The sequence below is a fragment of the Equus quagga genome, chromosome 5 (assembly GCF_021613505.1).
Source record: "Equus quagga isolate Etosha38 chromosome 5, UCLA_HA_Equagga_1.0, whole genome shotgun sequence".
Taxonomy (NCBI): Eukaryota; Metazoa; Chordata; class Mammalia; order Perissodactyla; family Equidae; genus Equus; species Equus quagga.
The window spans coordinates 17,983,107-18,126,705 of NC_060271.1; the positions used below are offsets into that span (position 1 = coordinate 17,983,107).

The following is a 143,599-nucleotide window of genomic DNA, read 5'->3' on the forward strand; positions in this document are numbered from 1 at the left end:
AAGGAGGGACAAAGTTGGAGGACTCACACTTTGTGATTTCAAAACTTACTATAAAGCTAAAGTGATGAAAACAGTGTGGCAGGGACGTGAGGAAGGACACATAGATCAACGGAATAGAATTGAGAGCTCAGAAATAAGTCCTCATATTTATGGTCAATTGATTTTGACAAGGGTGTCAAAAGAATTCAATCAGAAAGAATAATCTTTTCAATGAATGGTTTGGCTGCATAACTCTACGTACTGAAAACCATTGAATTACACACTGTAAATAGGTGGATTTTATGATATGTAATTGTACATCAATAAAGCTGTTTAAAAATACAGCAGATGTCACTCCTCTGCTTACAAGTCCAGTGGCTTTCCATATACTCTAGGGTAGCAGTTCTTGACCAAGGTTAGAGGGGAAGAGGCTTTTTTTTCCAGGGGATGTTTGACATTGTCCGAAGACATTTTTTGTCGTCTCACTGGCAGGGTGCTACTGGCATCTAGTGGGGAGATGCCAAGGATGCTGCTTACTTAACATCTTTCAATGCACAAGACAGTGCTCCACAACAAAGAATTATCCAGCCCAGGGGCCAGCCTGGTGGCTTAGCAGTTAAGTGCACACGTTCCACTTTGGTGGCCCGGGGTTCACCAGTTCGAATCCTGGGTGCGCACCTACGCACCGCTAGTCCAGCCATGCTGTAGTAGGCGTCACACATATAAAGTAGAGGAATATGGGCACGGATGTTAGCTCAGGGCCAGTCTTCCTCAGCAAAAAGAGGAGGATTGGTGGCAGATGTTAGCTCAGGGCTAATCTTCCTTAAAAAAAAAGAAAGAAAGAAAGAATTATCCAGCCCAAAATGTCAATAGTGCCGACATTGAGCCACCTTGATCTAGAGGAAAAAGCAAGGTCTTCGTAATGACCTATAAAGCTCTACCTGATCTGGTGCTGGCTGGTCTGTCGTCAGCTGCCTCCACGCTCTCCTTCAGTCACGCTGGCCCATTTGCTGTTTCTCAAACTCCCTAGGCACACTTGTGCACAGGTTAGTCCCTTTGCTTAAGAGCCTCTTCCCCCAATAATCACATGGCTAAATCCCCTCTCCTTTTACAAGTCTTTAAACAATGTCCTTTCTCAATAAGACCTACCTTGACCATCCTATTTAAAATTACAACACCCTTGCAGGCACTAGCAATCCTTCTCGCCTTGTTCTATTTTTTTTTTAATTCCAATTTACTTATCGCCTTCTAACACATTATTCACCTTGCTTATTTATTATGTTTATTGCTGTTGTCTGTTTTCCAGACTATAAGCATCCCCAAGATCTTTGTCCGGTTTGCTCACAGACTTATCCCAAGTGCCTGGAACAGTATCTGATATATAGCAGTTGTCAATAAATATTAATTCAATGAATTGAACAAATGAACTTGATAATTTCCAAAGCCTTTTGAAACATAGGTATTCTCTATTCACTACCAATTCCAAATTTCCAAAAGACTTTTAAAAATAAAGAATTAAAAAAAATCTGAATTATACATTGCAACTTATACTAACAATGCACTCTTGCCTGCAGACAAGACTTCTTTTTTTAAAAGATTTTATTTCTCTTTCTTCTCCCCAAAGTCCCTCAGTACATAGTTGTATATTTTAGTTGTGGGTCCTTCTAGTTGTGGCATGCAGGCGCTGCCTCAGCATGACCTGATGAGTGGTGCTAGGTCCACTCCCATGATCTGAACCAGCGAAACCCTGGGCTGCCAAAGCAGAGCACGTGAACTTAACCACTTGGCCACAGGGCCGGCCCCCAGACAAGACTTTTTGAAAGTCCATAGATTATTCTCTTACTCTGCTGTGCTGGTCTCCAGGAGATAAACTGCACAGCCAGTTAAACTCTAACTAGGTTCCCAGAATCTCCTTGTCCCTATATTGAGGATTTAAGATAAAATTGCATTCGGGTAAGCACTGGGCCAGCCTAGTCACCCTAGCTCTGTCCATTGCATTTTGAGAAACACACTGCATTTTGATATTAACAAAATTAATTAGATCCATCTCTGTTCACTTTTTATTTTGCTCTTAAATTTTCCAAATAACTGCAGACACAGAAAACACTCCCCTCATATAAACATACATAGACATGCACACAAATTACAGCAATAGTTTATCTTTAAAAGCAATAGTTGGGGCTGGCCCAGTGGCATAGTGGTTAAGTTTGCATGCCCCACTTCAGTGGCCTGGGGTTTGCAGGCCCAGATCCCAGGCAGAAACCCAATATGCCTTGTGAAGCCATGCTGTGGCGGAATCCCACATAAAACAGAGGAAGATTGGCACAGGTGTTAGCTCTGGGCCAATCTTCCTCACACACACACACACACACACACACACACACACACAAAAGCAACAGTTTGTTTTTCCTCATAAAAATTATTTCCATGAGTCAGGCAGCTCTTATTTAGTAATCAACAACTCCACCACACAGAATCAAGTGATTCTTTTTTTTTTTTTTGAGGAAGATTAGCTCTGAGCTAACTGCTGCCAATCCTCCTCTTTTTGCTGAGGAAGACTGGCCCTGAGCTAACATCCATGCCCATCTTCCTCTATTTTATATGTGGGACGCCCACCACAGCATGGCTTGCTAAGCAGTGCCATGTCTGCACCCAGGATCCGAACCGGCAAACCCCAGGCCGCTGAGAAGCGGAACATGTGAACTTAACCTCTGCGCCACTGGGCCAGCCCCTAGAAGCACAGAATCTTGGAAGTGAAAGAATTAAGTAATTTAGGCCATCGCTGCCCCACCCAGTTTTAAAAGTGAAAAAACTCTGATAAGAGATGTCATAGTATGGTCTGTCTCCTACTCTTGGCCTCTGTACCACATCTATCTCTCATACGAAAAAAGAAGTTTCTATATCAACAATGTATGACTAAATAAATAGACTTATTTGGGCCCAAACTCATAAAAAATAAAAACATTTGAAACAACTTATAGCGAGAACACATGCAATAATCTAGGAATTGAAGTGGGGCACCATGTTCATTGAGGAACCCAGGCATGCGGCCTTGGGTGCAGCGCTCTGCAGTCTTGGACACCTGGTCCTGATTCCTCTTCCTTTCGTTTCCTTGTTTCCCTTCCAATAGTATATTTTACAATCTCTTTTGGACTGTGGAGAATGATTGGAAAAATGTTCTCAGAATTTGTCTTCTCTTGGTGTATTGCTAGATACTGGGGAAGGAATAGCCTTGTTGCCAAGGTGTCAGGATTCTTGGAGGCCCATCTGAAGGCTTTACTAAGGCTTATGGGAAGGTGCTACAAGAAGCCACAAGAAGATAAAGCAGGAAGAACCCCAGACCTCCCCAGGAAAACATCTCTTGATCCGGGCTGACTGGCTTCCTCTTTCTATCTCTCCTGGTCAAAAATCTCCTGCACCCACTGCTGCTCGTCTGCTACTGATATGTAGGACTTGAGTGGGATGGAGGAGAGGGGCTGGATGGGGAGGGAACGGTTTAGCATGCGCATATAAAATCCTTTGTAAAATGTGATTCTTTAGAATTGTGACTCCAGGATGCCACTGTACCTCACGAGTTCATAAGTCTCATGAGAACTTGCAAGTCATAAGTAGCAGTTAGGCTGGGTGCTTGGGCTCCGCAGTCACAATTGCTTGCTTCAAATTCTGTTTCTTACTTGCTGCCTCACCTTGGCTTTGACGTCATGTCTCAGTTTTTTCATCTGAAAATTGAAAATGATTGAGCTCACTTCATAGAGTTGTTGTTGGCTTAGATTAAATAATCTCCATAAACCTCTGTGAAATAATAAAATATATATATATTGGTCTCTGCCTCCAGTTCCTGGCACAAAGCTCCTAAAACCTTCGTAATTTCTCAAGTCATAAGAGCACTAGAAGCATCTTCTATTCTAATATTTGGTCTTTGACCTTAGTTCCCAGCACAGAGCTCCTAAACCCTTGGAATCTCCTGGACAATAGGAGTATCTTTGGTTCGAATGAGGCAACTCTGGTGGGCTTCTGGACAGCTTCAGGATGGGGCTGGTCACCAAAAAAGACCAAGCCATGACTAGGTGCTTGGAACTTTCCAGCCCTACCCCACATGCTCTGGAAGGGGAGAGGGAGATTAAGTTAATGATCAATCATGCCTACGTGATGCAGCCTCCATAAAAATCTCAAAAGTACGGCGTTCAGAGAGCTTCAGGGTTAGTGAACACATTTAAATGCCAGGAGGGTGGTGCACCCCAATTCCATGGACTTCGCCCTATATATCTCTTCACCTGGCTGTTCATTCATATCCTTTATTACAACCTTTATAATAAACCAGTAAACATAAGTAAGTATTTCCATGAGTTCTGTGAGCCATTCTAGCAAATTACTGAACCCAAGGAGGGGGTCATGGGAACCCAGATTTATAGCTGGTTGGTCAGAAGTACAGGTGACAACCTGAGACCTGCAATTAGTGCCTGAAGGGGGTGAGCAGTCTTGTGGGACCGAGCCCTTAACTTGTGGGATCTGACGCTGTAGTGTCAGAATTGAGTTAAATTGTAGGACAGCCAACTGGTGTTGGAGAATTGCTTGATGTGTGGAAACCCCACCCATCTGGTGTCAGAAGTGAAATCAAGTGTGGTCGTAGTGTGAGAGTAAAGGAGAAAGCTACAGGAGGAGTGTAGATTTTCCTTTACAACCTCTCACAAAGGTCGTGGCTCATCATAAGCACTTCACAAAAGTTAGTGGTGATTATTTGTCTTTGTCTCCTCCCTGGGCCTCCGGGGAGGCTATGGCTACTAACAGATGTAGAGCTTTTGGGCGGTTTTGATCTGACCCATAGACGGTGTTAAGAGTACTAACATGAGGGGCAGATTCCACACTTACTCTTTCCACGGGGCCTCCATCTTCTGGCTAAAATGCTCCCCTGTTCATCTCCAACTCCAGTTTTGCAAAGTAAACATGTCTTTCAGATCACAGCTCAAGCGTGACTTCTGAAAGAAAACTTTCACTGACCTCCCAGTCTAGGTCAAACCCTCTTTCTACACCTTTTCTGTACAGAACTGATCAGAAGTGTAAGGTTATAATTTTTTACATGGTTAGTGCATTTGTATCTCATTCGCCATCAAATTGTGGCCCCACAAGGGCAAGGCCTACTCCTTTTTGCTCACCTCTGTATCCCCAGGACCCAACATGGTGTCTGGCATATAGGAGGCATTCAAAAAATATGTTTTAAAGAATGTACCCCTCATGTAATCATCCATAAATATAAGTTCATTTTGTTAGACTTTGCTTTTTTAAAAATTAATTTTTTAGTTGAAAAATACTTTTTACACTTATTACGATAGACTTTTAATGGGTGTCGGCAGTCTGGAGTTGAAGCTTGTGTTCTCTGGAAAAATCCTAGTACACTGACCGGACTTAGTGGTAGAGGTGACCTTATAACCGAGTCCCAAATAGAAGATACATTTGAGACAAGCTACATTCTCCACCACTTTCCTACTGTGGTATTTTTGCATAACCTGATTAAAATCTTAATGTCCCTATCCAATTCCCTCTTACCTGTAGATGTTTTTTTCTGATGGCTGTAATCATATCATTCTATTAAGGGCCACTGATCATTGTAATTCAGTTTATCTATTGATTATAAAGTACCATTCAACTATTACTAATAGCTGAATTATCAAATTCTGGTAGCTGGCATCAAAATAACTCAGGGCAACCAGCAAGCGATGAGGGATTGCCGGTTCTATAGAGTTCAATTATCTTGTGTGGTCTGCAAGTTTTGGTAACTGCTGTTATGGTGAAATAACCTTGTGTTCATTTTATATTTCACTTAGACTTAAGAATTTTTATTTGTTCTAAGTAAATAACTGACTGTGTCCACTTAAACAGACTCTGTTTGATGGCTTAGTGTTTCTGGCTGACGTCCAATAAAGATGAGCTTCAAGCATCCCAATGCTTTTTAAGGGCTAAACTGCTAACCTTTTATTTTGCTTCTCAGCAGATAAGAACATCTCATCAAAGGGAATATTTATTAATAAATTGACATCTGTTTTGTTCTGAATGGCTCCCAAGTGAGCCAGGAGAATTAAGGATAGAAGAAATTCCAATTCTTCCTAATCTACTCATATGAGATCATTGAATGGATCCCTTGTATCTTGAGGCTATTAATAAGAGGGAGAAAGGGTACTTATTTTTTGGGTAGACAATATTCCAGTAGACAAAGAAATAAGCAATGACGCTAATAGCCTCATTCTCTCTAATGACCCAACCTTCTCTCAGCGGTGCTCTCTCTCAGAATGGAGAGACTGGAAGGGCTGCTAGTGGCCCCTCCTGAACCACAGATTGTTCACGGGCTGATGACTTAAGTTGTATATTCAGAAGGAAAAAGTCACTGAGTCATCTGTGGTCTCAGGATACCATCAGAACAAGCAGGATGCACCCAGCAGCAGGCCCACCCCCAGACCACTCAGTCCTTTTAGAGATTTCCAATCTTTTTGCTACCGAACCATCCTCCTTTCCCACATAAATGGACTAACACCTATACTCCTTTTCTCATCTTTCAGGGCATGACCATCACAAGCAGAACCCGCAGAACCCCTTTATGGAGGCTTACACTCCTGTGAATTTGGTTAGTGTGAGTCTCTGAGCCTGATCCCTTTGGGCACACTGACAGAGCTCAGCCTCTGGCCTAGGAGGCCCTTGTTTGGGCAGCTTACCAACCTCCCTGCAAGTCATCCTCGGTTTATCTAGATAGAATCATGAGAGTTACAACATTCTGTATATTTCATGAAACACCGTCCTACTAGGAGAAGATAGTGATGGTTTCTTTCCGGTTGGGGTGTTATCGTCTCCAAATTGGGGGTGTTCTCAGTCCAAAGTTATCCTGTGAGCATGCTGCGTAATCGTTCCCTCCAGCGCGCCCCTCGACGATGGCAGAGAAGCTTGCACTTTCCTAAAGAGGACGTGTTTACCTTGGCAGAATTCCCAGCCCCAATCAGCTGTTACAAAGATCAAGAAGAAAAGAGCATATGTTCAAAGATTTTTCTTGTTCTATCTTTAAAGTGCATCCCTCAGGCAAACGCTGAATGTTCTTTAGGGTGGAAAGACTATACTGGGAGAAGATCTAATTAATGGGAAGATCCTTGGCTAATCTGGGGCAACACTGAAGAGCCGTTTGAGGAGAAAAAGTTGGCCTCTTTGAAGGTCTCCCTGTTAGAGACTGACCCACTATTGTGACTGAATTAAATATATTAAGAAACAGATTGTTAAAGAAGGGCTTCAACTGCAGTAATTAAATCGGCAAAGGGTTTGAAAATGACGAACAAATAGAGTCAAGAATACATGCAACAGTATTCCTCCTTGCTAGTAACCAGGAAGGAAAATTCAAAAGAAAGCACGCTCTGTTGGACCCTTCTCAAATAAACAAAACTATATTTAAAATAATACCTCCATTGCTGATGAGATCAGGCTAAAATGGATGTGAGAATAGGAATGAAAATAGGAATACCATTTGGAAAAACAAAATAGACATAATTAGCAATAGTCTTTTATTTAGCATATAATTCAATGACTTCTGGTATATTCTCAGAGTTGTACAACCATCACCACAATCTCGAAACAGTCTGGAAGATACTAATATCCTTGAAATTACTCCTGGGTGAATAATTAATAACAGTAGTGGTTATCCCCTATTGAGTTCTAACTTGGGACCAAGCGTTTTGCATGTAATTTCTTTCTTTCAATTCCCTCAACGATCACGTAAGGAAGGTGATATCAGTGACTCCATTATACAAATGAAATATTGAGACCCAGAGAACTAATTTGCCCAAAGTACCACAGATATTCGTGGAACTAGTGTTAAGAACCAGACATTGTCTTTCCTGAGCCTGCAGTCTTAACTACTGCACAATAAGCGAATAATACAAAGAAAGTAAAAAGCTTTATGCAGGAAGAGTTAATTGCAGAATTCTGTAAGATTCAAACATGTGTATAACTTAAATTTCAATAATCCAATATAGAATAGGTTTAATAAATTATTGTGTGTATACTACCCGGTCATAAAAGGGAAAAAAGCAGAGCTTATAGAATCAAGGAAAATGTTTACAAGATTCTGTAACAGAGTATACTGATTGTTGGATATGTGAATATACCAGCAGAGTGCTTGCTTTCCTCAATTTCTGGCCGCCCCAAATGACTACCAGTTGCTGCATACCCAGGGCCGATCCCTGTGTCTCCACTCATGGGGCTTTCCAAGTGCCTATGAGAAGTGAAGGTTCTGCCCTGGCTGGCTCCATCTGAGCCGCAGACTCTAGCCTTGGAGATGTTCCCCATGGACAAAATTTTGATGGCGTCTTCTGTGTTTCCAAAAGGTTGAAAAGATGTCTGCTTGTGGGCAAAATCTGGAAGGTGGCATGCAAAAATAAAAATAGCTGCAGTGTTTGCTGGAAGAATTGTATGAAGTTACTTATTTAAAAAAAATTTTTTTTTGGAGGAAGATTAGCCCTGAGCTAACTGCTGCCAATCCTCCTCTTTTTGCTGAGGAAGCCTGGCCCTGAGCTAACATCCGTGCCCATCTTCCTCCACTTTATATGTGGGACGCCTGCCACAGGATGGCTTGCCAAGCGGTGCCATGTCCACACCTGGGATCCGAACCGGCGAAACCCGGGCCACCAAAGCGGAACATGCGAACTTATACCGCTGCACCACCGGGCCAACCCGTTATTGAGAGTTTTTATTATAAATGGTTGTTGGATCTTGTCAAATGCTTTCTCTGCATCTATTGAGATGACCATGTAATTTTTATTCCTCATTTTGTTAACGTGGTGTATCACATTGATTGATTTGTGGATGTTGAACCATCCCTGCATCCCTGGCATAAATCCCACTTAATCATGGTGTATGATCCTTTTAATGTACTGCTGTATTCAGTTTGCTGATATTTTGTTGAGGATTTTTGTATCTATGTTCATCTGTGATATTAGACTGTAATTTTCCTTCTTTGTGTTGTCCTTGTCTGGTTTGGGGATCAGGGTGATGTTGGCCTCGTAGAATGAGTTAGGAGGCATTCTGTTTTCTTCAGTTTTTTGGAATAGTGCGAGAAGGATAGCTATTAAATCTTCTTTGAATGTTTAGTAGAATTCTCCAGAGAAGCCATCTGGTCCTAGATTTTTTTTTGTGGGAGGTTTCTGATTACTGTTTCAATCTCTTGTGATTTGTCTATTCAGATTCTGTATTTCCTCTTGATTCAGTTTTGGGAGGTTGTGTGAGTCTAACAATTTATTCATTTCTTCTAGGTTATCTAATTTGTTGACATATAGTTTTTCGTAGTATTCTCTTATACTCCTTTGTATTTCTGTGGTATCCATTGTACTTTCTCCTCTTTCATTTCTAATTTTATTTATTTGAGGCTTCTCTCTTTTTTTGTTAGTGATTCATTTGTTAGTTTTGTTTATCTTCTCAAAGAATCAGCTTTTAGTTTCATTAATCCTTTCTACTTTTTTGGGGGGGGTCTCTGTTTCGTTTATTTCTGTTCTAATTTTTATTATTTCTCTCCTGCTGACTTTGAGTTTTGTGTGATCTTCTTTTTCTAGTTCTGTTAAAGTGTAGTTTAAGACTACTCAATTGAGATTTTTCTTCTTTGTTGAGGTGGACCTGCATTGCTATGAATTTTCTTCTTAGAACTGCTGCATCCCATAAGAATCGATATGATGTATTTTCATTTGTACCCAGATATTTTTTTTATTTCTCCTTTGATTTCTTCATTGATCCAATGGTTGTTCAGTAGCATGTTGTTTTGTTTCCACATATTTGTGACTTTCCTAGATTTTTTCTTGCAGTTGATTTCTAGTTTCATAGCATTATCGTCAGAAAAGATGCTTGATATGATTTCAATCTTCTTAAATTTATTGAGGCTTGCCTTGTTTCCCAACATATGGTCTATCTTTGAGAATGTTCCATGTGCACTTGAGAAGAATGTATATTCTGCTGTTTTTGGATGGAGTGTTCTATATATATGTCTATTAAGTCCATCTGGTCTGCTTTTGCATTCAATTCCACTATTTCCTTGTTGGCTTTCTGCCTGGATGATCTATCCATCAACGTAGGTGGGGTGTTGAGGTCCCCTTCTATTACTGTGTTGCTGTTAATTTCTCCCTTTAGGTCTATTAATAGTTGCTTTATGTACTTTGGTGCTCCCATGTTAGGTACATATATTTTATGTGGTATGTCCTCTTGGTGGAGTGTCCCTTTTATCATCGTATACTGCCTCTCTATGTCTCCCATTGTCTTTTTTATCTTTTTTTTTTTTTGAGGAAGATTAGCCCTGAGCTAACTACTGCCAATCCTCCTCTTCTTGCTGAGGACGACTGGCCCTGAGCTAACATCCATGCCCATCGTCCTGTATTTTATACGTGGGATGTCTACCACAGCATAGCTTTTGCCAAGTGGTGCCATGTCCGCACATGGGATCCGAACTGGTGAACCCCGGGCTGCCAAGAAGCGGAATGTGTGAACTTAACTCCTCTGCCACCACGCCGGCCCCTGTCTTTTTTATCTTGAAGTCTGCTTTGTCTGATATAAATATGGCAAGACCTAATTTCTTTTGTTTGCCATTTGCTTGGAGTGTCATCTTCCATCCCTTTACTCTTAGCCTGTGTTTGTCTTTAGAGCTGAGATGTGTTTCCTAGAGGCAGCGTACTGGTGGGTCTTGTTTTTCAATCCATCCAACCACTCTCTGTCTTTTGATTGAAGAGTTCAGTCCATTTACATTTAGAGTGATTATTGATATACGAGGGCTTAATACTGCCATGTATCTATTGTTTTCCAGTTGTTCTATATTTCCCTTGTCCTTCTCGTGTATTTCTGACTGTCATTTCAGTCTGGTGGTTTTCTATGATGGTTTTCTCAATTTTCTCTTTATTTATCATTTGTATTTCCGTTCTGACCATTTTTTTTTTTTTTGAAGATTAGCCCTGAACTAACATCTGCTGCCAATCCTCCTCTTTCTGCTGAGGAAGACTGGCCCTGAGCTAACATCCATGCCCATCTTCCTCTATGTTTATATGTGGGACACCCACCACAGCACGGCTTGCCAAGTGGTGCCATGTCTGCACCCCGGATCTGAACCGGCAAGCCCTGGACCACCGAAGCAGAACATTAGAACTTAACCGCTGAGCCACCGGGCGGGCCCCTGGTCTGACTTTTTGTTTAGTGCTTACCATGAGGTTTGTATAAAAGATCTTGCAGATGAGATAGTCCATTTTCTGATAGCCTCTTACCTCCATTAGCCTATAGCAGATTCCATCCCTTTCCTCTTCCCCTTCTAAATTATTGTTGTCACAAATTATTCCACTTTGCGTTGTGAGTTTGTGGTTAAATTGAAGTTTATAGTTATTTTTGATGCTTTCCTTCTCTTTATCTTTAATGTTATACTTAAGTGTTTGCTAACCTTTTCTGATAGCTGCTATTTTCTGATTTTGTCTATTTATCTCCTTGCTCAAGGCTTTGTAAACCTTTTCCTTTTTGTTTCAGATATGAGGGCATTCTTGATCATTTATTGAAGGGAGGGGTCTTGTGGCAATGAACTCCCTCAGCTTTTGTTTATCTGGGAAAGTTTTTATTTCTCCATCATGTCTGAAAGATAGTTTTGATGGATAGAATATTCTTGGCTGAAAGTTTGTGTCTTTCAGTATTTTGGATATATCATTTCACTCTCTCCTAGACCATAAGGTTTCTGCTGAGAAGTCCACTGAAAACCTGATAAGGGTTCCTTTGTAGATTACGTTCTTCTGCCTTGCTGCGCTTTATAGTTTTTCTTTGTCATTGACTTTTTCCAGTTTTAATAATATATGCCTTGGAGAAGGTCTTTTTACGTTGATGTAATTAAGAGTTCTATTGGCTTTGTTTACTTGTAATTCCAGTTCTTTCCCCAAGTTTGAGACGTTCTCAGCTATTATTTCTTTGAACAAGCTCTCTGCTCCTTTCTTCCTCACGTCTCCCTCTGAAATACCTATAATCCTTATGTTGAATTTCCTAATTGAGTTGGATATTTCTTAGAGAATTTTTCATTTTTTTAAAGATTTTTAAAAATTTTTTTCCTTTTTCTCCCCAAAGCCCCCTGTACATAGTTGTATATTCTTCGTTGTGGGTCCTTCTAGTTGTGGCATGTGGGACGCCGCCTCAGCGTGGTTTGATGAGCAGTGCCATGTCTGCGCCCAGGATTCGAACCAACGAAACACTGGGCCGCCTGCAGCAGAGCGCGCAAACTTAACCACTCGGCCACGGGGCCAGCCCCTCATTTTTTTAAAGTCTTAGTTCTCCCTCCTCCTCCACCTGAAGCATGTCTATATTTCTGTCCTCTAAATTACTAATTCTGTCCTCCATGATGTCAGCTTTGTTTTTTAAGGTTTCTAGATTGTTTTTTTTGTCTCATTCATCATGTTCTTCATCTCCTGAGCATTTCTGGCTGTTTTTTGTTTTTAGAGTTTCAATCTCTTTCATGAAGAATTCTTCTGCTCATTAATTTTATTCCTGAGTTCATTGAACTATCTTTGAGTTTTCTTGTAACTCGTTAAATTTCTTTATGATAACTATCTTGAATTCTCTGCCCTTTAGATTGTAAATTTCTGTGACTTCACAGTTGTTTTCTGGAGGCTTGTCTTTTTTTGCTTTTTTGAGGAATATTAGCCCTGAGCTAACATCTGCTGCCAATCCTCCTCTTTTTGTTGAGGAAGACTGGCCTTGAGCTAACATCCATGCCCATCTTTCTCTACTTTCTATGTGGGATGCCTGCCACTGCATGGCTTGACAAGCAGTGCATAGGTCTGCACCAGGATATGGACCAGTGAACCCTGGGCTGCTGATGCAGAATGTGCAAACTTATTAGCTGTGCCACCAGGCTGGCCCCATGGAGACTTGTCATTTTTGTTGTGATCTAGAGTGTTAATGTATTTCTTTTTCGTGTTTGATGAAGTAGACTTTTGCCAGTGCATAGTCATAGTATCTAATTGCAGATTTCACCTGCCACCACTGGGGTTGGGGGGCAGTAGCTGTGTTTTCTGAGCCCACTGCATCTGCTGGAAGTTGTACCAATCATGCTTGTCTGTGTTAGCCACTGGTGCACCAGATGGGAGAATGGTGCTTTCCTCTGTGCATGTGAGCCCACTCTTCACTCACTAGTGGCCGCCTGGACTTCTGGGCTTGGTGGGGGTACCCTCACGGTGGCTGAGCCACCTCAGTGTGGAGCATTCCAGCAGGCTGAGATGTAACTATGAAAGTAAAGAGTTCATCAGAGGCCTTCCCATTCCCCTGCCTCCTCTCAGAGACATGCACCAGCTGCTGCATGTGGACCCACAACCTAGATTGCTGCCCTTGGGTAGGGGGAGGAGATCCACTCACCTCTTTCCACTGCTTCCCAGGATCTGCTACCCCCACCTTCATACACATGGCTGCATGGGTCTCTTAGATGTCCTTTTGTGCTGTGTGAGCATCCTCTGTTGGTTAATGAATGTCTTTTTGGTTGTATCTTAGCGGGGAGAAACTAAGGGAGCAGTTCGCTCCACCATGATGCTGACGTCACTCTCCTGTAATAGTTTTTAAAGTCATGGAGCCAGATGATATGACTCAGGGACTGTATATAGAGAAGAGGTCAGAGGACTGATTTGTGACACTCTACCTTTAGATGTTAGAAACAGGAGGAGGAACCAGCTGAGGGGACTGAGAAGGAGCAGCAAGTGAGATAGGAGGAAAAGTGTCAGGGGTGTGGGGTCTTGGAAGCCAAGCAAAAAATGTGTCTCAAGAAGGGGATGATAGGGCCAGCCCCATGGCTGAGTGGTTAGGTTCATGCACTCCACATTGGTGGCCTGGGGTTTTGCTGGTTCGGATCCTGGGTGTGGACATAGAACCGCTCATCAGGCCATGCTGAGGCAGCATCCCACATAGCACAACCAGAGGCACTCACAACTAGAGTATACAACTATGTACCAGGGGCTTTGGGGAGAAGAAAAAAAAGATTACCTCAGATGCCAATCTTCAAAAAAAAAGGGGGGCGGGGAATGATAAACTGTGCCAAGTGCTGTTGAGAAGCTGAGAAAGATGAGACTGAAAAATAACCCTTGGATTTAGTAAAATGGTGATCACTGATGACCTTGATGAGAGTAGTTTAGTGGCATCATAAGTGTAAGAGCTTGATTAAAATGGATTCAAGGGAAAATGAGAAGAGAGGCAATAGAGAGTTCAAGTACACACAACTGTATAAGGGATTTTTTTTCTATAAAAGGAGCTTGGATATAGGGTAATAACCAGAGGAAGGTGTGAAGTTCAAAGGAGGTGCATTTTTAAGATAGGAGAAATTACAGCATGTTTGTATGCACATGGAGACAATCAATTAGATAGGGAAATTCTGATGATGTACAAGTAAGAGGAAACAAATTAATGAGCTAAGTCCTGGAGTGGGTAAGATGAAGTGAGATCTAGGGTTTTGGATCATTCATTTCAGTAGCTACGGGACATTCTGGAGACCCATCCCTTGCCTCTTGCGGGTCAGGTCCTGGGGCAGAGGCATATCCCCTTCCTTATCAGCACCAGTTCCAGGGAATGAACATTTTTACCCAGAGCATGGCTGGGGATTGTCACTGAGGTAGATGGAATCCTGTCTCACTATATGGAGTCATTCGGGATGTGTCTTATCCATTGTGGAGTCTACGTCTCTCCAGTGACTCCCACGGCAAGTAGTTCCTGTGCCAAGCCCCAGCTATACAGAGACGTGGGTCCCCTCAAGAATTGGCAATAAAGTTGAATAGACCAGATATTAAGAATAGAAAACATTTTTTTGTCCTCCCTCATAGCATTCATTTTGTCCAGGGAATCTGACTCTAACTCAGGGGTGGAGCATAGCCGTGCATACTTGGTCACAGTGATAGGTCCAGGGGTGGGCATGTGATCTAATCCAATCCAATTATATCTTTTTTAGGAATGTGAGGCTAGAGATTCCCTGTTTCCCAAAAGATGTGAAAGAGAAAGTGTGTTACCCTCGAGCTACAGGCATCAATCTTGGGACAACAAAAGAAATCATCTTACAATGAAACCAACATTTTAGAAGACAGAGCTAAGGGATGAAAAGAAATTAGATCCTTGGTGAGCTGCTGGATCAAGCCTTGCCTGAATTTCTAACATTAAGTTTCAGCATAACTCTGAAAAATTTTCAGTTATGTGCAATAATAAATTCCTTTTATTGCTTAAGCCAGTTTGAGTTGGATTTTCTATTACTTGCAACCAAAAGCACATTACCTGAAGCACAAAGAAAGGCACAGTTCTCTACTGGATTATGCATTTATTAAACATATTTTTTTGTACACCTGTGTCAAGCATGTGCTGTGCACTAGGAATACAGTAGTAAATGAAGAAGATTGTGTCCTCACATCTAAAAGCAACTCCCCAGGCACCTTCTCCTTGAAGGGCTCTTGGGCCCTTTGTTCTCTGCTGTGAGCCCCAGTGATCCAACCCTTTCCTCTCTCTTCTCCGAGCCGCCACCTTCTGCCTTCACCATGTGGGACCTTATCTATCCAATTTCATCTCAAAGCAAGTTTATCTTCCCAGCTCTCGTCTTTGTCACTGTGTCAGTTGGGGATCAGTCAGGGAAACAGACTACTCTAGATGTTTCGAGCGAGAAGGAATTTATTTCAAGGAGATAATTGTTTTACCAATCCCTTAGAAGAGCTGGAGGACTGGAGGTCAGGGAAGGTCATGCTTTGCTTTCAGACTTCCCACTAGCTTTCAGAGGGTCAGAAGTGTTAGGAATTGCAGTGATTACGGCTGCATACAGCACCAAGGTGGGAGATTGGTGGGGGAGTACTTGGAAGCCACTGAAAAACCCCTCGTCTTCCTGCTACTGCCTAAGAGGCAATAATATATGGCTTCTGCTTCTTGTTTGCTTTCCAAATCTCATCTGAATGTCTTTCACTGACTGGCACTAACCTGAACTCCACTGGCAAGGGAGTTTGGAAAATATAGACCCCAAATGTCCAGTACCTGTGATATGAGACAGCACAGAAGAGGGTAAGTGGTATGAATTTCTAGCAGACAGTCTGACATGGCCATCCACCAGAGGAAGAACACAACCACTTTTTTTTTTCCTGAGGAAGATTAGCCCTGAGCTAACATCTGTGACAGTCTTCCTCTATTTTGTATGTGGGTCACTGCCACAGCATGACTGATGAGTGGTGTAGGTCCACACCCAGGATCTGAACCTGCAAACCCAGACTGCTGAATTGGAGTGCACCAAACTTAACCACTATACCATGGGGCTAGCCCCCCCAACTGCTTTCTTTTAAGGATTTATCTTCTAATAACAACATAGATGCTCTCTGAAGACAGTGGGGATTTTCCTGGAGAAGGGTCCTAGGGAGAATATTTAACTTGACAGAAAGCAGATCAGACTTACACAAAAGGAAGGGGAGTAGGGAGCAGCAGCTTCACTCAGGAACAGTTCACGCAATGCAGTCCACCCTCATGATGGAGTCAGTTATGGAGGTCACCAGACTGCCTGCCTACTCCCCATGCACCCTACAAAGAAGTCTGCCTGATGATGTGATATGCACCTCCTGCTCACACAGAGCCCAAGGTTAAGGAACAGACCTAATGGAAAAACACACATGTAGAGGAAACTCAGGCTAGCTCTCTCTATAGGTAGATGAATGGGCAACCAAGCATCTGAAGAGAAAAAAAGCAAACAAACAACAAAAGCCCCTAGGTTCTCTATAAAGGAATGAGACGTCATCATTAATAATGAATGTCTTCAAATTTGAGAGGGAAGAAATATTTGAACCTAGAATAGAGAAAAAGAGCCAGACAATAGTTAAAGGCAGTAAAGACAGATTTATTCAGTACTATTGCAATATGAGAGGGAGGCTTCCTTCAAACTGAGCTCAACTCCAGATACATCAAAGACAGCTGGGGATTTATAGGCAAAGAGCAGAGTGAGGAGGTCAGTGAATAGAAAATTATTAAGAGGAGACATTGAAGGTAGGAAGATTCTTGATAAATTTACCTAATAGAATTCTTGCTAAAACCAAGTCAAGGACTCAGACATCAAGGGTGGGAATGAGCAACGTGATCGGATATCAGGGGCGATCAGATATCAATGATGGGGGGATTCTTGCTAAAACTGGCCAAGGCAGGCTGAGGACAGAGCCCAAGGATGAGGCAGAGTCAAAAAGGGGACTCGGAGGAGCCTGTCTAAAGTTTGGTCAAGGAGACAGTCTTGGCCAGAATTCTATACCCAGCCAAACTGCCAACTGGATGTGAGGGCAAAATAAGGAACATGTAAGAACTTGAAATGTTTAACACCATATGCTCTATGTGAAAAAATTACTCAAACATACGCATTAGCAAAATAAAATGGAATCTAACAAAGAGGACCATATGGGGCCTAAGTAGTAGAAGTATAAGACCAGACAAAGTGAAAAAACCTTGGGAAAAAAAAAAGATGCACAAGATCCTGATACATGGAAGGCTCTCTTTTGAGTTACAAAGTTTCAATGACATAGGAATATATTTCCATCACTAACAGTCTAACCACACTACTTGCTTCTACAGTTAGTATTTATAGAATTATAAGACAGTAAATGTTGGGTTTTGTTTTTAACTTATAGTCAATCTATATCCAAATTAATTTTGTATCTAATTTAGTCACAAAATAATATAAATATTATAAATATTCACAATAATGAACAAAATTCAGAAGTGGAGAGGAGAAATGGAAAGAAGGGAAAATTCGTTAATTTCTTTATCTTTTACAGTGAAGAGATACAGTTGAAAATTGGTAAACTAATAAATAATTATACAGATTGAAGAAATCATGATAAACATCAGGAAAACTAAACAGCAGAAATTGTTAACAGAATGGTCTCTAGGAAGTGAGATTAGTAAGAAACGGGGAGGAAGAGAGAACTTAGCTTCCCTTTTATGCCCTTCTCAAAATTTAAACATTGTGTGTTTATGTCTATATATGGTAAAACATTTCAAAAGCTTTAAAAGTTGTCTCAATGTTACAAAAAAAGAATGATATTCTTTTCCACTGGGGAAGAAGATGAAAGCATTTTCTCAAAAGTTTTTAATGTAAATGGCGTGTTTAATATAAGTCTTTAACATTTAATATCATTTTTGTAGCCCCCAGTAGTTAGCAAATGAAGAAATCTTGGTACTACTTTAATCCATTTCTGCTACCAGGTTATGATATCATTGTCTTTTCTCATGGCCCAGATGATGGTAGATTCTCAGTCCAAGAGCACTTACTGTATGTGGTCACTTGGTGAAACCTCTATTCATTTTTTTATTATTTTTTTGAGGAAGATTAGCTCTGAGCTAACTGCTGCCAATTCTCCTCTTTTTGCTGAGGAAGCCTGGCCCTGAGCTAACATCCATGCCCATCTTTCTCTACTTTATATGTGGGACGCCAACTACAGCATGGCTTGCCAAGCTGTGCCATGTCCGCACCTGGGATCCTAACTAGCGAACCCCGGGCCACCAAAGCGGAACGTGCGCACTTAACCACTGTGCCACCAGGCCGGCCCAACCTCTGTTCATTTTATTGAAAAGTCATTTGGTAACTAGACCTTGATTATTAATAAGCATTTTTTAATAGCAAGCAACTTTATTCAAAATTTTAATCTATAAAAAGTGTTTTCATTTCTTGTGTGCAAAGAAAACTGCAACCTGTGAGCATTCAGATCCTTCTCTAGATTCCCATGGTTCCTCGTCTATTCAGGGAATGGATATATATCTTGTTAACTTTCAGTGCTCTTTGAAGTTACATTGAAATTCAGGTTTTGCAAGCTCTCACTTCCTATACATTACTATTTAATAAGCTTCAGAGGCTACTTATTAAAATAACAACTTGGAATTGACTTAAATTGAGAAAACTTTGTGTGTTTCTCTCTAAATGCTTCCCCTTAAAATAAAATCCAGAGGAAGTAAGAACTCTGTTGGCACTTCTCTATGTGGATACTTTTTAACTATTTAATTAAAAAATGCTTGGGTAGAGGGTGAGCCCTGAAGGGGTCGATGAGGAGAGAGACCAGAGGTTGAGCTTTGTGGGATGGGCTGCATTTACGTAGGTAGAAGGAGGATGGTGAGTCCACTCAAGATGATAAAAATGATTTTGGAAAAGGAACAGGAGCAGGGACCACCTCTTATAGATCTGCCCTGTTAAAGTGGGTATAAAGGGAGATGGTTTAGGAAAATAATTTGGGTTTTTATTGTTACCGAACCTGAAGTGAGTTCGCTCACCCGTTGCGCAGCAAGCCAACCTCTGACACCGGGTGTGGTGGAAGAAAGTAGGAATTTTATTTTTGCACAGTGCTGAACAAGGAGAGAGGGCAGCTAACACTGAAATCCCAACCTCCCAGAAAAGCTAAAAGGAAGGGTTTTTATTTGGGGGTTTAGGTAGGGGAGGGGGAGCATATGGCCTTGCTGGTCGGAGCTTTCCCACCAGCCTGTCTTTGGCCTTGAGACACTTGCAGAGAGGAGGCAGCTCATGACCTTGCTGGTCACCAGCTTTCCCACCAGCCCCTATCTCTTTGTGGGAGGAGATAGTCCAGGTGCTTGTCCTTGACGGTGTCTGTCTCCATGGAGGATAGTGGATTCTGGAGCCAGGAAGCCAGAGAGTAAGCAGGGGATGAGTGTTTTGGTTTTAACCCCATATATGCTGGGTTTAATGTGGGGAAACTGATATCAGGGTTGATATCATTATTTTGAATACAAAAGCTTCAATCGTATCCTGAAGACTGGGGAGAAGTAAGTACTGAAGGTTTGTTTTTCATTTTGTTTTGTTTTAAGAAAAACCAGCTTATCGTTCTTATAAAAAGAATACATTTACTTTTTTTTTAAAAAAAAAGATTTTATTTTTTCCTTTTTCTCCCCAAATTCCCTGGTACACAGTTGTGTATTTTTAGTTGTGGGTCCTTCTAGTTGTAGCATGTGGGACGCTGCCTCAGCATGGCTTGATGAGTGGTGCCATGTCCATGCCCAGGATTTGAACTGGCAAAACCCTGGGCTGCAGAAGCAGAGCGTGCAAACTTAACCACTCCACCATGGGGCTGGTCCCAAGAATACATTTTCATTTTAAAGAATTTAAGCAATGCAAAACAAAACAAAAAAAATGCACAAAGAAAAAACATTTTAAAACTCCTAAACCTCACCATCTACAAATAACCGTTATTAACATTTGGTTAACATCATTCTAAACATCTTTCAACGCTTTTATACAGAGAGAATGATAGACAAATAGATGGATCTACTTTTTAAAATGATATCAATATATGTGTTATTAAAAAGAAACTAAAGGAAAAGCTGGACATCAAATAAGGGTTTATTTACTACAAGAGCTATTATTTCTTAAAATATCAATTTAAGGTTAGGAAAAGTGATACTGAAATTACGTTGTTTTGTTCTTTTTCAAAAAACACTTTTTAAACTAGAATCAATTGTTGCTGCGGAAGATCAGGCACCAGCGCACTCACACTATCTTCCATAACCTCTTCCCACGGGGCCCATTATTTCTTAGTCATATTATTTGACACTGTTAATTTGTGTAACATGTATATGCTCTAAAACAACAATCACACAAGTGTTCAGTATTAATTCTATATTTAAACGAATTCAGTGATCATCACCTATCCTTTTACCAAAACATCTCAAATCTTGGTCTTAATTTTGTCCTATTTCTTAATTGTCTGAATTTTACTGTCAAGGATTTCCCTTTTCTATGAGTTCGTTTATAATTGTGGGAATCTGCTCAGCACCTTTCTTTTCGAATGACATCTTGGCTGGGTGGAACGTTCTTACATCACACTTTTGTTCTTTCAGAACTCTGTAGCCAATGCTCCATTGTCTTCTGTCTCTGGATGTTGTTGAGAAATCTGAGGACAGCCTGACTTTTTTCTCCTTGTAAATTTGCTTTTTCTGCCTGGATGCCTGAATTTCAATAAATTAATTAAAAGATGTCTCAGAATTGAATATTTTGTATCAAAATGTCTCGTTTTGATCTTTCAAGCTACAGATTAATTCACCATTTTAGAGAAAACTTCAGTTTTCATATTTTCGAATGCTTCTTCTGTTCCATTTAAAGAGTTCTCAACTCCAGGGATACCAATAACCTCTGTCTTCCATATCTATTAGCTTCTCTCTGATTATTTTAATCTTTTTTTGTGTTTTTCATTTGCTTTTATTATGATTATTTCAAGCCTTTTTCCCACATTGATATTCCATCATTCTATCACAGAACAGACCAGCCATGTCTATTCTCTCCCTTGCTGTTTTGATGTATTTATTAGTTCTATAACGATATTGTTTAGGTCTTTGCTTTATCAGATACGCACTTTCCCCATTCATCTCTTTCAGTTGTTTTATTATCTCATTTTTGAGTTCTTAGACTACTGAGCTAATTTTTTTAAAGGTTATTCTAGAGCTCAAAGCACTGGCAGTAAATTTTTCCTGTTTCTCTACTTGCCTCCTGAACTTCTTCCCACTTTATCTGAAACTGGTTTGGTTTTCCTAATGAACTGCAGACTGAGTTCCTAATGTACTTTTCCTATGATTTATAAGCTTGTCTGAAGGAGGTGGGGGGGGGGGGCAGAACTCAGAGGAGGTGGTGTGCAGCCTTTGTTAGAAGACTGAGTTCTGCAATCACTTCTGAGGTTTTAAGCATCTATTCCAGAGTTTGCTCTACGAGGGGTTGGTGTATCCCATTCCTATGGGAAACAGCCTCAGTCTTTGGATCTTCCCTCAATTTGCTACCCTTCCCTGGAGTCTTCACTGCTACCTAAAAGAGTTAGTCTATTCTTCATTTCTCATTTCACCTTCTTCTCCCCAGTAGTCATTTTCACTTTTCCAGAGAGAAAAGATGAAAGATAAGGAAACCACTCAAGTTTCTTTTCTCTTAGAATATTTGTGTGTATGTATGTGGTAATTCCCAGGATTTTGTGGACTAACAGTATGAGTTTTGATGGAATGGAGGCAGTGCTGGAAGCCTTGACACGCTCTAGACCAGAATCTCCTGTCTTTCCTGGACTGCCACTTGTTGACATTTAAGATACTGCGTTGTAACCCTTTGTTTACTATGCATGAAAGTTTAACTTTTCAAACTTTCTTGGGTATGGGTGGCAACAGAGTCTATGGAAATCTTTATTCCACTATCTTAACCTAGAAGTACAATAATTTTTAATGTATATATCTCTTTATTTTTTCTGATTATAAAAGTTATGTATCTATACTTACGTCAAATCATTATATTGTACACCTTAAACTAATACAATATTGTCAATTATATCTCAATAAAACTTGGGGAAAAAATAAAATAAATTATGTCTCTTGGCTCTAAAAAATTAAAACCATACAGAAGTGTATAAAGTAAAAAGTGAAAGTTCCTTATTATACAGCCCCCGAGAATATCACTTTTAACAGTTCCCTGATCATTTCGTACATTTATTTTCTTTCCTCCTCCACTTTGCATGTGGGTTGCCCCCACAGCACAGCAGACAGCGGTGTAGGTGTACACTCAGGATCCAAACAGGCGAACCCCAAACCCAACCACTATGCCACAGGGCCAGTCTCATAAGTCTTAAGTTAAAAGAACATGCTTATAATAAACAATAAGCTTATTTTTTTAAATAAACAAAACTGTATATTGTATAATACTTTACCAGTCTTCATTTTAATCGACTTTTTCAATTAACAGCTAACCACCGGTCCCCAAAGAATCAGATAAAAGGGCTTCCCGTGGGTGTCTGTAACCAGCTTTTCACTTATTGAGGACATTTTTCGTGTCACTACATATAAATCTACCTTATCCTTTATAAAACTGGCCTCATAATATTTCATTGTATAGTGGATACACCCTAATTTACCTAACAATTCTCTATTTAAACTATTTCGATATTTTTCTGAAAAATAAAATTGAACAGGGAACTGAGATGATGAAAGAGGATTGAGATAATGAATCTGGCAACAGAACATAAAACGGATTAAAGAGGGGGATGGAAACGAGGGCAATGGTAGACAGGCTCCTGCAATAACCCAGCTCTGAGGTGACACCGGGAAGCGGCAGTGACTTTCTCCATCGCATACATCCAACAGCATCTCTTGTTAGTCTGGAAGCCCTGCCATTTCTAGAAAACACACCATACTTTTTCTTTTCTCTACTTTAGCTATTTCTAGTCCTTCTCTCGGATTTCATCTTTGCCTGTTGAAATCCTATCTTCCTTCAAGATCCAGAACAAATACCACATCCTCCTTCCACTTCTACTAGAGAGCCGAGGCCTTCCTTCCTTTCACAAAGTATTTTTCTTCCAAAGTGCAGTGGTCAAGAGCAGTGGACCCACCAATCTGCAATCTCTGTGACCTTGGCACCTTACCCAAATTCTCAGTGCCTCAGTGTCCTGACCTGTAAAATGGGGAGAAGTGTATATACAGCGTAGTTATGAGGGTTGAATCAGTTAACAGTCGGATGTGCGGTGAGCGCTGACTAGACGTTGCCATTCCTTCGGCTCCGTCGCGGCGGGCCGTCTCCCGGGGCACCGCGCCAGGGCCCACGCCCACCCCGCCGGGCGGCCGAGGGAGGGGCGGGCAGCGCGCCGTCCGCCCCCGGCCGCGCCTCGCCTCTCCTCGCCGGGCCGGGGAGCGCGGTCATGTGACTGAGTCAAGATGGCGTCGCCCAGCTGGTTGCGGCTGCTGGCCGTCGCTCTCCTGCAGGCGTCCTGCGCTGCCACCGCGCTGGGCCGCCTCGACCCGCCGGCGCCGCTGCCGCTGGTGATCTGGCATGGGATGGGTGAGTGAATGAGAAGAGGGGCAAAAGGGCTTGGCGACCCTCTCCCGCTCCCAGCCCGGGTTGGCGTCTGCATAGGGCGAGGGCCGTGGTCACACAGCACCCGGCTGGCCCGACGTTTTAGGATTTGGGGGCTGCTCTGCCCTGGGACGGGAGAAGGCGAAGCGGCTGCCCTTGGGCGAGCGCGCGCGGCGGGCGGTGCGCTGCGTCGGGCGTTTTCGTGCTGCCTTTGTCTGATCCTCACGGCAGTGGCGTCAGTGTGCAGCAGCCGGCGCCTGGTCAGGCGGGCTGGGCTGTGGCTGCCCGACCCGGGCATCCATCCTTTTATTCTTTCACACCTTGAACAGATATTTGTTAGGCACCCATAGTTCGTTTATACATTTAACACATAGTTCTAGAGCACCTGCTAGATGCTGAGGATACAGCAGTGAGCTAAACAGACTAAATTATTTGCTCTTTGGGAACTTACTTCCCAGTGGGAGAGACTGAATAAAGAAAGAAATAAGTAAAACATGTAATATGTCAAATGGTGATAAGTGCGATGGAGAAAAATAAAGCGGGGAGGGGGGAGATAGAGACCAGAAGTGGCAGCTTGCAGTTTTATAGAGCAAGGTCAGGAAAGGATTCACTGAGAAAGTGACGTCTGAGCCAAGTGGGTGAGGGCAGATGCTGGGTGGCTCTCTGGTAGAAGGAATAGCAAATGCAAACGCCCTGAGGCAGAAGTATGTCTGGTATGTTCAAGGAACAACATTCAGGTCATTGTGGCCGGAACTGAGTGAGCAAGAAGAAAACAACGGTTTAGATTAGGAGTCTGGGAGGGGTGGAATGCCGCTGTTGTTAGGCCTACTAAGGCTACTGTGGGGACTTCGGCTAGAATGAGGTGGGAAGCCCTCGTTGGGGTTTTGAGCAGATGAGTGACATGATCTGACACGTTTTTAAAGGACCGCTGTAGTTGCTGTATTGAGAAGACGTCGTAGGGGGTCATGGACATTTGCAGGGAGACCAGTTAGGAAGCCGTTGCAATAATTCAAACAGGAGGTGATGGTGGCTTGAAATAGTATGGTAATAGAGGAGGTGTTGAGAAGTGGTCAAAGTTTGGATATGTTTTGAAGGTGGAACCAAGGATTTTGCTCACAGATTAGATGTGGGATGAGAGAGAAAGAAAGGAGTCAAGGATGATTCCATGGGTTTTGGTCTGGACAGCTAGAAAGATGAAGTTGTAATTTTACCAAAATGGGGAAGCCTGTAGAGTGAGCAAATGTGGGGGCAGGGGGGTGCCGAGGAGGAGAACATCAAGAGTTTCCTTTTGGACTTACTAAATTTGCGACACTTGTTAGACATCCAGAGATGATGTAGAGGCAATCTGAGTGTGGGGTCTAGAGCAGAGATACAGGCAGGAGATTTAAATTGGGAGCCTTTGGCGTGTGGCTGGTATTTGAAGCCATGAGGCTGGCGGAGATCACAGGGGAGTGAGGAGGAGATCACAGAGGAGGGAAGAAGTCTAAAGATTGAGCCTGGAGGCCCTCCCAGCATTTGGAGGTTGAGGAGATGAGGAGGAAGTAGTAAAGGAGACAGTGATGCAACAACCAGAGAGGGGAGGAAAGCTGGGGGAGTGCAGTGTCCTGGAAGCCATGTTTCAAGAGGAAGAGGGCAATCAACTGTATCGAATTTTGTTGACGGCTCAAGAAAGATAAGGGCTGAGAAGTGGTTATTGGGTTTAGCAATATCAGTAATGACCTTGACAAAGGCAGTTTTGGGGGGAGTGGTGAGTGAGAGCCTTATTGGAATGGGTTAAAGAAAAATGTTCAGAGAACTGGAGTCAGCAAATGTAGACAGTTCTCTCAAGGCTCTGTGCCAGGCCCTGAGGCTACTCCAGTGGAGTTAAAAGAGAACACAGGAGTGTCCGTGCCCTCCCGGAGCACAGTTGGTCCAAAAGGCAGGCATACAGTTCAGTGCGATGAATGTTGTTATGAGAGAAATAGAAGACGCTCTACACCTTAGCTTTTCTTTCTTTAAAAACTAGTTCTTAAGCTTCCGCTCGGGTTGAAAATGGGAAGATTGTGTTCAAAATGGAAAATGATCTCAGTCTGCTTCTCCCACTCAGTGGCAGTCACTTTGCTTCCACTTCTTAGTTCTGGTTTGTTGAAACAGGAAAAAAAACAGGCCAGGACTAGGGGGAGGGAAGGAGGCCAGAGTCCAGGAGTTCAGGAGGCACTCACTGTCTGGTCTGTACAATTTCAGGGTCAGCACTTGCACGACCCTGAGAGTGAGTGCCTCCTTAAATTTTGCCTCCTAGGTGCTTCCCTTGTCTTACCCTAGTCCTGGCCCTGAAGAGAAACCAGAGTCTCTTAACCCCAAATGTTCAGGATTTCGAAGGAGGGGAATATGCACCTCTTCTTATTTTTCAGTTGTAAATTTCGTGTCCTGATTACATTGCGTGAGCTTGGAAGTTTGTTATTACTTGGTAGACATGAGCTAAGCAAAAAATGTTCTTTTTTTAATTGAGGTAAAATTCATGTAACGTGCAATTAATCATATTAAAGTTTACAATTTAGTGGTATTTAGTGTATTCACATGTTGTGCGACCACCCCTTCTCTCTAGTTTCAAAACTTTTTCATCACCCCAGAAAATACCTGTATCCCTTAAGTAACCACTCCTCATCCTCTTCCTCCCACTCCCTGGAAATGTCCCGTCTGCTCTCTGTCTCTATGGGTTTGCCTATTCTGCATAGATCATATCAAGCAATTACACGAGACGTTTATCTTCTGTGTCTGGCTCATTTTACTCATAATAATGTGTTTGAGGTTCATCCACATGGTAGCATGTGTCAGTACTTCATTCATTTTTATGGCTGAGTAATGTTCCATTGTGTGTATATACCACATTTGTTTATCCTTTCATCCATTGGTGGACATTTGGGTCGTTTTCACCCTTTGGCTGTTGCAAATAATGCTGCTGTAGACATTGGTGTACAAGTTTCTGCATGGTCATGTGCTTTCCCTTCTCCTAGGTATATATCTTGAAGTGAAATTGCTAGGTCATGTGCTCATATGTTTTAACTTCTGAGGAACCACTAAACTGTTTTCACAGTCGCTGCACCATATTACTTTCCCACCAGCAGTGTACAAATGTTCCTGTTTCTCCATATCCTTGCCAACACTTTATTTTCCATTTTTTAATTAATTTTTTTAAATTAAAGCTATGCTAGTAGGTGTGAAGTGGGATGGATCTCTTTGTGGTTTTGATTTGCGCTTCCTTAATGACCAGTGATGTTGAACATGTTTTCCTGTGTTTTCTGGCCATCTGTGTCTCTTCTTTGGAGATATGTCTGTTTATCTCCTTCTCCCATTTTTTAATTAGGTTATTGTCTTGTTGAATTGTAAGAGTTCTTTGTATATTCTGGGTATTAAACCCTTTTCAGATACATGTCTTGCAAATATTTTCTCCCATGCTGTGTGTTGTCTTTTCTCATTCTTGATAGTGCCCTTAGAAGCACAAAAGTTTTTTTTAAATAAATAATATTGTTTTGATTCATGAGTTTCCATCATTGTCTTTGTTGTCCAGGAGATAGCTGTTGTAATCCCTTAAGCATGGGTGCTATTAAAAAGATGGTCGAGAAGAAGATACCTGGAATTTATGTCTTGTCTTTAGAGATTGGGAAGACTCTGATGGAGGTAAGGCACTTCACAACTCTGTTCTGTTAAAGGTTTGCTGGCTGATTGCATAGAATGTACTATTAAAATGCTTTCCCTTGTGTTTTTAGCACCAAATTGTGCAGTGATTTAACTCTTGAGTGGCCTATGTCAGGTTACCAACCTAAGTAGGTTCGCCTCTTTGAGAAGATGCCAGTGGTTTCCAGTCCCATCCTTTCACTTCTGTGTGGCTCCTCTTTCAGGATGTGGAGAACAGCTTCTTCTTGAATGTCAATTCCCAAGTAACAACAGTGTGTCAGATTCTCGCTAAGGATCCTAAATTGCAGCAAGGCTACAATGCTATGGGATTCTCCCAGGGAGGCCAGTTTCTGTAAGTCCCTTCCTGTTCTGTTATACCACTTCCAGAGAATTGATGTTTTTTCTTTTATTCAGATAGATCCCCTCCTCTAGTTCTTTTGGGATCTTCACCTCTCTTGGAAGAAAAACTATTCTGAAATGCCCCCATGTAGGAAGCCTTATGGAATGTTATTTATTTTCTATGGAAGAATAAAGATTAGTGTTTGGCCATATCAGAGGAAAATCCTGAAACTCTGTGGCTTTGGGGAACCACAGAGAATGAAGTAGCTTAATTTGGGAAGTTGATTGTTGATGATGCATTTCCGTCTGACAGTCGGAGCTCATAATCCTTTTTTCCCCCCAGGAGGGCAGTGGCTCAGAGATGCCCATCACCTCCCATGGTCAGTCTGATCACTTTCGGGGGACAGCATCAAGGTAACTTGGGCCTCTTTGCCTCCTTTGTTCTAATCCATGTGACCCCTTGTGTTTTTTACAATTCGAGTAGCTCTATTTGTACAAGAAGCTAGCCTTCCTTGCAAAATCCTATTATTCCAGTTTATAACAAACCAGCCAGCTTTGATGTAGAAATAGGAAGAGACTTAGGATTCCAGAGGCCTGGAACACAGGTGAATTGTTAGGTTGCCATCTATTTTTCTCCCCTTTGATTGACAGGAGTTCCTGGGGGTGAGATGGTTGCCACCACGTAGCAGGTGGTGGTGGAGGATTTAGGGAAATCTAACAGCCTTTTCTGTTTTCTGACATTGGTGATGTCCTGCTGAATTTAGGCTTAGGCAAAGACTAGCGTCTAAGCTTTTTTGTTTGTAAAATAGAACTGTTGCGATTAAATCCTTTGAAAAACAACAGGTTTTCTATTTAGACAGAAGTGTATACTTTTGGGGAAGGACGTGTCTTTGGAATAGAATTTTCTCTCTGTAATGAGTGACATAGCTATCTGCAGGTAGAGTGGAGGGCAGAGGGGGTCTCCTTATAGTCAGGAAACCTGGATTCGCCCAAGTAACTGTCCCTTGTGGGCAAGTATTTGGTATTTAGGTCCCTTTCACAGATGAGAGAAACTAGAGGATGGTCCTGCCCATCTTGTGGAAAGTTTTCAGAGGGTAAAGTGAACTAATAGGTAGGAAAATACTTTTCGTACAAGTATTATTCAAATGCATGTTGGTAAAAACAGCTGTATAATTCTTTTCAATAAATATTTGTTGAAAACCTAGAAACGTGACAGATGAGCTCCCTGCCTTCATAAAACTTCCATTCTAGTGTGGGGAGGAGAATAGACATGAAACAAGTAAACAAACAAAATAAATAGAGATAGTGGGAACTATGAGAAAGAAAAAAAATAGGATGGTGTTTGAGGAACAGAACAGTGGTTATATTGGTAAAAGATGCGGGCTCTGGAACCAGTCTGCCTGTGTTCAAATCCTGGCCCTGTCACTTACTGTCTAACCTTGGACGGGGTGCTTAACCTCTCTGTTTTCAAGTTTCCTATCCATAATGTGGAGCAAATAATGATTTCTACTCCACAGGGTGCTCGTGAGGATTAAATTAATTATTGCCGCTATGTGCTTAGAAGTATGCCTGGTACCTCCTAAAAATGTTATTGATGAGGATGAAAGTATAACTGGGTGAGGGGAGCGTATAACTGGGGCAAGGGAAAGTAATGGATTTGGACACGACTGAGTTACGGTAGTCAGATAGGACTTCTCTAAGTTAAGACCTGAGAGATCAGAATGAGGCCAGCCACTGAAGCAGTAAGAGAAGAAGTACATCGTCTGGGGAGGAGCAGATGCAAAGGTCCTGAGGCAGGAAAGAGTATGGGAGCACCAGGAGGAGGCTGGTTATAGTATTAATTCTTTTTTTTTTTTTAAAGATTTTTTTATTTTTTTCCTTTTTCTCCCCAAAGCCCCCAGTACATAGTTGTATATTCTTCATTGTGGGTCTGTCTAGTTGTGGCAGGTGGGACACTGCCTCAGCGTGGTTTGATGAGCAGTGCCATGTCCGCGCCCAGGATTCGAACCAACGAAACACTGGGCCGCCTGCAGCGGAGCGCGCGAACTTAACCACTCGGCCAGCCCCATATAGTATTAATTCTTAATACCTTGTTTTCTTGAGGAATAAATGAATGAGATGAGGGCCTGGCTCTTGTTTCTTCTTATTTCTCACAGTACCTTGCACATAGAGGGTATTTAAAACATGATTTTTGTCTTCTACTGTAGGTATTTTTGGACTCCCTCGTTGCCCAGGAGAGAGCTCTCACATCTGTGACTTGATCAGAAAAACACTGAATGCTGGGGCTTATGCCAAAGCTATTCAAGAGCGGTAGGTATGGCTAGCTGACGAGGATACAGGCTGTCACGCATGAAAACATCATGCTGGCTTTTGGCCAATGGTGATCCCAGGAGTAGTCACTAGTGAGATTCAGATGGGGTGCTTTTTGTAAGTATGTCTGTACGATCTGCTCAATTTTATTGTAAACCTAAAACTGCTCTAATACTAATTTTAAAAAGGAAGGTCATTTTTCTATATAGAAAGAGTGTAATTACAACAGAATAAATCTCTGTCTTTAAAAAACAAACAGGGGGCTGCCCCATGGCCGAGTGTGGACGTGGCACCACTCATTAGGCCACATTGAGGCGGCGTCCACATGCCACAACTAGAAAGACCCACAACTAAAATATACAGCTATGTACTGGGGGGATTTGGGGAGAAAAAGCAATTAAAAAAAGACCGAAAAAAAGAAGATTGGCAACAGTTGTTAGCTCAGGTGCCAATCTTAAAACAAACAAAAAGGCCTTTAGAAAGTACTAAGCCCAAGGAATTGCTATTAATATTTGGAGGACAGATTCTTTATGTTGTCAGCAGCGAGGGCTTAACCTCCTACATTAGTTCCCCAACTACTCAGATGTGTTTGGGTATTTAAAAATATACTGAATCACTTTGGGAGTGTGTTCTTGTTTAGTTGTTTTCAAACTGACACATACATCAGAACCCTTGGGAGATTCATTACAAATGGATTCCAGGGTTCCATGCCTAGAAATTCGGATTCAGTAGGTCTGGAGTATTCTAGGTGATAACTGAGATTTGGGGTTAACTAATCTGGTCATGCTATCTGTCCTGTGGTCGTGCTATCTATCCACTGCTTTTCCAAGCGTATCGTCCTTGTCTATTAACAACTCTTCGATACAGCACTTCCTTGAAGCCGTTTTCCCAGCTGTGGCCTTGTGAGTGACTTGCGTGTAGAAACGTTCTGCAGCTAGCTCTTTTCCTTTCCTACCCCTGGGGTACAAGCATGGCCACAAAGCTGCCTTGGGTAAGTAGTCGCCACCTGATGAGTGAAGGAAACTAAGATACTTTATGTCTCCACCTCCTTCCCCCTCAGGCAACTCAAACCCTTACTAAGCTTTACCCCTTTACCTGGTTTGACTAGTCACAGCTTGGTTATTTATGTCCTACATATTCTCTGTTCTCGTGGGTATGTATATGACCTCTTTAAACTTCATTTGTTCTTCACTCTTTATTCTTCCAACTCTTACCTAGATGCCTCAGAAAAATTCATCATTTTCTTTCTCGTATTTCTTTCATTTGTGAACCAAACAACCCTTGGTTATAGGTTAATAAAACCTATGTGTTTATCCTCACTTCCTCCTTAAGAATTTTTTGATTTTTTTAAAGATTTTTTCATTTTTTATTTTTCCTTTTTCTCCCCAAAGCCTCCGGTACATAGTTGTGTATTTTTAGTTGTGGGTCCTTCTAGTTGTGGCATGTGGGATGCCACCTCAGCATGGCTTGATGAGCAGTGCCATGTCCCCGCCCAGGATTCAAACCAGCAAAACCCTGGGCTGCTGAAGCAGAGCATGCGAACTTAACCACTGCGCCACTGGGCTGGCCCCCTCCTTAAGCTTTAATAAACTGGTAACAAAAGAATAAAAAGGGATAAACCCACAAGAGCAAAGAGAACAGGAGAGAGATAAAAGATAATAAAAGGTGTCAGCATGTTTTTGAAAAACAGAGAACAGGTCAATGAGTGATAACTGTGTTAGCAGAGCAGAAAAAGCTGAAAGCTTTACATCTATAGAGGGATGCACTGAGAAGAAGGGAGCAGAGTCACTTCTTATAGCTCCAGAAGGCTCAGGAATTAGACACATGATACTTTATGCAAATATCTTACATAAAGAAAGGCAAGGGTAAGTGCATGGGATTAAAAACAGGACTTTTTGTTGAAAATCTATATGAGGATGATCAGGACCCCTACACCCCCCAATTCCTTAAGTGCACATTGAAGTGACTGCTCCACCTCCACCCTGAGAAGAGAAGCAAAATTTATTCTCTAGAGCAGTTTAACTAGAGAAGTACCAGACTTGGAGATAACAAGCATGGGATGGAGGTAAGACGTCATATTGAAAACCCATCCCTCTCACTTGGCTCCCGGAATGATAGCAGCCAGGCTTATTACCCTCTGGGCAGAAGTTTGGCAGACCCCTCTCCGGAAGAACTGACCAGCCCCAGAGAAAAGACCTAAAGGTTGATGTTTTGGAATCCAACAGGTCAGGATTCCTCTTGACTATGATGTAGTGAAGCCACCAGCAGATAAGCTCTGCTCTTGCGTGAAGAGCGTCCAGCCAGCTTTGTAGCACCTCCTGTCAGCATGAGCAGTGAGCCAGGGCCCTGCAGTCAGACATCTGAGGAAAGCTTCCGACATGAAAGACTAACCAAAACAAACAAAAAGTAAAAAGGAGCTTGGAAGAAACAGATGGCAATTCAAGGAGCTGAAGAAAACCTTTAAAAAAGCCTATAATTATCCTCAGAGATTAGAGATTACATCCGTGACACTGGAAAAGAATGCAAATAAAACCAACAATCAAAGAGTAAAAGAGAGCCAACCCTGGTGGCCTAGTGGTTGAAGTTTTGTGCGCTCTGCTTTGGCAGCCCAGGTTCAGCTCCCAGGTGGAGAACTTCACCCCTTATCCGTCAGTAGCCATGCTGTGGCGGCAGCTCACATAGAAGAACTAGAAGGACTTACAACTAGGATCTACAACCATGCCCTGGGGCTTTGGGGAGCAAAGAGGAAAGGAGAATGTGTAAGCCATATAAAAGATTAAGAGGGGCCGTCCGGTGGTGTAGTGGTTAAGTTCACATTGGCGGCCCGGGTTTCGCTGGTTTGGATCCCGGTGCGGACATGGCACCACTTGGCATGCCATGCTGTGGTAGGCGTCCCACATATAAAGTAGAGGGAGATGGGCACAGATGTTAGCTCAGGGCCAGTCTTCCTCAGCAAAAAGAGGAGGATTGGCAGCAGATGTTGGCTCAGGGCTAGTCTTCCTCAAAGGAAAAAGAAAGATTTAATAGAATAATTTTTTAAAAAATAGCAAGAGAGTGAGAGAGAGAGCTCGTGGAAATTAAAAAATAAGATAACCAAAATGAAAAATGTATCAGGGACATGGGAATACAAAGTTGAGGAATCTCCTGGGAATTAGAACAAAAACTCAAAGAGGTAGAAAAAGGGGAGAACAGATAAAATTAGAGAAGCCATTTAGGGAGTCCAGTGTCTGACTAATAGGAGTTTCCAGAAGAGAACAGAGGAAGGGTGGATTGGAATTACCAAGGAAGTACTACAAGAAAACTCAGAACTACAGGACATGAGTTTCCGGGTTGGAGGGGCTCACCACGTAGTCAGGGCAAGGAATGAAAAAAGACCCCAGCAAGGTCCATTCCTGTGAAGTTTCAGAACACCAGGGATAAAGAGTAGATTCCATTGAGGCCTTAGAGTGAGTCCTGGGGGCAGCAGGCTCCCTGACAGCAGCACACCAGCTAGCAGGCCATGGGGCGCTACCTTTGTGTTCTGAAGGAAAGTGACTTCCAGCCTAGAATTCTATACGGAACCTCAAAATAGCAATCAAATGTGAAGGGCAACTAAAGACATCTTCAGACATGCAAAAAGGAAAAAAGTGACCTTCTGTACTCTCTTTCTAGGGCATTGTTGGAGAGGCTCGGTTCTACGCTGCTACCTGCGTGGCCGTGGGTGTCTGAGCCTAATTCTCACCTCCAGCATGGGGTTGATAGGGGTGCTTTCCTGCAGGGTGGTTAGGATTCGACAAATTGACGTAAAGCATTCAGTGCAGTGTGCAATTCATGTTAAGTAGGCACGTTCGGCTGTTACTACTGGTGGTGCTGTGTTTAAAATACTTATTCAACTTGAGCTTTCTGTTTCCTTTATAGATAAGTATTGCAATGGAGAACAAGACAATTAGGGCCTCTGTTTTCATGAAGTCACATGCTGGTGGGGAAAGGGGGTCTCCAAGTGAACAGAAGCACTAGATAACCTCAGGCCTTGGTGGAAATAAACAGGATGCAGTGATGGAGAGTAAGTGATGGAGGGGTATCTGCTTTGACCAGAATGGTCTTTGAAAAAGAGATATGTAAGCTGGGGTCTGAAGGATGAGAAGGAAGGAGCTAAGGGAAAAGGGATCAGTCATAGGGAACAGCAGGCACAGAGGCCCCAAACCTGGGACAAGTTTGGCTTGTTCAAGGTCAGAGTGACTGGCGTTCAGTGACCGATGGGAGAGTTGGACAGAGAAGCAGGGGCTACCTCGTGCAAAGACTTGAAGGCCACATGAGGAGTGTGGATTTTCTTCCAAACATCGTGGGGTGGTACTGGGAGGTTTTAAGCAAGGAAATAATAGGGTCTGATTTACGTTTTTGGAAAATCTTTACTGCTTTGTGGAGAGTGGATTTTAAAGGGGGTGGAGGAAAGCAGGAAGAGCAGTTGGGGGCTGTCGAGGTGGTCCAGGTAAGAGGTGATGGTGGCTTGGACGCCAGGGTGGCCACAGCAAGGTGGAGAGAGGTGGAATGCCTTGAGATCCGTTTCATAACATTGTGGCCGAACTAGACTTGAGAACCAGGATACAGCTCCCTGGTTATAACACAGTTTCTCTGGGAAATGCGTTCTGAGTTCTCAACAGCTCATTTACAGATTAACTTTTAAGATACGTTTCTAATTTTGTAGAGTTGTTTGCTTTTACTTTTTAAAGTTTCTTTGTATGCGTAAATCTCATTTTAACAGATGGCCAATATGAGATTTAACGAGGCCAGTAGTCCAAGTAGTGTGATGGGAAGGGGGATGGTGAGAGCTTAAAGTAACAAAGGAAATAGTTTTCTCTTTGCAGGATTCTTCTGGGTTGCCCTTTCTATTAGGGAGGATTCTGGTTGCAAGAAAGAAACTAAATAAAACTAATGTAAAGTTTAAAAGAAATTCATAGTATTTTGGTACCCAAGGCCTCAGAGGGACTGGAATCAAGAAATGGGAGCCATCAAGACCCAAGACAATCTCTCCAGCTATTGTCGTTGCTTCTCGCTCTGTGTCACTGCTGCTGCTTTCTCTCCATGCACGTCAGCCTCTCCTGCCACCTGCCTGGTGGAACGTGGCCTTGCACCCCTTCCAAATTTTTAATCTTCTCTATTTAGGAGATGATCTCAGTCTGAGGCTACAATCTCTCTGTCCCAATTCACATTCTTCGGGAAGGGACCATGCCCCTGCTCAGGGCAGGTTCCCACCTTGCTCTCATCAGCTGTGGCCGGAGAAGTGGGACCACGTGGTACCCGTCACACCCGCTGGCTCCTGTAATGGGTTAGGTGGGGGAAGGAGGAGTGCGGTTCCCAGACAGGGGAGAATTGTTTTGATTTAGGCAGAGACCCCAAGAGATGTCTTCTGCACTGTTCAGATAGTTTAACCATAGCCAAGCACATTCAATATTCCTGATGCCCCGAGTAAACAGTGAGGAAGCATTTTGCAAGCACTAGCCCCTGGCCGGCCTCGGCAGGGGCGACAAGCAATGGCGAGCGTCACAGTTCTCTCTCCCCTCTGGGGTGGAATCTGCCCTCTGCTTCCCCTTTGAGATGCTGGCAGCCCTCCTAGATTTCTCCTTCCTCTGATTTTCGTGCTATCCCTAGTGCTTCCCTCAACTCTGCCACGGTGGACACCCCAGTGTTGCCCTGGCCGTGGCCTGTCTGCCCCTGTGCCAGCTCTGCTCTCTCAGCTTGCCCGCCCCTGGGTCCCCAGCTTGCGGCCCTGCCCCCCCCCCCCCCCGCCCGTGGCTCTCACAGAGCGTTTTTCCTCAGGCATCCAGCTCTCCACAACGCCTTTGCCCTCAACTTGCCCCACTCCCTCTTCTGGAAATGTTGAGGCGTCCACTCAAGCTGCCTCAGACGCTTCAACCATTCAGAAAAGTAGAGAGAGGAATGTAACAAACTACTCTGAACCCAGGACCTAAGGTTAATGTTTTGTCATATTTACCTCAGAAGTTTTTAGAACTGGAACATTTCAGAGAAAATTGTATTCTTCTATATCTCTCTCCCAGGTTCCATTCTCTGCCCTCCCTCCACAATGACAATCACTGTCAAGAAATCAGGGTGGGGCCAGCCTAGTGGCATGGTGGTTAAGTTCACATGCTCTGCTTTGGCCGCCCGGGGTTCATGGGTTTGGATCCTGGGCGTAGACCTAGCACCACTCATCAAGCCACGCTGTGGCGGCATCCCACATAAAATAGAGGAGGATTGGCACAGATGTTAGCTCAGTGACAGTCTTCCTCACCAAAAGAAAAGAAAAGAAATCGGTATATTCTTTCTGTCCATTAAAAAAAAATTGTAGGGGCTGGCCCAGTGGCACAGCAGTTAAGTACACAAGTTCCATTTCGGCGACCTGGGGTTCACTGGTTCAGCTCCCAGGGGCAGACATGGCACCGCTTGGCAAGCCATGCTGTGGCAGGCGTCCCACATATAAAGTAGAGGAAGATGGGCACGGATGGTAGCTCAGGGCCAGTCTTCCTCAACAAAAAAAACAAACAAAAAAGGATTGGCAGCAGTTAGCTCAGGGCTAATCTACCCTAAAAAAAAAATTTGTATTATATATGTACATATCCATAATCAATATATAGTATCATTTTGCATATTTAAAATTTTATGTAATGGATATTTTACTGTGCATTTCATTCTGCAAATTATTTTTTCACTCAATATTATGTTTATGACATCTAAACATGTTACATATGCATCTAGTTCGCCATCATAACAGTTGTGTGGCGTTTTATCTTATGTGACTGCACCCTATTTATTGATTTACTGATTCCCTATTGCAAACATTTCAGCATCCTCACTTTCTCATCATAACAAACAGTTTGCAGTGAATGTCCTTGAATGAGAATTTATCTACATGTAGACTCTAGCTGTTTGTAGAGAAGATTAAGTGAGTTTGTAGAGAAGATTAAATGAGCGCATGGATGTAGAGTGCTTAGAACAGTGCCTTGAAAACACTCAGTGGATGTCGGCTGCTGTTATTACCATGAGTATTAGAATGTGCAGCATTACCAAGGTGGTTGTACCATATTATATTCCCACCATGAGCGTGTGAGAGCGTCTGTTCTCTTCATTCTTGCTAACTTTTGATCCTGTGTCTATTAAATTTCCGCCAGTCAGATGTGTACGGAAGAGTTTCTCATTCTAACCGCGTGTCCTTGCTTATTAGTTGGGTTGGGCATCTGTTCCTGTTTCTGGGCCACTCGGGGTTCCTTTCTGTGAAGCGCCTGTTTGTCACCTTTGCCTGTTTTTTCTTTGGGTGCTTGTCTTTTTCTTATTTGTAAGTATTATGCACATACACCGCATATATATTTTGAATGTTAAGCCTTGCTCTGCTGGGTGTGTTACACTTCACTTCTCCCAGTCTGTGGCTTATCTTTTAATTTTGTTTATGGAGTCTTTTTTGGTACAGCAGATTTTTGTGGGTTTTTTTTTAACAGCTTTGTTGAGATATAATTCACATACCATGCAGTTCACCCATTTAAAGTGTGTAATTCATTGGTTTTTGGTATATTACATTACTAGTTTTTTTAAAGTTGTGGTAAAAAAATTATATATATTATATATAAATTATAAATTATATATCTATATCATAAGATTTGCCACTTTAACCATTTTTAAGTGTAAGTTTCAGTGGCATTAATTACACTCACAGTGTTGTCCAACCAGTCTCAGGTATAGCAGTTTTTAATTTGGATTCAGTTAGATTTACCAGTCTTTATGATTGTTGCATAAAGCTATTCTCCTTTCTCATATTTTCCTCCAGTTTTTCAGCTTTTGTTTTTCATTCTCATGTTTTTCATCCACCTGGAGTTGTCTCTGCTTGAGTCTGTTTCTGGGCCGTTCTGTTCCATTGATTTGTCTGTTTCTGCCCGATTACCCCACTGTTTTAGTTACTATAGCAACTTTTACTTAGCTCTTCTTCAAGTCTTGGCCATGCTTGGACTTTTATTGTTTCATCTGAATTTTAGAATTAGTGTGTCACATTCCACCAAAAATCACCCCACGATCTAGGCTGGAATCCCTTAGAGAGTTTTGGCGTCGCCTCAGCACATCCTCTGCTGCCCTTTCCTCCCCTTCAGGCTCTTGTTCTCTCAGCCTAGGCCTTCGAACAGCATTTCCCCTGAAAACTATATCGGTAGCTGGATCAGGGCGAGAGTGAGGAGGAACAAAGTAGAACGACGGGTCTGACATCACTATCTTGAATTTACGCCAGGAGTGGACACAGTGCTAGAGCTTTACGCATCTTATTTAATTTTCACAGCAACCTTGTGAAGAAACAGGCTCAGGGGTAAAATACCTGTGATGCCAGCCCAGCTCTGTCTGACATAACGCTGGTACTGTCTACGTCCCATAGTCAACAGAGAGTATGTATAGTGGTTAGAGCAAGGCTTCCAGAGCTAGATGGCCTGCCTGACTGTTCGGGCTCTATGGCTTGCTAGCAGTGTGACCTTGGGCAAGCGCCTTCATCACACTGGGTGTATTTGTAAACACAGGGATAGTAACAGTACCCACCCTGTGGAATTCTTGTAAGGATTAAGTAGGTTGATGTATGTAAAGTGTTTAGAATAGGCCTGCTATATGGTAAGTGCTGTACGAGTGTTACTTTAATTGTCTCTATGCCACAGTGGCTAGAGCCGGCCTCAGGGGGTAAAAGGTCCTCTCCCCAGGGTGGCCTGGGGTTGGCTAGTTCTGCCCAGGGAGCTGTCCTTTCCCGCCTCTTCAGTGTGCTGCATGGAGAGAGTGCGGACTCAGACAGATTTAGGCTCATATCTTACCTTTTCTACAACTGACTGTGTAGTTTGGGGAGAGTTTCTTAACCTCTCTGCATTTGGCCCTTCAGTGGTAAACAGGAGGTAATAGTACCACCCGTGTTCTTCTCTGTCCACCTCCTGAAGAACCGTCCCCTCCCCAACATCCCCGCTTCTGCAGCACTTCCAGCTCCTGCCCATCCTCAGGTCCTTCCCCTTGGCTGTCCCTTGTGCACCAGGCTTCTTACGAAACAAAATGTCCTTCATCTCTTCCTGTTGCCCCCTCTTAGCTTGGTTTCCTTTTCACACAAAAAGGCGACCTGGGACTGTTGGCTTCCTTCTTTCTTTCATTGTCAGTTGTTAGGCCTCCCCACTGCAATTCTGGGTCGCCGGAACCTGGCCTGGCAAGATCCAAAGACCTTTGTATTCATTCACGTACATTTTTTTTTTTTTATTAATGTTATGATAGATTACAACCTCGTGAGATTTCAGTTGTACATTATTGTTAGTCATGTTGTGGGTACACCACTTCCCCCTTTGTGCCCTCCCCCACCCCCCCTTTTCCCTGGTAACCACCGATCAGCTCTCCTTATCAATATACTAACTTCCACCTATGAGTGGAGTCATATAGAGTTCGTCTTTCTCTGACTGGCTTATTTCGCTTAACATAATACCCTCGAGGTCCATCCACGTTGCTGTGAATGGGCCAATTTTGTCTTTTTTTATGGCTGAGTAGTATTCCATTGTGTATATATACCACATCTTCTTTATCCAATCATCAGTTTCTGGGCATGTAGGTTGGTTCCACGTCTTGGCTATTGTAAATAATGCTGCGATGAATATAGGGGTGCAATGGACTCTTGAGATTTCTGATATCAGGTTCTTAGGATAGATACCCAGTAATGGGATGGCTGGGTCATAGGGTATTTCTATTTTTAACTTTTTGAGAAATCTCCATACTGTTTTCCATAGTGGCTGTACCAGTTTGCATTCCCACCAACAGTGTATGAGGGTTCCTTTTTCTCCACAACCTCTCCAGCATTTGTCGCTCTTGGTTTTGGATGTTTTTGCCAATCTAACGGGTGTAAGGTGATATCTTAGTGTAGTTTTGATTTGCATTTCCCTGATGATTAGCGATGATGAACATCTTTTCATGTGTCTATTGGCCATATTCATTTCTTCTTTTGAGAAATGTCTGTTCATGTCCTCTGCCCATTTTTTGATCGGGTTGTTTGTTTTTTTGTTGTTAAGCAGTGTGAGTTCTTTGTATATTATGGAGATTAACCCTTTGTCAGATAAGTGGCTTGTAAATATTTTTTCCCAGTTAGTGAGCTGTTTTTTTGTTTCAATCCTGTTTTCCTTTGCCTTGAAGAAGCTCTTTAGTCTGATGAAGTCCCATTTGTTTATTCTTTCTATTGTTTCCCTCAACTGAGGAGTTATAGTGTCCGAAAAGATTCTTTTGAAACTGATGTCAAAGAGTGTACTGCCTATATTCTCTTCCAGAAGACTTATTGTTTCAGGCCTAATCTTTAGGTCTTTGATCCATTTTGAGTTTATTTTGGTGTGTGGTGAAAAAGAATGGTCAATTTTCAATCTTTTGCATGTGGCTGTCCAGTTTTCCCAGCACCATTTGTTAAAGAGACTTTCTTTTCTCCATTGTAGGCCCTCTGCTCCTTTGTCGAAGATTAGCTGTCCATAGATGTGTGGTTATATCTCTGGGCTTTCAATTCTGTTCCATTGATCTGTGGACCTGTTTTTGTACCAGTACCATGCTGTTTTGATCACTGTAGCTTTGTAGTATGTTTTGAAATCGGGGATTGTGATTCCGCCGGCTTTGTTTTTCTTGCTCAGGATTGCTTTAGCAATTCGCGGTCTTTTGTTACCCCATATGAATTTTAGGATTCTTTGTTCAATTTCTGTCATTCACGTACATTTTTTAGAGAAACTTTGATTGGCCACCTCTGTGAAAAGTGTGTGTGCTCAGTGCTCATCATTTGTGAGCATTTGACTGTTGACCACGCACTCGTGAAGCTTTTCCCCCTTGTTCCTTAACTGTGCTGCCCTCCCTTCTCCTCATGGCTCTAAATCCTACCCGTCCTTTGGTGCCCAGCCCACTTCTCTCATTGCTTCTCTGATACCCCGACATCCATCCATTTCAGTCAGCAGACCCTTACTACTGAACATCCTCTAGGTGCCAGTCACTTCTGAAGGAGCTTGTCGTCTGTAGGGGAGACGGAGCCAGCACTCAGTGAGCGAGAGCAATGCTAAGACAACGTGAGAAGACCAGCACTAATATCAGTATTTTATAAATGTTCACAGTTCATCACAGTTTTAAAAATCAGTGCAACGACACATTTAAAAGCTTTCAGATACATTTATAAACGGATTCTAGGGTGTCACTCTGGCTGCTGACAGTCCCGTCACCTCAGTCCTGTCTGCTCCTGGGGTCGGGAGCTGCCGTCGTCTCTGGCGTGGCTGGGTCCACTGGGCTTTCGTGCAGTCCTGCTCTGCTGAGGAGAGCTGGCAGGACCTCCACCTCTGGCCGGCTCTTCCGCTCTGGCTGGGGAGCTCGTGTTGTAGAAACTTCGATTTCTTTCCCTGCCTCCCTGGGGTAGAGAGCCCCAGCCATGCTCTGATGCCTCCCTTTCCCCAGAGGACTCCTCCCACTAGGTCCATGCTCAGCATCTTTTTGGTGGGAATGCTGCTGTGTAGATGCAGGAACTAAGTGGAAACTAGCCGTTGGGGGGCCTTGTGGTAACGTTGTTGGTTTTGATGGGGGAAGGCTGGGAGGGGAGGGAAGGGGAAGTGGAGAGAGACTGGAGAAAAAGTAAAAAAGTGTGTGAACAGACGTCCAAAATAATAGTGTCTGCAATGATAGTATTATAACCACCAAATACCTGCCTTTTGTCCTTAAGAATTGCATAACATACCCGAATCCTGGAAACTACCATCATCACTCAGTCGTATGATACATGCTTTGTGGTTGAAAGCTTAGACCATCTCAGTCTGAGGATGCCAAAACGCATGAAGAGAGAGATGGTTGCATGACAAGGAGGCAGAGGTGGTGGTATTTGAGCTGGGTCTTGCAGGATGATTAGGAAACGAGGAGGGTGAAGGAGGTGGGATTGTGGGAGGGGACAGCGTGTCCCACCATAAGTGTGATAAAGCTCAGTGCCACGTTGGTTCTTGATATTGGAACCAATATTGGTGAGTCCTTTTCCTGCATCTTTGAGACTTTCTGTACCGCGCTAAGTAGCACACCCTTGCCTCAGGTGTCTTGTTGTGAACTGTTTTGCAGGTGGAAGTCTTGTCTTCCCTGTTAGAGGGCAAGGCCTGGGCTTGAGGGCTCTGGTCTTTTGTTCTTTTGAAGTCTCTTGATGGCCGATGCACAGGGGCATGGCCCCAGCGTGCTGACTGACATGCAGCGTGGTCACCTTCCTTCCCTTTTCGTCCTGCAGCCTGGTGCAAGCAGAATACTGGCATGACCCCATAAAGGAGGACGTCTACCGCAACCACAGCGTCTTCTTGGCAGATATTAATCAGGAGAGAGTAAGCAACCCTGGCCACCATAGTTGTGCATTCATCTTTCCATTCGGGGCATTATAAACAGATCGGCAGTGACTGTTTACCCAGGATATCCTGGGCAGAACCCGGGAAACAGTTCTGTTTTCTGGGAGCCAGCGCTTAGGAGATTCACTTCCTGTTAAGGAGGCTGAAATTCATTTGGCTTCTTTCCCTTAGGCCCTTTCCCTTCCCTGGTCTGGAGGAAGCAGGGTGAGCTCAGTAGGTCGCTGGCTGGCTTAGTGGAGCTTCCCAGCTGCTGTCTTACTGAGGGAAGCCTTCCTGGTGGGTCCCCTTTGGGTCAGATTTTCTCAGAAAAGAAATTTACTTAGCAGAGAGACGTCAGAGGGGACTGAGTGTGTCCCGAACACGAGCGTGGTTTGGGAGATTCTGATAAACTAGATGGCTCAATTTATGTTTGGCTTATCTGGAGGTTTAAAAAAAAAATGGAGGGAAAAAAACAGAATAGTATAGCAGAACCAGCCAGAATTTGCAGTTTCTTGTTTTGCCTTGGCTTTCTCTGGCTAGAAGCCTTTAACCTATGTGATGGATGCCTATGGAGTATGGTGACCGATTCATGGTGGCACCTGTATGCCACGGTTGGTGGGGCATGTCAATCAGATAGGATGGTCAGAAAGGGCGGTACAAGGTATATTCTGGGAAGGAAGCTGGCAAAGCAGCCCCCACCATGGGGAAGAAATGGGTGGCCCAGGGTCAGGGAGACGAGCGCACTGAAAGGCTTTAATGCCCCTGCTGGAACCCGGTGGTGATGTCCCTGAGGTACTGCTGGCCTTTCCTCCAGGGTGTCAACGAGTCCTATAAGAAAAACCTGATGGCACTGAAGAAGTTTGTGATGGTGAAATTCCTCAATGATTCCATTGTGGACCCCGTGGATTCTGAGGTGAGACACTGCTTAGGCAGGCCACACGTACCAGGAGACCATAGGAGGGAGTGGCGTTAGAATACAGCTGCCTGCTGGGGAAAACCCTTCAGTCCTTCCACCAGCCTTTGTGTGGAGCAGGGGTTCTTCACCCAAGGTCTGTAAATGGGATGCTGAGGGTTGTAACCCCCTCCCCACCTGAAATTGTATGCAAAATTATGTAGTTGCATTCTCTGAGGAAGGGTCTATAATTTTTATCAGATTTTCAGAGATCTATGACTCAAAAAATGTTCACCAGCCCAGTCTCTAAATCCCTCACGTTGGCATTCAAGGTCTGCCTTGACCTGGCTTCAACCTGTCTTTCCAACCTAATCTCCCTTCACTACCCACTTCATACACTCGCCGATCAAGCCATATTGTACTACTTGAAATGCCCCCAACTTGGCATGTGCTTTTTCTCTTGCATGCCTTTGTTCATGCTTTTCAGTCTCTAGAATGCTCTTCCCTGAGCTTCTCTACCTGACAAGCTCCACTTCCTCCATCCAGGACGCCATCCTAATTCCAAGCAGAGTTTACTTCCTCTTTTGTAGAACCATCAACCTCCATTAGAGCACTCATCACATTATGTCAGACCAGGGATAGCAAACTACAGCCTGCAGGCCAAATCCAGCCCGCGACCTGCTTTGGTATGGCCCATGAGCTAAAGATGGTTTTTACATTTTTAAATGGTTGAAAAAAATCAAAACAGTATTTGATAATGTGAAAATTATATGAAATTCAAGTTTCAGTGTCCATCAGTAAAGTTTCATTGCAATACATCCATATTCATTTTTTAAATATATTCTGTGGCTGCTTTTGCCTTACAATGGCAGCATTGAGAGTTGCATCCGTGTGGCCCTTAAAGCCTAAAATATTTTGTATCTGGCCTTTACAGAAGTTTGCTGACCCCTGTGCTAAACAATTAGTTGTTTCTATGCCTCATGAGACTAGAGCTTCTTGAAAACAAGGACTGTATGTATTCCTCTTTGAATGTCCAGAGTTCGGCACAAGGATTTTCAAGGGGTAGGTGCTCAATAATTGTAGGAAGCAGAAATTCTGGGGAGTTGGAAAGCTCTTTGGAAAGATTAACTCATCCTCAGGACCCACCCTTAAAAAGTGACCCAAGACATCCTGTTTTTCCTCCTTGCTCCCGCTTTATGACGTTCAGTTTGTTGGCAGTCTCAGCTACCAGCCAGTCTTAAATGTTTGCTAGTGTGCCGCGTGTGAGCTGACCCTATTTCCTCCTCCTCTCCTGCAGTGGTTTGGATTTTACAGAAGCGGCCAAGCCAAGGAAACCATTCCCTTACAGGAGACCACGCTGTACACCCAGGTAACTGGGGAGGAGAGGCACCATCCCTTTCTGCCCCGGGTTCCTGAAGCTACTAGGTTCTTTGGTGGTAGACAGTCCTGTTTACGCCAGAGCAGCAGGTGCTCGTGAGGCATTTGACTCATGTCTGACGTGGGCAAGGCTTGTTAGGCTGGATTGTTGCGCTAGCACACACCAGGCCCTGGTTTCCAGAATCTACATCCTGAAGATCGAAGGACCCGTACCTCATGGTTTTCAAGCACGTTCAAGGGACACATCCTCTCTAACTCCTGCCTTCTGATAAAGGTTTAGAACTGCCTTCCTTTGCTGTGCTGCAGTCTGTTATAAATCCAAGCACCCAAGACGTGATGAAAACAGAAGAGAGGGGAGTTAGTTTAAAACATTAACAGATGTGGAAGTCTTGTTTTTAAATTAGGCACTGGCAAGGGGAGCGCCTCCTGCAGCACAGGAATAGTTAGGAGTTTGGTTTAGCAGTAGATCCCGTTTCTCAAGCAGAGGTTGCAGCGTTTCGCCACCACCGGTTCTGGGGCCTTCCACACCATGAGGATTTTATATTGGAGACAGACTCTCCCCAGAGCACACAGGTGCTACATCTGAACCACTCGCCTTCTACTAGAGTCCCTCCAAGTAATGTGAGAGGTCAGTCGTCTCCTCTGTGGCTTTTCTCCTGCATTGGTGCCGCAGGGGGTGAGGTAAAAGGAAAGGGAATGTACAGTGTTTTAAGTGAGTTTTGGAAATGACAACTAAGAAGCTCCTTATCCTGAAACTTGAACTGACGGTAGCCTCAGCAGAAGCAAGCTTCAGGCACTGTTGTAACTGCTTACTTTCCCAGCCACACCCGTTCTGCAGCGCCCCGGCTAGGAGTAATGTTTCCAACTGCAGGGTCTGAGTGTATGAGGTTTCTTTTCTAAGGTTTGGCTGTGCTTTAAATTATCTAGTTAATGTTCTCCTGTCTTTGGCTCAGTCCACTTCAGTGACATTTTGAGGGAGTTTTGTCTGTGGCTTGCCCACCCGTAGGTCCTCCAGAAGCTTTGGGAAAGATCAGAAAGCAGAATATAAAACTGTAGAATAATCTCAGTTGCATATACATTTTTAAAGCTTAGGGGAAAAAAGGAAGCTTCCTTTTTGGCATTTTTGACAATACACCTACATTTCAATACTCAGGGAAGATTGCATTTTGAGAATATGTCATTCACATTCTCTTTCTTTACTATTTTACTCTAATAACACTTTTCATTAAGCCTTGATTAATTATGGCCTCTCTCCCTGCAGGACCGCCTGGGGCTAAAGGAAATGGACAAGGCGGGACAGCTAGTGTTCCTGGCTGTAGAAGGGGACCATCTTCAACTGTCTGAGGAATGGTTTTATGCCCACATCATACCCTTCCTGGAGTGAAACCCTTGCAGTTTGCACCAGAGCTCAGGTTGCCCCTATGCTTCCAAATCAGTGGGAGACAGTTCCTTTTGTGCCCAAACCTGAGCTCAGACCCAGCCTGTAACTAATCCTTCTCTCTAGTCATCATCTAACACGCCCTGCTCGGAAAGATCTAAGATCTGAATCTTATTCTTTGCCTCATCCTATCAGCACATGGTGTTGAATGCAAGTTTAATTAGTTAATAACCATGCAGATTGTTTTACAACCCTGTGATGTGGTCAAGCTGTCCTAGGAGACAGTCTGCTGCAGGTCCATGTCGGAACTGTGCCCAGGCCCAGAAGAGACTGAACAAACTAAGAGAGATTCTAAGGAATCTCTTTCTCAGGAAAATCTAGCTCATTTCAAGCGAAGAGGCCAGTACCTGGGCCTGAGGTGTTCATGTAAATACTTTCTCAGTATTGCTGGTGGAGATTCAACTAGTGCTTGGAAAAGTATTACTTGAATGTTTCTGCATCATCTCTTGAGGCTGCTCTCCCCCTCTGCGTATGCTGCCTCCTGTGGTGTCTTAGCAATTGTCAAACAAATCCCCCCAGCCCCATAGTGCCTTGCAGCACTCTTTTTGGATCCTCTGGTAGAAATGAATTAGTTGCTCTGTCACAAAAGGAGGAAAGTAGCATCTAACTGGATTGCTTACGGGAGGAAGTGTACATATTGCTCAGCTTTGGGGGGGTGGGGGATGAAGAAAAATGTTGCAATGGAAATGAAAAATGAGGCAGCTGGTTCTTCCCATTCCATCCTTGATTAACCTGTCCTTTCTTAATATGATTAGTGTTCAAGATTCTACAGTCTCTTGCTGGCGTTAGCAGAGAATGGGAGGAAAAATGTGAAGAGATCATGCTTTCTAACTTCCATCACAAAAATTCCTATTTACCAGTACACTCCAAACTGTTTCTGATGTGTTGGCTTGCTCAAAAAGCTTGGGGAATATCCCATACCCCTTTTCTCCTCTTGGAGATCAACTCACATTAGAATATTAAGGACTCTGAACATTCCTGTTACAGTAAAGAAAATTAACTTTCACCTACTATTTCCCACACCATTTGAGCATGGACATTTAGTCCCCACACCCCCACCCCATGAAAACCTAGCAATGCTTTTTGGAAGAATGTTCTGCAAAATGCCATTTTGGGGAAATGATTAGCTATACTTGAGGGAAGCACCTTGTTAGTGCTGCATAGTTGACCCTTTATGGTTTTCCTTCACCATTCCCATGCCTTATTTTTCAACTGAAAGACAGATGAAGATTAAGGGCAAGAATTGGGGGGGATATGAAAATAATTTTATGAGGTCATCTGAAATAAAGAGTAGTTTCTTATCCTTGGTGTCATTTTTCTTTTCAATACCCTGACATCTCTGTACAGGAAATATCATAGGTAAATACTAAACAAGTTTGGTATTAATTTTATTCTATTTTCTGTATAACTTTAAGTACATAAAGGTTTATTTCCACAGGCCTCAGGAAATGGGTAGAAGTCACAGGACAATCTCTCTTTCCACCAAAAAAAGTTGCATATTTTGGTAAGTGACCTAGAGGGAAAAACTGAAATTTACATTAGCAATGCTGTGCAAGATTTTTACATAAGACCTAAAACCAGCCTGCATGGAGATTTTAGTCCTCTGTTCAGGTGCCTGGACAGAGGCCAAAAGCGGTTGAGCATGACAGGGCAAGGAGGCAGTGAGGATGGATGACAGGCACCTAGCATGGAAGGAGGAAGGAATGCCAGATTCCTTGGAATGGTAGGTTGTTTTTCCTTTTTTTTTTTTTCTTTCAAGTCATCTCTGTAGGAAGGTGCTGGGCAGGGATCCCAGAGAAAGAAAGGGTCCAAGACTCCTTTAACTGGCCTGGGTGCGGGGCACTGCCACAGCCGCTGGTACAGAAGAACCTACTATCTCAGGTTCCGGCAGACCCAGGTTGGAATGCAGAATAAAAGGAATGCTTATAGGAAACAATTTTGCTTGGAATGCTAGAAGGCCAAGCTTCAGCCTTTGGTCCAGTGCAATACTTGCCTCACTTGTCAACACTGAAAAATTAGTTTGGTTAGAAGAACCAACTGGAATCACACTAGCTTCTGCTACCTTCGTGCTTATTGTTAGAAAATATTAATTTGTGTGACCATTCTGATCTGTTAATTCCTGGGGACTGCTTTATTCTTCCCAAAAGACTGTTGGCCAAATAACTCCCAAAGGCTGAAAGCGAAAACACACCAGTCCTGGCCTGCAGTTCCTTAAGAATGGACTGGCGGTGTGGTTGAGCTGACATGGAAAGCTGCACCTTCCTGCAGAAGATCAACTGACCTGCTATCCCACCCCAAATCTCAGCCTGAGGTATATTTCAGTGAAGGCAGGTAGCTGTGCTTCTCAAAGCAGAGAAGCAGTTTAAGAGCAGAAAGGTAGAGGAAATCTAGAAAAGAACCGTCTCGATAAAGATTTATCCCATGGTGTGAGGGAGAGGGCAAAGAACCCAGTGGCACTTCGCTTATCCGGCAATTTCTGTCACTGTGGTGACCAACTTCTGCCCATTCCATAGGGTCTTGAACTGCTCAGGGACTGGGAACTCATTCTGCAAATAAAGAAACAACAGGTTTAAATCTGAGCTAAAAAAAAGCTGGGGTTAAATCTTACACTTGTCTCAACGCTTTCATTAAACTCTGAGAGCAGGTAGGATGTAGTGAGAGAAACCGAACCCCCTGAAGAAGCACGGCTGTGTGACTGGAGGCGCCCCATCTTCTACTACCCCCGCCCCTACCACTAACCCAACGAAGGAGCACTGTGTGTAGGAATGAGAACAAAGGCTCCAAGGCCAGCCAGATGCAAGTCTGAATCCGTTTCCTACTGTTCACTGATCAGTGATCTTACACAGACTGATAAAGCTATGAGGGACAGATGAGAATGTGTGGGCTTCATGGCACCAGCTCAACAGGGGCCTCTGACTCAGTCCTATTCCTTTTTACTACCCTGAGCACCTGCTCAGCCTAAGAAAGGCAGAAACCACTCTCCTTGGGAGCTCTGGGGGAGCTCCACTCGGGGGAGTGGGACTCCCTCACATTTCGGTGTGCACTGCTGGGTCTGACCCGCTCAGTGCAGAAGGTCCATCCACTAGGCTTTCTCTCATGCAAGAAGTCTTCAGTCCCTTCTGTTTTTAGATGATCCTACTAAAGAGATCAAGAAACTTACAAAGTCACCGCCTTCTGTAGGAATGAGGACATTCATTTCAGAAGATTTGGCACTGACTATCTCACAATCCAGGGAATTCTTGCTGAGGTAAACGTGGCAGCCATCTGTTTTGTTGATGGAAATGGTTGGCACTTTACCCATTACCTGCAGACAAAACCAAGAACGCTGAGTCTCAGGAGCTGGGGAGAACAAGAGTAAGCCGCGGGAAAAGCTTTCACTGTTTCACGTGATTCAGAAACGACATGAAAAGCTCAGAGGTTTCAACAGATATCGGATACTACGAGCAGGCTGGGATGGGTGCTGGAAAGAGCTCACTGTAAGAGCCAACTCCTCTCCTGCCACATCCAAAGCAGCTCAGCTTACAGACTGTAGAATCAGATTCCCAGCACAGCAACATCTGTGGGTCGGCTGTCTCTTTTAATTAATTCCTCAGGGACCAAAGGAAGGAGTCAAGATAGCAAGTTACCTGAACTTTGACATCCCTACTATTGATTATCTCCACAATGCCCACCACGTCATCGAACACCAGGCCGAGTTTCTTACAGTTATCTAGGAGAAGAAAGGGAGTAGGTCAACAGTCTAACTTTAAAGGAAAGCAGTATATTTAAGAATCTTCAGGAATAGAGTAGGTATGGTTCCAGCCCTCTCGGGCTCTAGGACAGAGCCTGCCTAGGACAACAAGAACTCACCTACTGTAATGGAGTTAATTTTGCCCTTGATTTGCAATGTTGTGTTGACACACTTGTATATGTAAGCCACCTGTTTCAGCTCCGTGTCATCAATTACCAGGTTGGAAACATTCTCCTGATTTTCCTGTTAAAGAGATACCTCTTTCATGAATCTAATCACTAAGCGCATGCAACCCCAAAAAACAGGCTATCCCAAACTTTCGCTCTTGCGACCCTAAGCCAGAACCCTGCCCTCATTTGGCTGTGCTCCATTTAACCTGTCTTCACTCCTTGGTCCCCAAGTCCTGGCATCTTTAACTCACCACTCTCCACTTCTTGCCCTCCAGTTCAAGCAGAGGTGGCTCCTTCTTTGTGGCTGGTTTGGGGGATGGGCTGCCTCCTGGTTTAGGTGCAGAGAATGGTTTGGGGCCACTTCGTACTGGTCCACTCTGAGCCTTCAGGGCAGGGTTCTTGTGTGTCTTCATGTCATCAGATACATGTTTCAGGGCTGTAAGAACAGTGGCTGCCTTATTCTTGTCCTTCACACCAGGGTTCTGGGCTGAGTTGATAACCAACTTCTGCTATCAGAAGTTAAACTGATCCTTAACAAAAAATTTAAGGCCAAAACCCAGAGCTTATGACATGTTCTCTCACAAGCAATTTTGGAGAAGCGCTTTTATAATTTCTCTTCTACCCCAAGGTTAAATTATGTAATTCCGTTTAAAAAATAAATCATGTAATGAGTGTGTATATGGAGGGGGGATGCCTATGTAAATACACAGAAAAAGATCTAGAAAGACATACCAAGGATATAGTCACAACGTATCTATGTAGTTTTTAAAGCAACAAAGACAAAGTAACATATGATAGTCAAGAAAATTTGGTAAAAGAAAAAAACCTCACCCTCAGCTAACCTACCACCTCCTAATCAGTGTTAGCATTTCAAACTCTCCTTTCAGTATTTTTTCTATTGATAGTTGTTTTTTATTTAGTTATAACTATACACTGTTAAATTTGGTTTAACCCGTTAACACTCAACAAAAACTTTCTCATGTTAACCTGTAGTTTCTAAAATTATCTTTTTTTTTTAGAGAAAAGATTCCATAATCACCTTCAGCAGGCTGACATACTCCTTGCCCTTGAACATGGCCCAATCTATAACCAATACCAACTGGCCTTTTTGGCTCCACCAGTCCTTGTGGTTGTAGTTTAAATACTAGATTTTTTTCTTAAACACAGCATGGTTCCCTTTAAAGAGATTAAATGGCTGCATAATACCCCATCAAGAGGATGATCTACAGTTAACCATTTTTCTTACTGTTGATACTTAGGTTGTTACACCATTTTTAGCTGCTATAAATAACACTGTAGAAAACTTGTTCTTTATTTCAGAAATTTTTATAGGTGGATTCCTAGAAGAGGCTGTATAATTTAGACTTCCACCTGCTGTGTATAAGGGTTTCTATACCAACATTAGGTAATTCTTATGTAAATTTCCCATATGACTAATATACATCCTCTGAGGAAGTTAACCCCGGACATGATGACTTCCCAAAGAAACCATGTGGTGACACAGAAAAACCTCTGGGGAAAACTGCCGGCACCAAGCCTTGGCTCAACAGGGTATCTATACATGCCACTTAATATTAAATCACTTTCCTATGGGGCAGAGGGCTCCCCCAACTATAATCACCCATTTTCAATTTCTATTTAAGCCAGCTTTGCTGTCCCTTTGGGCAACTTGAAGGAATGTGACACCCAATGAATTTTCCCATACACAAACCAGGGTTTCTGGTTTACAGATGGCTGCATCTCTAGTTAGTAAGGTCTGGCCCCAACAACTTACTGTACTGACTCTTCTTGCCAAAGTACTCACCATGTGTGATGCTCTCCCCCTGATTAATCTGAGCAAACAGTGCTGAGCGTGAAGCAGACTCATCAGAGCCTGAACTGGTGGGGACTGGGGGAGGAGGTGGGCCTGGTGGGGGGGGAGGAGGACCGGATCCGGCAGAGGGTCCAGATGGCAGTCCACTCAGTTCTTTTGCCACAGGTCCCTGGAACAATAAGTGCAGGTAACATAGCCATCCTGTCTCTTCCCCTCTACGGGACCATTCCCAATAGGGTCCGGCACATGTTCCGGGTACATGGGGTACCCACTGTTGTAGCCTTTGACACAATGATTAACGCTCCCTACCCACACCCAACTTGGCTTTATTCCTTCTCACCCTTTCCCAAGGATTCAACTCAGCTCCATTTTTTAACATTCACATTTTTCCTTTGGCCTCTACCTAATTCCAGCTCTAAACGCACAGTTCTAAAAACTCTACTTAGTGTGTCCTCAGACTCAACGAGTCCAAAGCTGAGTTCATCATCTCCTGCCTGCTCCCCTACCTGTACAATCACCCCACTGTCTCTATTTCAGTGAAAGACATTACCATCCAAGCTTGACTGCTCAATCTTCTTTGAATCTTCCAACTCCTTCAATCTCATTAAATCTTTCTATTATCTTGGTTATATCTCCTGCAAATTCTTTCGTACCAGCCCATAGCACCATGAGTACTTTCAAAGTGTGAGCAGAAGCCCTTATCCCTAACCTATAAACTGAGACTTCTTTAAGGACAAAGCTGATCACTGTCTTGCTCAAATACCTATGATAGTTACTTATCACCTATTATAGTCTGCCTTCTGTTCCAGCCTTTCCTCCTAAAAATCTGACACTCTCTCCTTATTGAAGGCAGAGATGACCAACTTCTACATTTATTTTGTTTAAGCTTTGCTGTTTGCTGATATCCCCATTTCTCCCACTTCTCACTGTCCTGTACTTGAACAAAGTCCCAGATCAGAGTATACCCTTCAAAGTCCAATCTCTCCCAGTGAGACGCACGTTTCTCTTCCTTATTCTCTGTAGTGTGTATCTTTATTATAGCACTGAGCTTGGTGATTTGTATTGGCGTTTTGTATCTGTATTTTTAAGCTTCCTGAGGGCTGGCATAATGTCACTCATTCATCTGTCTCCCCTTCAGCCCAATGTCCCTGACCCATGTTTACTGAAACTGAATAGAAGTGAATATCCCTTCTCTAACCCTTGCTTTCTTTACTCTTTTCTTTTCCCCCCTTTCCTTCTCCCTTTTTTCTTTCTATCCTCCACTTCAAAGACTAGCATCCTTCTTGGACCAAGGTAGTGCTAAAGTCTAAGAAACCTGTGGACTCTGTCCTGGAGGGATAAAAGGAGGGAGGGAGGACTCACTAACCGTTTTGCTCCAGGCCAGTCCGGTGGTATGGAACTCTTTAATGTAAGCCTGCAGCTCTGTCCATATACTCAAGTAAGCTTTGACCCAGTCCACATGCTTCTTATCCCTGGGAGAATTAAAGAAGAACTCATCACAGGCAGTCAGGGTACATTACAATAGTGATTCCAGACCCCCTCCTATCTGTGAGCTCACATCCTCCTGCCTGGGGTGTTTCTGAGGCTCTCCTCAATGGCAGCTTTTCTGTCATCACAGAGCTTTGCTTTTCTTTTTAACCTGCTCTATTACCCTAATTAGACCAAAGTCCATTAGGACAGGAACTCCAAATTATATCTCCTTCTGTCTCTTATAGGAGTATTTCTCAAACTTTTTTTAAATAGCAAAAACATTTTTTTCAAAGTAGACCTTAGGCAGAACCTAATATATAAAACTGATAAAAGCAAACATTCTGAGCATGAAGGCATGGTACAGAGGAGCTCTCTCCAGCATCACTGAGGAATGCTAGGATGCCAAAAAGTCAACTGCCTTTTGTAGCAGTACCTACAGTACCTTGTATCAAAATATGCCCTCCCCTCCAAAAAATAAAAACTTCCCTTTGGGAGGAAATAATCAGCATTAAATTATAGAAACAGCACTGCACTATGGTTCGAGTTTCCTCTCTTCTTATGTATTAGTTGAAAGACTTTATGGTTATTTAGCATAAGACCTAATTTCTTTAACTGTAAAGTGATGGACTGTAATGGTAGCGTATAATCAAAACATTGTGATGCTTAATTCCAGGTTGCTGGAAAGATCAAGAAGATGCCTGGTGTTCTGGGACATATTTCACACACATGAAGGCTTATTCCTTCACAGAGTAGTCACTCAACAAATGTTGGTTGACTGATGATGGATGGACGAAAGAAATGGTTTGGGTAGTTATGCAGCTAAGGAATGGCTGCATGCAGTCACTGCAGCTCAAAACCAGCAATGGAGAAGTCAGTCAGGACTGGTGGAGATACATGGTAAAGACATACAAGGACCTCCCCCGCTTGCTTAACACCCACATTGACCAAGCAGCCTTCCTCTCACTTTACCTGACTACATGAATTGTCAGAGTAATTTCCCGGTAAATCTTACTGAACCTTTTAACACTGGGCCAGTTAGAAATTCTCAACGAAGGAACAAACTTCTGTCTAAATAGGCAAATTAACAGGCATTAGTCCATTTTACCTCCAGCAAAACCTCCTAAACCTAGAAGGGTAAGGATTAGAAGACTAAAAGGGCCTCTACAAACCCTGGAGAAAAAGCAGAAGTGGCAGCAGAAATACTTCCTGCTTGCAAATGCAGCTTCTATGAGCCAATATCTATCAAACTTTCCAGAAAGCAGCCCTGAGAGAGGAGAACCAACACTGCAGCCACGGGCAGCCTTAACCCCAAAAGTGCTACTCCAGCAAGTAACCAGCTGGGTTTGTCCTTTACCCTTGAGGAAAGGCTGGACTTACACATCTTTGTACTCCTTCAGGACTCGGTTTGTATAAAACATGGCAGCATCATTCATTTCTTTCACATAGGGACCAGGCTTGGGAGCCTAGAGAAAAAGAAGCTGTCAGTGACTGAGAGCCTCTCCAGCCATGTCTCCTCACCTCTTTCATTCCATCCCTTCCCTCCCATGGAAGCTGCGCTGCTCACCATAGCCACCCAACCCAGGGCCTGGATACTTTCGCTGACGGCCGACAGGTGATTGAACAACTTGCTGCCTCGGTTCTTCTCTCGAAACGTTATCACTTCTTGGATCTGCTCTGAGATGGGTGCCAACAAATCAGAAAGCTTATTCTAGGAAAAGCAGGAAAAGATTCAAATTAGAGTCTTTCTACGAAAGCTTTCTATGTTGGTCAACTCTGATCCTGAAGGCAAGAATTCTTCATGAACTATATAATAAGCACCCAAATAAACTTTGTATTCCTTGTATTCATCCTGCACAGATTCACATGGCTAAAATACTGCTTATCATCTCATTCTCCTCATAGAGTTCCAACTCCTCAGGCTGGATTTTGTGGCTGTTCGTGATCAGGACTCATACTCCAGCTATACCACAAAATTCTAATATTTCAGCCACTTATCTCTTTTCTGTCCTCCTAATAGGAAATACTAGTTCATTTCTGGGCCTTAACTCATGATGGTCTCTTCTTTTTCCATCTATCCAAATGTCCCTCATGCTTCACGAGGAAGAGCTCTCCAACTCCAGCCACACTGGCCTCCTAGTGCATTTATTGTCAGCATAACCAATTTTGCACCTTACACAAACTATTAATGGATCCATGTGAATATGTTTTTCTTTCTCATTAAATCTTCAGACAAGGGCTTTGTCTTAGCCTTCTTTTATAATCCATCTAGCCCTAACACATTGCTAGCCATACAGTAGCTGCTGAGTAGAGATCTGTTGAATCGAATGCAATTAGGGGGCTGGGCATTTCAGCAGATAGCTTAGCAAAATGGATGAATCTTGTGTTGCCGTGTTTTTATCCTTCCTCCAAAGCTCAGTTTCCTGAACATCTCAATTCTCAGATCTTAGCATGAAAACAGTCTAAAGCAGGAGTTGGCAAACTTTCTGTAAAGAGCCACTCTGTAAATATTTCAGGCTTTGCAGGCCATATGGTTTCTGTTCCAATTTCTCAACTCTGCTGCTGTAGTGCATAAAGCAGCAAGAGAAAATACTTAAAAGAATGGGCATGGATGCATTCCAAAAAAGCTTCATTTACAAAATAGGTGGCAGGCCAGATTTGTCCTGCAGGCTATAGTTTGCCAATCCTTGGTCTAAGGCAAGGGAAATATAATAGCGTCTCAGCTGCCTGATTTGTTGTGGAAAGTGTGGGTTTGGAGAAAAGATTTAGACAAAATGCTTTAACTATTCAAGATAGATTAAGAATTAGAGTCTAATATATTTAACATTATCTTGCACTATTTTTACATTATTCAGGCAGGCCAAGGGTCCAAGGGTTTTAATATAGCATTAGCAGGAAGACTTATTCTGTTACCCCTCTGCATTCCCCCCAAATGCAGAAGAAACTAAACGGAACTAAAATCTATGGCTCTGAGAAAAATCTAAATTTTCTCTAATTCACTTTCACACTTTGGCAGCATAAATTTTGAGGCAGGAGTAAAGCTAAGGGGAGATCCTCAACCACTGAAGAATGAGGGAAGCAGCAGTACTTTAAGAGTTTTAGGATCTCCACAGCAATATTACTGAAGCCCACCCACAGTGGAGCAAAAGAACCACTGTCTATGACCCAGAGAGCTTAGGGGACAATAGGATGAATTTGGCCTCAGTCAAGAGGCTAAAAAAGGCGGTCTAGTGAGAGAACCAGCCAAGTCCCAGGGATAACTACAGTCCTAAGTAAAATGACAGGCGAAAAGCCAGTGGAGCCCAATATACACTCAAGGGCACATTCCCATAGTGGCGCTTTGAGTCTGACTCTACTTCTGGGACTTTGGCGTGAAGGTTCACGAGCCTGGTAGGTCTATTTTAGCATGTCATGATAGCTCAGCAGAAAGCTCTCAACTTGTCCTGAGTATCAAACCAAATGAAACCAGCTATTAGTAAACTTACGCCTGCTGGCTGCTGGCACTGAGAGGCTGTAACCAAGAGAGCTCGCTCCAACTTCAGACCTGTGTGGACCATCTCCGCCTGCCGGGAAGGAGAAGAATCAGCTATCGATGACACCTTACAACTGGAGAGGTCCTGATAAGAAACACCTGAAACCTCCACTTCCAGGTACTCTGGTAGCAACCCAGGCACTTCATGTTGCTTTCCTCAGGTCTTCCAGGTTCCAGGGACTGACAGCAGAATTACATATACCCCTGCTCCTGCTGGATCTAACCAGGGATATGTATCCAGAGTTGGATATGAAGATAATCAGGGCTAGCCTTAGATTAAGTCAAGTTAGCAACTGCACATGCAGTGTGATATGAAGTACACTGAAAAATCTCTCCTCTCTCTCGTCGCCAAAAAAGCTCTTTTCTCAAAAGACCCGTGTTTTTCTCAAAAACTAGAGGTAGGAGTAAAGGAAAAGGCCTAAATTTATTTTAAAGTTCTCAAGGTGTTTATTCCTTTAGGTTAAAGCTACTTTCAAATGCTGGATCATGACTCATTCACAGATAACGAATTAAATCAACTTAATAGAACAAAATAAAACAATGAGTATATCAGCTTGAAATCATTTCCAAATAAAAAGTAAAAAAAAAAAAGGTGCAGTACAAGTAGCATAAGCACGTTTTGTAAAACTTTTATCTCAGTTACGAATATGTACTTCTTACTGAGGGTCACGGTCAAGAGTTTAAGAAACATGAAGCTATAAACACTATCAAAATGCAAAAATTCAAACAAGGTAATCTATTTTTTCTGGATTTGCATTTTTAAAATATAAAAGTGACACATGCTTTAAAATCTTTCCAAATGTCACACACTCTATGAGTAAAACTGCAAGCCCCCACGCTCCCATTTAAGCCCCAGGCCCAGACTCTCGAGCTAAGCTCAATGCCGACAGATGGGCTACAAGAGGCTCCAAATGCATCTTCCAAAGATCAAGCAACTAGTTTTGCTGAAGGGCCAGGAAAATCCTAAACATAGTTACTGCTTACAAAGGATCACTCAGAAGACTAGCAGGAAGAATTTGGGTCCCAAAGAGAGAGACAGAATATGTATGTGAGTGTGGGGCGGTGGTGAGGAAGTAGGTGGCAGCACATGAAGGGAGGTGGGTGGAGAGGCACCTGTCATTGCCTACTTCATATTCTTGCTGTGGGCTAAGTGTGAAAATAACTCACATTAGCATAACTAATAACTATCAAGCATAGTTTTATAAGTGCTAAGTCATGATAATGGCTCCTTTGAATAAGCTACCCTAGCCTTGGTTATGTAACACGTTGGGTTCAGACTGGTAGAACATTCTCACTACAAAGATGAACCGAGCCATATTTTATGCACCAAGCAAGCTATCTGTATAAAAGAAGCCTACACAGAATATGTGATAAAAGCAAAGAGCCTGGAAAAATCTGAGGAACTGTTCCAGCGCCTGGACTGAGCTCCTCAGTGCAGGTAGAAGGAGCCAGAAGCCTCTCAAGGGGCTCTTAAACCAAAGTTGAGTAGGATTTGAAGAAAGCTGCCAGTGCTTAAAAGAGGGGAAAAGGGGCAAAACATCCTTACATGTTTCTGCACATCTCCCCCAATCTCTTTACTGATCTTCAGGTACTCTGCCACAGGACCAGCCAGCAGTGAGTCAAATACTTGCACATATGGAGCTGTTCCTGCTGAAGACACACACCACAAAGAATCAGTCCTGCATCAGAAAGACGATTTATTAAAAAGCACTTCGAAGGGCCAGCCTGGTGGCACAGTGGTTAAGTGCGCATGTTCTGCTTTGGTGGCCTGGGGTTCGCCAGTTTGGATCCTGGGTGCGGACATGGCACCACTTGTCAAGCCATGCTGTGGTAGGCATCCCACATATAAAGTAGAGGAAGATGGGCAGGGATGTAAGCTCAGGGCCAGTCTTCCTCAGCAAAAAGAGGAGGATTGGCAGCAGATGTTAGCTCAGGGCTAATCTTCCTCAAAACAAAGCACTTTGATATGAAAGTGGAGAGGCAAGGAAATAAAGTAAACAGAATACTGGAACATGAGTCAGGAAAGCTGGGTTCCAGTTCCAATACCACCAGTAACTGGCTGTGTGACTCTAAGTCCCTTTTCCTCTCTGAGCTTAATTTTATTTATCTATAAAATGAAAATAAACAAAATGATCCCCCCAAGGTTCCTTTTGGCTCTAACATTCCATGATTCAGTTGGTACAAGTACAAAATGGCTAATTTGCCAATCATTTGGAGAAAGGAAATTTTAGTATCACTTGTCATTTGACTTACACTGGAGTCATTTTGCTAAAGAAAGAACAGGAAATATCACACAAGCAGGAAGTTCTTGTGTTAAAATAACTTAACCACAGGCCTCCCTGCACAAATCACTTCCTCCTCCCTTATCTGTTCACAGCAATACGAATTACAGGCGATGAACCTTCTAGACTAAGCATTTTGGGAAGTTAGCTCCAAAAGGAGAGAAGACACTGTGAGAGAAAAAAATTTCAGGCAAGACACTGAGTCTTTACTCAAAGTATTCTGCGGGGCTGTATACTGCTTACCTTTTGGGGCACTGTCTCCATGTCCACAGTGCATGTCAGAGGACTGAGATACTGCCTCCAGGCGGCCCACCGCCCTCTCTAATCTTTCTACCAGATTTTGCATGTCAGCCATAATGCACCACCTGCTGAAACAGATCAAATGTCACTTGTTGATTTAAAATTACATAGCACCTAAGGAGAAAAGAAAGAATACTGTTGGGGTGAAGAGCGTGACAATTCTGAGGAACAGAATCATTTAATAATAAAATAAGATGGAAAACAGCCTATTTGCAAAATCATAAAGACCTCATTAAGCAAGAGAACTACCCAGGAAAAGGTGTTCACTGAAAGCAAATGCTTCCTCATTCAAATACTTACTGAATATTCACTATGATCCCACCAAGTATTTGTGTAAGGACTTAGAATTTACAAAGTATAGCCACATATATCATTTCAGTTTGTGCCTCACAACGGCTATTCAGGAATGGAAGGATAATTACTAAACTCTTAGAGATAAGAAACAATTTCAGTGAAGTAAATGATTTGCCTCCACTCACATAGCTGGTTAACAGGGAAGCCAGCACTCAAATTCAAATCTTCTGGCCCTAAGTTCAGTGTTTTTTCCTACAATGTCCTCCTGCTTGCATACGGGATGCCCAAAACTAAGATGAATAGGATATTTATCCTGCTCTCAATAACTTATAGTGCAGTTATTGTCTTCACTAATAGTGGAGTCTAATAGTGGAGACTTGACATGTACACTAACTATAAAACAAACATCTAAAAAATTTTAAGGTGACAGAAGAAGGTTGCAGAAAGAATAACACAGGATTTCAGAGAGGGGAAGAACATATCAGCTGGAAGGATCAGATAAGGAGAGCATGGAGAAGCTGCCATTTGAGCCAGGCTGCAAATGAGGATGAGCAGGAAGAACAGACACATCCAGAAGAGCTTCTTACACATCTTTCACAAGTTCTAATTCATCTGAACTTGCCTTGTTCAACATCTAATATCCTAAAGAAAGTAAGCTCCACCAGAGAAGGGACCTTCTCTGGCTTGTTCTCTATTATACTCTACCATCTAGACCATGATCTGGCAAGTAGAAGGTATTCAATAAATATTTATGAAGTTAATGAACCTGAAGCATAGCATCCCAAAAGTCCAGAGGGACAAGTGTTCTGAAAGTTGCCCATACTATACACATAAATAAGTGCTAAATGTTATCAATATATATCTACATAAAATGCTTGAGACCATCAGTGATCTCACAAAAGCCAGTGAAGTTTCAGTCAAAGCTTTGACTTGGAGAGATTCCATTTCAAAGTATTAACTAGTTCAGGTAACTGAAGCCAAATGAACTCAACTCCCTCAAAGCTGCCTAAAATGACCATAGCAGTGACAATTCCCTCAAAGATGACGACATGCCAGAACATCTCAACTTAACACACTGTCCTCCCTGTGCAAGAGATAAGCAGCTCACAGGATAAAGTAAGGGAGACAATATAACCCCTGTCCATTTTTTTCTGTGTACAGGCTGTGGTCTCTCTGGGCCCAGTGACTTGCAAGAGAATGTTGTTTAAAAGAGAATCAAAGAAAAAATGAGAAAGTGAACTAAATAAACTTTTCCATTCCCTGGCTTGGAGAAGCAGCACAAGCCTCCAAGTCTCTGCCCCACTCACAAAGAGAGCAAACGAAGCAGCCAATATATTCTCCCCCATGTAATGCCACCATTACCCGAGCATCCGAACTGCTGCCCATTCTGGGCACTGTCTAGGGACAGACACATGTATACTCCAGCACACTCTATAAATCCCAGGGGGAAACGCAGCAAATGCAATAAACTCCCAAGCTATCTTCCATTAATAGGTGCCACTCATTCTGTTGTGAGACATGTTCCTTCATACACAGTGGCTGCTATGGGTTGAGGCCAGTGTTAACATGGAAACACAGTACAAGTGTCTCTAAAGGCTGCCAGGGTTGAACACTTACCAATCTCAAGAGCTTAATAATATAGCTTCATGGGATTCTGGTTCTTTTTTTCCATATTTCACTTGTACTTGTAAGCTTTCATTATTAAACAAGCTACAGTTCTGCTAACTTAAGCAGAATGAGAAGGGACAATACAGCTGTCATTTACAGCTCATCTCATTCTATACATGAACCAAATATAGGAGAGCAGTACCTAGTTTTTTGTTTCTGGTGGGGGTGGAGTGAAATTTGAGATGTTATGGGAAAGAACGTCCAGAACTGAAAGGACCAAAAGACACATCTTGTCTCATTCTCTACACACACATATTCACATTCTTTAGGTGGTCATGTCCACTCCCAAGCTTTCAACTATCATCACTGCAGTACTAGCCAGCCTGCTTGCCAAGTGGTACCACCACCACCCGTATAGACTAACGACTCCCAGAGCAACACATCCAGCTCACGCCATTGTTCTGGGATTTAGAATTTTAGATCCAGCTTCCACCTAGACATCTCTATCTGGATGTCCCAAAGGCATCGCAAACTGAAATATCCAAAACAAAACTCATCATCTTCCCACCCTCCAGCCCCATGTCTCAGTGATCCAGCACTACCATCAATCACCTCACTGACCAAGCTAGTAACCTGGGATCTGTTAGGAAGTACAGTGGTTAACACCATGGTCTTTAGATAAGTTAGATAGTTTGGGGGTTTGAATAACAGTACTCACTGACTCTGTGACTACAGGTGTTATCAAACTTTCTGAGTTTCTGCTTCCTTATCTGTATAATGGGAACAACAGTAAAAAAATCCAGAGGCCTGCAGTGAGAATAAGGAGGAAATACATGTAGAAGCGCTTGGCTCCGTCCTGAAAAATAGTACCATAAGGATTCCATAAATGTTAACCATATTATCTTCTTCCTTACTCCCTCAAATCTAATCAGTCATCAAAATTAATAGGCTCGATCTTGCATATCTCATGAATAGATGCCCTAGCCTTCATCCTGATGGACAAAAACTAGGGCTTTCTGACTCTGCCTAGATTACCACAATAACCTTCTCACTAGTCTCCCCCAATTCCAGTAATACATCTTCTTTATCCATTCTCCATAATAGCACAGTGATCTTTCTCAAATGCAAATGTAATTATGGTAGGCTCTTATTTAATATCACTCAATACCCGCTAGGTCATTCAGAGCAAAGTCCAAACAAGGGGTTCCATAATCTGGTCCTGCTTTATCTCCTACCATTCCTCCAGTTTTATCTCTTGCCACACCTTTCCTCAGCACACTACTGCAGCCCAGCACTACTTACATTTTCCAGAAAGTCATACTTTCTCTCACTTCTGAGCCTTAACGCTATCTACTCCCACTCCACTTAGCTGCTTTCTCTTCCCAATCTGTCCCCTGTCTCAACTTCTACTGTCTTTTAAGACTCAGGTGAAGTTATCACCTTCTCTAGGAAACTCTTCCAGTTTGGTAAGCTTTTCCTTCTCAATCTGTCCCCTCTCCAGAACTCCTCTTGTCCATTAAGTCTCAGCTAAGGTATCACCTCCCCAAGAAGCACTTCCAGGATGTGTTCCCACAATACTGGGCACTAGTCTCTACCACACATTTAACACACTGGTTTAAAATCATTTAGTATGTAACAGTCAACAGGCAATGAGCCACCCCAGGGCAGGGACCCTGTCTTGTCTTTGTAATTCCAGTACTATAAATGTGGTAGGCACTATGAATACAGTAGGTTAACAAGGGTCCTTGAAAAAAAAAATAAATAAATAAGGGCCTTTACCGTTTCTCCCTTCAACATAAGTTTGGCTATCTCCTCTCTCTGCCAAATCTGAGAAGCACTTTTTTCCTTTCTTTTAAAAAATTCTTGGGGCCCGGCCCTGTGGCCGAGTGGTTAAGTTCGTGTGCTCCACTGCGGGTGGCCCAGGGTTTCACCAGTTCAAATCCTGGGCGCGGACATGGCATCACTCGTCAGGCTACGCTGAGGCGGTGCCCCACATGCCACAACTAGAAGGACCGCAACTGAATTTACAGAACTATGTACCAGGGGGCTTTGGGAGAAAAAGGAAAAATAAAATCTTTAAAAAATTCTTTTTTATTTTTTGCCTGTTTGTAGGATATAACATTCCCATCTTTCAAATAAATGCTGCCTTCTTGGGCACAAATTACATTGACATAGAGTTCTTCAAACCAAGTACCATAAGAAAAACCTTGTTTATATAATATTAATTAAGAACAATACTCCTTTATAGTTCTAAGTGCTTTATATCATCAATCTGTTGCTTCTTTTGAGACTTAAAATAATTCTATGAGGTATGTTATGAAGATATTAATCTCCATCTTTAGAATGAAGAAACTGACAGGCGTTAGAAAGCTTGCCAGATATCAAACCACCAGTGGGTAGAGAACCCAAGCCTTGAGCACAAATTTTCTGACTCCTTCCCACCAGTCTACATGGCTTTTAAGCAATTAACTGACTGTGTGGTTCATCACAGCATCCAGCCCCCACTGTTTGCTGAGCATGACACTGTGGGTTCAAGGCCTCTTTATGGTGTCTTTAGTTACATGCTTAGCAGCTTTCAATTTCTCTGCTCTCAATTTTCTCCATGGAGACCAGTATTTTTTCACATTCAGGATAGATGACACATATTTGGAAGGCAAATATTTAAAATAAGGCTTTTCCCAAGAATACAGAATTGCCAGAGCAGAAATCTACAGCTCTGCTTAATCTTGTTCCTTGCCATTTCTGACTGACGATAGCCAAGAATCATATGTAAGCCTCCATAATGAATGTACAGAGTCCCAACTATTTAAGCATTCATCAGGAAAGCTTCAGAAAGAGAGGCAATCCTAATTATACAAGTCTAAATAAAACTAGGATTCAAGAGACCAACGGCTGAGTCCCAACTCTGCCTCATAGTAACTGTGTAACTTTAGGACAATCATTTAATGGATCTTTACCTAACACACAAGATCTAAGGATCAGGGCCAGCTCCGTGGCTGAGTGGTTAAGCTTGCGCACTCCGCTTCAATGGCCCGGGCTTTGCCGGTTCGGAACCTGGGCGCAGACCTAGCACCGCTCATCAAGCCCTGCTGTGGCAGCGTCCCACAGAGAAGAATTAGAATGACTTACAACTAGGATATACAACTAGGTACTGGGGATTTGGGAAGAAAAAAAGGAGGAAGATTGGCAACAGATGTTAGCTGAGGCTAACCTTCCTCACTAAAAAAGAAAAGCATTAAAATGAAAGCTGTAAGGATCAAAGGAATTGATTTTATAGATAAGTAGTCACTCTGGGAGCCTTAAAAAGCAGTCCAAATGTTAACTATTATCACTGCAGACTGTATGCAAGAATATCGGTTCCAGGAGGACGGGAATTTATCCATTCTCTACCCACAGCTTCACCAACTCAAGCACCTAGAACCTGGTGCACAGCAGGTGCTTGTAACGTGAAAGTGCTTACCACTGTGGCAGCTACTGAAAAAATGGAAGACACATGGTCCCTATCCTCCAGAAGCTTTCATTCTTATTCAGAAGGCCAACACAAATGAAATGCCAATGGACTAAATACTGACAACTATATTTTTTCAAAGTTCTCCTAGAGATTATCTAACTTCACTTGGATGGGGGAAAGCTAAAGTATCAGCCTACACACTGGAGCTTTTTCTTTGCAGAAGGTTGTATGGTTCTGAATTATACAGTATAAATGACTATATGCTTTGAGGGTTCAGAAGAAATCAATGAGGACTGGAGGTAGTCTGGTTTCAGAAGGAAAATTGGGCATCTTGATGAAAAAAGGACATTCCAGAGCAATCAAAAGCAAAGAGGAGAGATCCAAGGAGGTTATGTACAGAAAGTGTGAGTAGGTTAGCCCACACAGAGCATGGAGTATCACGGGAAACAGGCTAGATAAGCAATCTTGGCTAGGTTCTGGAAGATACCGAAAGCTGGGCAGTATTTGAATTTGATGTTATGATAAATGTGAAGCCATTCAAAGGTTTTGAGTGACAGAGAAATATGATGAAAACAAAATGTTTACAAGTAATCTGATAAACAAAATGGGATTTGGAAAAAAGGGACGATATTAGGGTTTAGGTTAGGTTGAAAGCTGTTATTCATCTAGCTGTAAAATAAAAGTGCTACTGCAAAAAATACTTTTGATATTTCAAAGGAAAAAAATCCACAATATTTAGTGTATAACCAGATATAGAAACCAAATGAAAACAATCAATTAACCCACAAATAATCACTTTTAGGCAACTAAGTGACCAGCACATGAATTAAGTGCTGTGGGAACATAAAAGAACCGTAAAATAGTTTTTCTGCCTAAGGGAGTCCAGCAGGAGAGGCAAGGCTACCTTCCATTGAATCACTGGCTCTCAGGATTAGGAGGGATTCTAGAAATCATCTTGTAAAAACACCATCTGATGCCAGAACAGTCCTTTCAACGTTCTCGGCAATTAGGTAGCCTCAGTTCAAACACCTGCAGTGTGGAGAACCCAAGACATCTGAGGCGGCCCACTCCATTCAGACAGCTCAAAGTATTTAAAAGTTCTTCCTTATATGGAGGCAAATTCAGTCTCCCTGCAAGTTCCACCCACTGATCTTGGTTCTGCTCTTGGAGGTCACACAAAACAAGAGTGCATTAAACACAGAACAAGTACTAACTGTGTGGTACTGACTACTGAGTCCAGTAGCATTCAGAGAAGGGAGTCAAAGATGACTCCAGAGCTGCAAATCTGGAAGCCTAAGAGGATGATGATACTATAGTCAGAAACAGGTTTCTGGCATGTTCTAGTTAGGACAAGAAGATGAGGTCAGTTTTGGATATGCAGAGTTTGAATAGAAGATGAAGCTTCTAAGTGGAAACGTCCAGTAAGTAGTGAGAAATAAACTTGGGGCAGGATCAAGGCTGGAGATCACTGTTTGCAAGTTACTGGCACAGAAATATCATGAAGTCACGAGAATGGATAGGCTCTACGAGGGATATCATGCAGAGCAAAAAGAAACTATGAGCTTGATTCTCCAGCAATATCTTTTGTGATTTGAAACCAAGAAAAATCAGAAATGGTCAGTGATTCCTGCCAAAGCTGCTTCATATTCTCATCATTCTAACAATTCAAACAACCAATGCCTTCTACCTATTCAGGGAAGTTGTTCAAGGGTAAATGGAACCCAATTAATCCTGCAACTTTTGTCTCATCTCACCAGGCAGCTAAGCCAGTGGTATGAATTTCTACTTAAGTAGAAAGTTGCTATGCTTAAAATGTTTTCCGCTTTGTCTGGTAGTTGTTCCTCTAAGTCACACCCTTAAGTAAAATTGAAAAAAAAAAGCAACTATATACAAGTCAGTCTGCATGCTCTGGCAGCCCAAGTGATCTGCTTCAAAATGCTTCTCTTGGCTTGACTTTGTAATTCTGTTCCTGAGATGTTATCCTAAGAAAGTAATCCTAATGCAGCAAAAGCGATAGGCATGAAGATGTGTTCACTGCAATGCTAGCTTAGACTTCTAATTATAGGGGAATAGCTAAATGCACTGTGGAAAAACTTGAGGAGAACACAAAATTTACAGTATTTATCATATTTGAGTGATGGTGTTTTAGACAATTTCCCCTAATTTTCCAAACTTAAACATAGTTAAATAATTTCTTTACAATAAAAAAACAGGGGCCGGCCCAGTGGCACAGTGGTTAAGTTTGCACATTCTGCTTCGGCGGCCCAGGGTTCGCCAGTTTGGATCCCGGGTGTGGACATGGCACCGCTTGGCAAGCCATGCTATGGTAGGCTTCCCACATACAAAGTAGAGGAAGATGGACATGGAGATTAGCTCAGGGCCAGGCTTCCTCAGCAAAAAGAGGAGGACTGGCAGCAGATGTTAGCTCAGGGCTAATCTTGCTCAAAACAAACAAAACAGCTCCACTTGGATATCTCTCCTAAGCTACCACTAAGCTATAAGGCATTAGTTTTACTCCCAACAATATAGAAATTCTCACCACTAGGTTCTAAGATGCTACAGAGCAAAACCTAGAAATACTAATAGGATACTTACTTACAAGTTGGCTGGTTTAACCCAGAAACCAAAGAACAGACACCACTTTGCCCGGGTGAAGATGCCATCTAAATCTAACCCAAATCAGGAGCCACTGTTCTTCCCTAAGCATTTGGTTTCGCTGATGAAACCAATGACAGTTAGCACCTGAGTCACTGCCACCTGAGGTTTAGATTAAAAGAGAAAGAAAAGCCTATCTTCCAGGGAGGGAAAGAATTCAACCCAATATCAGCACTTGTCTCCTGTTCCCTCCTTAAACGTGGTCCTCTATCTGAAACTCCAGGAGCGCGTAAAACCAGTGATAGTACACAACTTGAAGTCAGACTTGGGAACTAGCTATTTCAATGGTCTGGGGTAAACGGATAACTTTGCGTGGCCATGGGTTCCCCTCTCTCTCACACTCAAGGAATATTATGAAGGCTAACTTCATTAAGAGCATTCATCAGGCATCTCTTATATAAGGAAAAACCACACTGGCTGATTTCAGCTGGGTAGTTGCTTTAAACAGAACAGCATTGCCCATTCTCATGCATAAAGATAGATTCAGGGATGCCATTTGTCCCTAGCCATGATTCAGCTACAACCAGAGATATGAAAAGACCTGTGACTGCAAGTCTATAATTAACTTAAGTATAGGAATTTTAATGACCTCTGTAGGAAAAAAACCAAAAACCAAACAAAAAAGCAAGCTTGCTCCTTCCATGAAACATTTCAACTATAACTGTTTTCCAGTTGAATGGAAAAGTTTGACACAACACGTCTGCTGATACAAGGCAAACAAAGCTGCACTGTAGGTGAGGAATATTTTCAAAGCTTTCAAACTTTTTATTAGGTTCACATGATGGTATATCAAGAAGAAATAGTTTCATGGTGAATGCTGTAGCTGCATTAATTTAAAGATGAAACTATCACAATTTTATCAATCAAAATAAACATAAATACCAATATCATAAACTATATGCAATTTAAAATAAATGATAATTCCTGTCCACTAAACCAAGCAGTCTACAGGCAGACAACATGAACAAAATATCTCTATAATGGGGATATACACATCTGCTGACTTGCGTTGTCAACTAACACAAAGCTTGCTTCTAGTGAGTGCCTAACTAGTGGGCTTTCCCTATTAAGATCACATCCTCTGATGAAAAAAAACAAAAAGGCAAGTCTTCACAGTCTACCCAGGAATTCCCTGAATGAGCAATAATTCTTAATGCCTCAATGAGACTCAGGATTCATTCATCGCAGGGTACCCAGTGCTTATCATGTGCCATATACTGGCTAGGCACAGCCACAGAGCCTCCCCTCAGAGAATCCAGTTGGAGAGATAAGACGCTGCACAATCACAGCTATGATGCTTGCTATTGCACTGGTTCTCAATCAGGGGCAATTCCGTCCTCCAGGAGATGTTTGGCAATGTCTGGAGACATTTTTGGTTGTCACAATTGAGGGAGTGCTACTGGCATCTAATGGGTAGAGGCCAGGGATACTACTAAAATCCTACAACACACAGGACAACGCCACAACCAAGAATTATCCTGCCCAAAATGTCAGTTGTGCCAAGGCGGAGAAACCCTGTTCTACCATAATAAGGAAGAAAAGGAAAGTGTAAGAGGTATAAACAAAATGCTAATGTGGCAGTTTAGGACTTTCTAAATTACAATGCGAATTTGTACCGTCCAATGAAAATGAAGAGAAGGGTGTGACTGTGGAGAATTTTGTAAATTTTGTTTAGACTTGATTCTTAGGGAATATAAAGCCAGTAAAGAGTAACAAGATGAAAATGGTTCTTTTTAAAAGATCTGTCTCATTGTGGTAGAGAAGCTGAAGTACAGTCATGTGCTGCAGATGATGTTTCAGTCAATGACAACCCGCATATACGATGGTGGTCCCATAAGATTAGTACCATATAGCCTAGGTGTGCAGTAGGCTATACCATCTAGGTTGTGCAAGTACTGTAAGGGAAGAAAAAATTTTCCTCTACCCTTTTAGGTTCTTCTGACTGGTCTAAGAATTAAATTGACATGAGACAGATTAACAGGAGAACAACAAACAAAAGTTTAATAACATGTATACGTGGGAGAAACCCAGGAAAAGTGAGTAACTTGCCAAAATGGCTGAAGACCTCACCTTAAATATCATCCTCAGCTAAAGACAAAAGAAGATGTTGGGAGTGGGGAGTCAAGGACTCAAAGGGAAGGCAGGCAATTCACAGGTAGGTGAAAAGTTTGGGAAACTGGCCACACAGGAACAGATGAACACAGAGGGGAGCCCAACAAACCAGCTTTTCTAGGTTCCTCCCGGTCTACCACCTAATTGAAGTTATGCTAAGGCGATAGCTTGCTTCCTGAGACAGGCTTTTTATCTGAATTCTTCTAGGTAGTTAAGCGGGAGATAAGAAGAAAAACTTTCTCAATCTTTTGTTTCTTAAAAATAACCAGTCTAAAATAATCCTCTATGTTAAAGAGACATAATTTGGGGTGGCAAATTTTGTTCCTCTTCAGTACACTCTATATAATGTTGGCACAACAACAAAATCACTTAATGATGCATTTCTGAGTCGTCAAGCAATGCATGACTGTAGAGGTATGAAAGCCAGATTAGCCGAAAGTAAAGAAAGAACCTGAAAATGACAATTCAAAGGAATAATCACTAGGACTGGGTAGGATATGGCTTGAGGATCCTCAGATTTCAAATCTCAGGATTAAATTTCAAACCAGAGGACTCAACTTCCAACAACACTTTGCATTTGCTTGTTTAAGTAAAATGAATCTTTGACTCACAATGCTTCACAGAAAACAGAAAGGAGGAAGTCACTTTTTAAAGGCTCAGTCTCTGGTTAAAAAATAACTGCAACTAAACAAACGTATGTTAACAAGAAAAGGGGTGAGAATAAAGATCACCCCTCAGGTTGGAAACAAAACATTTTACAAACTAAACAGCTAACCTCCTGGAGGCAAAAAGACATTCACTGATTCTTAATAACACCACCACTTTGGGTGTGCGTGACAAGTTGTACTTGACAAAGTACTCTCACAGCTATCATTTTATTTAAACTCCTCTGAGACATAAATTATGTCCACATGACTGATGAAGTATTTCTGGGGAAGAAAAAGGCGGGAAACTCATACAGAAATTTCTTTACGTTGGACCGCAGCAACTCAATTAGCAAGCTGCCAACCACAGAATAAAATCCAAACATCCAAACAAGGCATCAAAAACCCTTCACAATCTGGCAGCCATCTACCTTGTTTTCTGGTCTTATCTTTCCTGCCACAGACTCCAGGGTCCAGTACTTCACTGAACAATATAAGCCCTCTCCTGCCTCCACATCTTTGCTCTTGCTGTTTCCTCTAGTTGGGATACCTTATTAGACATCTTTGCCTGGATGTGCTGCAAACACCTCAAACTAAATATGTCAAAATTCATTTTCTTTCCGTGTCACCTCCCCAACTTACCCCTCCTCTCACATTACCTATCTTGGTGAATGGCACCACCCAGTTCCCTAAACCAGAAAACCAGGCAACTGTCCTAGACTACTCCTATTTTTTCACTCCCATAAACAATCTGCCTCCAACTCCATATGGAGTCCACCTTTTTAATATTGCTCAACTCTGAGCACTCCTCTCCCTCTCCGTCTCACTGTCTTAGTTCAAGCCATGACTATAGCAGCAGCTTCCAAACACTGGTCTGCTTCCCCATCCTGTCCCTTCCCACAGACTGAACTTTCTAAATCATAAATCTGACCACATCATCTTCCTACACAAAACCCCTCCAAGCCTCCCCACAGCTTTCAGGGCAAGATCCAGATTCCTTAGCATGGTTTACAAGGTCCTCCATATTTGATCCCACCACTTCCCACTTCCTCCACCTCTCCAAGCATTACTGGAATTCCAGTCTCACTGAACTACTTACACTCTTTCACATGCCCAGACCTCCATATCCTTGCACTTCTACTCTGCCTGGAAATCCCTTTTCCAGTTTCACCAAATGGCTAAATAAATCCTGAAAGACTCGGCCTCCCATTTCCTCCTCAAAGCCAGGAAACCTCGCTCAGGTATTCCCTTGTTCCCTTAGCCCTGTGCTCACACGGTGCACTATGACACTGCAAGTCACCCCGACTTGTCTGCCCCCTCCTCCACTCCATGAGAACCACTGGATTCCTAGCCACCAGGCCAAGCGCCTCATTTAGTTATGTGTCTCACACACATTAAGGGCTCAAGAAATGACTGGTGAATGATGCATGTGCTGGGCTGTCCCCCGTTTTTCATTTGAACAGAGATTCCTATAAAGAGCTTCAACTGACACAGTTCTGATACTCATGTCCGCCTTAAAAGGTTCTCATTCTCCTTGTCACACAGCTCCATAGCACCCTGTTCTTCCTTCCTAACACTCATCACACTTATAATTACTTCTTAAACGTCCCTGCAAACACTGTTGCATCCATGAGGCAGGGTCTAGCTTGTTTTATTTCAAAACTGCATTCCCCAGATGCGGCAGAGCATCTGACACGGAATAAACACAATTTGCCACACTGATTTTAATCCTGTGAGGTGAGCAGAGATCTCCACTTAAAAGATGAGAAAAAGGAGGCTCAGCGAAGTTCAATAAGGCACCTACGGCCGCAGATACTTAGCAGCTGGGCCAGACCGAACCTGAGCCATCTGATCTCAGGTCCTGGAGCAGGCAACACCTTCAAAAAAGTTAACTTAGCTTTTCAGAGTAAATGCGACAGACAAGGAGGAAGGGTAGGCGATCTGAATGCAATACAAGGACCTGCGCCTCTCTCTTAAAAACTCCCCAGGCATTACAAACAGGTTGCATGAAAAAAAAAAAAAAAGTTCCACGCAGCGGGTGGTCTTTACCCTGCAGCTGCCAGACAGAAGACACCGACCGGAAGACCATTCCAAGTAAAGAGAGAGGTTCCCCGGAAATGAACGCGGGAAGGATCTGGGGCTAACAATGTAAGGACCCGAGGTATTGATTCCTACTGTTCCCCTCCCTCGCTGCATGACCTCAGACCAGCCTCCGGGGATGAATTTACCCATCCGTGCAATGGGGGCGAGACGGGGACTAGGGACGGCTCTAAGGTCTCGGAGGTTCCTTTCAGTCTGGGCACCTTAGGAATCAAGCCTCTGCTGAGGCTGCTGGCCAGGACTGAGAAATCCAGCGGAGGGGCCTCCTCAGGAGAGCCCGGCTCAGTTAGTCAACCCGGCCCCACCTCAAGAGACCGCGCCCAGGATCCCGGGGCGGCCCGAGGGCCTCCGTTTCGGCCCCCTCAGCAGGACTCCCCACATGCACAGAGGCCAGAAAGGTCATTAACAACGCCAAGGGCCAGTGGGCCGCGGAGAGGACCCCAGCCCCTACCCAGCCGCGCACCCTCACCTCAGAGTTGTGCCTCACCTCGGGACTGCGATCAGCCGCTCTCCACTTCCGGCAAGAACCGCCCAGCAATCTTCGCGCGACCCACTTCCGGGCCCTCACTGGGCGCGGCACCCCCACCGGAAATGAACGGCCGGCAGAAACGCCAGGCGAGAGGAGGGGCCGGGGAGGTGGTCGGGCCGCCCCGCTCGTGACCCAGCCCCCTGTACGCCACGCCCGGGAGAGAGAATCCTCTTTAGCCGGGAGGATGCATGGGAGGAAAGAGCCACGCCCCCCAAGGCGGGAGCAACTGGGAGGCGTGCACAAGGATAGGCCACGCTCCTCTCTCAACTGTAGGAGCCGAATCGTCCGGACCAATGAAGAGCCGAAATTGCTGGCTAAGCTCCACCTCCGGAGAAAGAAGACAGATGAGTGGCTACTTCTCCTGTCAGTTGGGTCTCAATAGCAAAGGCCGGTCCCTTTTCACAGCAGTCCGGAAAGGGTCTTGGAGGGGCTAGGGGTCGGGATTGTCTGAGGGTGGGAGTCCCGGGCCGCCGTCAACTGTCGGTGGGGATTGAGGCTAAGCACCGCCTCCCTCTGGGTGTGCGTCCCTCGGTGTCCCCATTTGTGACGTGAGAAGGCCATTGGTCTGGACAGTGTTCTGGGAGGCCCTGCGGCGGCTGGGTGTGGGGAGGGGGTCGGTATGGCCGCCTGGGCCCAGTCTGGGGTTTCTGGGCGTGCCCGCCACCGCCCGGCTCGCTCCACTGGGAAGGTGGGAGCTCGCCCCACTTCCTGTTTGTTCGGTGCGCTTTGTGACCATAGATGGTCAGGTCTGGGGCCGCGCGGAAGCCGCCGCCCCACGGTCTTGGAGTCCTTCTTCCGGGCGCGCAGGGTGTGGTCCCCGAGAATAAGATGAGCAGAATTAGGGGAGATGCTGCTCCACTCCGCTAAAACCTGCCTTTGGAAGCAGCCTCGCCCCGAGCTGGGCGTGTTCGGCCGGCCGCAGCTCAGTCCGAGGGAGGGTCTTCACGGTGGCTGCAGCCCGCAGGGGAGACTTCGCTTCCGTGCTCCTCGGGCCTGGGGATCAGAGCTTTGTTCCCACAAGGCTCACGCTTTCCAACCCGTAATTATCCTCCCACAAAGATTTATTTCCAGAAAAAATTGGCGAGTGCTACAGCTCCCACCCCTGCAGCTGAACGACTGGGACAGCTTCAAGCTTCAAGTTGAATGCAGGCGTTATATACCAGAGTCACTCATTCAACAAATACAGTTCTTATAATAAGAGCTACTATTTACTGCGCGCTGACTGCATGCCAGGCCTGTACTGAATGCTTCAAGTGCAATTTTATTTAATCTTAATAGGAACTCTCTGTGGTAGGTACCATTATGGCCTCCAGTTTTCAAAAGGGGAAGCTGAATTACTTGCCAAGGTCACAAAGTAAGAGGTGGAACTTTGAAAGGAACACTTCTGTCTCACTCTAAATCCCGTGAGCTTAACCTCTATGATAGACTATTCTGGAATCGCTTGAGGCAGTGATGCCTCTGGATGGGGAGACATCCTGGCTTAGGTGCTTTATAGGGGTTAGACTTTGGTCAAGTTACCTGACTCCTCTGAACCTGGGCTCTTTTCAATTTTATGACTCCCAGTATGTTTAAAAGAAAAATGACCACATGACAAAATATGGTACAAAAATTGTAGTTTGTTTTAAATATTTACATTGAACAAAAACACTATCACACAAACTTTAACTTTTTTCAGATATAACATCAAAAGGTTATATTTAAGTGCTTCAGGTATGTGAAACCCAGGGCAAATAGCCTCCCTGGCCCTCACTGTAATCAGCTGTACATTTAGCCCTTCTAAATCTCTTTCTGGATTAGAGACAGGAAATATCTAGACCATACATGCATTCTAGAGAAACAGGAGAGAGAGGATGAAACAAGAAAGAAAAGGAAAAAAGTTTCCCCATCTATAAAATGGGGATAATAATTCATGGAGTTATAATGAGAAGCAGAAGCAATAAGCTTTGTGAAACCATTCTCTAAAGCAATTCTTTGTGAAAAGTGCACACATGAATAAGTCACAATCCGTGTCCCTAAGGAACTTCGGATCTTTTAAGGAGTCTAAACATGTACTTATAACACTAGTGGGAGGCAGTTTGAGAGCAGTGTCTGTCACTTTTATTTCATTCATTTATTGATACACTGAAAAAAATTATTGAGTTCTTTCTCTGTGCTGGGCACCATGCTACTTTGTACCATGTACAACTAGGGGCATAGCAGTGGACAAGTCAAACCCTGTCACTGTAAACCCTCATAGAGCTTACAATCTGTTGTGGAAACAGGTATTGCCATCTGGAGAGGTCATCGGAAGACGTGCTGCCTACTGGCTTCCAGCTTTTTCCTCCTCCCTGATCTTACTTAGTGCCTCATCCGTGGTGGGCTCTCATCAAGCACATGTCCAGTGAGTGCCTTGAATTCAGAATAGTCATTTCCCAGGCTGAGATGGATGGGTGGAACATTGCAGAGCAGACACGTGTAAACAGTCTGGAGATGGGAGTCTGTGACTGGCTGAGGTGAGAGGCCGAGAGCTTCCTGTAGGAGAGGAATAGGAGATAAGGCTGAAAAAGAAAACAAAAGTGGTTGAGCAAGTTTTGCCAGGCAAGAGAGGTAAAACCTTAATGTGAAAGCAAGGAGGAGCTGGTCAGATTGCATTTTAGAGAGAGAACTCTAGCTGCAGTGTAGGCTATAGGCTTGAGTAGGCAAAGAAAAAGAGACACGGAGACTTGCGAGAAACCAGATTCAAAGATGCAGCAAGGGTCTGAATTAGGACTGTGATATGGAGATGCAGCAGAGTGGGCAATTCAGAAGATACCATTCTTTTAAAGGAGATAGGATAATGATGACAAGAAGGAAGACAGAAAAGCAATGATTTGAATATGAACCTTCACACTAGATCTAGTTCCCAGGGGATACACTCCCATTGAATACTACTTGTCCTTCCTGGTAGGTATCACAATCCTAGTTAAATAATTATTTGTGCAATTATCTTTTAATGTTTTCTTTCTCTGTAAGTACCTTGCAGTTAGAGTCTTTGCCTCTCTGACTCAAAATTGTTGCTCGATAGATATTTATGGTAAAATTTGACTAAATGAAAAGGATGAGAGGGGCCCAGGTGGCTCTGAGACTTAGAGCATGGGTGAGTGGAAGGTGGGAGGTAGACTGGATCGGGGTTTTGACCCTTAGACTTCAAAATCCAGCCTAGGAACAGAAAGAGAGAAAGGAAAGCAGTTACTCACTTTGCAAGCAAGATTGCCAACAGAGAGTTGATTTTAATTCTCATGCATGCCCCTTTACGTGTATTTTGTCACTTTCTTATTTTGCCTGGATTTCGTCACATTCTAAACCTGCAGAATCACTTTGTCTTTGAGGGTACCACCCAAGATTCTTCCTTATCTCTCAAGAGTTGCAGACACAGAAGGCTGGTGGTTCATCTGGAGCGTTTCCCAGCCTGGCTCAGAGGATCGCCTGCATCTGTGCAGCCGGGCTCAGAGCCTGTCTGCATTTGGGCAGATCCTGTGTTCCCCTGACAGAAGGGGCTGATGACAGATCAACAATCATGTGAGCTCAACAATCCACATGAGCCCATCTTTCTTCCCCTCCTAGGATAGGGCCCCAGGCTGTGAGTTAGGGTCTCAGTCCAAAAGTTACAAGTTGGCAAAAGAAATATTGGCAATATAATGTAGTGGTTAAGATCTGTCCCTCTGACCTGAAGCTGAATCCCAACTCTGCCACTTACTGACTGTGTTATCTTGGTTAAGTCAGTGAACCTCAGAGAAGGATATTAAGACCTATCTTGAATGGTTGATATGAAGATTAGGAGAGAAAATTTGTAAAACACTTGGCTCACAGTAAATACTCAATGAATAGTAAGAATTATTATTCAATACAAAGAGCGTATTGTCTGTGTCCCTGGTGAAGGCCACCAGAAAGAAAAATAAGGTCTGAAATGTCAACACACTGGATGATGCCACCAGAACCACTGCCACTACTGCCCCATCACTAGAAAGGTTCCCCACAGTGTCTGCTTCTTGGTATCATTAACTTTTGATTCAAAGTCTGGGCCTGTGCCCTTGCCTGTGACAAAGAGAAATGGCAAGCAATAGGATATATTGGAGTATGTGAGGAAGCCATTTGGTGTAAACCTAAATTAGCCTGACTTTGTTTTTCCAAAAGGGCCTGACGTGGCCAGTGGGCATGCATTGTATATCTGCTTTAAACATTTCCTATGGCAAGAACAAATGCTCTTAAGATAAAGGTGTAACTTCCGCCACGTTGGCATTTCCTTAAGGATAAGCACCTCTTTCCTGAGGCTAGGAACTGCTGCGCTCACCTTTGACCACCCAGCTCAAGACAACAGACCTGCCACCCTGCTGTGTCCACCGAGACAGCAGACCTACCTGCTGTTTCCATCAATTGCTGTGCCGACAGAGCAGTCTCGAGACTATTGTAAAAGGGACATTTCAATCATATGTGAAACATCCTCTCTGGGGGTATATAACCACTCTGCGCACCCCACTTCTTTGGTGCCCTTTCTTTCTTTGGGAAGAAAGGCCCCGGGCCATGGTCCTCACATTTTAGCTCAGAATAAACTCTCCCAAATTTTCATTTATAGATTGGTTATGGATTATTTTCATCGACAGCTGCAAGTAAGACTAGATAAATCAGTTAGGAATATGAATGCTTTTGGCTCCAGATAACAGAAAACTTGACTGTGGCAACATAAAAAAAAGTATATTTTTCTCACATACAAGAAGGATGTAGGTAGACAGTTTTACTGGCTCAGCAATGTTAAAGCTGATGTCTCTGCGATTCAGTTTGACTTACCCTTATGTTGCAGCGTGGCTGCTGTAGCCCAAGCCAACACATTGTGTTTAAGGAAAGAGGAAAGAGGAAGGGGAAGGTGCAGCATCTGAAAGTGGAAAGCTAAGATTTTCTAAGGAACTCTGCAAAACCCACTCTGCCTTCTTTCTCGTAGCCAGAACCGGCAGTCAACAAATATTTCAGCTTCCTTGTCCCTCAGAGGAATACTTCCAAGGTGCGCATTTCCCAGTTTTTCTGAGGATCCCCAGAGGGACCAAGCCCTGGTTACCCACAGCAGTAACCCACTCATTAATGAACCTTTATTGGCTTTTCTCCCTTCCTCAACTCACTTGTCTCAGGGAACCCAAACGAAAGAGAATGGGATTGGCTGGGTGTACGACACTAGGAATGTGACAGTGAGCATTGTTACTTTGATGGTATAAGGTAGCACTCTCTCTTTGTTTGGGCTATTGCCCAAATATATGAAAGGGTTGCAGATGCTGAGTGTTCAATAAGGATAGATGTCCATGATGATAAACCCCTGGGACTGGCCAACATCAACATATACCGTTCTTTCTATATTTACACTTCCAAAAATGAAATGAAACAAAATGCTTAACTAAAACAACACTCTCTTTTATAACCTAAATTTCATCACTACACTCACCCCCTCACCCCAAAAAAGGAATCAACCAAAGTCTCATCAGTTACTTCCTCCAGCTCCGAGTCCAGCATCTCTGACTAATGTTCCTTCTTCTTCCAGTTCCATAATGATCCCGCCTCAATGTTCTTCAACCTTTGGACTGAACTAGGCAACCACCACAACATACCACACCCTGTATATATTGGTTGGGGTAAGGGAAAGGAAAAGAGAAGAACAGTAGATACACTATGTAATTATTGAACTGTAATGGCAAAAAAACCTTTCTGTAACTGATCACAGGGCCTTAGTTGATGGTTTTGACTTCACATATCCAGTACCAATTCCACTTCATCAGAGTCATGGTGATGGGAAAGAGAAAGAGGGCATGAAGGAGGCATGCCACTGTCTTAAAGGCCCTGATCCAGAAGTGGCATATGTCACTTCCACTTATACTGCATTAACTAGAACTTAAGCACATAGTTGAGGCTATAAATGAATTTTCTGTAGATGACCCAAACCTTTCTTGAGGGATTGCAGACCTTGGTGGTCCTGCCTCTATAATCCCATAATTTTCTGCACTAAACATGGCAGAACTAGGAAGTACCCCAGGTAACCTCTGAATTATAATTCTCCCTCCCTCTATTGTATTGTGACAATTCTCTTTTGCCTTGATAATAGGCTCATTCACCCTAGCCAGCCGTCCTAATCAGAGATATTCAGGTAAAGTTTACCAATAGCCTCTCCAGGGGCAAAATTCCTGATCTGTAGCATTTGGCAGTTTCCATAGTGTAAATATCCCCACTATGGCTAGTTTTAAGCTACCAATTTTATGTCAATGAACGTGGAGTTGAGAAAAATGCACTGTGGTGTGTGGAACAATGGCTCTGCAAAGATGTCCACGTCCTGATCTCTGGAACCTGTGAGTATGCTATCTTAGATGGCAAAAGGGATTTTGTCGATGTGATGAAATTAAGGATTTTGAGATTGAGAGATTATGCTGGATTATCCAGATAGGCCCAATGCAATCACATGGACCCTTATAAGGGAAAGAAGGAAGCAGGAGAGTCAGTCAGAAAAAGACGTGACAATGAAAGCAGAAGTCTTAGTGATGTGATCAAAGAATGTGGGCAGCCTCTAGAAGCTGGAAAAGGCAAGGAACAGATTCCCCCTAGAGCCTCTAAAAGGAACACAGCTGTGCTGACACCTTGGTTTTAGCCCTGTGAGACTCATTTCAGATTTCTGAACTGCAGAACCGTAAGATAATAAATTTGTGTTGTTTTAAGCACTAAATTTGTTACAGCAACAGTAGGAAACTAATATATGCACACAATCGACTCCTGTAAGCCTGTGTGAGCTGGCTCTGGCACACCAGTGAATTAATCTTTTTTTTCTTTCCTGCTCACCTACAGGCATGACAAGCCCAAATTGGCAAATGGCGGCCTTAGTTTCCAATCCAATGGAACTATTTTCATGTCCTCTGGTGGAAGCATTCCTCCCTTGGTAATAAAATTTGTGAATAGCCATGCTCAGAATCACAGAGATATAAAGATAAACATTTAAAAGTATTGAATTAGGTATAATAGAATTGCCACTCCACATTTACCCTTTTCTTCTGGGATCCATCTATTTTGGCTATTCGTGAAAGACTATCATACATTGGTTGCTGGTTCAGAACTTATGATGAATCCTATAAAATAGAAATTCAGGGGCCAGCCTGGTTGCCGAGTGGTTAAGTTTGTACTCTCCGTTTCGCTGGCCCAGGGTTTGGCCGGTTCAGATCCTGGGCACGGACATGGCACCACTCATCAGGCCATGCTGAGGCAGCATCCCACATGCCACAACTAGAAGGACTCACAACTAAAAATATACAACTACGTACCAGGGGGCTTTGGGGAGAAAAAGGAAAAATAAAATCTTTAAAAAAAAAAAAAAAAGAGAGAATTTCAATCTGGCAAGGTGTTTTCTCACTGTTGGCCATGTATGGGCACTTTTTGTGACTGTCAGCCTACCTTTCTACTCCAGCCTTTGCTCTGGCTACCAGGTGCCTGCAGGTGTGACCTGACAGTCCAAAGCTTCAACTGCCTTCTCCAAGTGTCTTGCTTTCCGTCCCAGGGCTTCTCTCATGGATCACAGGATGCCTGTAGGAACTTGCACAGCCATTTGACTCCTGAGTCAACCTGAAAGCGCCAACTTGAGAGTGCGAGGGAGTTAACTAGCAACTGGGAAACCCTTGACCAATGAGGAGCACGAGCTGGTGAGTAAATACTCCCTTCTTCCTTCCCTTGATTGGACAATTAAGAAGCACATTCTGTACTACCTCAGAGCATGTCCGGGGGAACTGAGCCCCACATGCCCAAAGCAGTGACCTTCTGGATCACTCATCCTTGAATTGGTTTTCCTGGTTTGCCTGTTTCACTCTTCCTAGTCTCTAACTCCTGTTCCTCGGAATCACTTCTGAAAATAAACTACCTGTTTGCAAGTCCTTGTCTCAGGCTCTGCTTCTGGGAGAAATTAAGTCTAAAAGAGTTGCTAGTAGAAGTGACCCTAGAAAGCAGGTTCTCAGGATGGGATTCTAGAACTGGATCTGAACCTAATGCGCACCCCATTCCTGCTGGTAAGTGGAGTGGTGATAACCCTTGACATGCAGTAGCCCCATTATTAGTAAAATTCTTACCAGTGGTATATTGTAATAAGGTGTAGAAGGAAGGTGAAGCATCAACTTAAGAGGCAAAGGTGGCATTTGAATGGCCTGGAGCAATGGTATCATAAGGATTATGGTACTACCTGGCTTTTGTTAATGACTTTTGAAGTCTTGAAAAAAAATATAGGATCAGGTTAACTGTCAACACAAAGATATATGTCAACCTTGATTTGAGTGTCATACTGAATTATACTGGTTCACTTCTCCTCCTCCTTCATCAGTCTTATCTTTCTGTCCCTTTCCCAGTCTTCTCTGCTGCATGTGACAGTTCCTAAAAGTTCAGCCTTAGGTTCTTTATTCCTTGCTCTTTCCAGTGATGAATTACCTTTGTCTCATGTCTTTAGTTATTATCTTCATTCCAGTGTCTCTCTGGTGTGTCTGCCATCCTTTTAGGTAACTTTAGGTTCTTGAACATCTTGCTTCGACTGTGCTAAATGACATTGGACAGTGTCAGAAAATCGCCACAAGATGGCAGTCTTGCCAATTTTGGCCGCGTTGAATCCAGTTACTGGGTCCAAATTGGTGGAGGGGTAGGAATGACTTATAATAAGATTTTAATCTTATTTATTTAACATTTGTTGAGAGGCTGCTCAATATCGGATCTTTTAATATGTTAGTATTTTTAAAAACTATTCCCAAAAGTTAAGTGTAATCCCCTTTGCAGATGAGAAAACCAAGTTCAAGTGGTTAAATTACCAAAAGTCAGGACCTAGATTTGAAACCAGTTTTCTGACTCCAAGCCCAATTCTCTTTCCATTGCATAAGTGAATCTCAAGCTGCAACAGTATTATTTAAGGTTTTTTGTTTTTGTTTAATTACAAGTAACTGAAAACCAACTTGAGCCAACTTAACAGCAACACGGCAAAGCATTTGGGAGTACCTCATGGAAATTTAAACAGAAACAATGCCTTGGTTTTAAAAGACAGAATAGAGCCAGGAACCAGAGAGCCTTCAAAACTTGGGGGAGGAGGGACAGAAAAATGGGGGAGGGGAAGAGAAAGGGAGAGCTGGGGAGGCCCAAGAGATTAAGCTCTGTCCCATCCTCCGTTCAACTAGAGTAGCTCCATTTTAATGTGTTTAACATACTGGGGCCCCATGCCAGGTTCTATATGAAAAATAAGGATTAGATAGATGTATTAAACAATACTTTTAAGACTTTATTTTTCCTTTTTTTCCCCAAAGCCCCCCAGTACATAGTTGTGTATTTTTAGTTGTGGGTCCTTCTAATTGTGGCATGTGGGACGCCGCCTCAGTGTAGCTTGATGAGTGGCACCATGTCCATGCTCAGGATTCGAACCAGCAAAAACCTGGGCCACCAAAGCAGAGCTCACGAACTTAAGCACTTGGCCACGGGAACGGCCCCATAGATAATACTTTTAAACCACTGGTGTAATGTATGAAGCCATTCCCAGATCATTGGACATTTAGGGGCTGTTGGGTTTTTTCTAACTTTTCCCTCTAATAAGTAAAATTGTGATGAATTTTCTTTCATATTGTACTAGGCAGTGCATGAAGTCATAAAGTACTTTCATTTCCCCTGGCCCTTACAACTTCCCTTCAGGGAAGAACGGGAGTGGAGGGTGGTAACCTCAGAAATTCCTAGCCTTTGCCCAAAGGCCAGTGCTACTTGGGACTTCCCTGATTGTCAGCCAGTACAGACATACCTAATGAGCATCTAATGACATGCCAGGCACTACTAGGCATTGTGGATACAAAGGTGGATAAAATAGGCATAGTCTGTCATCCTGGAGCTACCAGTCTAGTGGGGAAGACAGACATGAAACAGATATTCCACTAAATAATCACAAGAAGCACAAGCAAAATATTGCCAAACAGAAGTTCAAGAGGTTAAGGAAACACACAACAGAGTGAGCTGACTTAATCTGGGGTGATTAGGGCCTGAGGAAATGTTATTTACTCTGAGACTTGAAGGGTGAGTAAGAGTTAGCCAGACAAAGAGAATGGAGAAGAACTCTTTGAGCAGTGAAAAAGTGTAAAGGCCCAAAGGTGAGAGAATCTTGGCAGGTTCAAGGGAGTGAGAAAAGATCGGTGTGACTGGCCACAGAAATTAAAGCGATTGAGGTGAAAGAGACAGCAGGGTCCAGATCATGCAAAGTTTTATGAGCTATATTAAGGATTTTGTAATAAATTCCAAGGGTATAGAGATCATTGAAAGACTTTAAACTGAGGAAATGCATGGTCCTATTTGTGTTTGAACAAGAACATGCTAGTCATAGCAGGGAGGGCCAAAGTGGATGCAAGGTGGCCAGCAAGATTGAGGCAGGGAGGTGATTGGGAAATCCAGGCAAGGGATAATGATGGCTTGGACTACAGGGGCAGCAGTAGATGAAAAGAAGTGGGGAGGTTGGGGAGTGAGTGATCTTAAGAGGTGGAAATTACAGGAGCTAGTGATTGACTGTCTATGGGGGCGTGTGATTTTGGGTGAGTAGCCAAGTAGACTATTAATTTTCTGGCTTGAGCAGCTGGGTAGATGGTTTTTCCTTATAGACACTGGGAACATTGGAGGAAGAACAAGTTTGATGGGGAAAGGTGATGAGTTCTGTTTTGGACATGTTCAGTTTGAGATGTCTATGGTATTTCCTGAATATGCAAGTAGACATATAGAACTGGAGCTTAGGGGCTGGCCCAGTGGCGCAGCAGTTAAGTTCACACGTTCTGCTTCGGTGGCCTGAGGTTTGCTGGTTCAGATCCCTGGCCTGGAACTACACACCACTTGTCAAGCCATGCTGTGGCAGGCGCCCCACATATAAAGTAGAGGAAGATGGACACAGATGTTAGCTCAGGGCCAGTCTTCCTCAGCAAAGAGAGGAAGATTGGCGGCAGATGTTAGCTCAGGGCTAATATTCCTCAAAACAAACAAACAAACAAACCAAAAAAAGAACTGGAGCTTAGAAGACAAATCTGGCCAGGTCACTCTTCCCACCTCATTCCTCTGACAATAAAAATATATTGTCCCTCCCCACCACCCATAGCCAGGCAAGTGACTTGACTTAGTTCACAGCAAGAATCTTCTGCAGCATTTCATAGATCCAGTGTATGCAGATGAGATTCAGCTTTGAGGGTTCCTGATGGCTTTTTAGTCTTTAATGGTGTGTGTACCAGTCTCACGTTTGGCCAAAACCTCAGGATTCTCCTTCTCCTTTTGTCTTACTTCATGGTCTAGAAGAACCTCCTCACCATCTCCTGTCTCCTAGACGGGAGAGCAGCTGCCCTTTCTTCTGTGCCCTCTGCGGGAAGAAGTATTTTGCGTGGCACGTCTCACCTCCTCCTTGAGGGATGACTTTCTCTCGTAAGAAACCTGAGTCCACCTATCCCACCTCTCTTTAAGTCTGTATCCAGAGCCACTAGCCCAGGAGAAAGCTTGGTGACCTATAGTTTCCTGCCAACCTCATGCTCTTATGTCCTTCCCCAGCCCCACCCTTAAATATTACAAGCTTATGACAGTTTGTATGTGCTCAGCCAATGGGCAGAAAACCTGGAAAGAATTTCTGGACTTTAGCCCGCCAGTTTGTCTGGTTTGACTAACCTGCTGAGAGCTAAAACTGGCACCTGTTGCCCCTGTGCCTTCAGGGTGGCCGAGTGGGGCAGAGTGTGCCACTATCTGAATATCAGGCACCAAGTGGCACGTGGGTGATGCTCATGTGACTGGGTAGAGCTTTGGGGGTAGGGCGGAGGTTAACTACTATTTTTTGACCATGATCTCTTTCCCCTTCCTTTTTTTTTTAAAGTTAAATAAATGGATGAAAATTAAATAATTCAAGCCTTGCCCTCAAAATGAAATTTTTTTAGTATTGTTTAGCAAAAACAATAAAACCGAAATTTTTATAATCATCATCAAAAAAAAAAAAATCTGGCCAGGAGGTATGAATTTAGGAGTCCTAGGATTGAAGAAGTATAGAGTGAGACAAGAAAAGGGTCAACCAGAGCTACTGAGGAGGTACATTAATAGTGAGTTAAAAGAGAAGCCAGAAAAGGAGATTCAGAAGGAACAACCAGAGAGGTAGCAGGAAATGAGAAAAATACATGGTTCAAGAAAGCCAAAGGAAGAAAACGTTTCCAAAAAGCAGTAGATACCCACACTAAATGCAACAGAGTGATCAAATAAAAGAAGATGCCAAAGGGTCCATTGGATTTAGACATACGGTGGCCATTGGTGGTATCATCAACAGCAATTTTGCAGAATGGTAGTAGGCAGAGATGAGCTAGGAGTGGGATGAGAACTGAGAGGTGAGAAAGTGGAGACAGCAGTGTAGGTCGCTCTTGAAAATTCTGCTCTGAAAGGAGACAGACAAAAGTGGTTGGAAGGGGACATTTATTCGTTCATTCACACAGTTTTTCTAGGTAAAGATTGTGGAGTCATATTTAACTCTCTCTCATGTCCTACTTCTAATAGGTCAATAAAGCCTGTCAGTTATAATTTCAAAAAAAATATATATATATATATTTCTTTTTTGGTGAGGAAGATTGGCCCTGAGCTAACATCTGTACCAATCTTCCTCTGTTTTGTATGTGGGATGCCACCACAGCATGGCTTGACATGTGGTGTGTAGGTCCACACCCGGGATTCGAACCTGTGAACCCTGGGATACAAAAGCAGAGGGCATGAACTTAACTACTATGCCACCGGCCAGCCCCCTCAAAATATATTCTGAATCTCACCACTTATTACTATCTCTACTACTACCTACTCCAAACCACCACTGTCTCCTACCTGGACTATTTTAAGAGCCTCTTAATTTATTTCCTAATTGGTCTCTCCCTCACACCCCTTCCCTACATAGCGGATCAGTGAACTAAAGAGGCAAGTTATTTCTCCCCTACACACATCATACATACAATGGCGGGAAAAGCATAGGGTAACCTCTGTAGTCATTGCCCTTCAAAAAGAGGGAGAGCGAGAGGCATACCACAGAGCCAGTTCTGAAATACAAACAGTATATGTTGGTTAGGGCTTAGTCCAGTTGCCTGAGAGTCATTATTGCTCACTGTGATTTTTGGCTCCAGGGTCTGGGTTCTTGGTTCTTCCCTCTGAATCATCCTTTTTTTTCCATAAGAAAATTGAGTTTGAAATTGAGTAGCCTTCTCAGCCTGTTTCCTGCCTGTGAAAGGGAAGGGGTGCAAAGGACTCTTTTCATTTTAACAAAAGCCACTCCAGCAACTCTCTTTGAGATAAGCTCTTCTCTACCTTGGGCTCCTGAGAGACTGCTGTGAAATAACATCTTTAAGATCTTTGGAGAGGGGCCAACCTGGTGGCACAGTGGTTGAGTTCACGTGCACCGCTTCAGTGGCCCAGGGTTCGCCAGTTCGAATCCTGGGTGTGGACCTACGCACCGCTTATCAAGTCAGGCTGAGGCAGGCATTCCACATATAAAACAGAGGAAGATGGGTATAGGTGTTAGCTCACGGCCTGTCTTCCTTAGCAAAAAGAGGATTGGTGGTAGATGTTAGCTTAGGGCTAATCTTCCTCAAAAAAAAGAGAAAAAGATCTTCAGGGAGACTTTTTTCTATCTGACAGTTTTTATGAGGCAACTCCTTTGATCTTTTTGAAGTCTTAACTCTTAACTTCATTTTTAGATAATGTTTTCTTGACAGTGTCTTGGATTTTATTTTTGCCAAGAGCCATTTCTTAATTTTAGAATCATTTACCATTTGGAGAAGGTGACAATGAAAACCAGTTTTATATTCAAGTACAGCGAGTCCTGGTCCTAGATAGATATGTAGAATTTATTGAGATATTCAATAAATTTATGTCACATACAATTCACCCACTTAAAACATACAGCTCAATAATTTTTAGTATATTCACAGACTTATACGACCATTACCACAATCAATGTTAGAACATTTTCATTACCCCAAAAAGGAACCTGGTAGCCATTAGCAGTCACTCCCCATTTCCCCCCAAACCTCACTGCCCAGCCATAGGCAACCACTAATCTACTTTCTGTCTCTATCGATTTGCCTATTCGGGCGTTTCTTATCAATGGACTCATACAATATGTGGTCTCCTTTATATTTAAGTTTATTTCCAGTTTCTCTCTCTCCTCTCACATTTTACCATGAGCAGCATGCCATTTATCATAGGCAGCTGCCTGAGAAAGCAGGGAGCACTCTGAGTATTCTGCCCACAAATCTCCTTGGCTGGATATTTGAGCTCATTAGGGACATTTCTTCTTCTCCATATTACCTCACATGAAAACAGTGTTGCCGAACTTTCTGGGAAATGATTGCCCTTCCTTCAGCCCTATGACATTTTCCTCACTTTCCTTTGTGATCCCACCGACTACCTCCTTCAGGCCCTTGAGGTTTCATTTAACACTCTCACTGAGGCCCTTTTTCTAAGAGATCCTTCAGCCTCTCTGCCATGCAGTTCCAAAGCCAGTGCCACATATTTTAGGCTTTTTTTTTATGGCAGCACTCATACGAAACGGTTTCATTATCTATTGCTGCATAATGAATCACCCCAAAACTTAGAAGCTGTATAAATTTGAGTCCTGTCACAAGTGAGAAAGCCAAGGACGGAATCAGCAATCCAAGGGGGAAATGCCTGTCAAAGACAAAGATGAGAGGAAGCGGAAGGAGACAGGGAGAATCTTCAGATCATGATGCAGGACAGACACTTGTGAAAGGAGGACTAGGCAAGGAGAGCCTCAGAGTGCAGAGCAGCTCTGAGAAAGCCTTGGCCAGGCTGATTTCCCCTTAGAGGAAGCCCACATGAGACAGAATCAGCCCAGCTCTAGTAAGGCTACTGGGTGGACTTCATCCAGGGAGAGCGTGTCTTGACACGGATGCCATGGCAAATCCCAACAGTATAGCATTTGGAAGATGTTAGCTACCTACACTCCTCACAGCAGTTCTCTTCTTGAAGGTAAATCTAAGAGGTCATGCACACAACCCACCCCTTGCTGACATAGTCCATCCCTTGTCCTGCTGAGGGATCCACTCCTCCACACATCCTCGGAGAACAGCTCCTCTTCTGTGGTTGTCACAGGCCCCTTTTCCTGAGGGGAAACTTGGAAGAAGGAAGTTAATGGGATGAACTGTAATCCCCATTGCTGCAGATGGTTGAGTTGTCTTTCTTTTTTTAAATTAATTTATAGACTCTCATTGCATACTGCAATATACAATAATAAAGGTATTAATCCCCTTTCAATGTCATACATTGCAAACATTTTTCCAATCTATCTTTTGGCTTTGTTCTCTTTTCCCCTATAATAAAACATGGATTTTTATGAGGTCAAATAAACCTAACTTTTCCTTGATCTTACGAGTTTTTCTCTTGTTTAAAAGGTCTTTCTAAATCTTAAATTATGGGGTTAACTTCAAAATATTATTTTAAAATTTAATTTTTTGTTTTTACCTTTAAACTCTAATGCATCCAGAATTTATTTCTGAATGTAGCGCGTTTGGGAGTCCAATCTTATTTTCTCTCTGGTGGATGCCTCATTGTGCCAGCGCCATTTATTACATAAATCATCCCTTCCTCACTGGATTAAAATACCATTTTGTCATTACTGAAATTCCCCGACAAGGGAAGTCACAGTCGCCACAGTCGGAGCCGCCGCCGCCTGGAGCAGCCGGCACCCCCGCCTCGCCGCCCCCCTCCGCGCCCCCCGGCGGTCGGAGAAGACCTTCAACAGCGCCGCGCCTTCAAACAAAGAGAAGACGCCCGACTTATCCCAGAGCAGCGTCCAACCAAAATCCCGGGGATAACAGAACGATACAAGGGTGAGAAGCATCTTCCTGTCCTGGATGAAACCAAGTTCCTTGTACCTGATCATGTCAACATGAGTGAGCTCATCAAGATAATTAGAAGGCGCTTACAGCTCAAGGCTAATCAAACCTTCTTCCTCTTAGTGAATGGATACAGCATGGTGAGCGTGTACACGCCGATTTCTGAAGTATATGAAAGTGAGAAGGATGAAGATGGATTCCTGTCCATGGTATACGCCTCTCAGGAGACATTTGGGCTGAAATTGTCAGTGTAAGAATAGAAAAATGTGTCTGTTCTAGAATTTTTTAAACCCTTACTAAGGAAAAACAAAGGAATGTTACCAACTGAGATGGATCAGTTCATCTAATCACAGATCATCAAAACAGTAGTGTTCCTGCCTAGGAGTTTTAGGAAGTTGTTTTTTTGTACTTAAAGCAGAAAAACTGAGCTGCAAATGAGCACATTCAGCTTTGGAAAACTATTATTTAACCTAGGCTGTCTTGTTTTCAAATTTAGAAGTTTAAAAATAAAATACTTTGCATTCTGAGTTGCCAATAAAATAGACCTTCAAGTTATTTTAAGGCTCTTTCTCCAGTAGGAACTTGCAATTTGAGCATTTAGAGACATTAAGTCTCCTCTCTAGGTTCACAGAACCTGCCGACTTTTTATGGAAGGGTTTCTACTCAACTAGAGAAATCTCCTCAAGAGGATCTGCAAGCATAAGTTGTCAAGCATGGCCCCCCAAAACGCCTTTCCATAATAATTGGCAAAAAGCAGGGCAAATGGGGGTGTATGAGAAAACTCTGAACTGCTGTCTGAGGTTCCTGATTCCTGATAAGTACACCCTACGTTGACGCTCTTGCAGTGTAAGTTCTGATTTGTTCCCTAGATAGTTACACACAGAGAAGCACCACTGCTCAGTAGGAACCTTGAATAATTTATAATTTTGATTTAGTTTCTCAAAAAGCCCAGAGAAAAAGAGTGATATTTCTTCTGTTTTGGATGTTTTTTAAGAGCTCATACTAGAGCCTGCTTGGGTAAATGAGCAAGCAGTTGGCTCAGTTTCATTCTTAAGGACAGTGCTAGGAACTATAGAATATTGAAACGAAAAGTGTTACCGTTCAGATGCACTTCCTCCACCATTTGGCTTAAAGCTGTAGACGATCCATGTTTTATGTTAAGTGTGTGATTAAAATATGTTATGGAAAAGTTACAGCATTTTTTTTTTATTGAGTTAATGATAGGTTACAATCTTGTGAAATTTCAGTTGTACATTATTGTCTGTCAGTCGTGTTGTAGGTGCACCCCTTCACCCTTTGTGCCCACCCCCCCACCCCACCTTTCCCCTGGTAGCCACTAATCTGTTCTCTTTGTCCACATGTTTAAATTCCTCATATGAGTGGAGTCATACAGAGATTGTCCTTCTCTACCTGGCTTATTTCACTTAACGTAATTCCCTCAAGGTCCATCCACATTGTTGCAAATGGGATGATTTTGTTCTTTTTTATGGCTGAGTAGTATTCCATTGTTTATATATACCACAGCTTCTTTATCCAATCATCTGTTGATGGGCACTTAGGTTGCTTCCACATCTTGGCTATTGTGAATAATGCTGCAATGAACATAGAGGTGCATGGGACTTTTGGAATTGCTGATTTCAGGTTCTTTGGATAGATACCCAGTAGTGGGATAGCTGGATCGTATGGTAGTTCTATTTTTAATTTTTTGAGACATCTCCATACTGTTTCCCATAGTGGCTGCACCAGTTTGCATTCCCACCAGCAGTGTGTGAGGGTTCCTTTTTCTCCACAACCTCTCCAACATTTGTTACTATTTGTTTTAGTTATTTTTGCCATTCTAATGGGTATAAGGTGATATCTTAGTGTAATTTTGATTTGCATTTCCCTGATGATCAGTGATGATGAACATCTTTTCATGTGCCTGTTGGCCATCTGTATATCTTCTTTGGAGAAATGTCTGTTCATGTCTCCTGCCCATTTTTTGATCAGGTTGTTTGATTTTTTGTTGTTAAGTTCTGTGAGTTCTTTATATATTATGGATATTAAGCCTTTGTCAGATGTATGACTTGCAAATATTTATTCCCAGTTAATGGGTTGTTTTTTTGTTTCAATCTTGTTTTCCTTTGCCTTGAAGAAGCTCTTTAGTCTGATGAAGTCCCATTTGTTTATTCTTTCTATTGTTTCCCTTGTCTGAGAAGACATGGTGTCCGAAAAGATCCTTTTAATACTGATGTCAAAGAGTGTACTGCCTACGTTTTCTTCTAGAAGCCTTATGGTTTCAGGTCTCAGCTTTATGTCTTTGATCCATTTTGAGTTTATTTTGGTGAATGGTGAAAAAGAATGGTCAATTTTCATTCTTTTACATGTGGCTTTCCAGTTTCCCCAGCACCATTTGTTGAAAAGACTTTCTTTTCTCCATTGTATGCCCTCAGCTCCTTTGTCGAAGATTAGCTGTCCATAGATGTGTGGTTTTATTTCTGGGCTTTCAATTCTGTTCTATTGATCTGTGCACCTGTTTTTGTACCAGTACCATGCTGTTTTGATTACTGTAGCTTTGTAATATGTTTTGAAGTCAGGGATTGTGATGCCTCCAACAGTGTTCTTTTTTCTCAGGATTGCTTTAGCAATTCGGGGTCTTTTATTGCCCCATATGAATTTTAGGATTCTTTGTTCTATTTCTGTAGAGAATGTCATTGGGATTCTGATTGGGATGGCGTTGAATCTGTAGATTGCTTTAGGTAGAATGGACATTTTAACTATGTTTATTCTTCCAATCCATGTACATGGAATGTCTTTCCATCTCTTTATGTCATCCATTTCCTTCAGAAAAGCCTTGTAATTTTTGTTGCATAGGTCTTTCACTTCCTTAGTTAAATTCAGCCCGAGGTATTTTATTCTTTTTGTTGCGATTGTGAATGGTATTGTGTTCTTGAGTTCTTTTTCTGTTAGTTCATTATTAGAGTATAGAAATGCTACTGATTTATTTAAATTGATTTTATACCCTGCAACTTTGCTGTAGTTGTTGATTACTTCTAAAAGTTTTCCAACGGATTCTTCAGGGTTTTCTATATATAAGATCATGTTATCTGCAAACAGTAAGAGTTTCACTTCTTCCCTCCCTATTTGGATTCCTTTTTCTTGCCTAATTGCTCTGGCCAAAACCTCCAGTACTACGTTAAATAAGAGTGGTGATAGAGGGCATCCTTGTCTCATTCCTGTTTTGGGGGGATGGAGCTCAGTTTTTGCCCATTGAGTATGACGTTGGCTGAAAAGTTACAGCATTTTTAAGAGTATTTCTGTCATCACTGTTAGGTTGAACCACCATCAGAATTCCCCACTAAGTGCGTGTCAGTTGTGAAGAAAATACAGCAAGAGGAGACACAAGCTCTTCCAGATGTTAACGGCAAGGGTTAAACATTTTCCAAGTCCAACTAGAATACATGACCAATGCTTTCTCCTGCCTGCATGGGGTTCGTATTTCCTGTTTTTGTGGGAGTCTCACAGACCACTTAGACTGTACGTGTAGAGGTCACGATTTACCCTTGTGTAGTTAGATGTGTGAAATATGTATCTGTTAGCGGAAGTTACCTTTGGTAACGGAGGGGAAAAGCAATATTACTGCATCTGGGCCTTCAACCCCCAACCTCCCATCAGCTACTCTTCCCGCTGCATGCCTCTGTCCACATGGCTAACTTTTAATATGTATGTTTTTACATTATGTAAATCCTTAATCAGCCTGTCTTGTTTAGATTGTATATGCCATTATATCAGACATTCTTGTAACTACTGTGTGGTCAATAAGATTCCTGTAAGAAATTCTGCTTTTTAAAAAACAAAAATACCATGCTGAGAGGGGGAGCTTACATCCCACATTAGTGGGTGATCACTCTATTTATAGGATCTTTAAAACAAGTACATTTTCAAGAAACTAAGGTGAATAAAGGCACAACTAAAAACCGTCATCAAAGCTTGCTTTAATGGGTCCCTGTGGAGACCTGGACTCCTGTATGCTGTCTGTACTCTACAAAGTCAAGTGGGGCATTTCCTTCCTGACAACATAGAGGCTGGTTTCACTGTGCTTAGGGAGGAGCTGGTGGAGGGACGCCCAACTCAGGTCTCTGCCTTGTCATGGGCACCTTCCTCACCTTGGTCAAGGTCCTGCCATCTGGTCTTGTCTATACAAAACTAAAGCCCTCTGAGAACTTACAGATATGCCACAAAGTATGAGGATGAATGTGGGACGTAGTTGCTTTGTGGGAATAAACACTTGAAAACCTAAAAAAATAAAATAAAATAAAATAAAATTCCCATGTACATTGGGATGTTTTTCTGAACTCAGCCTATTTCTATGCTGATATATACTTTTTTATAACCAGCATTTTATTATTTTTGCTTGGTGAACAGAACACAGACACTATGAACAATGTGTACATAATTCTTAATCTAAGTATTGAAAATCTCTATAAGTTCCATGGTTGTAATAATTTTCTGAACAATTTTACCATGACTTTCCAGCTTAAAATTTGGAGCCAATTTATTCATATAAAGAGGCTATCAAATACCAGTATCTTAAAATACTGACAAACTCTTAGGTGTAAAACTCCATGAATTCATAGTTGAATATCAAGCATACTGCCTACACCACAAAATTTTCAAATATTTCCTATCATATTAACAAAGAAAGGTAAAACTGGATTACTCACTGCAAAAGGTGTGAGAGATGGCATACAAATATGATAGGAGGATCCAAGACTAAGAAATAGTTTTTTAAAAAGGTTTGATTTGGTAGATTTTATCTAGAAAACATTACCCAATATTAGAGAGTACATATGTTCATCGAGCATTTCCAAGGAGCTTTCGTAAATATTGACTGTACTCTAGACCGTGTTCTAGATTTGTTGAAAAACAAGTCTCAAATACCAAAGAATCAGTATTTGACTTATCACATTGTGTATCTACATCAGAATTGGAAGACATTAACAGCAACAACTTAAAACTCCCTGTGTGTTTGGAAAATTTAAAATATACTGCTAAACTGATCAAAGATGACATCGTATAGGATATCAGAAAACACTTAGAACTGGATGACTTAAAAATACTAAGTATTGAAACTTGTGGGATGTACTTGGTGCATATAGAAGCACTTGAGTGCTTATATTAGAAAAGAAGATAGGCAGAAATTTAAAGAACTAAGTGTTAAAGTCAAGAAGTTAGACAAAGAACAACAGAACTGCTCCAAAGAAAATAGAAGTCACAAGTTAATAAAAATAAGAGGAGAAACTAAGTAAGCAAAAAACAAATACATGTGATTTTAAAAAGATTGACATAGAGTGACGTCAGCATCTGGCAGAGTGAGGTCTTCCCTTAGACTCTCTCCTTTAAGATACAATGAAAAGGACATTCATAAACCAACAAAAGACATTCACACAACACAAAAGACATCTGAGAGACCCACGCAGCCATACGTCTGAAGGTGGAGGTGCTGGACCCCCCCTGGGGAGGAAGTGGAAGGAAATAAGATGATCTCCTCTCCCTCTCCAGCAGCGACCTGGGGCTCAGGGCTGTGCCAGGCTCTGAAAGGAGAGAGGGGCGAGGCAGCTCTCCACAGGAATGCCTTCACTCTCCAAATTGCCTCTCAGCTGTGGGAAAGCTCCACACAGAGGAGGCTAAGCTATTGCTGGGTGTCTTCATCAAGCCAGCTCCCCAGGAATGCAGATAGTGAGGGCAGAGTGAGAATGTTCCCAGGATCACGCATGTGAAAGAAAGTGCCCCTCCCTCTACCTGGCACATCAGCTTGGCCAGTTGGCCAGAGAAAGGGACCCCCGCCAGATTATCTGTGCATATGTGACAAAAGCACCAGATGTGAGGGGGCAATTGCAGATGGTCCCTGTCAGCATAGATTCCAAAAGACAGGCACAGATGCCAGTGATCACAGCAGGCTGAATACACAGCTCCTGCCCCCAACCCCCCAGTGGTGGCAGCTGGAATCTGCGACCAGATACCACCAATTTGCAAAGGCACAAATCCATCCCATCAAATAATATGAGGAAGTATATTAATACTCCAGACCAGAAAGAAAATGACAAGCACCCAGAAATCAATCCTGAAGGCACAGAAATTTACAATTTAAATGACAAAGAATTCAAAATATCTGTCATAAAAATACTCAACAGCTTACAAGAAAATTCAGATAGACAGTTCAATGAAATCAGGAATAAAATTAATGAACAGAGGGAATTCTTCACAAAAGAGATTGAAACTATAAAGAAAAACCGATCAGAAATGTTGGAGATGAAAAACACGATGGATGAGATAAAGAAAAATCTGGAGTCTTTGAATAACAGAGCTGATATTATAGAGGACAGAATTACCATCTGGAGGATAGAAATATAGAAATGCTTTAGATGGAGGAAGAGAAAGAACTAACAAGAAATGAAGAAATTCTCTGAAAACTAACTAACTCAATTAGGAAATGCAACTTAAGGATTATAGGCATTCAAAAGGGAGAAGAGAGAGAGAAAGGAGCAGAAAGCTTGTTCAAAAAAAAAATAATGGCTGAGGGGCCGGCCCTGTTGCCAAGTGGTTAAGTTCACATGCTCCACTGTGGCAGCGAAGGGTTTCACCAGTTCGAATCCTGGGTGCAGACATGGCACCGCTTGTCAAGCCTTGATGAGGTGGCATCCCACGTGCCACAACTAGAAGGACCCACAACTAAGAATATACAACTATGTACCAGGAGGCTTTGGGGAGAAAAAGGAAAAAAATAAAATCTTTAAAAAAAAAATAATGGCTGAGAACTTCCCAAACCTGGGAAAAGAACTGGAATTACAAGTAAAAGAAGCTAATAGAACTCCTAATTGCACCAATGTAAAAAGACCTTCTCCAAGGCGTATAGTAGTAAACTGGCAAAAGTCAATGACAAAGAAAAAATATAAAGGGCAGCAAGGCAGAAAAAAATAACTTACAAAGGAACCCCTATCAGACTTTCAGTGGATTTCTCATAATAGGCTAGGAGAAAGTGGAATGATATACTCAAAATTCTGAAAGACAAAAACTTTCAGCCAAGAATACTCTATCCATCAAAAATATCCTCCAGATATAATGGAGAAATAAAAACTTTTCTAGATAAACAAAAGCTGAGGGAGTGCATAGCCACATGACCCTCCCTACAAGAAATGATCAAGAAGGCCCTCATATCTGAAAAAAAAGAAAGGGTTTATAAAGCCTTGAGTAAGGAGATAAATAGGCAGACAAAACCAGAAAATTGCACTTCTCTATCAGAACAGGTTAGCAAACTCTTAATTATAAGATTAAAGATAAAGGGAAGAAAAACATCAAAAATAACTATAATTTCATCATTTTTACCACAAACTTACAACACAAAATGGAATAAGTTGTGACAACAATAACGTAGAAGGGGAAGAGGGAAGGGATGGAAGCTGCTTAGACTAAGATAAGAGGCTATCAGAAAAGAGACTGTCTCATCTGCAAGATTTTTTTATACAAACCTCATGGTAACCACTAAACAAATAATCAGAACAGAAACACAAACAATAAATAAAGAGAAAACTGAGAAAACAACCATAGAGAACTAACAAACTGAATTGGCAGTCTCAAATACATGGGATGAGAAACAAGGGAAATACAGAACAAGCAGGAAATAAATGATAAAATGGCAGCATTAAGCCCTCGTATATCAATAATCACTCTAAATGTAAATGGATTGAATTCTCCAATCAAAAGACACAGAGTGGCTGGATGGATTAAAAAATGAGATCCAACAATATGCTACCTCCAAGAAACATATCTCAGCTTTAAATATAAACACAGGCTCAGAGTGAAGGCATGGAAGACAATAGTCCAAGCTAATGGCAAACAAAAGAAAGCAGGTGTTGCCATACTTATAGCAGACAAAGCAGACTTCAAGATAAAAAAGGCAATGAGGGGCCGGCCCTGTGGCTGAGTGTTTAAGCTCGTACGCTCTGCTATGGCAGCACAGGGTTTCGTCAGTTCTAATCCTGGGTGTGGACATGGCACTGCTCGTCAAGCCATGCTGAGGCGACATCCCACATGCCACAACTAGAAGGACCCACAACTAAAAATACACACAGCTGTGTATTGGGGGGCTTTGGGAGAAAAAGGAAAAATAAAATCTATATAAAAAAAAAAGCAATGAGAGACAAATAGGGGCAGTATGTAATGATAAAAGGGACACTCCACCAAGAGGACATGACACTTATAAGTATACATGCACCCAACACAGGAGCACCAAAGCACATAAGTCAACTATTAACAAACCTAAAAGAAGATATTAACAATAACACAATAATAGTAGGGGACCTTAACACCCCACTTACATCAATGGATAGATCATCCACACAGAAAGTCAACAAGGAAATAATGGAATTAAATGAAAAACTAAACCAGTTGGACTCAATAGATATATGTAGAACACTCCATCCCAAAACAGCAGAATACACGTTCTTCTCAAGTACGCATGGACCATTCTCAGGCATAGACCATATGTTGGGAAATGTGGCAAGCTCAATAAATTTAAGAAGATTGAAATCATATCAAGCATCTTTTCTGACCATAATGCTATGAAACTAGAAATCAACTACAAGAAAAAAGCTGGGAAAGTAACAAATACATGGAGACTAAACAACATGCTACTAAACAACCAATGGATTATTGAAGGAATTAAAAGAGAAATCAAAAAATATCTGGAGACAAATGAAAATGAAAATACACCATACCAACTCATATGCGATGCAGCAAACTTGGTCCTAAGAAGGAAATTCGTAGCAACACAGGCCCATCTTAACAAACAAGAAAAATCTCAAATAAGCAATCTTAAACTATACCTAACAGAATTAGAAAAAGAAGAACAAACAAAGCCCAAAGTCAGCAGAAGGAGGGAAATAATAAAAATTACAGCAGAAATAAATGAAATAGAAACCAAAAAAACAGTAGAAAGGATCAATGAAACTAAGGGCTAGTTCTTTGAGAAGATAAGCAAAGCTAACAAATGAATCACTAACAAAAAAGAGAGAAGCCTCAAATAAATAAAATTAGAAATGAAAGAGGAGAAATTACAATGGATACCACAGAAATACAAAGGAGTATAAGGGAATACTATGAAAAACTATGTCAACAATTTGGACAAATCTAGAAGTGAATAAATTCTTAAAGTCATAAAACCTCCCAAAACTGAATCAAGAAGAAATAGAGAATCTGAATAAACCAATCACAAACAAATAGATTGAAACAGTAATCAAAAGCCTCACAAAAAATAAAAGTCCAGGACCGAATGGCTTCTCTGGAGAATTCCACCAAACATTCAATGAAGATTTAGTACCTATGCTTCTCAAACTATTCCAAAAAGTTTAACAAGATGGAACACTTCCTAACGCATTTTACAATGCCAACATCACTGTGATCCCAAAACCAGACAAAGACAACACAAAGAAGGAAAATTACAGTCCAATATCACTGATAAACATAGATACAAAAATCCTCAACAAAATATTGGCAAACCGAATACAGCAATACATTAAAGGATCATACAACATGATCAAGTTGGATTTATACCAGTGATCCAGGGATGGTTCAGCATCCACAAATCAATCAATGTGATTCACCACATTAACAAGATGAGGAATAAAAATCACATGATCATCTCAGGGGCCAGCCCAGTGGAGTAGCGGTTAAGTTTGCTCACTCTGCTTCAGAGGCCTGGGGTTCGCCGGCTCAGATCCTGGGCCAAGGACCTATGCACCACTTATCAAGCCATGCTGTAGCAGGTGTCCCACATATAAAATAGAGGAAGATGGGCACAGATGTTAGCTCAGGGCTAATCTTCTTCAAAAAACAAAAAATCACACGATCATCTCAAAAGACGCAGAGAAAGCATTTGACAAGATCTGACATCCATTTATGATAAAAACTCTCAATAAAATGAGTATAGAAGGAAAGTACCTCAACATAATAAGGGCCATATATGACAAACCCACAACCAATATCATACTCAACAGGGAAAAACTGAAAGCCATCCCTCTGAGAACAGGGACAAGACAAGGGTGCCCACTCTTGCCACTCTTATTCAACATAGAACTGGAGGTTTTGGCCAGAGAAATTAGGCAAGAAAAAGAAATAAAAGATATCCAAATTGGCAAGGAAGAAGTGAAACTCTCACTGTCTGCAGGTGACCTGATTTTACATATAGAAAATCCTAAAGAATCCATCAGAAAACTGTTAGAAATAGTTAACATCTACAGCAAAGTTACGGGTACAAAATCAACTTACAAAAATCAGTTGCGGGGCCGGCCCTGTGGCCGAGCAGTTAAGTTCGCGTGCTTCGCTGCAGGTGGCCCAGTGTTTCGTTGGTTCTGATCCTGGGTGCAGACGTGGTACTGCTCATCAGGCCATGCTGAGGCTGCGTCCCACATGCCACAACTAGAAGGACTCACAACTAAGAATATACAACTATGTACCGGGGGGCTTTGGGGAGAAAAAGGGAAAAATTAAAAAATCTTTAAAAAAAAATCAGTTGCATTTCTATACTCCAATATTGAACTAACAGAAAGAGAACTCAAGTGTACAACCCCATTTACAATCGCAACAAAAAGAATACAATATCTAGGAATAAATTTAACCAAGGAGGTGAAAGACCTATACACTGAAAAGTATAACACATTATGGAAAGAAATCGATGATGACATAAAGCAATGGAAGGATATTTCATGCACATGGATCGGAAGAATAAATATAGTTAAAATGTCCATACTACCTAAAGCAATCTACAGATTCAATGCAATCCCAATCAGAATCCCAACGACATTCTTCACAGATATAGAACAAAGAATCCTAAAATTCATATGGGGCAACAAAATACCTCAAATAACTAAAGCAATCACGAGAAAAGAAGAACAAAGCTGGAGGCATCACAATCCCTGACTTCAAAATATACTACAAAGCTGTAGTAATTAAAACAGCAAGGTACTGGCGCAAAAACAGATACACAGATCAATGGAACAGAACTGAAAACCCAGAAATAAAACCACACATCCATGGACAGCTAATCTTCAACAAAGGAGGCAAGAACATACACTGGAGAAAGGAAAGTCTCTTTAATAAATGGTGTTGGGAAAGCTGGACAGCCACATGCAAAAGAATGAAAGTAGTCCATTATCTTTTGCCATACACGAAAATTAACTCAAAATGGATCAAAGACTTGAAAGTAAGATGTGAAACCATAAAACTCCTAGAAGAAAATATAGGCAATACGATGTTTGACATCCGTCTTAGAAGGATCTTTTCAAGTACCATGTCTACTCAGGCAAGGGAAACAAAAGAAAAAATAAACAAACGGAACTTCATCAGACTAAAGAACTTCTGTAAGGCAGGAAACCAGGAACAAAACAAAAAGACAACCCACCAATTGGGAGAAAATATTTGCAAATCATATATCTGACAAGGAGTTAATCTCCAAAATATATAAAGAACTCACATAACTCAACAACAGAAAAACAAACACTCTGATCAAAAAATGGCCGAGGACCTGAACAGACATTTTCCCAAAGAAGAGATACAGATGGCCAATAGGCACATGAAAAGATGTTCAACATCACTAATCATCAGGGAAATGCAAATCAAAACTACAATGAGATATAATCTTACACTCGTTAGGATGGCTATAATCACCAAGACAAACAATAACAAATGCTGGAGAGGATGTGGAGAAAAGGGAACCTGATACACTGCTGGTGGGAATGCAAACTGGTGCAGCCACTATGGAAAGCAGTATGGAGACGTCTCAAAAAATTAAAAATAGAAATATCATACAACCCAGCTATCCCACTACAGGGTATTTATCCAAAGAACTTGAAATCAGCAATTCCAAAAGTCCCATGCACCTCCATGTTCATTGCAGCGTTAATCACGATAGCCAAGACGTGGAAGCAACCGAAGTGCCCATCAACTGATGAATGGATAAAGAAGATGTGGCATATATATATAGTGGAATACTATTCAGCTGTAAAAAGACAAAATCATCCCATTTGCAACAACATGGGTGGACTTTGAGGGTACTATGTTAAGCTAAATAAGCCAGAAAGAGAAAGACAAACACCACATGATTTCACTCGTATGTGGAAGATAAACAAACACGTGGACAAAGAGAACAGATTAGTGGTTACCAGAGGGGAACAGGTTTGGGGGCTGGGCAGAAGGGGTAAAAGGGTACATTTATATGGTGACTGACAGATAATAATGTACAACTGAAATTTCACAACGTTATAAACTATTATGACCTCAATAATAATAATAGAAAAAGATTGACATAGCCAAAAGTTGATTCTTTGAGAAGAGTAATAGACAAACCTCTGATGAAATAATGAAGAAAAGGCACAAAAAAAATTAAGTGTAAAAAAGAAGACATGCTACAGATACAGTAGAGACTGACGGTGTGCACATTTAAAGACTATCCACCACAGCCCACACTCTGGACAACACAATTCACACCCATTGAATGTGCACAATCCACTCACCTCCCTCCGAGGACTCCCAAAGTCTCCTCACCTTACAGCATCAGCTCAAAGTTCAGGGTCTCACCATCTAAATGAGGTCCAGGTATACATGAGGCTCTTCACATTTGGCTCCTTGGGTGTGGTTCCTCTTGATCTAAAGACCAGTTAAAGAAATAATCAAGTTGTCTGTAACACAAACACAGCATCCAATGGTGTGATGGGGATAAGATAACTGCAGTGAACACTCCTGTTCAAAAAGGGGGAAACAGGAGGGATGCACCAGTCAGCGTTCCATATCAATTCTGAAATCCCAGCCAGGTACATACTTCCATTTCCTTGACTGGGACCCAGTCCTGCTCCCTGAGAGTGATTCCCTGTGGCTCTTAGCTCTGCCTTCTGGACTCTTGGTTCTTTTCCTTGAGTCATCCTTTCTTTTCCATAAGAAGTGGCTTACGTTCGTGACTGTGTAGTTTCAGAGCCTGCTTCTTGCCCATAGGAAGTTCCGAGTTCCCGGGGCTCTTTTCATTTTGAACTGTCCTTTTTACTTGAAGCTGGTGGTTCTTCTACAAATGTAGTTCTCTTACATTTTTATGTGTTCTATGAATTTTATTTAGATTCTCGAAATCTACACCCACAAATGTCTTCAAGATAGGCCCCTCTCCACCTTGGTCTGAGACTCAGTATGCTATAGGAAACCTTCTGAAGATTCTTAAAAGCTCTCTTGTCTAGTAAAAAAAAAAAAGAAGTATTCTAGCATTCTTAGAAGCCACTTCAATTACTTGTGAGGATCTATGAAAAATGCACTTAAGGGGCTGGCCCCGTGGCCGAGTGGTTAAGTTTGCGCGCTCCGCCGCAGGCGGCCCAGTGTTTTGTTGGTTCGAATCCTGGGCGCGGACATGGCACTGCTCATCAAACCATGCTGAGGCAGCATCCCACATGCCACAACTAGAAGGACCCACAACGAAGAACATACAACTATGTACCGGGGGGCTTTGGGGAGAAAAAGGAAAAAAATAAAAATGCACTTAAAACTTTCTAAAGTCTTAACAAACAGTCTTACAACTACACTCCTGACTTCATCTTTATTTGTTCATTTATTTAATTTTTTGAGGAAGATTGGCCCTAAGCTAACATTCACCACCAATCCTTCTCTTTTTGCTGAGGAAGACTGGCCCTGAGCTAACATCCATGTCCACCTTCCTCCACTTTGTATGTGAGATGCCTGCCACAGTGTGGCTTGCCAAGTAGTGCCTAGGTCCACACCTGGGATCTGAACTGGTGAACCCTGGGCCGCCAAAGCAGCTGGGAACTTAACCACTTTGCCACCAGGCCGGCCCAGATTTCATCTTTATCTTAAGGGTATTCTTCCGTTGAGAAACTTTTGGTGGCTAGAAAGACTGTGCTGAGCCCTTTATATATCCTCTAAACTCTTCTAGAAAGTTGAACAGTTGCCTTTTTAGCTTCTCTCCCTTCCTGTACCTTATCATTGACAGCTAAAAGAGACCAGTTGGCACTTTGAACATGCTGGCTAAAAATCTCCTTGGCCAAATTCACCCTTACGTTAAGTATACTTTCTATTTTGGATTTTACCACAGATGACATTCTTCTGAACTTTTTGCTACTACACTACAGAAGTTGCCTTTTCTCCAGCCTCCAATAACAATTTTCTTTCTTTCCTTCAAATCTTCACTAATAGTCTCCTTGAGGGCCTTCTAACTTCCAAATGCTCCCTGATCCCAAGCCATTGCCACATGTTTTAGGTTTTTGTCACAGTGGGATAGCACTTTTGGTATCAATTTCTGCTCCAATTATCTATTGTTGCATAACAAAACATATTAAAACTTAGTGAATTAAAACAATAATTTATTATCTTTCATGCTCAGGTGGGTTGACTGAGCTCAGCTGGGAAGTCCTCGTTTGGGGTCTCTCATGCGATTACTGTCAGATGCTGGCTGGGGCTGGAACCATCTGAAGTCTTGACTGGGCTGGATATCTAAGATGGCTCATTCACATAAGTGGAAATTGATGGTGGCTCTCTACTGGGAGCTTACTTGGGGCTGTAAATCAGAGTGGCTACAGGTGGCCTGTTCACGTGGCTTGGGATTCTCACATCATGGTGTCTGGGTTCTTGGAGAAAGTGTCTTAAGAGAAAACATTTCAAGAGATCCAGATGGAAGCCGAAATGTTCCTTATGATCTAACCTTGGAAGTCCCAGAACGATGCTTTCTTGGCATTCTACTGATTAAGCGAGTCAGCACCCTGTTGATTCAGTGAGTCATGAAGTCCAGGCCAGGTTCAAGGGGAGGGATAACTCCACATCACAGAGGGAAGTTCATCTCTAGAGACGATCTTCAAAATTAACTTAAAGGTTATTTTGTACATTTCAAAAACGTTACTAAGTTTATTGTTAGAATTGTACTAAATGTGTTAATTTTGCTAGACTGGGCATTTTAAGTCTTCCCTTCTAAGAATAGGAGATTTTTTTCTGTTTGTTTAGATTTGGTTTTATAGCTGTTATATTTAATCAGTGACAGAAACTTCCCTTTTGGAACAAGAACGTAAAAGAAACAAAGTACTGCGTATACATGGAACATACACTAGTGTTCCTACATGAGGTTGCATCATACAGGTTTATGATGATTAATTATGTCCAAGAAAATTTAAAAATTATAGAATAGATCTACCAGAATCGTTATAGGAATGAATGCCTGCATGAATGTAAATTATGGATGACGGCTAAAGGAGTGGCTTAAAGTCAGAAAAATCCATTGATTTTTGGATTTTCGTTCATTTATAAGTTGTTTGAACCAGGAAACAAGCACTTCTCCCCTACTGGGGCTGCCTCCCTTCTTCCAGCCCATAAAATCAAACCAAAGCCAGATTATCGGTCTCAGGTAGGTACTCTGTGAGGACAAAGATGGATAGTCTCTACCATGATCAATATAGCTACCATTTAATGAGTACCTACTATGTGTTGGGTAACGGCTAGGGACTCTGCACCTAATATTTCATTTAAGATTAAATTAGACCAATAGGCCAATAGAACAAAATAGAGATCTCAGCGAAAGACCCATGTATGAATATGAGAATTTAATATTTGATAAAACTGTAGCACAAATCAATGAGAATATGAATATATCAATTAGGGTCCAACCAAGAGACAGAAATCACACAGTAATTTGAACAGGGTAGTAAGAAATAAAGAGAGCTGTAAATAATACAAGAACCTCAGGTATAAGAAACAGACACTGCCTCTAGGTCAAGATAAAATGCCCAAAGAAGACTTTCCCTTGCTGTCCAGCCTAGACCCAGAATGGGTTGAAGAGGGAGTGGCCTCTTCACTGGATGGTGGAGAAGTGGCTAAGTTGAGGCACCTGTGGAATTTGCTGGAAATCTATCCAAGGGAATGCCAGGGGAAGCTGCTGGATAGTGGGTACTGCAGACCTCTGCACATGGTAGAAACCAGGTGCTGGAGAAGCTGTGTGCTGCAAGCTTAGTACCACAGAAACTGCGTACTGCAAGAGCCAGAAAGAGGAAAAACTTTTTCTCCAATGTCCCTCCAGCATCCTCTACTGACAAAGTTTAACATCAGGCAAGATGGCAAGAGGGAAATATTTAAAGGGATAATCTTAATTTTAGCTGAGCAGACAATGAAGGGTAGATTTAGAACCGTGAGGCAATACATTGGAAACTAGCACAAAGGCTAATTGGATTATTTAGTAGGTAGTGCTTGATCAATTGGCTCACTATACAGAGAAAAATAATACTAGATGCCTATTTAATATCATATATAAAGGTGAGCTCCAAATGGGTTGAAGAACTAAACTAAAACGTGAAATTATTAATTTAATAGAAAAAAAAGTAGGAAGATATTTTTGTAACCTGGGGCAGGGAAGAATTTTTTTTAATACTTCAAAAAGTGTAACTTGGAGTAAAAAATTAATGGATTTGATTATATTAAAATCAAAATTTGGGGTTCAATGAAGGACTGTATGGGCAAAGTTAGAAGATAGATGACGGGGCCGGCTCCGTGGCCGAGTGGTTAAGTTCGCGCGCTCCGCTGCGGCGGCCCAGTGTTCCCATCCTGGGCGCGGACATGGCACTGCTTGTCAGGCCACATTGAGGCAGTGTCCCATGAGCCACAACTAGAAGGAGCTGCAACTAAGACATACAACTATGTACGGGGGGCGGGGAGTTGGGGAGATAAAGCAGAAAAAAAAAAAAAGATTGGCAACAGTTGTTAGCTCAGGTGCCAATCTTTAAAAAAAAAAAAAGAAAAAGACAGATGACAAAATGAGAAGATATTTGCCAAGTCTAATGCCAATAAGAGATTATTATCTAGAGCAGAGTTTAGCAAACTCTTTCTGTAAAGGACCAAACAGCAAATATTTTAGGCTAGCTTTACAGTCTGGATGGTCTCTGACACAAATACTCAACTCTGCTGTTGGAGCAGGAAAGCAGCCATAGGCAGTAAGCGAATGGGTGTGACTGTATTCTGATAAAACTTTACTTACAAAGACTGGAGTTTTGCCAGGTTTGGTCGTGGGCCATAGTTCGCTGATCCCTGATCTAGAAAAGACAAGGAACTCCTGTATATCAACAAGAAAGATACAGCAACTCCAATTTTCAAATTAGCTAGGGATACGAGTAGGTGATACACAGAAGAGGAAACTCAGAAGGGTAATAAACATATGAAAAGATATTTAAACTAAATTAGGATCAGAAAAATATAAATTAACAATGAGATTTTGCGTTACATCTAATCAGATAGCAAAAGTTAGAGAGAGAATGGTGAGCTTTGCTGGGAAAATCGGAACTCCTCATTATGGGAATAAAGACTGGCGCAACTATTGTAGTGAGCGATATGGTGGCACATAGTCCAGTAGTGTGTATGTATACATGAGAACCCAGCCAGTCTGCTTCCTAGTCTATATCTCAATGAAATTCCCACACAAGTCCTTAAGGGGTCATGAGCTAGAATATTAATTGAGGCATTATTTGCGGTGTGGAGGAGCAGAGACAATCTGGGTTCCCATCATTTGGAGAGTAAATGCGTAAAATATGGTGAATGTACACCACGGAGTACTACACAGCAGTCGGGAGCAATGCATTAGATGTACACTTAACGACGAAGATGAATTTTGAACTTAAAAACAGTGATGTTTTTAAAACACAAACCACTTATGCAAATTTAAAATATATGGACACAAACCAATACACATTTGGCCAACACAAACACAAAGATACATGTTAAGCACATTACAGTGGTTGTCTCTGGGCTGGAAAAGGAAGTGGGTTATGGAATGAAAGGGAATATACATACTTATATATATATTTATAAATTTATATATATTACATATATTTATGTATATATTTGTACATATATAAGAGCATTGCATTTATCAATGATGATAATGTGCCATGAAATGGGAATGATTAGCAGCATCTGAGGTTAAAATAAAACCGACCGATAACATTAAAAGCCAGAGAATGTCAATTTTTCTTTTGAAGGAGTAAAGAATGTGACTGTATTAGGAAGATGAACCTCCACAGAGCTGTGAATCCTCCACTTAATTCTTCTTACTTGAGATTAGCCGTCGGCACAGGCTAGCATGTGAGAAAATGTGCTGGGTTGCATGAGAGTCAGCATGGAAAACATCTGAATAGCAGCGCGTAATGTCTGTTTGAGGTCTCCAAGGTTTGAATCAGTATATTCTAAATCCTGAATGTATGTGGAGGACAACTAAATAAGCGTGGGTTATATCCAAATCAGCCTATCTGTGCACAGCCTATCCATCCAATATGCATAGTATGATTCCATTTTCATAAAAAGTACTATTATAGGGGCCGGCCCCGTGGCCGAGTGGTTAAGTTCGCGCGCTCCGCTGCAGGTAGCCCAGTGTTTCATTGGTTCGAATCCTGGGCGCGGACATGGCACTGCTCATCAAGCCACGCTGAGGCAGCATCCCACATGCCACAACTAGAAGGACCCACAACGAAGAATATACAGCTATGTACCGGGGGGCTTTGGGGAGGAAAAAGGGAAAAAAAAGTACTATTATATATTAACATATGCATACAAGAAGAGTTGGAGGACTTCGCTCTAAACTGTTGACACAGTTATCCGTGAGGTAGGCATGGCAGAGACTGGTCAACAATTCAACAAACCTCTTTCCTCTTGCTCCTGGGCACTCATTACCTTATGTTTCTCAACATCCCTTGCAGATAGGTATGCCCATGTGCCTGAGATCTGGTCAATGGACCTGTGGACGATTCTCCATACTCTTTCTTCTTCTTTGGCAACTTTGGAAGCTCTGTGTTCAAGATGCAGACACAAAATGAAAGGATCCTGGGTGCTTGAATCATTGCTTGGCAAAGAGCAGATTATTTATCAGTAACGAACTCCTAGTTTGGATTTCAGAAGTGAAAAATAAATTTTTGTTTTATTAGGCATTTGAGATGTCAGGTTTTGTTAAACTGCCAACATACATTAACTCATACAATAGAATTTAGGAGACTTTAACTTTCTTCACTGTGCATTTAGGTATTATTTACATTTTGTACAATTTTATATTGAATTTATAATTAGGCTTGTATACAATATAGTTCTTTTTTTTTTTGAGGAAGACTAGCCCTGAGCTAACTGCTGCCAATCCTCCTCTTTTCGCTGAGGAAGACTGGCCCTGAGCTAACATCCTTGCCCATCTTTCTCTACTTCCTATGTGGGACGCCTACCACCGCATGGCATGTCAAGCGGTGCCATGTCCGCACCTGGGATCCGAACCGGCGAAGCCCAGCCCACCGAAGCACAACATGCGCACTTAACCGCTGCGCCACATGGCCGGCCCCTAGATTTTTTTTAAATTAATGTTTCATCATTTATAATCAGCTCTTTCTCCTTGCTCTTTAAGTAATTCTTTCTTGCTTAACATTTTGGTAGAAAATGCAAAGTTGGATGTTGTTGCCAAATTGCTGATTGTCCAAGATCTATAAGTATAGAAGTTAGCTTGCCATCTTTTCTGGTTTTCTTTTTTGAGCTATAATTCACATACTATAAAATTCACCATTATAAGTGTACAATTCAGTAGTTTTTAGTATATTTATGAGGTCTTGCAACCATCACCACTATCTAATTCCAGCATGTTTTTATCAACCCAAAAAGAAGCCCTATACCTGTTAGCAGTCATTCCCCATGCCTCCCACCCAGCATCTAACAACCAGTTATCTACTTTCTGTCTCTATGAATTTGCCTATTCTGTGTATTTCATATAAATGGAACATACAATATGTAGCCTTCTGTGTCTGGCTTCTTTCACTAAGTGGAATGTTTTTAAGGTTTATCCATGTGGCAGCAAATATCACTACGTCATTCTTTTTTATGACAGAATACTATTTCATTGATAGATATGCCACATTTTGTTTATTCCTTCACCAGTTGATGGACATTTGGGTTGTTTCTACTTTTTGGCTGTTATGAATAGTACTACTATGGATATTTGTGTGCAAGTTTTTGTATGAACATGTTTTCGATTTTCTTGGGTATATACCTGGCAATAAAACTGCCGGGTCATATGGCAACTCTATGTTTAACTTTTTGAGAAAATGCCAACCTATTTTCCACAGTGGCTATACCATTTTACATTCCCACCAGCAATGTGTCAGGGCTCCAATTGCTCAACATTCTCTCTAACACTTGCTATTGTCTCTCTTTTTGATTATAGCAGGCCTAGTGGGTGGTAGGAGTGGGTGGTAGAAGTGGTATTTCATTGTAGCTTCAATTGGCATTTCCCTAATGACTAATATCATTTCTTTTTTAATGCTTACGTGTATTTGTGCACGTGTGTTTGGTAGTGGTGGTGTGATAATTACTTTGCTATAGTGACAAGATATTTATGGATTATATGTTGAAGAAAACAGAAAAACAGTTGATTCTATTCTCACCCACATTTTTCATTCACCTGTCCTTCTCCACAACAAATAAAAAGACATTCAGGGGCTGGCCCGGTGGCACAGCGGTTAAGTGTGCATGTTCTGCTTTGGCGGCCTGGGGTTCGCTGGTTCGGATCCTGGGTGCGGACATGGCACTGCTTGGCACGCCATGCTGTGGTAGGCATCCCACATATAAAGTAGAGGAAGATAGGCACGGATGTTAGCTCAGGGCCAGTCTTCCTCAAAAAAAAGACACTCAATTCACTTTAACTTGTTTATGTAGTAAAGTGGCTAGATTGGATACAGTTTGGGAGTCAGTGCTTCTGATAAGTAAAATTCATTAATATCCGTCATCGCCACATTTCTATTTAAGTCTATCTTAGCCCAGGCTGCCATAACAAAATACCACAGACTTTTTTTTCATAGTTCTGGAGGCAGAAAAGTCTAAGATCAAGTTGCCAGCCAATTCAGTTTCTGGTGAGGACTCTCTTCCTGGCTTGCAGGTGGCCGCCTTCTTGCTATGTCCTCACACAGCCTTTCCTCAGTGCATGCTTGTGGAGAGAGAGGGAGAATTGAGTTCTCTGGCTTCTCTTTTTATAAGGACACTAATCCTATTGGATCAAGGACCCACCCTCATGACTTCATTTAACCTTAATTGCTTCCTTAGATGCTTCGTCTCCAATACAGCCATGCCAAGGGTTAGGGCTGCAATGTAAGAATTTGGGAAGGTGCAAGCATTCAGTGTATCCATTGATTTCCCAGGAGCCTCCTGAGAAACAAAGTCTTGATCTCTGTCCACTGTTTTATTCAGACACATACAAAACCAGCTGATGGATTGGTATGCCCTGACTGATTGCAAAGAAGCTCAACTATGCACTTCAGAGAAATTTCGAGAAGAGAGTTGCATGTAGCTAGCACAAAAAGCCAAATCCAGCAACAGGCACTAGGAGAGGGGAGTAACAGGTCACTGCACTGCACAACACTAAGGACACCATTCACATCGTAATCTATGCGAATGGCGCTCTTTGAAGTTTTTTGCAGTTTAAAACCTGTAAGGCCATACCCTAGGTAGTGATTCTGAATACGATGTATCAGCAACTACTGGTACCCTTCCTGAAACCTTTCCAATCCAGACTCTAGGGAGGTGTGTCTGGGAAGAAGATTACTGTGCAGCCGTTGAAAAAGCTGGATCACTAAATATCATCTCATTTGGGGGTCTTCTTTGCTACCTATAGTACACTTCTGAGTTTAGTGTCCTGCTAATTGAGCTTAATATTAAGAGATTAACTACTAATTAAAGTCCTATCACTACAAGCAACAGAAATCAACTCTGACTAGCTGAAGGGGGAACATAAAGGATTGTTGAAAGAAAACGTGAAAATTCACAAAATCAAAAGACAATCTGAACAGCCAAGCATCAGGATATTCAGGAAGCAGGGCAGCTCTGGATATGTAGGTAGCAGAAATGAATAGAAAGTCCCTTAGGATGCTTTCCCTGAATGAATCAGCTTCAAAAGTTTCCTGTTCTCCTGTCTCCCACTAAGATATTCTTCCAGAGAAAGCACTTCCCATTGGCCTAGTTGGAATTGGATGCCATCCTCTGAATAGGGAGGGGCTGAGAACCATGATTGACAGCCCCACCAAGCCAGTGTGCCGTGGGGGAGGAGGCATTCTCCAAAAGAAGGAGATAGAATGCTGATGGAGAAAAACAACAGATGTCCTCTGCATTCCAACCATGGGTTGCCAAGCAACATCCTCCCACTTTTTTTCATACCACGTACAATTTTTTAAATGCCTCTTCCTAACATAATGTAATTATCTCACATGCAAACAAAAAATACACTCAACTCCTTCCAAAGGGAGAAAACCCTGTCCAATTACGGCACCCATTCTTTCCCTGGCTGCATCATGATCCCACTTCCTATTTTGCAACTTGTGGACAAAATGACAAATGTAACCATCACCGGCCCACATCATACACAATTCTAGGGGAAGGGAAAGGGAAAGAGGAGGATAATTACTTTTTAAATATATCTGACTTTCTGCATATTACCGTATGTAAGTTTGAGAAGAAAAAACCCAGGCGTCCTCCTGTTTCTCCTTTATTGTCACACCACTACTAAACACATGACACTTATGACACTAATGGGTAGGTTTTTTTCCCCCACAATAAGCAATTCTCTGTGACACCAGCTGTGTGTCCTACAATTTAACTCAATTCTGCCAGTATTGAGCTGGAGATAGCATCAGATCCCACAGGTTAAGGGCTCAGTCCTATAAGACTGCCGCCCCCCCAACTTCAGATGCCTATTGAAAGTCCAGCTTGTCACCTGTGCTTCTGACTAAGTGGCTATAAACTGGAGGCTCCCACGACTCCCTTTTCAAGCTTGATTATCTTGCTAGAGTGGCTGACAGGACCCAGAAAAACCATTTACTTACTGTTTACCAGTTTATTATAAAAAGTATGATAAAGAACACAGATAGGGCCGGCCCCAGTGGCCTGGTGGTTAAGTTCAGCGTGCTCTGCTTCTTCAGGCTGGGTTTGGTTCCTGGGTTTACACTGCTCTGTTAGCAGTCATGCTGTCCTGGATGCCCACATGCTAAAAAAAAAAATAGAGGAAGATTGGCACGGATGTTAGCTCAGGGCAAATCTTCCTCAGTAAAAAAAAAAAAAAGAAAAAGAGAGAGAGAGAGGACACAAATAAACATCCAGATAGAAGGGATACATAGGGCAAGGTATGTGGGAAGGGGCATGGAGCTTCCATGCCTTCTCTGAGCACGCCACTCTCCCTGCACCTCCACATGTTCACCAACTGGAAATTCTTTGAACTACAACTTTTGGGACTTTTATGAAGACTTCATCATGTAGGCATGATCCATTATTAACTCCATTTCCAGCCCCTCCCTCCTCTCTGGAGAATGGGGGATGGGGCGAAAAATTCCAAGCTTCTAATCATGCCTTGGTCTTTCTGGTGACCAGCCCCCATCCAGGAGCCCACCAAGAGTCACCTCATTAGAACAAAAGACACTCCTATCACCCAGGAAATTTCAAGGGATTTAAGAGCTCTTTGCCAGCACCTGGGATCAAAGACCAACTATTAGAACAAAAGATGCTCCTACTGCTCCTCTCACTTAGGAAATTATGAGAGTTTTAGGAGCTTTGTGCCGAGAACTGGAGGCAGAGACCAGTATACATATTTTCTATCTCACAAAGTTATACCTCAATAAAAGAGAAAACATATCTATGACACAGCAAAGAAGGAAATACCAGTAGAGGCAATAGTCTTCACTTACGGAACTGATTATAGTATTTATGACTTCCCTCTCTCCCCACCAACCCGCATTCTCTTGTCCTTGGCCAGCACCTCACTTAGTCTAGTGCTCTGCTCGGTAGGTTGTGGTAGCCAGACCTCAGGGTAGCACTCAGTGATTCTCACCTCCTGGGGTTCAAGCCCCGTGTAGTCCCCTCCCACATTGAATAGATCTTAGAATATTTTAGATGACTGGGATTAAGTCCTTCCTCTGGGTAGCTTCATCATCTGCTCTCGTGCTTACCACTCTGGTTTTCAGCTCGCTCTTCACTTTGGACCCTGGAGATTTCTCTTTCTTCTTACCAGTTCAGTAATGCATTTCCTTAAATTTTAGCCAGCATTTCTAAGGGTTTATCATAAGAACATTTCCAGGTTATGTAGTGTTCCAGATTGCTGAAGTTGGAAGTCCCCATGTGTTTATTTTTCTATCTCCCCAACCGGACCGCAGGCTCCATAGGGATAGGGAAGATGTTCGGTTCATAACCAGGTTCTCATAATGCAGCACTGCGCCCGGCACATAAAAGACATTCATGGCATGTTTGTTAAATGAATGAATACAGTCAGGGAAGGAATGTATGCCATAACTGGACATGGGTCATCTCCTTCTGGAAGGGGTTGGGTGCTTTTTCTGTTTGCATGTGAGATTATTACATTAATTAAACAATTAATTAAGAAGACGGCACATAGAAGACTTTCCCCCACTTAACAAGATTCTCTTTCAGAATTACCTATTGCTGATAATTAAACCTTGAGACTGCCTTTTGGATATCACTGTTTGGCCTGCAAATGTGGCGGTCATTTGAGTTTTACTTCTTATATTTATTTATTTATTTTTAAACCTTGGAAGTCTCCAGAGGAAGTGGAATTTGGTAATGCTGACCTAGTTCTAACCCTGACAGGACGTGGACTTCTCCATGTCAGGGTAAAGGAACAAAATTTATTTGCATAAATATATTATTTGCATTGGTATTTATAGAGCATGTTTTTTAATGGATGGATAGGTTAGTGACTGATTTTAAAATTTGCATTGTTTAGAGTACGTGTCCCATAGTCTGTGGAGTTTGACTTGGTCAATTTCATGATCAAAAGACAATTCTTGATTCTTTTTTTTCCAAACCTGCACTTGCCCCAGTCTTCCACTTTTCTGAAACCTTTTTTTTTTTTTTTTTGGTGAGGAAGATTGGCTCTAAGCTAATCTCTATTGCCAATCCTCCTCTTTTTGCTCGAGGAAGATTGTCCCTGAGCTAACATCTGTGCCAATCTTCCTCTAATTTGTATGTGGCACACTGCCAGAGCATGGGTTGATGAGTGGTGTGTAGGTCTGCACACAGGATCCGCACCTGCGAACATTCGGTTACCAAAGCTGAGCACATGAACTTAACTACTACGCCACCGGGCTGGCCTGTCCATTTTTCTGAAATTTTGTGTAGTAGTTCAAGCAAAAACCCTAAGAAGCAACCATGAATCCTCTTTTCCTTCTCACCCCACATCCAATTCATCAGCAGTCCTGTCGACTCTTCTTTCAAAAGATAACCAGAATCTAACCTCTTCCCTGAAGTCCTACCTGCCAAGTCTAAACCCCCATCATCTCTTGCCCAGCCTACTGCAGTAGCGCCCTAACTTATCTGCCTGCTTTCACTCTTGTCCCCACTGTCAGTTCTCCACACAACAGCCAAAGGGAACTTTGCAAAGTATAAATCAGATTATATTAGACATATAGTCAGGGGCCAATTTAAAAGACAACTGGAAAACATAGCCTCCTGTGTGATCCCTAGCCACACTGTAGGAAGCCAGGGGCCATCTCATAAAAATGGTGCGATCCCCTAGCAAGCGAAAAGAAAGGAGGGCGGTGTTGCTGGACTGGTATGGGAAGTTATAAATAGCAGAACTTGGCCTAATCATCTTGGCTGTTCGCCACACTTCACTGTGCAGCTAGAGCAAACAGCCTTGGAGCAAGCAGCATGAGAATGCTGGAAAAATAGTCATAATAACCTGACGTTCTCCAGATAAATTCTTACTGTTATACTCAGTTCTCTCATTACAAAGTTGACCTGTGTTAGGTAGTGAAAGGATATCCCGGGGCTGCTGCTCTGAAGTTACGCCGTGACTCAGCAGGAATGAATATGGTGGATTTTGATCCTCTTCCGTGATGACTTCCGGAAGGACCAATGGCCAGGAATATAGTGGGCAGAAAAAGATTTTCTAAATCTCAGGCAGAAATAGAGACATATTTATCATGAAAGCTAACGAAGCTTACGATTGAGGACTCCTCTCTTGTATGAGGCCCTGCACCTAGTTTTGTATTCATATTTATGAATTCTTTTTCTTAAAAAGGACTCCACCTGTTTGCAACCAAGTTGACAACCCCTCTTCCCAGGTTTTGTGACAGCCACCAGGAAAAGGGTATTCCGGATGTTGATAACATGAGGAGCTGGGGAAAAGAACAGCAAATGCTATGTCCCTGGGACCTTCTATTTTGCTGACCCTCAGAGAAAGTTTCTGTCCTGGCCATCCCAAGTCACTCGACATCCATACCCTTAACTCAGTAATCACTGCTTTTTGCCCTTCCCAAGAATCCTGGCAGATTGCTAGCTGCGTGGACATCCATGAGATCCCATTGAAAAAGATGATCCTAAATGTCTTGATTAGGAAACTGTATTTCAGCTTAATCCTCTCTTTCCCACAGAACAGTGAGAGAAGAGTTTGTAGTCCGTCAGGAGTTCCGCTGCCCCCGCCTCTCTACCATCGGAGATATGAGCTGTGAGTCACCGAAGTCCGGATGGGCTGTATTTGAACTTCTTGGAACACAGCACACTCTCTGACTTATTCAACTTAACTGGGAGTGAGACCTTTTTCTTTGATCTCTGCCCCCAAGTCATGGACAATAAAAACATCCTGGATTTGCATTGACTTAAGTACCTCCACCTTTAAGCAAAATTATGCAAAGTAATTTAACTAGTGTTAGCACTTCCCAGGTGTAACACCCCACCCCTCCATCATTGCCCAAGCAGGACACTGAAGTCTCACTGAGTTACATTTTTAATAATAATTTTTTTTTTTAATTTTTAAGAACGACCATTTAAGAAAAGCATCTTGTAAAACTATGTAATCTTCAGACCCCTAGAAAACCCAACTTCATCTCTTCCATACTTCAGGGAGTGACAAATTGAAGATTTCATTAGTGAGAGACCCTACTTTCTACTTAAGATCAAGTTAATATAGATTAATATATTCCTGTCTAAACTAGATATTGCAGAATATTCCACATTTCCCAGCAACGTGGAGGTCAAGGTGACAATTCAAGTTTTTAGTCTGCTGAAAAATCACTCTACTTCTAACTTTATCTAATGTTCTCTGCCTCTTATTTATTAAGTATCACATTACCCAGGAGGTTCACCAGGAAATTGCATGGTTGAATAAAGCTAACATTTTTTTTCATAGGTTCTTACAACTGTATTCTGTGTAATGGTATTAACAAGAAGGATGGATTCCATCAAGTATAAGACCCCTCTTGATGAGTTTATATTTCTGTGTTGTAGATTCAGAGTTGGGGAGAGCCAAATTGCTCTACATAACAGAGGAAGACAAATTTGGAGTACAGAAGGCAGTTCTAGATGGAGGAGGAGATAGAAAAGGGAGCGAAATGGAAACCAGCAAAATTCTGGAAGATTGGATGTACATGTAAAACCAGCAAAGAGTTAGCCATTGATGATTAAGTAGCTAGGAGCTAAAGGTTTCTTCCTTCTTGCAATTACTGATTATAACTTTTAGCGTTTAACCCACCCATTGTTAACTGTGCTGCTTAGGCAATATGCTGTCTGACTCCCACTGGGTTCCTGTAGATAACAGCTCCCTGGAGGTGGGTCACCATGGTAATGAGTGTTTGAGCTGTTTTGCAGGAATTAGAACCTCTTCGTCCACTCCAGGCTGGTTGAAACCACCAACTCATCAACTGGGCCCATGTGGATGTCCGATAGGTGACTTCTTGATGTTGAGAGGCTAAAAACTCCACCCTCAGATCATACTCACACCGCCATTTTGTGAGCATGTCTCCTGTGAAGAGGCACGGAGTTTGACTACGCTTGCACACGTCATCAGTTACCTCACTTCCCCTCAGCTCCAATCACCTATCTCCACATTTCAGACCACCTTGCCCCCCTATCCCATAAATATCCCTGAGTCCCTGTTTTCAGGGAAGAAGATTTGAGACATGCTCTTGCTTCCTCATATGGCTGCCTTGTGATTAAACTCTCTCTCTGCTGCAATATCGTTGTCTTGGTGTTTGGCTTTCTGGGCTGCGGGCAAAAACAAACCTGGCGTGGTAACACATGGGGTTAAATGCCAGTGAGAAACCTATAGAACGGTGGGGTAACTGAAAAGAATTTTAGGATTGGAGTGTTCCCTCATACAAAGTTTAAGTGTACATCGCTTCAATGTAAACGCTCCCTTCACCTGTTCCCTGTCCCCTCCCATCTTCTATAATATCTACTACTTAAACTTAATAGAATTAGTATGAGTAGTTTTTGTGAAACTTGGAGAAAAAGGTGAGGTCGTATATATGGAAGGAATCAGGAACCCAGAGGGATGACATGAGAATGTAATCCCTAGGAATACACAGGATTCTTAAAGAGGCTGTAGATTTCCTGAACGGGATCTGGGATTGGAGGTTAGGGGCAATTTTAAGTAATCTCAGAGGTAGGGAGCTGGACCACATATAAAACCTGTGGGTTTGGCTTCTCCTTTTCTCGTCCCACCAGGTCTGTCTCAAGATAGGGGAGAACCCTGGGCATCACCCCTGTTTTGGCTTCATTTGGGTCCACTCTTGTTAGCAGATGTTCCTTGCAGCCTCGTAGTCTCCAATGAGGGCTGGCACTCAGGGCCACTGAGTGTAGACTTGGAGATCGTGCAGTGTGTAAGGTGGCCAGCCCACACTCCACTCACCAAACCCTGCACCTACCCCAGAGCTGCATCCACTCAGAGAGGGGGCGCCCTTTTCTAACTTCCTTTAAGTGACCCTGTGGGGTAGAAGTGGCCCCGCGGCCACTGACTGTTTCAGAACAGGAAGGGGAAACCTACCCCTCCCATACCTGTCCTATCTAACACCTCAACTCCCTTCCCCTGAAGACTTAGACAATTCTCCACTCTTGGGTTTCACCAATCGTCCCTGAGTTAGCTACTTCTCTCCATCTACCTCCATAATTTGCAAAGCTGCCTCTCTCGCCAGGGAGTTAGGACTTCTGTTTGCAATATGGAACAGTTTTCTTTCTTTCTTTCTTTGATCCTTGGCCTTTCAAACTGTGTTCTCTTAGGCCTGCTGGGAATAATGAACAAGCCTATTGAAGAGTCAGGTACCTCTTAATGGCTTCTCCCTTTTCTAGGCAAAGACACAAAGGCCCTGCCAAAGCTTTGAAACTAAACCCTTAGCTTAGACTCCTCCAGTGGCTGCTTGTGCAAGTTACATAAAAAGGAGCCTGGGTGAAAGGGAGAAAGAAAGGGACAAAGAGTGTGATTTTCTTTTTCTAGTTACAATTGTTTGTATTTTCTGATTTTTCTGACATAACTACACAGAGGCTCAGAGAGGTTATATAACTTGCCCAAGGTTACACAGCCAGTAAGTGATGAACTGGAAGTCGATCCCAACCCAGGACTTCAGATTGCACATAGGGCTCTTTCTACTTTAGCTGAGCTGTCCCTGGACAGTTGAGGGTGGCTTCCAGGCCTGGAGTAGAAAGAGGATTTCCCATAAGGAGAGAGACGTATTACTGTCCCTTAGCCAATGAAAAATGCTGCGCAGGACCTTAAATATCTCTATAGTCAAGAGAGCTAAAATACCGCCTCCTGAGGACCTCTGCCCACTCACCCCCAAAGTTGGCAGCCCTCCATACCAAGTTTGGGCTACTTGATTGCCCTTTGTGGTCAGTTGATTGGACTAGCAACCCATTCCTGATTCTAGCTTGGCTAATAGGGTGTCTCTCTCTCTCTCTAAGGGAAATATAATTAGAATCAGGAGTGTCCAATTCAATCGGGGAGGGTCACTTGAACAGAGGAGAAGTACGCTTGAGAGCTGTGGGTTGGCCATCTTCTGCCTGCCACGTGGAACAAAAAGCTGAGGAATGGTGTGCAGAGATGAAGAATGACATATGAGAGGGAGAAATAGAAAGAGATTCTTCATGTCTTTAGTTCCTGGATCCAATGAATATCTACTTTGTTTGGGGAGTCCAAAGTACTAGGGAGAGAGGGCGCTATAACCCAAAGCAATCGTTTCCAAACTATAGATCAATTGCCATTTATCACACATTTTCATGTAACAAGAGGCCAAATAGCTTAAAGGCTAAAAGCCCCAAAGAGGACACAGGCTTCCTGGGTGACTTGGGCAAATTTCTTAATGTCTGTTTCCCCAATTGTAAGATAAGAATAGTACCTTTCTCATACAATTTTTGTGATAATTAAATGGGTGGATATATGAAAAGTCCTTAAATGATTGGAACATAGGAAAGAGTATGTAAATGTTAGCTATTATTCACATTTGTTCTTCTCTTCCTTACTCCCATTTTATACACGGGGAACGGCCCAAGAAGTCAAGGGTTATGCCCTAGGTCATGTAGCAATTACAAAGTAAGGCTGGGACTAAAACTAAAGTGTTCTGATCCTAAATTCAATGTTTGGTCTATCACCCTAAATGGGCTGCAACCAACCTCCTGTTGCAGAGTTTCCTTGGGAAAAATGTTGGAAGGCAAGCCCTAAGGATGTAATGAGAGCTGATAAGGAAGCAGCTCCCCGCCTCTTCTCCTGGTTGGAGAACCAGACTATTCCGACTTGATCCGCCCAGCTAGGCTTCCTCTTGAGAAAGAGGAAGAGGGTTTAGTAATGATAATATAAAACTGAGAAATATTTTGCAAAGGATCCTGCAGCCAAAAATATATCTGCTAATCTTTAGAAAATCAGCAAGTACGGGAATCACAAAGAACCACCCACGATGATCTCAGCTGTTAGGGGCGCCAAAGTGGATGAATGACAGGAGGATCCTGGAAGCTGCACCCAGACCCCATCTGACATCTGCAGAAGCCCTAGGGCTCTTCACCACTGATGGAATGCTGGTGGCTTTCTCTTTCCTTCTGCCTTCCAAATATCACGTGAGCACTTCTCATTTGCAGGGCACAATCTAGAACCCTGCTGTCAAGGGAATCTAGGAAATGTAGTTTGAGGCTTCCAGCTCCCCAGAGATGGGGGAAATCATAGAAGGAAGTGAGAATGGTGCTAAGATGCCAACAATCTGATATTATCTACCCCTTTGGCTAGTCAGCACACTCTTCTATCCATATTTAGCTTTCAAACAGCATCAATGTTCCCCCTAATATGATGCAACTATCCTTCACGTAAATATAGATGTTATTATAAGCTGAATTGTGTTCCAGCAAATTCCTATGTTGAAGCCCAGCTCCGAGTACCTCAGAATGTGACTGTGCTTGAAGACAGAGCCTTTAAAGAGGGGGTTAAGTTAAAATGAGGCTGTTAGGGTGGGCCCTAGCCAACCTGACTGCTGTCCTTATAAGAGGAGGAAATTTGGACACACAGACACCAGGGACACCTGTGCACAGAGGAAAGGCCATGTGAAGACACAATGAGAAAGTGGCCGCCTATAAGCCAAGGAGAGAGGCCTGGGGAGAAACCAAACCTGCCAACACCTTGATCTCGGACTTCTAGCTTCCAGACTGTGAAAAAATTAATTTCTGTTGGTTAAGCCACCCACTCTGTGGTATTTTGCTATGGCAGCCCGAGCAGACGAAGATGGGTCTCACCCCCCAAAGAAGAAGACACCAAGTCCCATCCATCGCTGTATCCATCTCAGAGTGGTGTTAACTCATCTACTTGAGTCATAACCCCGCCTCAACATCCCGTGAGTGAAAGACTAAATCACAAAATTAACCACCACCAGTACTCCCCATATAAGATAATAAGGAAGGGGAGAGGAAAAAGTTGGTTAATATACACAAAAAAATAAAGAAGAAAATATGCGTAGTTGCAACAGTCTCTATTTCTGTATCAGGTCACGTGACCACGATCAGAATTTACAACTTACTCCTTCCACTCCCCATCCATGTTCCTTTTGCTTTCAGCTGGCAGTGACTCAAATGGTCATGACTTAATACTCCAGCCACTGGGAATGCTGCAAAAGGGAGCAGAGAAATGGAGCAGTATCTAGAGAGAAAGTTTTCTTTTTTTTTTTTAAAGATTTTATTTCTTTTTTATTTTTCCTTCTCCCCAAAGCCCCCCGGTACATAGTTGTATATTTTAGTTGTAGGTCCTTCTGCTTGTAGCTTGTGGGACACCACCTCAGCATGGCTTGATGAGTGGTGCTAGGTCCACACCCAGGATCCAAACTGGGGAAACCCTGGGCCGCAGAAGCCGAGCGCACAAACTCAACCACTCAGCCACGGGGCCGGCCCTGAAGGTTTTCTTTTTTCAATGTGGGAGATATGACAGCATGTTTTGTGCTAATGAGAATAGTCCGATAGTGTGAGGAAAACTGATGTCGCAGAAAAGAACAGGGTAATTTCAGAAACAATGACTTTGACTAGGAGAGAGGAGATAGATTGCACTGCACGAGTGGAAGGGTTGGCCTAAGACTGGAACACAATCAGGTTTATCCAAGAAGAGAAAGGAAAACAGAGTGGATGGGTAGAGGTGGGTGTTTGGACTTTATCCCTATCTCCATCTCTATGTCTATCTTCTAGACAATGGGGAATTGATGACAAGGTTTTTTTTTGTTTGTTTGTTTTTTTGAATTATTCAATCTCTTGCTGTCTTTAGCTTCGTGTTTTCATAGCATCCTGCCCTCAAAGAGGGAGAATACTTACCTTCTTTGAGTGGCCTTTGTGTCTAAGCATCCAAATGAAGTCTCAGGGACGGGGATTTTATTTTATTTTATTTTATTTTTTTTAAAGATTGGCACCTGGGCTAACAACTGTCGCCAATCTTTTTTTTCTTCTTCTTTATCTCCACCCCCACCCCCCCCACCCCCCACCCCCGTACACAGTTGTATATCTTAGTTGCAGGTCCTTCTAGTTGTGGGATGTGGGACACCTCTCAACGTGGCCTGACGAGCGGTGCCATGTCCACGCCCAGGATGGGAACCCTGGGCCGCCGCAGCGGAGCGTGCGAACTTAAACACTCGGCCACGGAGCTGGCCCCTGATGACAAGTTTTAAGTAAAGGAGTCTCATGGTCAGATCTGTGTTTGAGAAAAATCCCTATGGCTGCAGTGTGGAGAATGGATTTAAGCAGGCAAGAGGGAGGACAAGGAGACCGTGAGGAGGCTATGCGTACTGACCCAGCTCGGAGACGCTGATGGTCTGGATTCGGGTGGCGGCAGTGAGGATCTAGGGAAGTGGACAGATCTGAGAGATATTTAGGGTAATAAAAACAAGCTCAGAGAGCTAAGAAGACCGGCTGGCCTGGGGCTTGGCAGCTATGGTGAGACTTTAGTTCTGACTCTGAGTCAAATGAGGAATCCTCCCACAGTTTTGAGCAGAGGCATGAGCTGATCTAACTCACATTTTAAAAATGATCACACCGGCTGCCGTGTTGCAGATAGAAAGCAGGGACCAGGATGGAAGCAGGGAGACCCTTCTGGAGGCTGTTGTAACAGTTTAAGGAGGTAATCATAGCTTGAGCCAAGGTGGTGGTGATGGTGATAGCGATGATGGTAAAAAGTCATCAGACTGGAATGTATTTTGCAGGTAGAGCCAACTGAAGTGGCTGATGGGTCAGATGTGGCGGCTGAGAAAACAGCTGGCAGGAAGGATTCTAATATTTTTGACCTGAACAACTAGAAGAATTAAATTGACTCTTACTGAACTAAAACAAATCTGGGAGAGGAGAAGGGCGGGGGTGACGGTGTTGGGAAGTAGATTCAAAGTTTTGGTTTTGACTTGTAAATTTTGGGGTGCCAGTTAGTGACGTAAATAGAGACGTCAAGTAGAAATGGAACCTAAGGTGTGTATTCAGGAGAGAGGATGAGGCTGAATGACTAATTTGGAAGGCATCAGTGTATTTAAATCCATGATTCCGGGGGAGTTCACCCAGATTAATGACTCTCTGCCAGGATGATCCGCCCAGTAGAGAAAATTTTGGAAAATTGCCAGAGCATTTGAGGGGGTGTATCATGATGACTAGTGAGGAGCACTATAAAGCTTTAGTGGGTGGGGCCAGAGCTCTTCGTCATCCTGCAGTGCACAGGACAATCCTGCACAACAGAATTGTCCCACATTGCACATGATTTTCAAATGTCCTATCAGACATTCACTCGATGAAAAATGTTAATTATTTATCTCAACCTAGAGCCTAAATCTATTCTTCACATCAACACAGAGTATTTTCTGTATGGTTTTAATATACACTGAGTTTCCCAGGAACACCAATTCCATGTTATTGCTGGAAGAGGGTGCTTTGTCTTGTTCCGAAAATCAACACCATGCCTGCTCTCTGTATTTGAGGTGCCAGTCTGGTTCTCCTGGAGCAGTGTGTGCACGCCGCTTTGGCAGGCATAGTGGTTCTAGGAATGGCTGCAAGCATCTGATGATTACATTAGGCCTTCTGGTGAAGTTGTACATAATTGTTACATGTTCGAATATATCATATTTTTATGCATTAGTTTCCTCTTATTGCTTCTTATATTATAGGGAATTTAAGTCATTATTTGAAATTACGTGTGTAGATGGGTGTGGGGGGTATTCTCCTTTTGTCCCTCCAGACCCAATCCACTCTCTGCTCTTCTGCACCCCGCTCTCTGCCCCAGGAAGCTGATTTTTGTGAATGGCATCAACCAGCTCCCTTGCTCAGTGGCTTCCTGTTGGGTTCAGCCAAAACAGAGATACCACTCACTCATCTTGGTCCTTCAAGCCTAGGGATGGCAGACACTCCCTCCAGTGTTTCCTTATTCCTTGTTGGTTCCCTTAACTTTGCCCACGTCTTTGTCAATAATCCCTTCATTAAACTGCCCTGAATTGGACTCAGCTTCAGTGTGCCATCTGTTTCCTGCCAGGCCCTCACTAATACAGTAGTTACATTATTTCTGAATTTCATTTCAAGACAGTAAAGGGCAAATTACGAAAGATTTGTCCTAAAAAGGGAGTAAGTCCAGAATGTGGAACATTCTACCAGACAATTGAGCTGGTTTCTGCATTAAATCAATGCTATGAAAAATAAAGGGAGGGGGAGGACCGTTAGAGATTAAAAAGACTGAAAGGGCTCGACAACCAAATGTAATGTGCAGACCTTGTTGGATCCAAATTGAACAAGTCCACTGTAACAAGACAATCTCAGACATTAGGGAAAATGTAATTATGGAGTGGATATTAAATGATACCAAAGAACGATTTTAAATCTTGTTAGCTGTGGTTGTGGCATTGTGGTTATGCAAGAAAATGGACCACGTCTTTAAGAAATGCATACTGAAGTAGGTAGGAGTGAAATGACATGGTGTCTGGGATTTGCTTTCAAATACTTCTGCAAAGAAAAGGAAAACAAGGGATAGATAAAGCAAATAGGGAGAAATATTGTTAAATATTGAATCTAGGTAATAGGTATATGAGAATACATTGTACTATTCTCTCTACTTTTGTTTATATGTTTGAAATTCTTTATGATGAAACATTTAGAAAATCAGTTAAATTAAAAGGGGGCTTTGGATCTGACAGGGTTGAGAATGATCAACCAAGGCAGGCGGCATAGACAAGAGAAGAGGTCTAAGACTGGGTCCTGGGCACTCCAGGTAGAGGCTGGGAAGATGGGAGGAAAAGCCCGGGGCAGGGAAGAAGAGAACAAAGAGAGAACAGTGGCCCTGTGAGGTCAAGTGAGTTTCAGGGAGGAAGTGATCACCTGGGCTGCGGATGGGGCAAGTAAGAGGGCATCTGAGAACTGACCACTGGATTTGACAACTTGGAGGTCATTGGTGATCTTGACAAGAGCAGTTTTGGTGTAATGGTGGGGACAAAGCCGGACTGGATTAGAATCCAATCATCCCTCTCTCTAGCTACTGTCCCTTTTCTCTGCTGCCTTTTACAGCACTCCCTGGGGCTAGGGTAAGAGGATTGGAGTGGGTTCAAGAGAGAATGGGAGTAGAGAAAGTAGAGAGAGGATAGAATCAATTTTCCAAGACATTTTGCCATAAAGTGGATTAAAGAAATGAGGTGATAGCTAGAAAAAAGTGCGCTGGCAGAGGAGGGATTTCATCTGATTTTGTTTTTAAGATAGGAGATATCATGGTGTGTTTGTAAGCTGCCGGAAACGAATCAGCAGAGAGGGAAAAGTAGAAGATACATGAGACAGAGAAAATAATTGTAGAAGGAATGTGCTTAAATAGGGGAGCGGAGATGGGATCCAGTTCAAGAGTGGAAAGCTTGGCTTTAGATAGGAACAAGGACAGTTCACTCTGTTGAAAGAAGGAAGGCAGAGCTTGAGGGCGCAGATGCTGGTGCGTAGGTTGATGCGGTGGTAGGAGAATGTAGAGGTTCTCTTCTAATTGCTTTTATAGTGAAATAAGAAGCAAAATCATTAGTTGAGAGTAAAGATGGAGGGGAAGCTTTAGAGGTCTGGGGAGACAGAGAATGTGAAATAGTTGGTTAAGAGTAGGACAACAAACACACCAGGGAAATGAGTAGCATTACGGGCCCGTTTATAGTGAAACTGGTCAATATCATTGTGTCTTTTTTTCAGTCATGTTCAAGCCTGAGATTTGGACTTAAATAGGAGGGTATCCAGGCAAGATCTATCGAGAGGAAAGGGGGCAAGAAAGTAACAATAACTATGAGAACATGGACCCTAAGGTAGGTAAGTAGGCAAGGTGAAGGGCAGTAAAAATGTGGAAGGGTCGTTGGGCTGGATGTCCAGAGGAAAATGAGAAGTTATTGGATTCAGGATACCAAAGAGAGTAAGCCAGAAAGATAAGCAGAGATGGTCCAAGAACGGGATGCTTAAAAATAATCAAAATACTAGCTTGAACTTTAAGATGAATGAAAATGTTTTTTAAATTAAATATGTAGAAGTTTCCTAGAATTAGTAAGTGAATTTAACAAGACTACTGGATACAAGGTCAATATATGAAACAAACGTATTTCTGTATACTAGCAAGAAACAATTGGAAAACAAAACTTACAAAACAATACCATTTATAACCGGATGAAAAATCTTAAATACCTAAGAATAAATCTATTGAAAGGTGTGTAAAACCGCGATACTAAAAACTACAAAACATTTCTGAGAGAAATTAAAGATGACCTCAGTAGATATTCCATGTTCATGAATTGGAAGACTCAGTACTGTTAAGATATCAACTTTTTCCAAATTGGTCTGTGGGCTCAATGCAACCCAATAACAATTCCAGCAAGCTCTGTGTATATGCGTGTGTGTGTATGTAAATTGATAAGCTGGTTCCAAGATTTATATGATAATCAAAGGACCCAGAATATCCAAGAACTCTTTTTTTTTTTTTTGAAGGAACATTAGCCCTGAGCTAACTACTGCCAATCCTCCTCTTTTCGCTAAGGAAGACTGGCCCTGAGCTAACATCCATGCCCATCTTCCTCCACTTTATATGTGGGATGCCTACCATAGCATGGCTTGGCAAGCGGTGCCATGTCCGCACCTGGGATCCCAACCGGGGAACCCTGGGCCTCCGAGAAGCAGAAGGTGTGAACTTAACCGCTGCGCCACCGGGCTGGCCCCCCAAGAACTCTTGATGAAAAAAGTTGGAGGACTTACATCACCAGATTTTAAGATTTACTATAAAGCTATAATAATTGATACAGGGAACTTTTGAATCAATGATAGACAAATAAAGCCCTGGAATAGAATAAGGAGTTCAGAAATTGAGCCACACATTTATACTCTCTTGATTTACAGCAAAAGAGTCACTGTAATTAAGTAGGGGAAGGATGACCTTTTAATAAATGATGCTGAGACAATTAGACGTGTGGAGAAAAATGAACCCTCACCCTTAAGTCAAACTATACATAAAAAATAATTTGAGATGGATCATAGACCAAAACATAAAAACTTCAACAAACTTCTAAATAAAAACAAGCAGAATTTTTTTGATATTCGAGCAGGTAAAGATTTCTTAATCAGATCACAAAATGCATTAAACCATAAAAATTGATAAATTGGACTTAATTTAAATGAAAAACTCTGATTATCAAAGTATATCATTAAGAAAGCAAATAGGCAAGATAAACTGATAAAGAAATCATATCCAGAATATATAAAGAACTCCCACAAATCAATAAGAAAAAGACAAACATTCAATTCAAAACTGAGCAAAAGACTTAAGCAAGCATTTCACAAAAAAGGACATTCAAATGGCCAACAAACTGATGAAAGAGTGCTTTAAATAATATCTCATTAAAAAACGCAGGGGCCGGCCCCGAGGTTGAGTGGTTAAGTTCGCGCTCTCCACTGCAGGCGGCCCAGTGTTTCGTTGGTTCGAATCCTGGGCGTGGACATGGCACTGCTCATCAAACCATGCTGAGGCAGCGTCCCACATGCCACAACTAGAAGGACCCACAACGAAGAATATACAACTATGTACCGGGGGGCTTTGGGGAGAAAAAGGAAAAAAATAAAATCTTTAAAAAAAAAGTATAGCTTAAAAAAATAAATAAAATAAAAAATAAAAAGTGCAAACTAAAACCACAAGATACTTAATATAGTCAGCAGAATGGCATTTTAAAAGAACTGTCATTATTAAAGATTGCTGAGGATGTGGAATGACTGGAACTCTCATATGTTATTATTTGAAAGTTTCTTATAAAGCCCAGCACATACCCACACTATGATCCAACAATTCCGCATCCAGACATACACGCAAGAAAGATTAGTTTATACATCCCTCAGAAGACTTTTGCAAGAATGTTCATAGCAGCTTTATTCATGATAGCCCAAAATTGGACAGAATCCAAATATTCACCAACAGAAGAATAAAATAATTTGTGAAGTATTCAAAAAATGAAATATTACCAGTAATAGTCAAAATGAAGAAAATATTAATACACAGAATAATACAGATGTATCTCAAAAAATATTGTGCTGAGAGAAAGAAGCCAGACACGAAAGAATACATATTATATGATTCCATTCATAAGAAGTTCAAGAATGAGCAACATTAATCCACGGTGACAGAAATCAGAATAGCAGTTACCTCCGGTGGGTTGGGTGTTGACTGAATGGGGCACAAGGAACCTTCCAGAGAGATGGAAATGTTCTATGTCTTAAACTGGGTGGAGGTTATACGTGTACACATATGGGAAAATTGATACACAGTTAGGATTTGTACATTTTCTTATATGAAATTATACCTTAATAAAAACTTTTAGGGGGTTGGCCCAGTGGCGCAGTGGTTAAGTGCGCACGTTCTGCTTTGGTGGCCAGGTGATGGCTGGTTCTGATCCCGGGTGCGGACATGGCACCGCTCATCACGCCATGCCATGGCAGGCGTCCCACGTGTAAAGTGGAGGAAGGTGGGCACGGATGTTAGCTCAGGACCTGTCTTCCTCAGCAAAAAGAGGAGGACTGGCAGCAGATGTTAGCTCAGGGCTAATCTTCCTCACAAAAAAAATTTTTTTTTAAAATAAGGAGTTTGTTTTCTTACAGGAAATTAAAACAAGTATAACTAGAAGAATAAAACCAAGCCCTGAATCCACTTCTGGGGATGTGGGTCTATCTTCAACTCCCCATGGGTCTGAGATGACAGAGGGAGGGAGGGTTTTGTACAGACAACAAACAGTGGATCCAAGATCTGTGGAGGCAAGTCACAAGGATATAGTTTCCGTTCAAGATGAGGAGGACCATTTTCACACCTTTCTCCAGAGATGAACTAGGCTAGCTCGAACCATAGCAAGCTATCTGCCAATGGCGGGCATGTCTGAGCAGAAGGCTGCCGGCCAGCCACAAGGCAAGGATGTTGTAAAGGCCATCCAAGCATCAGGTAGGGGTTGGATTAGACAACCTAGGTCTCTTCCCTTGTGGCCTTTGCCACTGGGTCCCTTTAAGAAACAGCAGGGAGGGGCCAGCCCGGTGGCGCATCGGTTAAGTGCGCACGTTCTGCTTCTGGGCTGCCCGGGGTTCGCTGGCCCGGATCCCTGGTGCGGACATGGTACAGCTTGGCATGCGATGCTGTGATAGGCGTCCCACATATAAAGTAGAGGAAGATGGGCACGGATGTTAGCTCAGGGCCAGTCTTCCTCAGCAAAAAGAGGGGGATTGGCAGTAGTTAGCTCAGGGCTAATCTTCCTCAAAACAAACAAACAAACAACAACAACAACAAAAAACAAGTTAAAAAAAAAAAAAGAAACAGCAGGGAGCAGCAAAGGAAACCATCAACAAAATGAAAAGACAACCCACAAATTGGGAGAAGATATTTGCAAAGCATATATCTGATAAGGAGTTAATATCCAAAATATACAAAGAACACACACAACTCAACAACAACAACAAAACAACTCAAAAAAATGGGCAGAGGATCTGAATAGACGTCTTTCCAAAGAAGATATACAGATGGCCAACAGGCACGTAAAAAGATATTCAATGTCACTAATTGTCAGGGAAGTGCAAAGCAAAACCACAATGAGATATCACCTCATGACCATCAGAATGGTTATTACTAAAAAGACAAGAAATAACAAGTGTTGGAGAATATGTGGAGAAAAGGGAACCCCCATACACTGCTGGTGGGAATGCAAACTGTTGCAGCCAGTATGGAAAAGAGGGTGGAGATTCCTCAGAAGATTAAAAATAGAACTACTGTGTGATCCAGCTATTCCACTTCTGGATATTTATTCAAGGAACACAGAAATACTAATTTGAAGAGATATATGCACCCTTATGTTCGTTGCAGCATTATTTACAATAGGCAAGACTTGGAAACAACCTAAGTGCTCATGGACAGATGAACAGATAAAGAAGATGTGGCATATATATACAATGGATTACTCCTCAGCCATAAAAAGATTAAATCTTACCATTTGCAATGATGCGAATGGACCCTGAGGGTATTACGCTAAGTGAAATAAGTCAGACAGAGAAAAACAAATACCATAGGATTTTACTCATATGTGGAAGATAAAAACAACAACAAACACAGACATAGATGCAAAGAATAGACTGGCGGTTACCAGAGGGGTAGGGTCATGGAGGGAGGGGGAGACAGGCACACTTGTATGGTGACAGATGGCAACCAGACTTTTGGTGGTGAACATGATGTTGTCTATACACAAGTCAAAATATAATGATGTACATCTGAAATTTATATAACGTTATAAACCAATGTTATCTCAATTTTAAAAAAATGAAAAGAGAAAAGTAGGGGAAAAAAAGGAATAGCAGGGCGGTCCTCCCACATACCGCTTTGCCCCTCGGTGTTAACAGAGATGACCAAGCCATCGCTGGCAGGCGTAGACTGCTGAGAAACTAGCTCTGGAGTCTGGGCCCTGGTGGAATTGAAGGGGGGTGAAAGGACACAGGACAAGAGTCTTGGTCCTGAAGAAACTGACAATTTGATGGGAAAACAAAAATAACTCTGAGCTTGGGAGTGAGACCTAGATTGCATCCTGCTTCTGCCTCTGGCTGGCCGTGTGACCTTGTGTGACTCCCTTGCCCTCTCTGAACCTTGGGGCTAGGGTGGTTCCCCTGCCTTCCCAGGTACAGATATCCCTTTGAGGCCACATAGAAGTCCTGAAGGGGAAGGTGCTGGGAGGAGTGACTGTTGTGACAATAGTGGGAGACAGAGAGGCTCATTCCCCTCTCATCTCTTATGAACCACTAGAAGGGCAGACAGTCCTGCCTCTTCTGATTCTCTGACCCTAGGTCACCCCAGGACATCCCAGACTCCTCCCCAGCTATCTAGGCCATTTTGGATCACCTTGGGGTGAAAATCCAGTCCACTCACCCCAGGCCAATTTCAACAGGATCTCTGCCAGACGGAAGGCAATTTTCCAGATAGTGAGTAATCAGAGCTCACTCTGGCCTGGGCCTCATCCCGGAAAGGGCTTTAGGCCACAGCACTCAGGGACTTCCTTAATTGCCCTGGAGATGTGAGCCCCTCCCTGCCCCACCAAGCTGCCCTGGAGGAGAAGCGGGGGAGGCTCCGGATCTAGTCCAGAACACCCGGTCATGACCCTTCCGTTGCTCTCTACTTCCTCTGTCATTGCTGCCTTTTTCTTCTCCCTTCTCTCTCCTGCCTTCCTTCTTGGGGTTACAAATAATTTTTAGCAAGTAGGCAGATTGGCAAATACGGAATCTGCCAGTAATGAGGATCATCTGTGTGCTGTACTGGGTGGGGGGAGGGCCTAGAGGAAACCTCTAACTCAACCTGGAAGAGAGTCAGAGAAGACTCCCAAAAAGATGATACTCTGGTTGTGACTTGAAATACAGAGAGGTCCAGACAGGGGCCCTGTGACCAAAAATTAAGTCGTGTGGTTTGGCAAAGGACTGTTTTTTCCCTATTCCTAGGTATTTTGTTGCTCTCATAAATGTGGTCTTCTCTCTCACTATATCTTCTAACTCAGCACTGGACAATAGAACTTTCTGCAATGATGGACATGTTCTTTAACTACTGCTAGCTCTGGGGTCTGGGCCCTGGTGGAAGGCCCAGACTTTACTTGAAACTTTTATCTAACACAGTTGCTGCTGATCACTTGTGGCTGTTAAGAACTTAAAATGTAATGAGTATGATTGAGAAACTGAACTTTAAGTTTTATTTAATTTTAATTATTTTAAATTTAAATTCGAATAGCCACATATGGTGGTGGATATCATATTGAATAATTCAGCTTTAACTGATTGCAGTTTATACATATAAAGGGTGTTTATTTTTGTATATTACTTTTCTACCCCATTTCCTACTGAATTTTCTTGCTTATAGTAGTTTTTCAATTGATTCACTTGGGTTCTCTTGGAATATAAACATATTGACAAATAAAGATAATTTTACCTACTCCTTTTCAATTTTTATTTCTTTTTCTTGTCTAATTGCATTGGCTAATAAAAGGTTACATAGTAATAGTGGTGAAAGTTTGTGTTCCTGTTCCCAACTCAGTGGAATTTCTAAGTGTGATTTCTTCTTTTTTTTTTTTACGTAAAAGTGATACAAACAAGTGACAATGAATTGTTCTGTCCTCTAAGCTTGCTCCTCCTCTGGTGCTCCCTGTGTTATTGAGTTGAAGTACCACTCTGTTTCCCAAGGTAGAAATCTAGGCATCCATTTTGTATTTCTCTCTCTCTCCCTCGCTCTCAATAATCCAGGCCAACCAGCTGCCAAATCTGTCTTCTTCTTTCTGTTTCCTCTGCCACCACCGCAGTCTGGTACTTTTCATGGCCTCAGAACATAACAAGGGCAGCCTCTGTGTTAGTCATCCTGCTTCCACTTTCACTTCCTTCAATCTTTTCCCCACAAAGCAGATGATACGGTCTTTCTAAACTTTTGGTTTACCACATGACTCCCCTCCTTAAAGCTCATCAATGGCTTATCTCTGCTCTTAGGCTGAAGACCAACATGCTCAACATGGTCCACAAAGCCCTGCTCCATCTGCCTCTGCCTTCATTTTTTTTTTTTAACATAAATCACTTTTCTGTTTAAATCTCTTCAATGGCTTTTTGGCTGTTCTCAAAATAAAATCCAAACTTTCTCTGTGGGCTGCAAGGCCCCGGATGATCCAGTTCCTGTATACCTCCCCAGACTCCCCTCATGCCACCTGCCCTCTTGGCCACTATACTCTGGTTGCACTGTTCCCTTCCAGTACTTCTCATACACCGAGCTCTTTCCTACCCCGGGGTCTTTGCACTAGCTGTCTCCTCTCCCTGCAATGCTTTCCCCCAAGCTCTGAATGTCTACTAATTCTCCGCCTTTTGATTTAAGTCAAATGACACTTTCTCAGAATGTTCTTTTCTGAGCAGTCACTTATAGCCTCCACACCAGCTCCCTCTATTTCATCGCCCTGCTTTTTTCTCTCAAGGTGCTTATTAAATCTGAAATTATCTTATTTATATGTCCATTTATTTGTCATTGGTCCCGCCAAGAATATAAGCTCTATTTTGTTCACCACTCTATCCTCATATCCTAGCTGGTGCATGACACATAGTAGGCCCATTATACATGTTTGTTCTGTGAATGGATAGCCGAGATCATAGAGCCAGTCAACAATGGATCTAGAATTGCTTCTTTGCAATGTTGAAGGAAAGGTGTTGCCCCTTTCTTCCAGCAGGTGGAGCCAAAACCATACCTGGTCCTTAGCAGGGGCAGGGGTTGGGGGCGTGTGACTGGCATGGCTGAGGGCAGCAGGAGACTCAAGGGAGAGGCAGGGGTTTTTGCTGTAATGCTGGATCCAAGTGCAGAGGAAGTCAAGATGGCACTTCTCCCAAAGGATTGGGAGGTACGAGCTGTCCAGAAAGGACAAGTAGTAGCTAACGACCCAAGGGGTTTCTGGGATCCCAGATTGCTTTCCCACTCCCCCCACCTATGCCACCCCCAAATCATCCCCCAAGAAGTCAGAAGGAGGATTTGAGGAGGAGATCAATTTTCTGTGAGCATGAAACTGGAGAGAGGCCAGCGTTTTCAATTCCAAATCCCCACTGTACAGTTGGGGGAAACTGAGGCCAAGAGAGAAGCATCATAGAGGGTCAGTGGGATTTGGATACGGCTCACAAAGCCCTTTCATCATAGCTCACGTTTATTCAGCTTCACATGTCCCACCCTACCCCACCATGCCTGGCCTTGGGCTCAGTGTGGGCGACCACGATGAAGGAGGCATGGGGTAGGGGGCAGGAATGGCTTTAGAGAGGCAGGCTGGAGCCAAGACACACTGGACCAATGTCTGCCAGATGAACCAGGGGCCGGAGGTGTATTCCAGGGCTGGGCAGCTGCCTGCACAAAGGGCTGCATCCAGACCTGCGGCGGTCCGCGGGGGTCTCGGACTTCCTCCTGAAGGCAATGGGGACTCCCCGAAGGGTTTCTAAACAAGAGAGCTACTTGCTTATCTTGAAGAGTTTGCAGAAGAAATGTGAGGAGATCAAATCAAAGACAGAGGCCAGTGAGGATGCTGGTATAATCATCCAAGTGAGAGAAGATAAGACCTGATAAGTAATTGTAGGGATGAGAAAGAAGCAAGCTTGAGTGGTTTAGGAAATTAATTTTCCTGGTTTAAAGACAGGATTTGGTAGTTAATGATTGGAGCAGAGGGAGAGGGGAAGTGTGAGCAAACTTTATGTCATAGTCCCCACGCGCTCCAGCTACGGGGGCCAGACCAGAGCCCAGGGCTCCTGCCCTGCCCGGGCAGCCTCTGTCCCTGAGATGGCAGCTCCAAAGGCAGTGGGACCTGGTTTGGCAGTGGCAAAACTATTGGTTCCCATAACAGCCTAAAGGAGTGGCTAAGAGCCCAGGACTTATAGCTGGACAGCCTGGATTCCAATGTCAGTTCCTCCTCTCACTGTCTGATGACCTTGGACAAGCTACTTAACCTTTCAGTGCCTCAGTTTCCTTATCTGTAAAATGGGGATAAGAAAGTACCTACCTCAGAGGGACGATATGAAGGCTAATTGAATTGATATTAAGCATGTCTAACTGTACCTGTTAGCAATGCTGTGAATTTATAAAAGTGGCTTGGCAGAGCTTTATCAGCAAAAATGGAGCCTCATACCCAAAGTGAAAACCAAGCCTAAATAGCGTAAGCACTTTTCTTCTCTGGGCCTCATTTATAAAATAAATAGGTTGAACTAGTAGCCCCTGACCCTGCCAGCTTTGCTTTTCTGATTTTTGGAGCTTGGCCTAAGCATGGGAAATCCAGTGACGTGCTGGGGCAAGCTCCTACAGGCTTGCAAGAGTAGACTGTTAAGTTTTCCCGGGGCCAGCCCTGGTGGCCTAGTGGTTAAGTTTAGCGTGCTCTGCTTCAGCAGCCCGAGTTCAACTCCCGGGTATGGAACCACCCCTGTCGTCTGTCAGTGGCCATGCTGTGGCAGCAGCTCACATACAAAAAGAGAAAGATTGGCAACAGATGTTAGCTCCTGGTGAATCTTTCTCAGAAAAAAAAAAAAAAAAGGGGCCAATCCTGGTGGCCTAGTGGCTCAGTTCAGGGCACTCCATTTAGCAGCCCAGTTTTGGTTCCTGGGCACAGACCTACACCACTTGTCTGTCAGTGGCCATGTTATGGAGGAAGGGTGAATCTTCCTCAGGATTAAAAAAAAAAATTTCTTTTCAGGAATGTTGTAAGACAGTATAACCGTTGGTAACTTGAAATTGGCTACAGTGGGAGTATTTACACTGTGGAAATAGGCCGATGCTATAAACTAGGCCTTTCCCGCCACTCTTCTCCCCACCAGAGGTGGTTTTTCACCAACACACCAATGGTGAGACCCCCTCCTCAACAGACACACACACCCAGCCAGGTCTGTTCTCACTCTCCAACACTGTCATTAACAGTTGTGCAGAAGCAGGTCTCTAGGACCCCATAGGGCCTCAGTCACACGGAGACTGCACCGGCACAGCCAGCGCCATGCGCTCAGGCACGCACAGAGCGGGAAACACAGCGCGCGGGCCCGGGCGGAGCAACCAACCGTCTGCCAGTCAGTCAGTCATTCTCAGACACAGGGGAACGGAGGGTTGTGGGGAAGGTACTGGAGTCTCACAGAGCCAGGATGGAATTCCAGATGTGAGCCAAGGCCCTCTCTACACTAGAGCTCAGCTTCCTCATCTTTAAAACAGAGACCATCGGAACTTAGCCAAATGGTTTCAAAGATTAAGCGAGAACACCAGCAAAGTGACCACGACGCCTGCACCCCGTGCCTGGTACAGAGAGGTGTTTCATAAGTTAGGTGATGCTGTTATCACACCTCAAGATGCACTCTCCCCACCCAGGGCACCTGCAACTCAGTGTTCCCTCTCACTATCCGCATCTGGGCATAGAAGGGCTCGGCGAGTGGCCGAGGATAAAGACAGAAACAGGCAGCTCTGTTTTCCAGCTTTTATGAAAATTAATAACATTAATAGCTCACAGACATATACATACACACATTGCTATGTACACGGTCATTAAGTTATTAATTAGTCTCTGTATAAAACGTTTCTACATTAGTGTTCCGGGCTAGGCCCGATCAGTCCTTGGCATATTCACAGTAGCAGCCCCAGGGCTCGGCCCCATGGGTGAGCAGAGGGGAGGCAGGCGGCTATACGGATGGCTCGCCCCACAGTGGGCACAGGAGGTGTCCTGGGCCGCTTATTCTCGAGTCTTTGGCTCCCTTCCTGGCATCTGGAGACCAGATGTTCAGTGAGTGGGCCAGCAGGCCTGGATTCCTGTGGCCTGGTGATCCAGGCCCTGTGCATGGAGGCTTCGGGCAACACCACAGGCCCTAGAGGATGCTGGCCAGCTCTGTAGAGTCTGTGTCAGAGCAGCCCGAGCTGCTGGCCTCTTCCCTGCAACAGCCAGAGGAGACGGGTTGAAGGAAGCACCCTTCCCCTCCCCTGCCCCGACCTGCTTCATTGCTCATGGGATCTTGGCCCTGCAATATTAGCCAGCTCTGAGGCAAGTCTAAACCACAGGCCATAGTTTGCTCAATCCCACTTGCAACCTGGAAACTGCCAGTTGGTCTGTTCACTGCTCTTGCTCCTCACGGGCCACCAAAAGCCCCAGGACAATGCTCTGGCCTGAGCTGGCTGATGGGCTGGCATGACTCTCTCCACCCTGCCAGCTTGTCTCCTGAAAGGCAGGGCTCAGGCCACACCCGAGGTCCTGCCCGCCAGGGGAGCTGTGAAGAATGCAGGCTCTGGAGTCAGAACGCCCTCCCGGGGCTCAAAGCCCACCTCTACCCCTTATCAGCTGGGCCAGTCACTTCCTTCTGCTTAAGCCTCAGTTTCTTGATCTGCAGAGTGGGAATTGTAGCATCTCTGACACCTGGGCTCCTTGAAGGACTACAGGAGATCAGGCATGCACACTCCCTGAAGGCAGGATGTTTGTTTGTTTCATCCACTAGAGCAATGCCTGGCACATAGTAGGCTTCCAATAAGTATTTGTTGAATGGATAAATGTAAAACCACTCAGCCCTGCCCCTGGCATGCAGCTACGTGTTGAAGAACTGTCAGCTGCCATGATTGTGAATCAGCCATGGGAAGGGGCCAAGCAGGAGTCGGCAAGCACAGATGTATGGGAGGCAAGTCCGGACTTGGCCACAGGAGGCCCAAATTGAGGGCACAGACCAGATTATGCCCCTCCTCCACCTCTCCAGCCCTCCCGGCTCTCACCGCAGAGCCTGCAGGGCTTTCTTGTTCTGTCGCCGCTTCTCCTCGTCAATGGGGTACAGTTTGAAGAGCAGCAAGCCCAGCAGGATGAGGACTATGGGAGTCATGGTCACCAGCATCTTCAGCGTAAACTTGACGCGCCTCGGCTGGGTGCAGCCACGGGTTTGGTAGCCGGCAAAGCTGTGGGACCCAGTGGGCAGGGGAGTATGAGGATGGGGCGCCTGGGGCCCGCCGTGCCCAGCACTGGCCCAGACCCCCAGCCCACTCACTCAAGACTGAGGGTGGAGATGCCCAGTGAGACTCCGGAGGCGAACTTGGTGAAGAAGACATAGAAGGAGAAGAAGATGGGCTCGGTTCCACGGGAGTGGGGCTGCTTCAAGTGGAAGTCGTCAATGACGTCGGGCAGCATGGACCTGTATAGAGTGGTGGCAGCCATGAGGAGCCACCCATCTGGCAACCCCAGACCCCCACTAGCCTGTATGGGGCCTCTGTCTGCAGCCGCTCTGCAGCCCCACAGGCACAAGCTCAGTGAGGAGATGGCAACTTTTTGTGAAAAGAAAAAAAGGCCCCTTCCTCCAAGATGAAGTAGCCCCTCTCTAGGTGCTCAGCGTGGCACGTAGAATGCAGACCAGATTTTAGCCCCATTTCCTACCCTGATTAGGTGTTCTTGCACAGTTCACAACCTATATAACTGTCCAGGGGAGACTCACCCCACCCCCAACCTGGACCCACAGAATGGCCTATAGGAAGAGAAGCCTCCACAGAATTCTCCCCAAAGAGCTTCAGAACTGGGGGAGTGGAGGGCTGGGGAACACACCCAGGTGGGCCTATATATACTTGCCAGGGTAGTAAGAAGGCAGCTGCTACACTGATGCCAGCTGCCACAGCTACCACGTATGTGATGATCAGGTTACGCTCCATGAGGGCCACCAAGGTGAGAAATGGCACTGCTGACTATGGGAGGGGATGGGTGCAGGAAGACGAGTCAGCTGAGAGGCTCCCACCAGCAACCCCAACCAGCCCAGGCCCTACCCTTTGGCCACTCACAGAGATCCCAATGTATACAGCCGTCTTTTTGCCAAACCGGGTTAGGAACCATTGCCAGATGGGGATGGTGAATGTGGCCGAGAGCTGAGGATGGACAAAGTGGGTGAGGGAAGGGGGTCAGAGCCACAGAACCCCTCCTGCCCTTCTCAGGACCCCAAAGGTGTTCCCAGCCCTGCCTGAGAGCAGCCAGATGACATCTTCTGGGCAGTGAGGACGCTGACAGGCACTCTCACTGCCCTCCGGGGAGCCAAGAGCTGGGGCCAGTCTCGTACCCTGCCTCTCTGAGCACAGCCGAGCACAAAGTCCCCAAGTTCCTGGCCTCCACACCTCTGCTTTTGCTATGCTCTCTACTTGAACATCCAACCCCCAACTTGTTCTTTTCTTTTTTTCCCAGTTTTATTGAGGTACAATTGACATATAACATTGTATTAGTTTAAGGTGCACAACATAACGGTTTGAAAGATGGACCCAAACTCTTTCTTTCACAGTCCTACCTAAGCAGTTGTAGGTCAGGTCCAACCAAATATTCTGAGAAGCCTCCCTCATCCTTTCACGACCTTGGGCCAGCCTGGGAAACATCCTCTGACTACCCAAAGAACCTTCTCGCAGCCTATGCCACTTCAGCCCAGGCTGCCTACCCACCCTCAGGGCCCCGCACGCACCATGATGGCCAGTAGCAGATTCTGGAATTCATTGCGGAAGCCCAGGGTGTAGGTGCAAAACAAGGCGAAGTTCCCTTCCACCAGCTGGGGGATGGGGCAAGGAAGGGAAAAGGAAACGCAAGGAAAGAGGTGATGTTGGGGCTAAGCCTCCCCAAGACATTCCCTGTGCTCCAGGGACCTCTGTTTAACCCACCCCCACCCACCTATCCCTCAGGCTTTGTCACAACCTGAGTCCTTGGCCTCCCTCCCGCCACCCGCCAGGCTGAGCATGTCAGGCTTCCCCCACTCACCATGAAAGCCAGGGAGGTGAAGAGGAAGCCGGCAATAAGCTTGACGTACGGGCCGTGGCTCATGACCAGCCGGAGGCCCCGAAAGAAGGACATCGGCTCAGCCTGCTGAGTCTCATAGGGTTCTGGGGTCCAGAAGGGACAGTGAGGAAGGAGTGGAGGCCCCTCCCAAAGCCTGAGGCCCAGGCAGAGGGACAAAGCCACCCTGTGGTGGGGCTTGCACCCCTCCCCAGGGCCCCTCACCTCTTTGCTCCCGCACGCCCAGGATCAGGATGACAGCACAGATGATATAGATGGTGGCAATGACCCCTGCTGCCAGCAGGTATGCATTTTGCTAGAAAGGGGGTAAAGGTGACATAGAGAGACAGTCAGTCTGATCTCTTCCCATCTCCCAGTAGCTCCACTCAATGACCTCGGACCAGTCCCTTCTCCGGGGGCCTCACTGTCTCCATCTGCGAACTGGGAAAATCATCCTGGGCTGGCTGCTGCTTCCTAAGGCTGGGCAAAGTCCAGAGGAACAAAATGTTAAGAAGCCAGGCCATGGAGTTGGAGAGACCACAGTTCAAATCTCCCCAAATCCAGTTTCTGTAACTCATGGGCTCTGTGACCCTGGGAAAATTGTTTAGCTGCTCGATGCTTCAGTTTCCTTATCTGCAAAGTGGGCACATTAACAGCTTGTATATCAAATACTGGACATGTAATGAACACTAGCTATTACGACTATTTTGAGGATGACTGCAAACCACCCCATTGTCCCTTATCTCCCCAAATCTCCGCCCTGCCAGGGGCCTCACCGTTTCTCTGAGTGAGGTGGTGCTGTGTGTGCGATTGGCACCTTCCAAGGCCACTGCAGAAATGTTGCGGTCCTGGAGACAAGGTGTATCCGCTTGGCCCACGATTTGCCCCTGGATCGCTGTTCCCAGCACTGTGCCCAGCACCTCCACAGTCATCCCTGAGCAGTGAAAGGGAGGTCCTTTGGAGGAGCCTCGTGACTTGTGGGCCCCAGGGGAAGAAGGTACAGTGGAGAGAAGCCCAGCTCTTAGCCCCAGGTGATGGCAGAAGCTCAGGGTGGGTATAAGGTGGTCGAGCGGATGGCACCTTGGCCTAAATTCATGGCCTTGCTCTGTGTGACCTCTGGCTAGTCCCCGTACCCCTGTGGTCTCACCAGAGCAATAAGGGGATTGAGTCATTTTTAAGATGGTCTCACACTCGCTTCCAGCAAGGGAAGAAATGTGCCAGGAGGGTCAGGGAACAGTCGGCCCAGGGTCCCTGGTGGGTAGAATCAGTGGGCTGGGGAGAGACTTACGATACGCAGTGGCAGAATCCCGCTCACTCTGTTCTGTGCTGATGAACATGGTGAGAGCTGAGTAGGGAACGTGGAAACACTGGCATGGAAGAGAGGCCCTCGGCCAGTCAGACAATGGACAGACAGATGTGGTTTCGGCCACCAACCCTGGAGGCCCCAGGGACTGCCCTCACCCCTGCCCCCAGACACCCAGGGGAGGTGCCCACACTCACTGTGACCAGTGTCTCAAAGAGGCAATAGAAAAGCAGGTACCACAGGCTCTGGCCCTGTGGGAAGTCAGGCACGAACCAGATGAGGAAGTAGGCAACGACGGCCAGGGGCGTGGAGAAGATGATCCTGAGGAAGGCGAGCTCTCAGTGGGGGCTGGATGCCAAAACCCCAGGAGCTGGGCCCAGCCTGGATTGCTCTGTAGCCCCAGAAGGTGCCTGCCAAGAAGGAAATTCTTCCCCCGAATCCACCCACCCCAGGGTCTCTGGGAAGAGGCTGATAGCCAAGACAGGGCCCCCGGACTGAGATCCTGAGCATGAGGTCAGATCCTGAGTCTCACCTACGTCTCCCCAAGGGAGAGGGCTCCAGAGGCAGGGGCTTCCCATGGGATGGGGTGGCTGAGAATGGAGGCCAAGACAGCAGGTGGTGGGGCAGGGAGGCAGGGAGAAGGAGCGACCCCCAATGCTGGTGTTCTCACATGTGTGCACACACAGGGGTAGGGGAGGCCAACTCCAGGCGAAGGGTTTCCTTCTGGGGGGGCCTAGTGAAATAACTATACCGGGGGCAACTGTCTGCCCCTCACTTGTGAGTCCCACACTACCACAAGTGGTTAGACCTCAGGATGGGCTAACTTCGTGGCATGAGTATAGAAAGGCAGCAGAGAGCAGTGGTTAAACGGTCTTTGGAGCCATGCTTCAGGGATCCAATACTAACTCTACCAAGAACTATAAATAACTTAGTCTTGGGCAAGTTACTTAACTTCTCTGAGGCTCATTTTCTCCTCTGTAAAACAAGAATAGTAATAGCACTGACCTCCCACTCAACATTTACTCAAGAAATACTCAAGTGCCAAGTCAGTGCCGAGCGCTGTTCTATTTACTTAGAATGCACCAGTGAACAAGCAGCCAGGTCACTGCCCTGGTGGAACTCACATTCTAGTTGGCAAACAAAAAAGTAAACACAATTAAAAAGTTATATATACTATTCAGCCTTAAGAAGGAATGAAATTCTGACACATGCCACAACACAGATGAACCTTGAAGACATTATGCTAAGTGAAATAAGCCAGTCTCAAAAGGACAAATATCGTATGATCCCACTTACGTGAGGCACCTAGAGTAGTTAAATGGAGAGACAGAATGTAGAAGGGCGGTGCCAGAGGCTGGGGGGAGGGAGGATGGGGAGTTATTGTTTAATGGGTTTAGAGTTTCGGTTTGGGAAGAGGAAAAAGTTCAGGAAATGGACGGTGGTGATGGTTGTACAACAATGTGAATGTACTTAAGGCCACTGAATTGTACATTTAAAAATGGTTAAAATGGTAAACTTTATGTTATGAATATTTTACAACAATGAAAAAAATTTATGGGGGGGGGGGCCAGCCCGGTAGCATAGTGGGTAAGTTCGCACATTCTGCTTTTGTGGCCCAGGGTTGGCTGGTTCGGATCCTGGGTGTGGACCTACGCACTGCTTGGCAAGCCATGCTGTGGCAGGCGTCCCACATAAAGTAGAGGAAGATGGGCACGGATATTAGCTCAGGGCGTCTTCCTCAGCACAAAGAGGAGGATTGGCAGTGGATGTTAGCTCAGGGCTAATCTTCCCCCCAAAAAAAAATTTTAAAAAAATTTATAGGGGCTGGCCTTCTGGTGTAGTGATTAAGTTTGTGCTCTGTTTTGATGGCCTAGGGTCTGCCAGTTTGGATCCTGGGTACGGACCCGAATACTGCTCATCAAGTCATGCTGTGGCAGCATCCCACATATGAAATAGAGGAGGACAGGCACACACGTTGACTCGGGCTAACGGGGATTAGGAGTATGGGGGTGCAATTCATAACCGAGTGGACAGGGTAGCCCTCATCGAGAAAGTGACATCTCTGCCAAGACTTGAATGACAGGAGGGAGTGGGCCTTGCAGACATCTGAGGCAAGAGTATGCCAGGCAAGGGAAAGTCATTGCAAATGTCCTCAAGCGGGAGATGTGCCTGGCAGTTCTGAGGGAGGGCAAGGAGGCCATTGGGGCTGGAGTGGAGCAAGCATGGGAGATGGAATTAGATGAAGTTGAAGAGGAAATGGAGTACCAGCTCAGGTCGAGTCTTACAGGCCAGTGAAAGCACTTTGGTTCTATTTCATAGGGTTGAAGTAGTTTTCATAAGACTTAAGTAAGTTGATATTAAAACGTGGGATACTGCTTGGGGCACGGTAAGTGTCTGCTGTGATGATCACACCAGGAAAGCTCAGCCGGAGGGCACAGGCCCACAGCCAGGGACTGCGGAGAGCACTGGGCTGGGAATCCGAGCTCAGGCCCAGCCCTGCTGCATCTCGGTCTCCGGCGTGAGCCTGCCGATGCCCTACCTCTCACGGGGCAGCCTTGGGAACTCCAGGGAAAGTGTCTGTCAAAGTCTTCCTGGTCCGAAGGGGGCATTTAAATGCTGGTTGAGGGCAGGGGCTGGGCTGAGGCCCGGCAGGAAAGTGGTCCACAGGGCTCATGAACCCCACAGGGCCCAGCCTCTTCCTACCCTGAAAGGAGTAGGGGTGCTGGATCCCAGGCCTGAGGCAGGGCCTGGGTCCCAATGGTGGTGTGGACAGGAAGGATGTCACATACACTACATGGCAAAGCCTCAGTTCATGAGGGATCCAGCGTGCACTCAGACATAGGGGTGGGCATACCACTCAAGAGGCATCACCAGGAGTCACCACCCAGACAGGTGAGGACACGTACACAGACATCCTGCTAATTCAGAAACGGGCCTGAAGGGCCCTCACCAACGTCACCAAGCCAGCTGCCACACCTGCTCAGCGAGAGGCCCTCAGATCCTACCTCCCACAGACAGGGCCTCCTCTGCTCTCCCTCCCTGCCCTCCTCCACCCCTCCCGAATGCCCGTAGAACAAGGGCTCCTCGTCAGCCTTCGTCAAATACTCAAACACTCCATCCTCTCCCAGACGAATGTAACTGGGAGTAACCCTGGCTGCTGCCGCCCTGGGCTGGCCAGAGCAGCTGCCTCCCATTGGCTGGGCCTCATGAGGAGATGTGGCAGCAGAGTCCCGCCTCCCACTGGTTACCAGGGAGGCGAGTACCTCATGGGCTGGCTCTCTGGGATCACCAGCCTGAGCAGCCTGCCCAGGTAAAGCAGGTTGCCTTGCCTCTCTTCCTCACTGAAGCCAGGATCAAAGGCTCCAATCTGGGCCCTAGCCAGGGGCTGGCGGGATGCGGGATTCGGGACTCGAATGGGAGGGAGGGCATCGTGAGAAAGGAAGCTTGCAGGGGGGGCGGGGGCTGTGGGAAGAGCTTTGAAGGCCTTGAAGGCCGGAGACCAGGTATGGGCGCCCCTGGGGCAGGAAGGCGC

At 43.4% G+C, this 143,599-nt stretch overlaps 4 protein-coding genes across 11 annotated transcripts in view; 2 read left to right on the forward strand and 2 right to left on the reverse strand.

The window, feature by feature from the left end:
* Positions 1-23,658: 23,658 nt before the first annotated feature.
* Positions 23,659-47,443, forward strand: PPT1 (palmitoyl-protein thioesterase 1). The gene is made up of 9 exons (XM_046660761.1): positions 23,659-23,788; positions 27,351-27,460; positions 27,682-27,809; positions 28,140-28,210; positions 30,004-30,106; positions 42,345-42,435; positions 43,250-43,348; positions 44,625-44,696; positions 45,966-47,443. Exons 1-9 carry the CDS (start codon positions 23,665-23,667, stop codon positions 46,086-46,088), a joined length of 921 nt encoding a protein of 306 aa, XP_046516717.1. The 5' UTR covers positions 23,659-23,664; the 3' UTR covers positions 46,089-47,443.
* Positions 47,444-47,513: 70 nt separating this feature from the next.
* Positions 47,514-72,938, reverse strand: CAP1 (cyclase associated actin cytoskeleton regulatory protein 1). Of its 5 annotated transcripts, none has more exons than XM_046660759.1 (13): positions 72,788-72,938; positions 59,380-59,501; positions 58,401-58,501; positions 56,808-56,885; positions 54,890-55,033; positions 54,703-54,788; positions 53,222-53,327; positions 51,847-52,024; positions 50,294-50,478; positions 49,992-50,115; positions 49,769-49,851; positions 49,303-49,446; positions 47,514-48,688 (listed from the first exon to the last, which is right to left on the reverse strand). In XM_046660759.1, the coding sequence occupies exons 2-13, from the start codon at positions 59,489-59,491 to the stop codon at positions 48,605-48,607; spliced, it is 1,425 nt and encodes a 474-aa protein (XP_046516715.1). In that variant the 5' UTR covers positions 59,492-59,501; positions 72,788-72,938; the 3' UTR covers positions 47,514-48,604. The 5 variants fall into 5 exon arrangements, with proteins under 5 accessions (XP_046516715.1, XP_046516712.1, XP_046516714.1 ...); XM_046660756.1 differs by having other exon boundaries at positions 58,401-58,504; positions 72,788-72,937; XM_046660758.1 differs by having other exon boundaries at positions 58,401-58,504; positions 59,380-59,504; positions 72,788-72,931.
* Positions 72,939-73,448: 510 nt separating this feature from the next.
* Positions 73,449-88,961, forward strand: LOC124239241 (microtubule-associated proteins 1A/1B light chain 3B-like). Its single transcript, XM_046660762.1, has 2 exons — positions 73,449-73,517; positions 88,506-88,961. Exons 1-2 carry the CDS (start codon positions 73,449-73,451, stop codon positions 88,959-88,961), a joined length of 525 nt encoding a protein of 174 aa, XP_046516718.1.
* A 46,504-nt stretch (positions 88,962-135,465) lies between these two features.
* Positions 135,466-143,599, reverse strand: part of MFSD2A (MFSD2 lysolipid transporter A, lysophospholipid) — a 12,425-nt gene continuing 4,291 nt past the window's right edge. For all 4 annotated transcript variants that reach the window (XM_046662387.1, XM_046662386.1, XM_046662385.1 and 1 more), the window contains exons 4-14: positions 140,265-140,388; positions 140,053-140,131; positions 139,541-139,698; positions 138,990-139,080; positions 138,750-138,871; positions 138,460-138,543; positions 137,798-137,881; positions 137,592-137,704; positions 137,020-137,163; positions 136,754-136,930; positions 135,466-135,928 (exon numbers count right to left, since the gene is read on the reverse strand). In XM_046662387.1, coding sequence (XP_046518343.1) covers positions 135,865-135,928; positions 136,754-136,930; positions 137,020-137,163; positions 137,592-137,704; positions 137,798-137,881; positions 138,460-138,543; positions 138,750-138,871; positions 138,990-139,080; positions 139,541-139,698; positions 140,053-140,131; positions 140,265-140,388 — 1,240 coding nt within the window. In that variant the 3' untranslated portion in view covers positions 135,466-135,864. The remainder of the gene's footprint in view (positions 135,929-136,753; positions 136,931-137,019; positions 137,164-137,591; positions 137,705-137,797; positions 137,882-138,459; positions 138,544-138,749; positions 138,872-138,989; positions 139,081-139,540; positions 139,699-140,052; positions 140,132-140,264; positions 140,389-143,599) is intronic.

Bases quoted from the DNA above. Each gene is read 5' to 3' on its own strand.
- PPT1 (XM_046660761.1), top strand. From the start codon at position 23,665: ATGGCGTCGCCCAGCTGGTTGCGGCTGCTGGCCGTCGCTCTCCTGCAG. The intron at 28,211-30,003 runs GTAACTTGGGCC...CTTCTACTGTAG, and splicing joins TTTCGGGGGACAGCATCAAG to GTATTTTTGGACTCCCTCGT. The intron at 30,107-42,344 runs GTAGGTATGGCT...TTCGTCCTGCAG, and splicing joins GCCAAAGCTATTCAAGAGCG to CCTGGTGCAAGCAGAATACT.
- CAP1 (XM_046660756.1), bottom strand. From the start codon at position 59,491: ATGGCTGACATGCAAAATCTGGTAGAAAGATTAGAGAGGGCGGTGGGC. The intron at 52,025-53,221 runs GTTAGTGAGTCC...TTATTGTTCCAG, and splicing joins GACTGGCCTGGAGCAAAACG to GGACCTGTGGCAAAAGAACT. The intron at 50,116-50,293 runs GTGAGTTAAAGA...TCTCTTTAACAG, and splicing joins AGGGCAAGAAGTGGAGAGTG to GAAAATCAGGAGAATGTTTC.
- LOC124239241 (XM_046660762.1), top strand. From the start codon at position 73,449: ATGGCCGCCTGGGCCCAGTCTGGGGTTTCTGGGCGTGCCCGCCACCGC. The intron at 73,518-88,505 runs GTGGGAGCTCGC...TTCCCCGACAAG, and splicing joins CGGCTCGCTCCACTGGGAAG to GGAAGTCACAGTCGCCACAG.